We start from the raw sequence: 105,957 nt of genomic DNA on the forward strand, positions 1-105,957 counted from the left end.
GGAGCAGGTATTTCCCATTCCGATGCCGTCAGCCATCTGAGCGTGCTGCTTCCAAGAGCTCCGAAATAACAGCCGGGTAAGAATTTCACAGACCGCAGTGAGTGCTTTTAGACCTGTGGCCAGGGTGTTCCTGAGGGATGCAGAGCCACTGGGGTAGAAGATACACTAATATCAGTGATGATTAATTGCAATGCTGATGCAAATCAACAATTTTAGGGATTGCATTTTACTGGGAAGCTGGCATGCGCAAGGGGAAGAAAGCAAAGAGGAAGAACACATGGGGTTTCTTTGCTCTGCCGTTTGTCACACCATATGGACTCTTTAGGTTAAATGTATATAGCAACTCCAGTTTCATTGAAATAAAAAGATAAAGAGCTGAGTTATTGCTGCCTTGGTTATTTCATAAGGAATGAACGAAAAATGGTCAGCAAGGTAGGTCAGGCAATGTATGCATGGGGGGCTGGACCTGAGACCTCACTCGGTGGTTCCCAGGTAGTGCTCCAGGAAAGGTCTTTGAGGGTGTGGGAGTATTGTGTGCTGTCATAAATCTAGAGGGTGGGTTATGTGCAAAGCCCCTCCCACTGGGCTGTGGTTTACTTCTCAGGTCAGGTTGCAAGGTAAAATCAAAATGTCAGACCTGGAGAATGATCACTTCAATTATTTTTTCTAGAGCAGAAATCCACCCTTGTTTCCAATGCTATGCGTGGCTTCATACTTTCAAAGTACTTCCGTTCTGTCTCTCATTGCAGCCTCATGATCCGTGAGGTTAAGACAGATGTTATTATCCCTACCTGACACTTGGGAAACAACTAAGGCCAAGAGACGTGATGAGAACTGACCTGCCTAAAGCCACACAAGTCTCTTGCTTTCTAGTCTACGTTTTTCTTCCCTACATTAACCTGCGTTATTATGCTCAAGAGCCATCAGGATCTTCAAGGAAATGGGCTGGGGAGAGTAGCAGGCAAAGTAGGTTCTAGTGGGCCTCACCACTGGGGTCTCTCACCTATCAAAATCAGACAACATTTACCACTGATACTCATATGGGGCAAAGATGCCAACAATAATGGCGATGGCCTAGGGAACTCTGTCCCTCTGCAGTGCTGAATGGAGCACATACCTTCTTCTCAGCCAGAGAGGACTTGTCCTCCCATGCAGTAAAGCTGCACTGACAACCCAGCGTGGTTTCCAGCACTGGGAGGGTAATTTCTGTACTTCTTCACTAATCTAGATGCAGTGTTCCTCCTCCAAACTTTCCTCACCACTTCCCTTTCTTCTTCCCTTCCTTTATGTCTTTAGTTAACACATATTCAGTACTGGCCAGGCACTAGGCTGGGCTGTGGACATAGTGAAAATATTTTTCACCTGTGAACCACAATATATTCATGTCCGCCTTTGTCACTAGCTCCTTCCTGGAACATCCACTTCTGTCTTCCCTGTGAATCCACTGCTTGCTTCACCGAACAATTCAGACCACTCCATTTCCCAGCAGAGCCCTGACCTGAGAATGACAGGTGAAACTCTTTTCACCTTGGGGCTGAGTAAAAGTACTAAGACAAGGAATTCTTTCATGTTATTTTCCTAACTCCAGGATCATTGATCTGTGTAGCCTTAGGTGAGTTACTTAAACTTTCTGAATCTCAGTTTCACCCATTGTAAAATGGAGATGATAAAAACTGCCCGATTTATATATAAATAATCATTGATGTTAACTCCAGTTGAAAAGTACAGAGGGCAGTATGTAGTCACTGGTTTAATATTTATGGTGTTTTATTAAATGTAATTCACTAATCTAGGCACAAGATAGAATATAAAAGTATGCCCTCAAAGATTTATAATATAGTTTGGGAAGAAAGATTTCATCAGTTACACCAGTACAAGGCCATGAAAGGTGCTAGGGAAGTTTAGAGGAGGAAGAAATAAATTCTGACTGGGGAGCTCAGAGATGGTATCATGAAGGGGGTGGCCTGTGAGCTGGACAATGAGAGACAAATGTGTCTGAGATATGCAGCTTGGAGGGAGGAAACAAAAAGACAAAGTGTGCAGAAGCAACACCATGAACAAATGACTGAGTTTAGGGAAGGGGGTGTCCTGCAAGCCCCTGGGTGCCATGTGGTTTAGTCTGGCTGAAGTGTAAGGGTTCATCATGGAGAGTAATCCAAGATAAACCCAGACATGTGGATTTGCAATGGATTGTCAAATGTTGGGCTTCAGAATTTAGGCTTTATTTGAGAAGCCATCTAGAGCCATGGAATCTATTTGAATACAGTGTTCAAATACAAAGATGCAGTTTTGGAAGATTCCTTGAGCAGCAAAGTAGAGAATGGACTAGAGACGACATTACACAGGTGCAAGTTACAAAGTGCTGTGATAGTCATTTGCTCCAAATAAGCTGTATCAATATCTGTAACTTCTTATGATGGGTCTTCTTTCTCTGCACCATTTCACAAGTCTTGGGGCTTGCCTTGGCACATGGTGAGGATCTGCTGGTCCTAACTGGTTGATGGCTGAGTTTCAGTTCTGTGTGTATGCACTGAAGCCCAGTGCAGCAGCTGTCTAAGGTGTCAGCAAAGGATTGAAAGGAGAGGCCAACCACGTTTAAGCTAAAGGTGCTTTTCTCCTCCCTCCGCCTTCTCTGCTCAAGTTTGACTCTCAGAGGCTTGCAGCTTCACTCACAAATAGAGACGGCAGAGACAACCGCCAGAGAGCACATCTGGCAGGGCCCTGAGCAGATGTCGTAACCACTGGGATGCAGAGCCCAAGATGCTGACTGGCACCTGAGCTTCAATGCTGAACCTTCCCTCCTGCTCTTTTATAACACGATCTTCTGGGCTTATTGCAAATTGGACATAATAAAAACTGCCCTGTTTACACATAAGACCATGTAAGGTTGTGAGTGTTACAGCATTCCTCTGGCAAGGAATGAGTAGCATGGAGGCTTAGCTACAAATCTTTCTCTCTCAATGGGAGACCTCAGAGAATAGGAGCATTCAGAGATCAACAAGTTTGTTGTTTGCTTGTTTGTTATACTAGGGAAAGAAAATGTTACCTAGTTACCCTATACTGGGGAAAGAAAATGTTAGAGGACCATGAATCAATGACTAGTTATATAAAATAACCATCCACTTTATGTGCTGGGCCCAGCAAACTATGAACTTTTTTTCAGCCCTTGTGTTACAACTCATTATGAGGATCCCAAGTATATTCAGTGCATCTCAACATCCTGGGTTTCCTCACTCCCTTATCAAATTTTATACTGAAAGGGGAGGGTGAGGAGTACAGGAAACCACGAACTGGAGAGACTAACTGGTGAAGTGCACAAAGATATGGGAGTGATTATAAAATAATAGTAACAGCTACTGTTTATTGAACCCCTATTATGTATCAAATATTGTGTAGGACACTTAACAAATGTGACTTCCCTGAATATTTATAACATTCCATATTTATAACATTCAATTTTAAAGACAGACAAACAAAGGCTCAGGGAACTTGGCCATCATTCTATTTAATACTATATTAGAAAATGTATGTTAAAGGGAGAAATTATACCGTAAACATCACGTAATAGGAGCAACAACATTTCTGCAATATTTTATTTGCAAAGCTATTTCACAAGCAATGAACCATATTCCCAGGAGAAAAAAAAAAAAGAGAAGAACTAGGAAATTAGATTGCAGGAGAATTAGGATGTGCTAAGAAATTTCCATGTGCCAGGCACGTGTACTACTTGTTTAATTTCTAGATGTTACTGCCTCCGCTTTGCAGAGGAATGAATAAACTCAAGCTTGGTAGAGTTAAGTAACCTACGCAATGCTTATAGTTCGTAGTGACAGAGTCAGGATGAAAATTAATATTGAATTTAATTAGAGGTGAGGTAGACTGGGCCAGAGATGGCAGAGACACACTCTCTACATTGCAATGAGTTGCTGAGTATTGTGGTTTTACACATCAACCAAGTATTTATTTAGAACCTACTATTTGGTTCAAAAGAGTTGCTGAGTTCAACATCCATATTTCCAGGTTGTTAGAGTGAAATATTCATGTAGACCCTCGAGGATGTGGCAGAAGTAGTGGCAGATGGGAGCCCTTCCAACTGGCAGTAAGGAGTCCTTGAATGTGGCCTAGCGGGGACACGGGTACAGCAAGGGGTCAGGAAAAGTGGAAAGAGCCAGAGATTTTGATCATAGTTGAAGGTTTTTTTTTAAAGTAAAGCCTATGATTAAACTGAAGTGAAGAGACCCGACCTTCAGAAATATGCACTGACCATTGATAAATGCAGTGTAAGACCAGCTAACAATAGAAAAACAAATTCTACAAGGATGCTAGAAAGATGAAAATTAAAAGCAGAAAGATACAATTGTCAAAAACTTAAGAGAGTCTCTTGGGAAAATTAATAAAACCTTTTATTATTTTTGTAAAACTTGCATGTTTATGACTTTGCTAAGAAAGTTGAATGTAAAATGAAGCCTGGAATATTGTGCTATCACTCAGTTGTAGAAGGAAAATGTCAATAAATTAAAAAAACAGTCTGGGTGCGGTGGCTCACTCCTATAATCCCAGCACCTTGGGAGGCCGAAGCGGGCAGATCATGAGGTCAGGAGATCGAGACCATCCTGGCTAACACGGTGAAACCCTGGTTCTACTAAACAAAACACAAAAAATTAGCTGGGCATGGTGGCAGGTGCCTGTAGTCCCAACTACTTGGGAGGCTGAGGCAGGAGAATGGCATGAATCTGGGAGGCGGAGCTTGCAGTGAGCCAAGATCACGCCACTGCACTCCAGCCTGGGCGACAGAGTGAGACTGTGTCTCAAAAATAATAATAAAATTAAATAAATAACAGAAACAAACAAAAAGCCTGAGCATTTGATATATTTTAAATTTATTCTCAGAGTAGGTACGTAGTAGTAATTATTACATGAATATCATTAGATGTAAGGTAAAATAAACATACCTTGATGGTTGGTACATAAAAGGTGGTACTCATTAATTTTTACTGAATAAATAGACAAATTTCTCCAGACCCTTAGAAAAGAGAGAAAGGGAAAGGTCTCTAAGTTTGCTGTGAACAGTTTTCCCCAGCTGAAACAGGAAGAAGGAGCCGTGGCCATTTGCTCTGTGAAGGGGGGCGAAGGGGTCCTGGTGATATTGCCAGAGTTGTGAAGATGGGCACTTCAGCAATACAACCTTTGTGATCACTCCAGCCATTATCACGTCAGAGTGCTTTCCTTAAGGAAGTTGAAGTATAGCTATGAATTACCTCATATCATTGAAACACAAGGCTATATATCTTTTGCCTTGCAGTGGAAGCCATGGATTTCCCATTAGTTATGCCCACTTTTTAAACTTTCTTTTAGAAGAGGAAATAAAATACAACCTGTACTTCTAATTACTTGTGAAGTAGCACAGAATGATGCACAAGGGAAAAGATATTTTGCAAATCATTGATCCATGTTAAGAATTCTTTGCCTGTTGACAAAGCGCCTGTCCGTTGCAAGAGAGCAGAGAAGTAGCTTCTCTCTGTGCAGATCAGCAGTGAATTTGTTTTGAGAACAGGGTTTTTTTCCCATGTTTTCCTGCTAATGGTCTTTAATTAGATCTTCCATCAAAACAAGTGGGGCTCAAATATGCTCTGGTGGAAATTCATTTTATTGAAGCTTCCATCTGCCAAAATAGAGAAATAGTTCGGTCTCTATTGGAATAAAGGATCCTCTCCCCTCTACTTTCTTTGTTCAAACACTGTCCTCCTTCATTTCTTCTCATCTTTCCCCCATAGCTGCCAATTACATGAGCAAAGATGAGATTCATTTCTCCTCCCCACCCAACATCATCCCCAGAGGCTACTGTGTTTTCACAGAACAGCTGGAGAATTGCTGAAGTTTGGAAATAAGCAGTGAAGGACACCCAAATGGCACATTCTTTGAAAGGCAGAGTAAAGGACTGCAGCTCACAAGGCAAGGCCAACGGGCTCTCCACAATAGTGGAGAACCTTGTTGTGTAAAGTGTGGTCTGCAGACAAGCAGCACCAGTATCCCCTGGGAGCCCCACGCCAGGCCTTTCACATCAGAATCTGCATTTTAGAAAGATCCCTCCATGAGTCATACGTAGATCAGTTAGAGAAACACTGACCTGGTGCACGAACTTTAGAATCAGACAGCTGGGGGTAGAGTCCTGGACTCCACTGCTTTCTCACTGTGCGACCTTGGCGGTGATATGGTTTGGTTCTGCGTCCCCACCCAAATCTCATCTTCTAGCTCCCATAATTCCCACGTGTTGTGGGAGGGACCTGGTGGGAGGTGATTGAATCATGGGGATGGGTCTTTCCCGTGCTGTTCTGATAATGAATGGGTCTCACAAGATCTGATGGTTTTAAAACGGGAGTTTATCTGCACAAGCTCTCTCTGTGCCTGCCACTATCCACATAAAATGTGATTTCCTCCTCCTTTCCTTCCACCATGATTGTGAGGACTCCCCAGCCATGTGGAACTGCAAGTCCAATTAAACCTCTTTCTTTTGTAAAGTGCCCAGTCTCGGATATGTCTTTATCAACAGCATGAAAATGGCCTAATACTGGCAGGTTCCTCAGTTTCCACAACTTCAAAATGGGAATAATAATTGCTTCTCCTTCAGCATTCTTGAGGAAGTATATGAGCAGATGCATGCTTACAATGGTGACTGGCACATAGCCTCTTGGTGAAATGATTATGATTGTGATTATGATTTTTACATGACAATTACAGCCAGGGAAATTTTATGCTCCAAATTACATTGATCCTGGCCTCCGCAGGCTGTATTTGGCCAGTATTAAAACTGGGAAAAATGCACACGATGAATATGTTCCTCCCCACTTTAAAACAGAAAAATAGTTTGGTTAAAAACAAAGAAACCTAAGACGTATTCTTTCAAGAAAATAAAGCAAGCTGGAAAGCACCACATAGAGCATATGACCTCTGTATACAAATAGGAATATGCGTATATGTCCATATTCCCTTGTGTATGTTTAAAAATGCTTATTGTAGAGTGTTTTTCCATCAAAAGACCCAGGTATCACATGTTGTGGTGTAAAGAACATTGAATTTAGGGCTTCTAGGCCTGGGTTCCAATCAAAGCTCCATCAATTACTTCCTGTCTCATTTTTGCCACTTCACTTACCTGAGCTGTTAATTTGTGAAATCTTGCTTCCCAGGGTGTTGTGATAAGTTCATGGGTTTTTATTATGATTTGGATACGGTAAAGCCAACAGATCAAGAAACAACTACCACTGAAAAGGCGGTTTGCCATCTTGACAGAGCCCAAGAGAAGCAGGCACACCAGGCCACAAGGGGCCACCTGATGAGCCCCGGCACTGGTCAGCAGGCAGAGGGAGAGGAAGTAACCATGGCAGCAGCCATGACTATGGTTTCTGAAAGAAAGAATGGGTGTAGGAGAGTGAGAGGTTTAGGACTGGCTGGTTTAAACAATTTCAGAGGGCTCTGGGTGCAGAGGCTGTCCCTATTTGCCTGGTCATGGCCATGGGGTGACTAGGGCAGATAGACAGTAGCCTGGGGTGTGAGAGCCCAGTAAAGGAGGTGGTTGGGGATATGGACTCTGGCTTTGCTGGCTTGCATTTGACAGGCATGCTTGTGGGTGAATTCTTTATTATCCCTAGAAATTGACTGACCTTGCAAGGGACAGTCCCTCCAGGGTCTGCAAGGCCCCAGAAGTCAAAGCATCAGGATATAGAAAATAAAAGATGTGGTTAATATACCATGAAACCACCTTATGAAAACCCCTAGCATTACTGGTTACTGGGTATTTATTTACCTGCTTCCCTAGGAATTGCCTCTATCCCAGAGTAAAGAGGACTTAAAATTTGAACACACAATTAAGGGCCAAGGATGAATCCATGAACACATATTGGAAGCTCCTAGCACTGAAGTAGTTATCTTGTCTATACACAAGTTACTGTCCTGGAAATATCCCCAGAAAAAAAAATGTCTTTGGGGCACAACATAAAGCATTTTAAATCAGTAACGTCTATTTCTTCATTCACTGTTATAAGACATTTACCGAACACTTGTGTGCTAGACCCAGTACCAAGCTTTGGGGATAAAGACATTCAGGATGTCTGTTGTGTCCTAAAGAGGCTCGCAGTACCATGGGCCTATATTCTAGCCCTCTAACAGTGTATACTGGTGCTCACTGGTTTGTGGAAATACTCGGGAGAAAAATCTATGCTTTGATTCGGACTAGTGAGGCATTGCTATTGCCCATCTGAAGGACGGATCAGAGAATTTTCAAAGTGAAGGATATATCTGGAGTTGTAGGAATTCAGAGTGCAAAAAGTCCCAGAGTAGAATGGTGGAAAAAGACAAAATAAAACCTAGAGCTAGATAAGGTTTCAAAGTCACTGGTCCTACAATGGTATTATATCCATCTTTTGATGCTCAGGCAGGGCCCGGAGTCACTCAGACTCAGGTGCGCAGGCAGAAGCAGGGATGAGATCCAAGCATGTCTCCAACTGGACCTCAGTTTCTTACCCACTATAGTGCAATGTTCGGAGGAAAACTAATCACTTTGCAAGAAAAAAAAAAAGCTCCCCAAATGAACAAAACTTATCAAGAATCTGGAGAAGGAGGAACGTGCGCTCCCCAGTTAGTCTGCCAAGACTGCAACACTTCACGTTTTCTTTACATTGTTCTTCCTTCTAGGAGACCTGGTGCATCGCCCACAAGACGCTGGCTCATTTATCTTCTTGTGGTTGTGTTTTCTTATGGGAAGGACATTTCAAGGGATATTTACAAGTAAGAGAATCCAAAAGACATAGCTTCAAATCACTCCTTCCTCCTCACCTGCTAAGCCAGGTTTTATATGATCCCTTTCAATCCGAGACTGATAACACAGAAATGAAACCATGGACATAAAATACCTTTCTTTGTGTTTTACCCCAATTTTCCCTCCATAAAATGTTTCTGCTCTCTTTTCTTAGTGGACTCAATCCCATAATTGGTTGCCTTGGGCTATGTTTTACAGCACCTGTCTTAGTCTAAAACAGATTCACAATATCCTCTGGCTACAGAATACAGAGTGCAGTAGCTTCCCCTGTTAGACATGAGTCCCAGTGGGGTGGGAGTTTGGAATGGGGGATGGTGTGGGGAAGCATTCTGCTGCAATGCAGGTAAGCTCATTCTGCTTATTTCATGTGGCAGATGTGGCCAGGAAGTCCAAGCGATGTCTTCCATATAGCCCTGCTCCTCCCAGGAAGTGAACTGCCCCAGGCCTGCTGGTAAAGGTTCCCAGCACCTACTTGGAGCCGTGCCTTAAGTTTTGCCACTAGAGATTTCTTTTACTTTTGAAGATTTAATAATGGAATGTTAAAAATATGTAAAAATGTAATGAAATAATAGAATAGACACTAAAATCAAACATTTTGTGTTATTCACTTCAAACCTCCTCTCCAAAGAACATTAAGAGTTCTGCAGAATCTCTACCCTCCATCTCTTTCCCTCTGTCCCCAGACATACCACTACCCTGAAAGGTTTCTATCGTTCCTAAGCATGTCTTTATGCATTTGCTGTATTTAGGGTATCGTGCTGTACATATCAGTTTGCAACTTGCTTTTCTAAAGTCAGTATGGTTTGGTAATTGAGACGTATCACTGTTGATACAGGCTGATCTCATTCATTTCTTTCATCTGCTCTATAGTATTTCATTTACTAAACTATATTCATCATTTGTTGTTGATTAGATGTAAATACTATTGGCTTGAGTACTGCTCTTATATCCAATAACCTTGATGAATACTTCTTATTTATAATTGTTGGTCTACAGATTACTTTTATCTTCTATACTGGCAATTATTTCATCTGTAATAATGAGAAACTTCTTCTTCCCTTCCAATCCTTCTTCCTTCCTTCCTTCCTTCCTTCCTTCCATCCTTCCTTCCTTTCTTCATTATATCCTTTCTTTTCTTTCTTTCTTTCTCTTTCTTTCTTTCTTTCTCTCTTTCTTTCTTTTTCCTTGTGTAAACATCACTTTTAATAGAAGTGGCAATAGCAAGCATCCTTGTCTTATTTCTAACTTTCAAGATAATGCTTATTTGATCAGATCTTTAAGTAAGATTTTGCTGTGAATTTTAACTCTATCACATCAAAGAAATTCTGTTCAATTCTTAGTTTGCTAAGGTTTTTTTTTTAAATCAAGAATGAGTGTTGAATTTTTAAAATGCTGTTTCTATATCTCTGAGATGCTAATAGCTTATTACTCTAATGTTGTCAATTACATTAGTAATGCTTTCAGTAAACTATTCTTAAATTCCTCGGATAAATTCAACTCAGTCACAGTGTATTTTTAATACATTGATGGATTTGGCTTGAGAATATTTTATTCAGGCCATTTGCATCTATTTATAAGTGAAAGTAGTCTATAATTTGCCCATCTTATAACTTAGCTGATTTTGATATCAAGGTTGCACAGTTCTCCTGTTTGTTCTCTGAGGAGATTTATATAGGATATAAATTATTTCTTCATTGCGGCTTTGGTAGAATTTAATGTAAAACTATCTGAGCATGGTGTTTTGCTGTTTACTTGCTTCATAGGTAACTTTTTAACTACTGATGCACTTTAATAGTTTTAGATCTACTCGTGTGACCTATTGTTTTATTTACTCAATCTTGATAAGTGATCCTAATATTTTGCCTAGATTTTCAAATGTATTGTCATACATTTAATTACAGTTATCTCATAATGTTAAAATCTATACTGTAAATGGAATTAATTCTCAGTTTTCATTTCTATGATTTTGTATTTATGTGCTCTGTTATTTCATCAATATTGCCTAAGGATTGCCTATTTTGTTACTTATTTCAAATCACCAACTTTTTTAGTCATTTCTTTCTGTATTTTCTTGTTTTGTTCATTTTGCCCTTATCTTTACTATTTTCTCTTTCTACTTCCATTAGATTACTCAGTGTTCTTTTATAACTTCTGGAGTTGGACTCTTATTTCATTAATTTCAGCATTGTTACATATTTCTTACATATATGATGGGTAGAATAAAAGCAAATTCTGAGGAGCACTTCTTTTAAATGTGTACTACTTATTACATAATAAAATATGTCTTCGATATAAATATAATAACTATCACATCAAACTTAACAGTTTATCAGTGGTATTCCTTATAAAATGACAAGTAATCAATTAAAAGACAAAAGTCAATTAATTTGCACCTGCTACCTGAAAGGAAGTTGTGATTTAAAACATCTGGAACTTTTTAGAAAAAAAGTCAATCAATTTAAAGGAAACTAAAAATTACAGTAAATTTGGCTATTGTTCCATGTTTGATTGAGAAGACTGACCTTTCTAATTTTGGAGGGCCAGATTCTACACACTTACATTGGGCAAAGTTTCCTAACCATGGTGTGCAAATCTTCTCTATGTTATTTTTTTTTTTTTTTTGCCTTCTCGATCTATTAGTTTTTAGAAAGATGTGTTTAAATGTATTTGCCAACTCTTCCTTATAACGCTGGCAATAGTTGCATTATATAGTTTTAGTTTGAATTGTTAGGTATAGTTCAACCCAGAATTATTATATGTTATTCATGAATTATTCCTTTAGTAATTAAAGAATGACTCTTAACTTCAAGACTGTCTTCCTCCTGGATCTTTTCTGGCTAGTATTCATATGACCATCCTGGATTTCTCTTAGTTAGTATTTGCTTGGCATGCATTTTCCACCCCTTCATTTTCAGCCTTGCTCTGTTGCTGTTACTCTTCTTTCCATCACATTAGGCTGTTCTTTTCCTCGTTCATTCTCCTCCACCAAGGTCTTGGGTTCTGTAATGCTAGTGTGGCCACATGACACATATATCCAAATATCCAGATTGAAACTGGAAGCTTGAAGAGAAGTTTCGATGCTCATGAAAGCTGTTAGAGCCCCCAGTCTGCATCCGGAGATGGGGGATTTGACAGCGTGAGTGTTGCAGACACCTGCCAGCCTGCAAGTCCATGCACAGCTAGAGCTTGATGGCCAAGAGAGATCCTGGCTCTAAAGCGTAAGCACATGCAGTGCTTCTGCCTACTGATATTTATAGTTTCATGTAGGTGGGGAGGGTGCTCCTTGGAACAGAGAGAAAAGGTCTCAGCCCCAGGGCACCAATGCAAACCACTATGTGGCTGATTGAATGCCTTCTTCCAGAAGATGCTCGACAGGTTTTTCTCCCAGGACTCAATTCCTGATCACAGTGCTGGAGATTGAGGCAGAGGAACTCTAGCAATGAGGAGCCTGACCTCAACCCCTGCTGAAGCTGATGATCTGCTTGTGCATTTGGCCCCTGCACATGGCTCTTCATTCAGTGAGCAGACAGAAATCTTTGCTTTGCTTTTTCTAAAACATCCAGGCCACATTAAGGGTCCTGAGTCTACAGGCAAGGTCCTACCTTCCTGTCTTGGATCCACAAAAGAAAAAAAATAAACCATATTCCATAGGATAGGAAATGTGTGTCTGGTGGAATGAAGATGGGGAGTGCTTTCAATGCTAGGAGGGAACAGTGACTCACCTCTCCGCGAGGAGCCTTACCAGTGAGTGTCGGGGAATGCTGACTGGACATTAGTTTCTAGCTGTGAGTCCTGGGGGGAAATGGTCCCCAGAAAGCATGTCTAGGAAGGTGGTGTGTGTAGGGAGGGTTGGGCACCACGGTTCGAGTCCTGGATCTGCTACTTTTTTTTAATCAGTCCTCAATTTCTTCATCTGTAAAGCAAGAGAAGTACACCAAATCAGAATTTTCCAAAATGCATTCATTTGGCATCACTTTGAATTTTTTTTTTTTACATATCTATGTGTCAACCTTAATGTCTTTGTCATTTCTCTTCAAATTGACTTTGTTTTACTTACTACTTGCCTTGTCTTAATCAATACCATTCATAGACTAATGGCTTTGATGTTGTAGTTGTATATTCTTTCTAAGCTACATTTAATTAAACACTCAAGAAATACAGCAGGTCCTCAAATAATGTCGTTTCATTCTATGTTGCTTCCCTATAAAGTTGATGAGACAAAAAAATGCTTCCCACAAAGGAAGTCTGTGTGGAGTCTGAATGTTCTCCCCATGTCTGCATGGGTTTTCTCTGGGCACTCCGGTTTCCTCCCACATCCCAAAGCTGTACCTTTTAGGTGAACTGGTGTGTCCACGTGGTCCCAGCATGACTGCGTGTGTGAATGCACCCTGCACTGGGTCGATTCCTGCCTGGCACCCCGACCTCTTGAAAGCTCTGGCCACCTGTGATACATAGGTGGAATAACTGGGTAAATAACTATCTTACTTGTTTTTATTAATCTTTGTTAATTATGTGACTAGCTCACATTTATTTCAATGTTTAATATTAAAAGTGTTTGGGTCTTTACTTAGAAATTTGTTGATTCTTTTGAAACCAGAAATATACTGTAGGAACTTCACTCTTGTTTATATCACTTATCCTTAAAGGTGCAGTTTCCAGGAACCTGCTGATGACGATGATGACGGTAAGTGAGGACTTACTGTATACATGTTTGAAGTTTATGTAGCTCCTGGAATCTCCTAGCATACCATCAGTGATACAATAGATCTCATCTGGTAATTGTTGAATAGTCTCCAAAGTCCCTTCCAGTTCCAAAGAATCTGTGTTTTCATGAAATAAGCTTTGAATGATATCGCCAAGGCCCCAAAGAAATCAAGCAGGAAGAACATCGAGCGATGGACTCCAAGATGTATAATAGATGTCCTTTGCTTCTCTGGTCCATCCTTTCTGTTTGTTTCCTAGAAACTCTGTGCAGAGAAGGCTCCAGATTGCTGAGAGCACAGTCTAAGACATCCAAAGGTCACACTTGCAGTTCCAAAATAGATTTATAAACAGTCCATCCAAACTAAATGTAAAACCATAACCAAAACAGGTGAGGAAATCTGGAGAGCTCAATTTGGTTAATATGTGGGTTTGGTGGCAACATTCATCACTACCAGATTACACGCCACTGCGTGTTCTCCCCACCACCTAATGGTACTAATCCTGGACTCTATTTGATGTTGATATTCAACTAATTAAGAGTTTATATTTTACTCTTCCTTCGTGGAGCAGAAATGTCATCCTTACCGTCAGAGGGGTGCTCTGTGGGCCTTTCACTTACAGAGCCGGGAACACATGTGGCTTAGGGCCTATGTGTATTTCTCTAAGCAAACAAGGCTTTTTGGAGACAAAGATGAATTACTCAGAGAGAGGATCCAGAAGGTTATAATAATATATATAAATTAACCATACCACAGATCCTTTTTAGTTATTAGTTTGGTTTTTGGCCCTCCTGTAGAACTTTGCCTGGTATGAACTTGGACCTCCCATTAGGGAAGGGGCATCCGAGACATTATATCTGGCATGGGGGGGAGGAAAAGCCACCTAGAATCAGGATGTCTGGGTTAGAACTGGAGTCTGGGCTTCATCTGACTTCGGGAATATCACTTATCTCCATGGTTCTAAATATTTATAGTCCTGTAAACTAGAACTAATAATACATGCTTCAGTCAACTCCTAAGCATGATGGGCTTTTGTTTTATTGTCTGCTTAGTGATACTGTTTGAGCACAGACCTGTGATTCTGAGGCCTGAAAGAAAGGAGACCAAGATCCTGTAGAAACTAGAAGTCACAGGGTGACAATGACAAGGGTATTGGGAATGCAGGCCCAACTCCAGCATCATGGTGGTGTAGTCAGGCTCTGTGTGCAGGCTGCTTGCAAGGATGCATCTGATCACAGAGTCAGGATGGAGCCTAGGTCATGAGTCTCTTCTCAGAAGGGTGACTACATAACTTATTGTCCAAACTGGTACACTTTCAATAATAAAAGCAGGCACCGTAAAACATTATGCCTGAACAATAAGCATAAACCAGGCCTGTCCTGGCGAACCAAGACAGTGATCATGCCATCCATAGGTTGCAGATAGTCAAAGGGATTTTTCCTTCACATCTATGAGCTTCTCTATGTAGAGTTAGGTAGAAATGCTAGAAAATCCATGATGGACAGGCCTGGATGTCCTGTAGACAGGAGGGGATTGGAACCTAGAGTCTACAGGGATCTTAGACCTATTATCTTACAAATACAATCCAATGCAATGGTCCCAGGAAGCCAGCAAAACCTCTTAAAGTTCTTGAGCTCAGGTCCTGAAAGTCTCCAGATCTGATGCCTGAGTCATTCAGATGAATGAACTGTAAATAAACCACCGTGGAGACGCCCTCCAAAGGCTCAATTCGTATGAAGTCCCAGATTCACAACCTTTTCCCAATGACAAAGACAGAGCTGCCACCAGTACAAGGTGTCTCCACGACGCAAAGTGGAGAGTCCTGCTTTCCCAAGAGAATGCATCATGACCCTTTTAAAACAGCTGTGAGTTATCCACACAGTGCTTATTTCAGCCTGTGTCTGTGAGGGAAATCATAGAGGACTTTACAACCCATTCCCCGAATACGAATATGCATTGTACTCCCAGAAACCTCAGGACATGTGAGCCAGAGACACTGCTATGAGTTCACCAAACCCAGTGTCCTTTTCCTCCTGGGCGCTTCATTTTTAATCTTTCTTGCAGGAGATGGGACCATATAACTGATTCTCATCAGTGAAATGTAATCATGAATAATTTGTGTCACTTCTAGAACTAGTCCCTAAAAATCTTCTGAGAAATCCTACTCTCTTTCTCCCTCCCTACCCCACCTCCCAGCAACAAGCAGTGGAAACCCATGGGACTGGGGAATGGTAGGGCCTGGATCCCTGAATGACTACTAGAACACAGCCTCCCCCATGCCCTCCTTCTTTTACCAACTCACATGCAGTTGTGATGGGAGTGAGAAGTACAGTTTATCAAGTGAAGCCATTGAGATTTTGGGATCATTTGGTGAAACTCTATCCTGACCAATACAAAATGAAAGCAATTTTTCAAATTAGCCTGAACCAAAGCTATCAAACAGAAACAATTTGAGGATTGCTCACAATTCTGGATTCTCCAGATCACTGTGCTCCTTAAAGGGCAGGAATGGCATAGGGCAAGGGAACAAGTGACCTACTTTCACACCCACGTCCCCACAAAGGATGCAACAATTCAAGCCCTCCCCAGTTTCCTCAGCTCTTTCAAGTGGAGTAAGTTGATATCTCCCAAACTGCATGTTCTAGGCTGGGAGAGAGTCACCCTCATCAGGTACTCCTCCCAACCAGTCAGAGGCGCTGCTCCCAGCCGTCTCTCTCCACCAATCCCAAAAGCAATCCAGGAACTTATACACTGTTGATGGGAATATAGATTAGTTCAAACCCTATGGAAAACAGTATGGAGATTTCTCAAACAACCAAAAATAGAACCCCATTTGACACAGCAATCCCAAAGGAAAAGAAATCAAAAAGACACATTTTATCAGAAAAACATCTGCACTTGTATGTTTATCTCAGCAGTATTCACAATAGCAAAGTCATGGAATCCACTTAAATGTCCATCAATGGTGGATTAGATAAAGTAAACATGGTACATATACACTGTGGAATAATATGCAGCCATAAAAAGAATACAGTCACGTCCTTTGCAACAGCACAGATGTAACTAGAGGCCATTATCCCGAGGGAAATAACTCAGAAACAGAAAATCAATACTGCATGTTCTCACTTATAAGTGGAAGCTAAACAATTGGGCACATATGGAAATTAAGATGGAAATAAGAGACACTGGGGACTATGAAAGTGGGCAGGTGAAGGTTGAAAAATTACCTAGTAGGTACATTGTTCACTATTTGGGTGAAGGGTATATGTACTAGAAGCCCAAACCTCATCATTATGTGATATATCCCTGTAACACACATGCACATGTACCCTCAAACCTAAAATAAAAATTTTTAAAGATGCATTTCACTGAATGGTCTGCTTAACACATTATACGGTTTTCCAACTCTTTAATGAGGAAGTGCTCCCACTCGTCTGATCTAAATTTCTCTTCTGAAAGAAGTCCATTCACTCATATAAGTCCTCAGAGAGAATGGGCTCAACTTCTCACCCCCAGACATTCGCAGTTACCATCCACCCTGCCTAGACTCCACGGCAGTGTCCCCATGCTGCCCCTGTTCTGAGCCCCTGCCCTCCCTCCCCTACCAGCCACACTGCGCCTGGACAGACAGTAGCGCAAGCATGGAGGGAGCCAGGGAGGCAGCTCTGAGCTTTTAGTTACAGCCACTTCCTTGGACATTGCTTCACGAGTCCAGATGGTGAGCCGGGTAAACAAGAAGTCCCTGTTCTCCATCAGCATGTCAGCGAGCGCCTCATTCTCAGGCATCTGCCGAGCTGGGGGCACGATCTCCGTTTACAGTTTGGCCCTCCTCAGCGTACCAGAAATGTGCCCTTGTGTAAACACTCAGATCCCTTCCTCCAGGGAGGACACATGGACAGGACAGTGAACACCTTGCTCCTAGTGGCCTGGAGAGAATGAAAATATTGCTATCCTTCTTCCAACCCTGTCTGCCCCTAGTCACTCCAACCCACCAATAGCCAAAGAGCCCTCATGTGAGGGGAGACACCTAACTGACTCAGCTGCCAATCTGGCTGAATCTGTATTTCTCCGCTTATTTCATCCCCCTTGGTTCTGCCACTTACTAGCTGTGTGACCATAGGCAAGTCACTTAAACTTTCTGAGCACCAGTTTTCTCAAGCGAATAGTTATACCACATATCTCACAAAAATCTCCCTTTGCTGATAAGACTTGAAAAAACAAATCTCATACAGTGCCTGTGGATGCCAGGGTCTCTCTACAAGCATTCATTCCTTTCCTTTTACCTGTTCCACCTTTGTGCAATCCCCTACCTGATGTTATCTCTTGTCCCAACAAGAAGTGTGTAGGCTGGGTGCAGGGGCACACGCCTGTAATCCCAACACTTTGGGAGGCTGATACTGGTGGATCTCTTGAGCTCCGGAGTTCGAGACCAGACTGGCCAACATGGTGAAACCCCGTCTCTAACTGAAAATACAAAAATTAACCAGTTGTGGTGGTACACAACTGACCTCAAGTGATCCACCCACTTTGGCCTTCCAAAGTGCTAGGATTGCAGGCTACTTAGGAGGCTGAGGTGGGAGGATCGCTGGAGCCTGGGAAATAAAGGCTGCAGTGAGCTGAGATGGTACCCCACTGCACTCCAGCCTGGGTGAGAGAGTGAGACCCTGTCTTAAAAAATAAATAAATAGTTTTGCTTTTTTTTAAGTGTGTAAGTGCCAGTGACTGGGACAAGTCTGCTTAGAGCGACATTCTTTGCTCACTGGTGCTCAGTACTCCCCTCCCACCTGCTGGTGCTGAGCTTCTCACCTATTGGTTCTTGAAACTCTAGTTACCGCTGACTTTTTAACTTTTGTCATGCATGCAAAGACTCATCATCAACTGCCTGCCCCTGCCTCCGACCTCTGATCTCTGACACTCTCCCTCCACCAACTGGCCTTGCTCTCTCATCAGTACATGACTGGTGGTCCTTCTGTTGCTAATAACCTCCAGGTTGGGGCTCCCAATTTATGTCAGCTGAATGATTGAATAAATGGCTGAATGAATGAGCAAATGAATAGAAGCATGATGCAAACTGAAAAATGATTTGTAATCTTCTAGCAGACTCTCTGGACTTGAATCTTCACACTTCATCCATCACTGTATGGGATTTGTACTCACTATTAAAAATATTCCATGACATTGTTTTTCTAGTTCTGGTAGGAGGTTGTGGCTGACACATACTTCTTAGGAGCCAGAGGAAAAATGTTGCTATCCCTTCTCTTCTGAAGGGAGACCAGGCAAAGATCAAATTTTGCCTTCCTAAACAGAGCCTGCATAAACACACGGCCTGGGAACCAAGATGCCGGCTCCTACCCCTCATTCAATTCCCGCGTCTCCAAGTCAGCTGTGGCCTGGGCAAGTTACCTTGCCTCTCTCATCAGCTGGCTGCAAGCTCTCTCTAGGTCTGCATGAATACATGCCCGGCGATGCCACTAGACTGCACGCAGAGGTGTTGGAGCCAGCTCATGCTGATTTGCTAGGACTCATTGTTAAATTTTCAGGAGTTCTGCAACCCAGTGGACATCATATTGTAGCTTGAAATTAGCATCAGTGGGAGTATTTACCACAGGAATTTGCAAATGCTTCCAGTCAGGGCTTTTTTCCACCAGAGGGTCAGTTGCTAAGCATTCACCCACACACCACTGCTTGCACAGGTGTGTTTCCTCCTCTCCCAGTGCTCTAGGAAGCCAGAATGACATGGAACCCATAAGCGAGCCTCAACTTCCTTCTCTATACAATGGGAGGATGCTCCATTGCTTTCCACCTCACAGGCCGCACAGCCTCAGAAGTGCGTGGAAGAGAGGGCCCTCCTGCTGCTATGACATGAAGGGATACAGATAGAACCCTAAAATCACGCCATCCAGATCTTAGTCACTGAAGTTAACCTTCCTAAAATACAAGCATGATCTCATCATTTCCCTGCTCCAAAACCTCTAATGGCTCCCTAACGCCTCCAGGATGCAGTTAAACCCTAACCTCCTTCATTTCTTCAGCCAACCCACCTCTCTAGTTTCTTCTCCTTCCACTCTTTTGTGTACTACCTCCTCTTGCGGCTGTTTTCCATATATGCTCTCTAGGCAGTTCTAATTATTGCCTGCACACTATTTGTGTCCCCTTTATGGGTAAGAGCTAAGAAAAAGCGTTAACTTTTTCTTAGGGGAGAGTTGAGGCCATTACCTGGATTACAGACCTGGAATGCATGAGGGGTAACCAGGAACTGAAAACATGGTAGAAGGTACTGCTTCATCCCTGAGACTCTGGAAGCAGACCTCCTGCATGTGAGGCTCAGCTCCAGCACTTACCTGCTATGCGAGCTCAGGCAAGTTGCTTAACCTCTCTGAACCTCAGTTTTCTTATCTGCAAAATGGAAATACTAGAAGAACCTACCTCCTGGGGTTATTGTAAGGATTAAATGAGTTATTGCATGTCAAGGACTCAGCCCAATGCCCAGGACAGAGTTAGCATATAAAAAACATTTGCTGATACTAGTTTCATCATCTTATCTTTATTATTGTCATCCTCAGATCGTTATTCACATAAGTATCTTGGGCTGTAAGTAAGTATCTTCACGTGCATCTTTTTGAATTCTTCAGCCCTTAGTGGAAATTTCTTCAGACCAGAAAAGTCTCAGGAAATAATTCAGTGCCATCCACCCTCATCCTCCAACACTGGCAAAGACGGGTTTTGAAGGTTTCTAGAATCCAGTTAATAGCTCTGACTTTGCAAGTCCCCCACACTATAATCAGATAAATAAACTAGTAGCCAAGTAAGGCACTTGCCTTGGAGTCATAAAGAGACAAAAGGACTTTTCTACTAATGAGACTTAATCTAGGGCTTTTCCACCCTGCACTTGTTACTATTAGCTCAGCCTTGGTTCTTTTCTGAAACCACCTCCTCCTGGAAGCCGCAAATCTTCAGACCTGGAAGCTCAGGTCTCAGCCATCCCACGGCGGGGCCAATCCACTCCAGAGCTCGCCAAGGCAGCAAAATTGCCCTGGAGAGCTGGTGGATCATCACGGAGACTTAAAAGAGAGAGGATGACCCAGTGTAAGCAAATGTGTTGTGAAAAAATGCTCTTCACATTCTAATGCAGTTCTATTGCAACCTTTAACACCCTTCACGGGTCCTTACGGTGTTTGGACTCCCTAGCTTGCCAGCTCCCTCCCCAGTCGGACTCATCTCAAAACATCAGCTTGAGATGTAAAACTGGGTTCAACATAAATTCAGACTCATCTGCACATATCTGAAGGCCCACCGGGGAGAATCTAACACAGCAGGTGATTTGCATGAGGCACTGATACCCACTGAGAATGAACTAATTCTGGAGGCTGAACACACTCTCCATCTAGGAGCCATAGTGCCGCATGAGTGGAAAACAGAGGGATATGGCATGTCACTCACATTGCCAGCCTCGTGGACCTGAGCCTGACTCCTGCTTGGTGCTGCGTAGGGAAAGGGAATGAACTGAGAGGCTGTAAAGAGTTTGGGTCTGGGTCTGCTTTCCCATTCAGGGTGACTTGTGAAATATATATATTTATATTCTGGTCAGCTTCTAGCTCTTCCTTGCAAATACATATATACGTTAACTCCACTGGGTGGAGGTTACGGCCAGCCCTTGATGGCCTCTTGAAGCAGTGTCTGTCCCTGCTGATGTGGTTTCTTCCCTATGTGTAGTTTGGGTCCTGCTAAGAGTAAACATCTTACAAGGCACATTTTTCAACAGCCTCCCAGAGCCCTCCAGCTGGCAGAGCCTGGTCACTCTGGATTTTGGATTCATTAGCCCCAAGTGTGAGGATAATCCTATCCTGCTTGTCAAGAGGACTTTGGCTTCCTTGGCCTGGGAGGGAATGTAATGCTTTCTCTCATTTCTGGGCTTTTTGTTTGATTGTTTTCTGTTCTTTTTTTGGTTTTGTTTTGCTTTTGAGACAGGGTCTTGTTCTGTCATCCAGGCTGGAGTACAGTGGCGTGATCATAGCTGACTGCAGCCTCAAACTCCTGGGCTCAAGCGATCCTCCCGCCTCAGCCTCCCAAATAGCTGGGACTGCACGTGCACACCACCGTACCTGACTAATTCCACATTTCTGAGCAGAGAGAGGTTCGTGGCCACTTGAGCTTATTGAAGGAATTCTAGCCTGGGAGGAGGGAACTTGGGTTCCACTTGCTGTCACCAATTGGCTGTGTGACTCTAGAAAAGTTTCTTCACCTCTCTGGGATTTAGTTCCCTCTTCCACAAAAAGGTGGGGCTTAAATCTAACGATCTCTTTGGCCCCTTCCTGCTTTGATATGCTGAGGTTCTGAACTGCTGATTATTCCAGGACCTGAACTGATCTGCTGCAAAAGGGGTGAGAGGTCACTCTTTTCCCTGAGTTCTCTGCTGGGCTGGAGCCAGAAGGTCAGAAAGTTTCCCCAGGGATGATTATACCGTGGCACATTTTGCTCTTTTTCTTAATTCATTCAGCAAACATATATTTGGTGCTTCACATATGTTGGCACCGGTCTAGGCACTGAGAGATTTAGCCATAAACAAAAGAGACAAAACCCGTCCTTGTGGAGCTCATGTCGGGAGACAGATAATAAACCATAGGTGGGGAGATCTATGATGAGATCTATGGCAGATGAGAGAAACCGTAACTTAGGTAAGGAAGGGGTGGGGGGTGGGTGCTAGCGAGGGAAGTGACTATTTTAAATAGAGTGGTCAGGAAGGGCCTCACCGATACAGGGATCATTGATAAAGTTAGGGGGTTCTGGAGAGTTCAGAATGAGGGAAGACCTGGCATCCCAGGATTGTTGTGAAGATTGATGTGAACAGGGAAAGAGGGTCCTGCAGCTTGGCCTGAGGCTCTCAGAAGATGATGGTGAGAGGTTTTGATGTGGGGAGCATAAAAATCTTTCTAGAAACACATTGCGCTCTTGCCCCTTCCTCGCCTGCCAACGGAGCCAGGAAGGCCAGGCTGTCCTGGCCCATGCACCGTGCAGAAGGTGCCCAGGCTATGTCTCAGCTCCCACCCAAGGCAGGCAGCCTTACCAGGGGTCCTGGCACCCCAAGGGGGGACACAAACAGCATCCCCAACCTGCCTTTCTCTGAAGGGCGGTGCAGGTGTTGGCTAAACAGCTGGAATTAGACTTCCTCACTCACTGCCTCCTTCCTCCGCACTCCTTGGTACAACTGAAGATTGGCAGGGGGATTCAGAGAACACCAAGAATCCCCAGTTATTTTCAGAGCAGTTCCAGGCCCTGGCCCTGTGGACTAAGCTCTGCAAGGAGACAGCAAGGAGAAGTGTGAGAGGCTCACCCAATGGGGTGGCCGTGGGACTCCTGCGGGGACAGCCCTCTGTCTATTCACTGAGAGGAAAGCTCTTTAGCTCTGTTTGGAAGCATTTTCACCAACTCTGTCTGGAATTTTCCATCCAGCCCCTTCTCCCTAACTACTCTATCCTGGTCTTGTGAATCCAAACCCCAAATCCACAGACCTTGGAGTGATGCACTAAGGGCTGGACTCAGGAGTGGGAGCAAGGGTGGGTCTAGGGGAGTCTCTGGGGACACCACAGCCTGTTACTCTCTTTGCCCAAGTCACTCTGAATGGCTCTCCTGTGCTTCCTCCTTTTCCTCCTTCTTCTTTCCCCCCTGGGGAGCCCAGGACAAAATTACCTCCTGGATGTATCCTCCCTGTCGCAGCAGGAGCCTGTCCACCCTGATCCCCATCTTGCGACACACGAGGTCCCCTCTTCACTCAGGACTTCAGCTTTGCCCACTTGGGACTGGCTTCAGGCCCAAGACATGGTCCAAAACTTTCCACAGCTCAGTTTGCAGAGGCAGGGGAGTGCCACGGAAAGAGGAGATGCAGAAGAGATCTCAACATGGAAGTTCAGGAAGAAGAAAGGAAAGCACAGTCGGTTAAACCCACTGCCATGTTGGAGGGCAACGTCACTGTGGCCGCTGGGATGGGAAGGCAGTCAGGTGGCTCTGGCCCTGAAGCCCGGGGTGATGGGAAGGAGGAACATGGTGGGTTCCTCCTACACTCTCCAGCATGAGAAAGTCCCCCACTCTGCCCTGCCTGGGGACCACGCTTCTCCCAGCCTTCCCCAGGGCTCTCCTGATACCCTCTCATCCTCAGGAACGTGCCACCATCCCCACTGCCCTGGCCTGTCCCACCTAACTCTCCCTGATGTCCCTGTGAGAAACGCTGAATGATCTGGCCTCCGTAAGGCCTTTAAAAATAGACTGTGGATCCCCTGGAAAAAAAAAAAAAAAAAAGTCCCTGGCTAAAAATAGCTCTCAGCATCTAGGGGAGAAAAAAAGAAACTGCAGCAAAATTCAACTGGAGCAGTGTGTTTCCTGTCTCTGATGTTCCGGGTCAGCTCCGGCACAGGAGAAGCCTGCGAGGGAGACAGGGGAGGAGGGGGTCCTTCAAGGACAGGGAAAGGATCAGAATCGCAGTCCGCAGCAAACACCTCTCTCCATTCCCTGACTTGTGGTCATTGGACCCTGCCTGGTCCAAGCAGCCAGCCAGTGCTCAAGAGAGCAGCACGGAGCAGCAGATCCCTGGGTTGGCGATAAGAGCCTTGAGGAGTGGCCACAGGGATCCAGGGATAGAGAGGCCTCCCAGGCATGGGTGCTCTGCCCTGCAGAGGCCCTAAACATGTGCACTCAGAGGAAGCTGGAGTCAGGACCAGATCTGATGCTGAAAGTACCTGTGAGCCACACAGCTCGGAATGACTAAGGGATGAGGGAGATGCCCTCTCTTGAAGAGCCACTGCTTCTGCGCTCCACAAAGGTGAAAAGGACCCCTTTTGGGAACTGTCACTCAGAAAGTCAGAATTCCTATCCAGGACTTGAGTGCAGGAGAAGGGGAGCCCCCTGGACTTCTTTGTGTAAGATCCTTTCTGTGGCTGGCAGTGAGAAAATAGCATACAGACATGATTTTAGCTGCTAACAATGTTTTAAGGAACATGAAAAGGATGCATACACACACACACACACACACACACACACACACACACTTTTCATTTTCAATTATGAGATAGGGTCTGCTTATTTTGCTCATGCCAAAAAACTATCATAGTAAGCTGGAGAAAAGTCAGGCTGCAGCTTGAGAAGGAAGGCTCCTGGCCCCTCTGTGTAGCTGTGGTGGGGCTCCCTCTGAACAGTGAGTGGCATGTGTTGGTCACAGGGACACGTGAATGTTAGTAAGCTAATGAGACCATTGGGGATGGAACTATACACCAAGTCCTCAAACTAAATGTTTATAGCTAATGTTTTGCTATTATAATTTGCCATTGAGGTGTACACCCACATGCCCACAAAGACACACACACACACACACATTATGGAAATTTGTTCCTCGAATTAATACATATGCAGCCCACCATGGATTCCACACGTCCCAGCATCACCTCGGCTCATATCTTATCTCCAAAACCATTAGAAGGCCACTGTCATGCCAAGAAAGGGAACAAAGTGGTTTTTAGGGACTGAAATGCAAGTCCTTGCCAGATCACTTGTTAGAGATTAAGCTGTTTCCAAAGCTGTGGTTCAGGGAAAGAGGGCTTAATGAGAGAGGACGAGGCAAGGACGCCACGAACAGGTTAGGTGGCAGGTTCCCGCTCAGCGAGTGCCGTGGCTGCTATGCTGCCCTCTGTGGCAGTCAGAATATGCATGTCCCCAGAAGACAGCAGCTGACAGGGTGTGCGGCAGCACTCACAAGAGTTCACGATCCATACTTGTTTGCAAGTTCAGGGCAGGTAAAATACCCTCAGTCATTTTGTCTTCTTAGCCTCAAAACCTGCTTTCCTGTATTTTTCTCCCTTAGGGATTCCTCTGCCTTCCCCACCGCAAGGGAGCTCATCCTGACCTATGCCACAGCATTCAGGGTTGACAGCAACCTGCAAGCTGGCCAGTCCAAACCCCAGGCCTGCCTCCCCTTCCCTCCATGACACTCCTGGGCAGGGAACATCTGGGTCCCGCCAGCTCAGCCCTCCCTTCCTGGCATATTGCCCCAGCTCCTTTCTCTCTCTCCTGAGCTTACTGTATCTGCAAAGCCAGGATAGCGACCTGTGTTTCTTCTCATACCACAGGTCACCCTCGCATGAAGGGCTTAATGTGGATGTGCTTTAAGGAAAGGGAGGAGAACCAAGCAACTTAGAAAATAAGCCAGCCCCCCTCCCTGCCAAGCCTTGGTTCTCGACGGTGTCTGTGCACATCAAGATTGCAGCGATGTGCGGGGGCCTCGGGCACGCAGTGTTGCAGTATTTTCTGAAAGGCTTTGCTCACTCTCTTCAGTACTTTTCCTCTTCTCACACCCTGCAGCCTGTAGAGAAATAGCCCTGGTTCCCCCTAGAGGCAGAAGCTCACAGCGCCGACCTGGGACACTTCCCACAATCGTGGTAATTAGCCAGTAGTTTAGTTACAACCACACTCTCATTAACTAACAGCGGGAGAAGAGACTGTCCCTGTTTCCTTGGAGACCTAGCAGCGCGTGCTTCTATTGCATTGACTGTTTCCTATAAGCTCAAGAGTCCCCAGGTTGTTATCTGCATAGCGTTTACCGCATTGGATGGAGACCAAGACCTGGTAACGCTGTGTTCCAGGCTGGTGCTACTCAAAGTGTGGTCCTTGACCTACGCATCAGCATCACCTGGGAGCTTGATAGAAATGCAAATTCTCAGGCCTCTTAGGCCTGCCGAGTCAGTAACTCGGGGGTTCAGAGCCCAGGAATTTTGACAAGTTCTCCAGCTGATTCTGATCCACAGTGAAGAATGAGGACTGACCTAGGCCAAGCACGCCCTGGTATTTTGTTCCTATTAATAACCAGAAATGGCTGGGCATGGTGGGTCATGTCTGTTATCCCAGCACTTTGGGAGACTGAGGCGGGCGGATCACCTGAGGTCGAGAGTTCGAGACCAGCCTGACCAACATGGAGAAACCCCATTTATACTAAAACTACAAAATTAGCTGGGCGTGGTGGCGCATGCCTGTAATCCCAGCTACTCAGGAGGCTGAGGCAGGAGAATTGCTTGAACCCGGGAGGCGGAGGTTGCGGTGAGCCGAGATCACGCCATTGTACTCCAGCCTGGGCGACAAGAGGGAAGCTCCGTTAACAAAAAAAAAAAAAAAAAGAAAGAGAGAGAGAGACTTTTCCTATTAAAGGGCTAAACAAAAAGAAATGGAAAGATACTTCTTCCTTGTTCCAAGCAATATGTATCCAATATAATTCCAATCAATAGCATTTATGTATTGACTGGAATGAAAAATGCCTTCTCCCTGGTTTGTCTCTAAGGAGATTCCCCTATTCCTCCCATTGTCATCCACTTTGTCATCTAAACTCACTTTGGAAGGGAGTCACTGAAGCATCTCCAAGAGATGAAGCAGGACTTGGAAATTAAGAGCAGTGAGGACTCTGTCACCAGCAGGGGAGGTGGCCTCACAGAGCCCCATGAGCTGGCACTGGCCGGCACAAAGTAAGCAGGACCAAAAACGACAAAAAGAAACCAGACAGCAGGCAAGTGACTGTTGACACAGGAAATGTAAGCCTTAGCCCTGTGCTTGCACTTTTCCAGCCTAGTGCTGTGAAATGCATCAATTACTGTCAACATTAATTGAGCTCAGAAGGGCTCAGCACCATTTTGATGAGCTCACTGATTCTAAGAGGCCAATCTCATTTTATTTTAACAGGTTTTTTTGTTTGTTTGTTTTTGTTTTTTTGAGACGGAGTCTCGCTCTGTCGCCCAGGCTGGAGTGCAGTGGCTGGATCTCAGCTCACTGCAAGCTCCGCCTCCCGGGCTTACGCCATTCTCCTGCCTCAGCCTCCTGAGTAGCTGGGACTACAGGCGCCCGCCACCGCGCCCGGCTAGTTTTTTTTATTATTATTTTTTAGTAGAGACGGGGTTTCACCGTGTTAGCCAGCATGGTCTCGATCTCCTGACCTCGTGATCCGCCCATCTCGGCCTCCCAAAGTGTTGGGATTACAGGCTTGAGCCACCGCGCCCAGCCTTAACAGGTATTTTCTAAAAAAACTGCTTGCTTATGTGGGAGATGGAGGCCACTCTTAACATGCTTCAAACTGCGGAAAGAAGCAAGTTGGTGACAAATGACCCATAACACAGCAGGAAAAACTGAACATACCACTGTCCATTGCAGGAGGAAACTTGGAGATCACCTAAATCAGCTTCCTGCTTGCCAGAGGGGGAAACCGAGGCCCTGAGTGGAAGACTGACACCAGAGGCAAAAGGGTTGCCTACAAGGTCACCTTTCCATGTCTCCCCTCCTCTCTCCGGGTCCAGTGATCAGGTAGGCGTTCAAAATAATTCAGCCTGATTCTTAGCCTGGTCAGATTCCAGAAAATCTGTAAGCAAGTGGTATGTAATTTGACCTGGAAAATCATTTTTCCAAAAGACACCTGATCTCCTTGCTGTGTTATATCCTGGTCCCTACAGGTAATTTCCCTCCACAGAGCAAACTGAGCCAAAGTTCCCAGGGCGTCCAGCCTCTGCGTGGAGTTCCCAGGAACATTTCCTGCTGCTTCCTGCTGCTTCCTCTACGACCTCTTCCTGGAAGTTGCAGGCACCCATAAGCAAGGACTCCCTAAGATGCCCACTTGCTTTCACGGGCCAGGAGATCGGGAGCCTTTGAGGCCTCGGCTCCCCTACATCCACTTGGAATCCCCGAGCAGTCACTTCTGCACCCAATACCTCCAAGAGAGTGGGGCAGAAGGGCAGCTGATTGCCCCTTAACTGGTCATCCAGCCACATCTGGACGGCTGGCCGCGCCTCTGCCAAAGGGGAAGAGACTCCGGCAGCCCCCGAGGAAGGCAGTGCTGACTCCCAGCCCCGAGTCGATTCACACCGCAGGCTGCGTTGGTCCTTCCCTTCCAACAGCGCTTCCAACAGGCACGGCTTACCTAAGGGCGGCACGGAGCGTCTAGGGAGAAATATTAAATACAAGTGGTGATGTCTCCCTCTAATGGACAGTCGTCAGAATGCGAATGTGTCTCGGAATCTTCAAGAAAAGCAGGAAGGGCTCGGCTGGAAGCTACAGGGCAGATGTGTGCGGCTCAAAGATTCTCATGCATGGACCTCAGGTCACACACACAGCTTCTAGAGGAAGTTGTTTGCTTGCTTGCTTGCTTGCTTGTTTGTTTCATCATGTCCAGCACGTGGAGGTCTTGGCCATAAAGACCAATGTCTGTCTGACTGTAGCCTCACCAGCAGCCACAGGCAGGCTTGAAGCCAGAGCTCCCAGAGTGCTGCTCCCCTACCTTGGAAGGCACTTTCAGCCCCGCCTCCCCATGAACCAACCACTCTCCCTTCCCTGAAGCTTGCCTTCCTCCATTTGCTAGGGGGTGTGGTGTGCAGGTCCACCAGCTGACCTCCCGTCTCTAAAACGTTCTGACACACGAGGACTCCACAGAGATGACTGAATGAGTTCATGGCTCCTTGTTCATCTAAGAGGCAGCCAGCAGGGCTGTTCATGGCCTTCTACACTGGGAGGGAGCCCGGCAGCCACACACACTTTCATGAACGTCACCGCACTTTGCTGTCGCGATGACCATGGGATTCACCTTATCCTCACCTCTCCCACTTCGCCCCAGCCACCGGGTAGGCTTTGTGTTCTGAGATTGAGCTAAGAGAGACAGATCCTTCTCTGCAGCCCACAAAGCCAAAGAGTCCAGGCCCAGGGTTCAATCAGGGCTGCTGGCTTGGCCTAGGAGCACCATGAAAATGAGGCTGAGGGATTCCAGGCTTCCTCAGCGGAAAGAGAAAGTCTACGTGACCTGTCCCATAATAGTGATGATAATAATGATGATGGTTAACACTTATGCAACTCATTTAATCATCACAGCAACCCTATGTCACAGGTCATCCCAAAACCTGCCACTCTTGCCTGGACCCAGAATCACTGTAAAAAGAGCCAGAGTCACCTGGCATTTATAACTTCCTGCCACAGAGTATGGATGCTTAATAGGTGTGGAATTTACATGGATCTCCCTAGACAAGAGGACAGGGCTTCCATTTTCCAGCATGGACTTAGAAATCGGTTCACCCTTGGTTATTCTCGTGACAGTTACTAATCTCAGAATTACTAAGTGGGAAGAGACACTGGAGATGATCTGGTCCATTTCCCCATTTCCCAGGTGAGCTAACTAGGGAATGAAGATGTGCAGTGTTGATGTGAATCCCACAGTGAGATAGTGGCAGGGCTGTGGCTAGCTCCCAAGTCTCTACGCTTCAGCCCAAAGCTTTTCCACTCTCCCAGGCTGTGGCCACCATGTACTCGAGGGAATGAACAGCCCCTGAGGTCTCCCCTTCAATGACCCAGGAAGCTCCATAGTCATCAGCCAGCCCAACTGAGCTCTGGAAGCAGAATCTTTCGAATATCAGCCTACAGCACCCAAGAGCGTCCTGGCAAATTGGTTCTCTGTCACCTCACCCTGAAAATAAAGACAAGAGTCACCCCTGGAGCGACGCGTTCCAAAGACAAGCAGACAGCAGACAGCAGGGACAGTTGGAGGGCAGCCTGGGCCATCAGCCCTCCTGCTCACATCATGGTGGGTGGCCATCCTCCATCATCTGTCCACTCTGGAAGAGACCACCCTGGCCCCTGCTCAGGAGCTGTGATGGACGTGTTCTCGGCCTCCCACTGGTTTTTCTTCTTTTCTCCAGAATGGTTTCAGGGCCTTCTGCTAAGGCAATCCACACACCCAGCTTTCCCTCCCTCACCACCTCTATCCCAGCGTGTCTGGTCTCTTGCTTCCCATTTTGGAGTAGCTTCCAGCAGATGTCACTTGCCAGCTGGGGTCGGTGCCAGTTATATCCCCAGCATCCCTAGGAGTGGCTAGGCGGAAGGACCACCTTCCAGATGGTCTGTCTCTACTACTCTGTCGCCACAGACTTGGTGGCATTTCCCTAGCCCGAGGGCACTTTAGGGTTCTCTAGCTACTTTCTTGTGGGTGCTCTGCCACGTGGTCAGCCAAGAAGCAGACCTGGCCTGCTCTAGCGTGAGTGTGGAGAGTGGGAATGTGAAGAAGGTAGTGAATAAAATTGGGGGGTGGGTGTGTGAAGGGCAGGAAGGGTGAGAGACTAAGAATGAATCACAGATGCTCAGATGCCTCCCACCGCGACATGGGGTCAGGAAGACAAGCAGAGAGGGCAGTGACAGTGCCCCCTCCCACTGGCTTCCTCGAGAGAAAGGTGGAGGCTGGGATGTGGAGTCAGGCCCCGCTAAACCTGCTCTGAAACGTGGAGGAGCGTCGGCCGGCATCAGAGCCTGCTTCACCGGCTAGGGTGGCCCCGCACACCAGCCTCTGGGAGCTGCTGGGAGGGGTGGCAACCAGCCTCAAGCAGCAGCCAGGGAGGGGGGTCCAGCCTCCAGGGCCCAGTTGCTGGTTCAGCTGCCTTTCCCTTCTTCCACCCACCACTCAAGTTCACCACCTTGGAGTCCTCCTGACCTTCACTTTCTCTCACACTCACTCCACATCCAGTTCCTTCTGTTGGCACACTCTGCAAAATGATCCAGATCTGTCTGCGTCTCACCACCTCCACTGCAACAACCTGGTTCAAACCATCCTCAGCTCTCTGCTGGATTATCCAAACGGCCTCCTCACTGGTAACTCTGTTACAGTTTACCTCCAGTCATATCCCGTCTCTGCTCAAAACCCTGGAAGAATGGCTTCCCCTGCAACTCAGAGTACAAGCGAAGTGCTGCAAGGCCCTGGCTGATGGGCCCCATTCTCCACCACTCAGCTGTCCCCGGTCCCACCTCCTGCTCTCCTGCTGGCTCACTGCCCCCCGCATGCCACAGTGCCCTCCTTGCTGTTCCTGGAACACGCCAGCCACACATCCACCTCAGGGCCTTTGCACTTAATTCTCCTCCGAGAACATTTCTAACCCTCCCGGGCACCGCACATCTACCTGGCTCCCTCTGGCCTCATTCTGCTCTTTATGCAAACATTACCTTGTAAGTCATACTTCCGTGTCTCCCCTGCTTTAAGCTGCTGTCCACCCACAACCCCGACACACACACACACACACACGCACATGCACATGCACACTCCTGCTATATTCTCTGTACTCTCTAGCCCCCTTGCTTGATTTTCCTCTGTTGCCTATACTCACCTAGCATACAACATATTTTAGTTATTTATTGTATTGTGCACCTTTCTCCCCAACCAGAACTCAGCCTTTGTAGGGGCATGGGCTCTTGTTGCTTTTATTCATTTCATTCACCTAGAAAAGTGCTCAGTACATAGTAGGCACTCAATGAACGCTTGCTGAATGATGAACAAATCAATGTTTCATTCACCTGGAAAAGTGCTCAGTACATAGTAGGCACTCAATAAACGCCTGCTGAATGATGAACAAATCAATGTTAGACACAGTTTGGGAAACAGACCCTCACAGGAGGTGTCAGAATTGTTGGGTTTATTTAGTAGGAAATTGGCTAGAGTTCATCTAATAGAGTTATTGGATTTATTTAGAGAAGCCTGGCAGAGAAAAGGGGTGTGTGTATGTGTGTGTGTGTGTGCATGTGTGTGTGTTTTCAGGGATGTTTGACAACCACCTCCACTTGTAGTAAACAATGTGTGGGTCCCTGATTATTTGTATGTAAGTGTTTTAACTGTATGTATTAACCAGATTCCTTCATTTATTTCCTCACTCATTCATTCACCACACATGGTATGAGGGACAATTCTGTATCAGGTTCTCTGCTAGACACATGGCTAAGGCCACAGTCTCTGCTGTCCAGACTTCTGCAGCATGGTCAGGAGGCGCCAGCACTCAGGACAATCTGGGAGGGTGTGGGCATTAAAGCAACTTGGAGCCCCAGCAACAACTCGTTAGGAAAGAAGATTCCACGCAAGAAAATCATCCTGATCCTTCATTTCGTCAGGAAGAGGAAAAGACATCTGAATGAGTGCCTAGCAGTGGGAATGTCCCCCACCACAGATCCTGGAAGAGTACAGGACTTGTTTGATTGCTGAGAAGTAACGTGACCTCCTTCCACTGAGGACAGGCAAGGGAAAACAGCTGTCAGCTACAAGAACAACTTGGGTGACTAGGAAGAACGCCCTTACTGTGCCTGGGAGACCCCGCACACAGCATCATCTGGCCTCCGGGAAGTCCACATAAAAAAAATAACTCAGCCCTTTTTATTTGCTCAGTCATGTGTATATCAGAGGCAGATAACTCTAAGATCATGGGTTACGCATCTTACTTTCTTACAGAATGTCCCGTCTGTGGGCCGGGTCACAGCAGAGGGTGATCAAGCCCTCTGTGGTCACAGATCTGGTGATCTGTGAGTGGCCGTCACATCCTCCTGTGTAGTGAGGATGCCCAGAAAGCTGCAGGTGCTCTGAATTTCGGATCCCTGCCTACTCTTGTGGAGACCACTTGGCTTGTCTGCCTAACTTGGCCGTCGATATTTTCTCACGGCATAATGCACAGCCTCTGAGATTTTGCCATATGTTTATTTGCCATTCTTCCACAGCCACCCTTGTCCTGGGTGGGTCTGCAACACAACCATGCACCTCCCGGAATCCCCTGACCACCCCATAGCTGGTCTCTTTGCCCACCAGCTTTCACCCTGTTCCTACAGCTTCACCCCGACATTCTGGACCCCATCTCTAGGGACAGCGGGTCTGGTCTCAGCTTTTTCTGGCTTGGTTGCTGCTTGTGGGGGGCCTCCACAGGGGTGTCAGGCCAGATCACCCAGGCAGGGGGTCTCGTCTTCTGAAGAAGTTGAGGGTTCAGCTGCTGTCAGAATTCTATGCGTAGATGTCCTTGCTTGCACCACCTGCCAGCATTTTTCCTGCCAGGGAGGAACCAGAACAAAAGGAAGTGTAGTTAGCGATATAAGGGTGTGTTGAATGAGGGATGGAACTGAGAAACCTGGAAACAACAGTGTGCTTCCTCACCCCGCTAGCATTTGCCTAGGGATCTCCTACCGGGTCCCCAGCCTTAGGCGCTCTGGTCTGTTCAAACTGTACCTCCCACTGCCACCCAGCGAACTCCGGCAACTAATCAGTGACTGTGAGCTTGTGCAACCTGAAGCCATTTCTGCCCATGTTGTCCTTAATACTGTTGTCATTAATTCTTCACCTTTAACGGCCCCCGAGTCCCTCTAGAGTCCAGTCCAACCCGTGTGCCCGACTTCCAGGCCCCAGAGAGCACAGTCTCATCTGATCTATCCAGCTGCTCTCGCTGCTCCCTGACACCTCCCACCGTCCACATGGTCGAAGGGTCCCCTCTCCCACCCTCAGCCTGGACCAACATCAGGCATGTTCCTCTCTCCCTGAAAGAGTTCCTGCCACTGCCTGGCTCCTCCTTACCCAACCTCTACACTGCCAGAATGTTCTCGAGTCTCCTTCCCACAATGCTGAGTCCAGTCCCTCTAGGCCCGGCTGAGCCCCTACGGCCAAGAGCCCCTTTGGTTGGGAAGTCCACGTAAAAAAATAACTCCACCCTTGATATTTGCCCAGTCATGTGTATATCAGAGGCAGATAACTCCCACGCAGACCAGTCCTCTGCATGACTGATCTCTCTGCGGCCTTTCCCGTCTGGCCCACACGCTATTGCAAAGCCTGTGAGATGTGCTGCCCGAAGTCCTGTGTTTAACATCGGCCTCTACCGTGGCCTGGGCAAAGTTAAACTCCTCGCTTGTCATCCCTGACACAATGCATGTGTCTCTGTGACTACCAGAAAGTACTCCAAGAGCAAGCCAGAGTCGCCAAACAAACCAGCAACCATTGTCATTTCTGTTTCTGCATGTGAAACAGGAGCAACAACAACAAGGTGTTTGTGATCTGCTTTGCAAAAGGTAAATAAGGTTTCCATAAACTCCAGTTGGTATCATGATTGCGCCCATGCAATGGACTTCTGCAGAAGGAAAAGACTTCACGTTTGTAATTTAAATCATTTGGGAGCAAGCCCAAAGGTCCATGGCATGGAGTAACTGGTAATCTTACTCAAGCACAAATTTAACTGTAAAGCCTGGTGTTCAGGACAGCAGTTTGCCTGGTGACTGTCACTGACTCTCTGGCGTCAGACTCACTAGGACATTGTTCAGGGGCTTCCCACTGGCTTCGTGAGGGTGCAATAGCTCTTGCAAAGTGGTGAGAAAGAAAAAGAGCAAAAATCTCTGTGTGCAATTCCAGTGGCCATCAGGTGAAAGGTACCTTAGCAAAGGGTCAAAGTTTTCTTCGGTTGTTTCAAAGGGAAATGAACGGAAAACTCATTACTCTTCGCACGCACATGTGATGGAGGAAAAGCCTGTACAAGCACTTCTGCATTCATAAATGTGGAGTTGTGTCAGGTGCCTGAACACAAGTTCTAAAGGCTAAGGGTCATTAGACTCAATTCTGCTACGAATGTAAATTAAACATCAGGAGCGTTCTCCCTGGACTGTTCTATGGCTCCACCTACTGTATGTTCTTAGGGAATGCACCGTAATTTTTATATGAGCCCAAAGAAAACATCACTGGGGAAGTCCATCTGATCTAGAGTTTAAAATGACTGATTAAAAAGTTGGGATCAGCCGGACCAACATGGAGAAACCCCGTCTCTACTAAAAATACAAAATTAGCCAGGCGTGGTGGCGCATGCCTGTAATCCCAGCTACTCGGGAGGCTGAGGCAGGAGAATCGCTTGAACCCGGAAGGCGGAGGTCGCGGTGAGCCGAGATCACATCACTGCACTCCAGCCTGGGCAACAAGAGCGAAACTCCGTCTCAAAAAAAAAAAACCTCCTGAAACCCTACAAAAATAACAGCAGAGGAAATTTTTACAGAGAAGAGAGGAGGTAAATTACGTAGACAAAGAAATCAGAATAGTGGATGAAAATATTAAAAACCAATTTGCAAGGCCGGGCGCGGTGGCTCAAGCCTGTAATCCCAGCACTTTGGGAGGCCGAGGCGGGTGGATCACGAGGTCAGGAGATCGAGACCATCCTGGCTAACATGGTGAAACCCCGTCTCTACTAAAAAAAAAAAAAAAAAAAAAAAAAAAAAAAAAAAAAAAAAAAAAAAACCAATTTGCAGATGATGGAAAGCCCCTGGAGAAATAGCATTTTACTTGGGAGGGGGCAAGATTTAGAGCCTGAGTCCCTGCTGATGCCAATGAGATACAACCTGATTTACCCCCAGGAACCTATAAAGGCTCAGGAGTTGAGGGTGTCAGGTGCCACAGAAGCAGGGTTGAGGGGCAGAGCTAAAAACTGGTTGCAGTTAGACACACCTTTTCAGGTCTCCTTTGCAACCTCACAAAACCAAGCACCTACTAATCCTACCACCTTGTCAAAAGATGTAAAATTTATTCTGGAGAAACTATACCAGAAGGGCCTAGACTCAAGGAAAGCTGGCACCATATAAGGCTCTGGAGGAACCGTACTGAAGGCAAGGAGTTAAGTGTGAGGGGAAATCCCACATGTTGAATGGTGAGACACTTGGCCACTTCCCCTGCTCTGCTCCCAGGGTAATATCAAACAGGCAAGTCGGAGAGTATTTTCATGGAAAAACCGAAGGATTCCAAGAAAAAAAAAAAAGGCCTGTAGATACTGGAGGCCCCCAGTGAGACAGCCTGATCCCAGCTTCATCACTCTGCAATAAGCTCACCACTCCACAAGCTCCAAAGACACAGAGATTCCAGTAAAGCTTCTTAGTGCTTCACTCGTGAAAATGAACAGAGATCCTCAAATTACAAACATCTAAGGAAAGCCTCTGAAAGGTCAAAACCAAAGACAGAAACTCAGAGAAAACAGAAAATTCCAGAAGCAAGAGAAAACTTCAGATATATTAAAAATCCTCAGATAAATAAGATGAACTATTTTATCCATGAAACAAGAAGAAGCTGCTATTATAAAAAGGAACCACCCAAGGAGAAGAAAATAATTCTTTGGAAATTAAAAATATGACAGCCAAAATCAAAACTTCAATAGAAGAGCTAGAAAACAAAGTTGAGGAACTCTCCCAGAAAGTAGAATGGAAAAGAATAGAGAAGAAATAAGGAAATTTGAGAACCAGCCCAGGGGATCCAAAGTCTTATAACAGAGTTATAGGAAAAGAGAACAGGCAAAAACAATGAAAGAACATTATTAAAGAAATAGTTTTTTAAATGTTCAAGAATTGAAAACATGCATTTCCAGACCCAGAGTGCCCACTGAACACCCAAGAAAATGGATAAAGATAGACCTACATCAAGGTATAGCATCATGAAATTTGGAAATTAGGGTATCAGATTTTACCAAAAACATCATTAGAAACTAGAAGACAATGGAGGTGGTTTTCAACCTCAAATACCATCCTCATCAAAGCTACTACTTGCAGCAGAGAGGCGGAGGGAAATATTTGGGCAATAGTAAAGGGGTGTTCCAGGACAATGGTGAAGCAACAGGCCTCGGCCATCCTGAAGCAGGGGGACAGAGTGGCCCCAGAAGTCAAGATGAAGGTGAGAGACAGCCTGTTGTGTTTGCATGTAGGAGGAGATTTATGTTTCTGGTGGAAAGTTTCCTGAACCCCACTCTCCATTTGGGTATCAGTGATAGGTATATAGAAAACTAAACAAGGAAAAAGAAGATATTCAGTAACCCAGAAGAAAGCAAAAAGCAGTACAAGAAAGGAAACAGAATGACAACACTGCACATTATGTGGCTCGAGGAGGAATACTATTGACACCATCATAATAAAGTAGGATGAATGCTGAACTAATAAATATGTTATTTATATTACAGTGGGTTGAGATGGGTGTGTGTCTATATTGTGGAGAGTAACGGTGGGTGGTGTAAGAAAGGTAAATCCTTATCTTCCATAGTTGGAAGTCAATTTTCCTAAGACTTAAAAAATAAAAATTAAAAAGCAATGTAAGTGTGTTACAGGTCTAGCATCCCTAATCCCAAACTCCAAGACTTAAAAAATAAAAATTAAAAAGCAATGTAAGTGTGTTACAGGTCTAGCATCCCTAACCCCAAACTCCAAAATCCAAAATCCAAAATGCTCCAAAATCTGAAACTTGTTGAGTGCCAACATGAAGTAGTGACACCTTTGCTTTCTGGTAGTTCAATGTACACAAACTTTGTTTCACGCACAAAGTTATTGAAAAATTACCTTCAGGCTATGTGTACAAAGTGTATATGAAACATGAATGAATTTTGGTTTAGATTTGGGTACCATCAGGAGAGAAGTTCATGTACAAAGAAATCGGAGAAGCCTTGACTCCTTGCAGCAAGGGTGGAAGGTAGGAAGCAGCAGAGCAATGCTTTCAAAATTCTAAGAAACCACGATACCCATTCTGGAATTTAACATCCATCCAGCAATTCATAAAGTTTGAGAACTGGATAAAGGCATTTTGAGGCATGAAAACTCAAAACTCCACTTTCCATTTACCCTTTCTTAACCCTACTGAAGGGTTTGTCCAATCCAGAGAAGAAATAAACCAAGAAAGAAGAAACATATAGTCCAGAAAAATGAAGACCCAATGTAGAAGGGAAGGAAAAGAATTCCCAGGACACCAGCTGTCCAGGGCAGAGAGAAAGCAGGCAAGACAGTGGGGGAGGGAAGGCTCCAGAAAGGAAGGCTCCAGGGGGAAAGGAACTGAATGGTCCACAGCCTGATGCATCTGATCGCATGGGAAACCACGTTCAGAGGGCTTTTTCCAACTCCGTTGGCAAATCTGGAAAGAATTATAAACAGGAACACTGAAAATTAAGCAGGTGAAGAAAATGAGGTAATTATTAACAAAATGTTTACAAGACATTAAATTAACATTATAAACTGAACAATGAGATCACTTGGACTCGAGAAGGGGAACATCACACACCGGGGCCTATCATGGGGAGGGGGAGGGGGAAGGGATTGCTTTGGGAGTTATACCTGATGTAAATGACGAGTTGATGGGTGCTGATGAGTTGATGGGTGCAGCACACCAACATGGCACAAGTATACACATGTAACAAACCTGCACATTATGCACATGTACCCTAGAACTTAAAGTATAATAATAATAAATAAATAAAAATAAATAAATAAATAAAATAAAAATAAAATAAAATAAATTAACATTATAATATACTGCTTTGCAATGCAGAAAATAGTCTTTGATAGTGATAGTGACAGACACACTGAACACTGATTTAACCAAAAAATTATGGGGGAGGCAGAGAAAGTGATAGAGTATGGCTTCATGTACAAAGGCAAGAGGTACACCATCACGCAGAGTCACAGTCCTTATGGCAGCCCAAAGGCCCTATGCAATCTGGGTCACCCTGGCTTACCCCACCCAAATTACTCTCCTCCTCATTCACCTTCCTCCAGCAGTAAAGGCCCCTTTGCTGTTCTGTTCCTCAGTTACCCCATGTCCTCCCACCTCAGGGCCTTTGCACTAGTTGTTCCCCTTGCTTAACCTGCCCCTTCCCCCATTATCCACAGGGTCCAGTCCTCCCATCCTTCAGGTTCTGTGCTCAGATGCCATCTTCTCAGTAAGCCTGCCCCTTCTCCCACTCTGTTATTTAACACTGTACTTCTTCCCTGACATTCCCTACATTACCTCTGCTGTGGTTTACTTTTCTCCATATTATTTATAATCATCTCTACAAAGGGCACCACCTCATTATAACGAGATGGTTATAGTAATATTTTATTTAAACATTTGTTTATTCTCCCTACTGGAATGAAAGCACCATGAGGACAGGGAATTCTGTTTGCTATATGTACCCATAATTTGTTTGCTGATGCATCCATGGTTAGAACAGAGTGACTGGCACATAGTAGGTGCTTTAGAAATATTGTTAAATGAAAAAGTAAATCAAGAAAGAGTAACATCTGCATTTACTGAGAAAAAAATAAAGGTCAATCTCAGAAAACAAACTTAAAATAATTGAAAGTGGTCCCTCTATGGACTGGCTTCATGGTAAGGGAGAGAGACACATGGGCAAGCTGGTTTTCCCTGGAAGCCTTATACTATTGATATGGTTTTGATCTGTGTCTCCACCCAAACTTTATGTCAAATGTAATCTCCAATATTAGAGGTGGGTCCTGGTGGGAGGTGATTGGGTAATGGGGATGGATTTCTCATGAATGGTTTAGCACCATGCCCTTAGTGCTGTCCTTGAGATAGCAAGTGAGTTCTCATGATACCTTGTTGTTTAAAAGTATGTGGCACTGCCCACCTCGCCCTCTTGCTTCTGGTTTCGCCATGTGAACTGCCTGCTCCCACTTTGCCTTCTACCATGAGTAAAAGCTCCCTGAAGCCTCCCCAGAAGCAGACGCCTCCATGCTTCCTGTACAACCTACAGAACCGTGAGCCAATTAAACCTCTTTTCTTATAAATTATCCACTCTCAGGTATTTCCTGATAGCAACGCAAGAATGGCCTAACATAACTATTGCTTGTCTTTTCAAACTGTGTGCATATATTACTTTAATACAAAGTAAAGAATTTTTAAAACATGATTACTGTTTTGCCCTCCACCCAAATCATATTTCATTCCAATGCCAAAATGAAGTGACTATTGAATTATCTACTATTTTGTATTATTAATGCCTGGAAGTCATCCTCTTCCTCCCTTTCTGTCTATCCCACCACCTCCAATTGATTCCCAAGTACCAAAGCTTTCACCTTCCCAAAGCTCTCAAACCTATTCACCTCTTTCCATCTCCATCACTACTGCCCTAGTCCCATCTTTCACCTGGCCATGGACACAAGTTTTATCATTGGTCCACCTGCATCCTTCCAGTCCCTCCAATCCATTACATTGTGGCCAGACCGATATTTTCACTCACAAATCCAATCGTATTACCCCATCGGATATGGTTAGGCTGCGTCGCCACTCAGATCTCATGTTGAATTGTAATCCTCAATGTTGGGGCAGGACCTGGTGGGAGGTGACTGGATCATAGAGGTGGATTTCCCCCTTGCAGTTCTCATGATAGTGAGTGAGTTCCCATAAGATCTGGTTGTTTGAAAGTGTGGAGCACTTCCCCTTTTGCTCTCTCTCTCCTGCCGCCACGTGAAGACATGGTTGCTTCTCATTCACCTTCCCACCATGACTCCAAGTTTCCTGAAACCTCTCCAGTCAGGTTTCCTATATAGCCTGTGGAACTGTGAGTCATTACCCAGTCTCAGGTAGCTCTTTATAGCAGTGTGAGAACTACCAAACCATTTCACCACCCCACCACTTGAAACCCATCTAAGGCATTCATCCCGTGGCTCCAAGGCTGAAGATAAAACTCATAACCTGTGGACCTAGCTCCAAGCTCACCGTGCTCATACTTACCATGTTCCTCTCATCATGGGGCCTTTGGATACACTGTCCCCTCTCCCTGGAATGTGGTTTCTACCTCCTCTGACTATTTAACTCCTGTTAATCATTCAAATATCAGCTAAAATGTCATTGAGTTAAATGTCCCTAATTTGGATTTTCATAGCAGTTTTGTGGGTATCAGTTTCCAGTAACATGTGCACAGTTGCAATTTTAAATTTTGACTTAATGGATTAACATCTCCTTCCACTCCTCCTCATCAGCACACACACACATGCGCGCACACACACACACACACATACATACATATAAGCTCCATAAAAGGAAGAAATCTTTTGTTTCATTAATCACTATATTCCCAGTGCCTAGAAGACAGGAGGACCTCAATACATACATGCTGAAAAATTTGTATGATACACTATGCTTTCCTGTGGCAACAACCAGTATGTATTGCTTTAGTTTAATTAACATTTATTCATCTGTCTCATCTCTACCCTACAATTCTACAACTTGGAGATCGCATGTTTTTTCTTTGAATGCCCTGTTTCCCTCTCTCCTCTCTATATTACCAGTCCCCATTTTTAGATTAAAATTTAAATTTCTGGAAATGGAAATGTACTGACAGAAAGGGTGCAAAAGGTCATGTGTTGTATGGGTTTCTATGCCGGCAAGCTAACATGGTACAAAACCCTCCTTCACACTTTGCCTTTTAGACATCATCATTGATGGTATATTTCCAGCACTTCACACATGATCTTCAAATACGTTACCTTCCTCTGCACTTCAATACATATTCAATTGGCTGAATTCCACTGAACATCTGATAGAGCACTTTAGGCAAATCTAATGATTTTCATCTTGCCTCAAGTTTATTAAGTTTTAACACCAATGCTTTGTGCTGCAGACGTCTCTATTTTCTTCTCACTTTGATAAAATAAGGACAAAAAATTGCCAAAAATAAGATTAAATAAATCTTACTAAATATTTCTTATTTATCTTATAATCTTAATAAATTACCAATTTATTATGCATACAGCATTATTATACAGAAAAGATAGTGATACTGGCTGGCTGATGGGGCCACCATGAGAATGCTCATCTGTCACCTAATGCACACGATTCTAAATTCAGCATAAGATGGGGACATCAGTGGACTCTAAATTTGAATGTCAAATGTTGAGCACCACTTGTTCATACCCCTTGTGCAATTAGGTACTGCCTGATAATCCAATATTAATGTCACCCTTTGCTGAGTAAAATGAGTTTAAATTCATCCTTTCTTTTTCTTCCTGCTTATCAGGACTATATGATCAACCAAATATTCTTTAAAGTTCCTTCTAAGGAGTAAGACTATCAGATTGTCTTCCTTAAATAAGCTCCCCTTCAGACACAAGCTGCAATCAACACGGGCAGTCCTAAATTTTTATGTTCGCAATATAATACAATTGAGAATCTTCCTTGTGTGCACTTTAAAAACACCCAATCCTCTGCCTCCAGTTAGTCTCGGGCAATAGCTGGCTATTGAGGGACACATCCCTAAGTGGGCTCCGCTCCCCAGAGCTTGGGCTATGCCACATCAGCAGGGAATTCTGGGACCAGAATCTGAACCATCCTTCTTGCTGACCCAGTGCGTGCCACTGACCATCTCAGTCTTGTTGGAGTTAGGCTCAACAGATGTTTCCCAAGCATTCTGCCATTTCTGTGATTGATGTGGAACATGTCATCCCTTAAAACCTCGAGCTTGGTAAAATTTTCTGCTTCCCTCAGATTTGTCACCAGAGCCCTGTGCATTCATTCCCAGGAGGTAAAGAAGTGGCATGCAACAAGTTAGGGCTACCGCCGCTCTGGCTGGTGTGAGATGGTATCTCATTGTGGGTTTGACTTGCATTTCTCTAATGATGAGTGATATTGAGCTTTTTTCATATGCTTATTGACCACGTGCATGCCTTCTTTAGAAAAGTGTCTGTTCAGGTCTCTTGCCCACTTTTTAATGGGGTTGTTACCTACAGGAAAATTATCCAGACACTCTCAAGGGTCACTTTATCTTTAAGAGGATATATATCATAATTATCAATGAAATGCAAACAAAATACCATTTTAGGCCCAAATCAACTGCTTCCTTCTACAACTAGAATATTCAGGAATGACATAAACTTATGATTTTTCCCTGTTTGCCTCTTACCATAGCCATCCACTATAACTTTTCATGATGGAAGTTTTTTCTCTTCCAAAAAAAAAGTACACACTCATTATGAATAATTCACTGACTTCAGAAAACTATAAAAAAGAAATAAAAATTGTGCATGTACCTTCTACTCAGAAAAAAACAAGCACTTTGCCTTTGGAGTCACATAAACTTGGTCTTAGGCCAGTTGCTCGGTGGCCTCCTCTGGTAAATGGAAATTATAATTGAAGCTATCCACAATGGGAGGATTTAAGATAATGTTTATATAAGGCACAGTGTTCTGTAACTACTAGCTATGACTATTATTATTAATATACATCCAGTCTTTTTTTCTGTGCGTGTATACGTATATGTCAATGGGCATGTTTTCTGTTTCCACAAGGTGGCTTTTGTTTCCTGAATAGTTATTTAGAAAATACATTGCTTTCGGTGGCGCAAGCCTGTAATACTACACTTTGGGAGGCCGAGACGGGTGGATCACGAGGTCAGGAGATCAAGACCATCCTGGCTAACACGGTGAAACCCCGTCTCTACTAAAAAATACAAAAAACTAGCCAGGCGAGGTGGTGGGCGCCTGTAGTCCCAGCTACTTGGGAGGCTGAGGCAGGAGAACGGCGTAAACCCCGGAGGCAGAGCTTGCAATGAGCTGAGATCCGGCCACTGCACTCCAGCCTGGGCGACAGAGCGAGACTCCGTCTCAAATAAAAAAAAAAAGGAAAATACATTGCTTTGATAAATAAATACAGTTGACTTTGAACAACTTGGGAATTAGGGTTGCCGAATCCCGAGCAGCTGAAACTTTGCATATAACTTTTGACTCCCCCAAAACTTAACTGCTAATAACCTCCTGTTGACCAGAAGCCTTGCTGATGACACAAAAAGTCATTTAACACATATTTTGCATGTTATATGTATTATGTAGTATATTCTTACAATAAAGTAAGCTAGAGAAAAGAAAATGTTAGGAAAATCATAAGGAAGAGAAAATATAGTTACTGGTTATTAAGTGGAAGTGTATCATTGTAAAGGTCTTCATCCTCATTGTCTTCACACGGAGTAGGCTGAGGAGGAGGAGGAAGAGGAAGGGCTGGTCTTGCTGTTCCAGGGGTGGCAGAAGCAGAAGAAAATCCATGCATAAGTGGGCTCACGCTGTTTAAACCCATGTTGTTTACAGGTCAACTGCATTCAATTTATTAAGATTTTAAATCTTTAAACCAAGTCTTCCTTAAGCTTTTGAGTTCAACGCACAAACTTTATTATTCTATGCATAAGCAGAGTTTGCCTGCTTTTTTATGTATATTATGCCTGAACTCCTGAGAGCCTTTGAAAGCAATCAGAGCAGGAGAACATCTTTAAGGGTATGTATTATGGACCAATGTTTGTGTTTCCCCAAAACTCATATGCTGAAGCCCTACATCTCAGAATGCCCGTATTTGAAGATGGACCTCTAAGTAAGTAGTTAAGGTTACATGAGGTCATAAGGGTGGGGTCCTAGTCCCATGGGATTGGTGACCTCATAAAAAGGGGAGACACACTGGAGCTCTTTCTCACTCTGTGCACAGAGGAAAGGCCATGTGCATCCGCAGTGAGAAGGCAGTCATCTGCAAGCCAGGAAGAGAGCCCTCACCAGAAACAAATTTGCTGACAGCTTGATGATGGATTTCTAGCTACCACAGCAGTTAAAAAATAAGTCTCTGTTATGGAAGCCTCCAAGTGTACGGCATTTAGTTATGCAGATAGGTTATATGCTCTGTTCAAAATCAGGCAGCAGATCAACAGCAAATAGACATAACAAAGTTTCTCACTTTTCAGAGAGACTGAGTAAACTGGACCATCATATCCCATTTCATGTAGGCTACACTTGAAAAGCAATAAGAGATCAAGAAAAGCAGTTGTCTTCAGTCGCTGCTCTGCAAATAGTATCACCCTGTAAACTCACTGGTAGCCTCCAGTGTGTATAAGGTGCCATGCTGCCACCTCTCAGTATCAAAGGCACGGAGCAGGGCTCCTAGACAAGCCAGGAGCCACAGATGCTGCAGGGTTTGTTTCTGAATAAACCTATTCATCAAACATCTCCACTCAACTTGATTCCCAGGCAGCTCTGAAATTTTTATGGAGGACATTCCAAGAATAAAAGAGACACTGTTCCTTACCACCCCCTCCAAGCAGTCAGAGGAAGGAGTTCTTAGGCTCCTGGAGAGGGTCAAGGGGATGCCACTGTGGCCATGGCCACAAGAGGTGGAACTTATGGGACCCTGCAGCCGAGGCCAGTCAGATGATGCCACCCCATCCCTCCCTACCTTATGCCCTCTTAGTGGGTGTGCTTATTCTACCCAGAGTGGAACACTTGGAGAGCCGTCTCCGCAGCCTAGTGCAGCAGCACCCAAATACAAAGGTTCTCTTCAAACCGCCGCTGAGCTGCAGAGCCCACACTCAGGCCGTCTATCCATGCACTCCCAGCAGATGCTCAGTAAGTGACTGTAGCCTCTTCTGCTTGGGTTTCCATAAAAGCCTCCCATAGGTGGAGCAACAAACTCAGGAAACTTACTTACATTTATGGGTTTATTACAAATGATAGTGATGAAGAGATGCACAGGGCAAGGTATGGAGAAGGGGCACAGAGCTTCTATGCCCTCTCAGGGTGTGCCACCTTCTAGGAACCTCAATGTGTTCAGCTATCCAGAAGCTCTTTGAAACCAGTCCTTTTTGGAGTTTTTATGGAGGCTTCATTACATAGGCATGATTGATCTAACCACTGGCCATTGATGATTGCCTTGACCTTCAGCCCCTCACCCCTTGGTGGGGCAGGATTGAAAGTTCTAGCCCTATAATCCTGCCTTGGTCTTTTCAGTGACCAGCCACTGTCCTGAAGCTATCCAGGGTCTGCCAGCCATCAGTAAACTCATTGACATACAAAAAGACATCACTTTGGAGATCCCTATGCCAGGAAAGAAGATGAAGACCAAATATATATTCCACAATATCACAGTTAGCAATTATAAGCAATGTCAATGACAAAATATTTCTCCTGGGTGAGCCGCCCGGGCATGTCTCCCTGCAACTGGCTATATCAGACACTACTCCCACTGGGTCCCCTCCATGCTAGTCTCTCCCACTCCCATCTTGCTTCAGCCAGAGTCATCATTCCTAAATGTGACCTGAGCATGTCACTTTGATCTAAAACTCCTGCTTGCTCCCATGGCCTTCAGAATGAATCCCACTTCTAAGCAGCTTCATGACTCTTCACAATCTTGAATCCAACTTATTTTTCTAGCCTTTCCTGTACCCTTTCTCTTACTCTATATAACCCAGGCTCCTGGGTCCTTGAACACAGCATCCCATGCTTGAGCCCCATGCCATTTCTCTTATTAAAAATTTTATTTTCAACAATGAAAATTCCAAGTCATCTTCCAAGGCCCTGCTGAAGTGTTAATTCCCCTAAGAAACCCTCCCTGACCGCCTCCAGTGCCAAGGAAGAATTTGTTGTTCTTCCTCACTTACCCAGACCACCCGCTACCTGCCTTCACAGTATCACTTACTTCAGAGTCCACCTGATCTACTCGCTGTGGGCAGAGTCCAATTAACAAGAGTGAGGTCTGGTATAAAGACAGTGACTTTTGGCCAGGCATGGTGGCTCGTGCCTGTAATCCCAGCACTTTGGGAGGCCAAGGCAGGTGGATCACCCGAGGTCAGAGTTCATGACCAGCCTGGCCAACATGGTGAAAGTCCATATCAACTAAAAATACAAAAAAAAAAAAAAAATAGCCAGGCATGGTGGCAGGCACTTGTAATCCCAGTTACTCGGGAGGGGGCTGAGGCAGGAGAATCACTTGAACCCAGGAGGTGGAGGTTGCAGTGAGTCAAGGTTGTGCCATTGCACTCAAGCCAGGTAACAAGAATGAAACTCCATCTCAAAAAAAAAAAGAGAGTGACTTTTTATTCCATAGCTACCTTACAGGAAGAAGTATAGGCTTCCTGCCTTAAGGGCACCACTTTGCCTTTGGAACAGAAAGAAGGTTCTTTTTAAAGGGGGCCTAGCATGAATGACATGCAGGAGAGGAAGCCAGCAGGTGGGGGTACACATATTGGCTTCGGTGCCTTATCAATCAGACAGCTGAGTTGATGTCTTTGTGGGCAGAACTAGGTTGTTAAAGGCAGCCAAAACTCTCCAGGTGGGAGAGAGTTTCATAACAGGCAACTTTGGGTTGGAGATTGACTGTTGTCCCATGAGGAAGTCTCCTGGTGGCAGAGTTCCACTCTGGAGCTTCTAAGTGCATAGTTAGATGAAATTGCCCTGTAGGGAGTGTCTGCTGAAGGGGAGGTAAAGGTTAGAACTACATTTCCAAAGGGCTAAGTAGGAAGTGGGGAGCAGGGGGAAATGGAGAAAAAAAGGAAAGAAAAAAAAAATTTAGAAATATCATTCTCTTTTTCTTAGAAAAATGGGAGTACTCAATTATACTTGCATTTATTAATTTCCCCCCTATAGACTCCAAGAATGCTAAATTCCTAATCCCAGTAGTTGAACCCAATACATTGGTTAGGCTACATTTTACCAGTTAACACAACTATTGTGCCTTAAGTCAGTCTTCATATCCAGTTCACTTTTCAGTCCCTGACCCCTTGGGTCAGACCAGGCACCTTTCCTTTCTGTCCATATGATTCTCACTCCATGAAATCATCTGGGCAAGAGGGCTTAGAACGACTTCTGGGTCTTGTTCTCTTACCCTCCTGAAAGTTGCCTCTAAAAGAGCTTGTCACAGATTTTGGCTCCAAGGTAGATGACAGTAAGAGACCCCACTTTGGCCTGCAATTCCAGTTGTGGGTTTCAACTCAGTCTTTTACTGGAGAGCCCTGAATTGCAGGTAGCTGGGTCCTGCTTTGGATACGAATAAAGTGGTGCCTTGCTGCCTGCATTGGTCTTTACTGTCAGAACCCACTGGTGGTAAGGCATGAACAGCAGGGCAAGATCCGGGCCCTCATGTAAGCCCTAAAAGTCTGCCCTAAACTCCCAAGCCCCTACCTCTACCATTTACCATCATTGTACTAGAGTCAACTGTTGACTCGTATCTGCCATCTAGATTTGACCTTCTTAGAAGATTAAAGTTTTGCTCACCTTTAATTCTCTAGTGCCTCATACATATAGGCTTACTATAAATGTCTATTTAAAAAAAATAAGTGAATACAAGACACCATGTAAGTTTCTTCTTCCACACCCTACTAGTTCCCAACCCAGCTGTCACCCCCACCACTGCTGCCTTTGTGCTCTCAGAGCCCCAATTTTGTTCAGGTTTCTGAAAGCCAACACTTTTGACTTCAAAGAAGTCCTTCAAAGAAGACAGACTGGCTGGGCACGGTGGCTCATGCCTATAATCCCAGCACTTTGGGAGGCCAAAGTGGGAGGACTGCTTGAGCCCAGGAGTTTCAGATCAACCCGGGAAACACAGCAAGACCCTGTCTCTACAAAAAATAAAAATAAAAATTTATTAGCCAGACGTGGTGGGTGTGCCTGTAGTCCCAGCTATTCAGGAGGCGGAGGTGAGAGGATCACTTGGGCCTGAGACATCAAGGCTACGGAGAGTCATGATCATGCCACTGCACTCCAGCCTGGGTGACAGAGCAAGACCCTGTCAAAAAAAAAATTATAATTAAAAAAAGAAGACGACGAAGAAGGAAAAGGACAAGAAGAAGAAGACAAGTCCCTCCCAGCCTAGGGATGACTCTAAGTTAATCATGATAATCCTAGCCTTTGGTCTATTCTGGTTAGGACAGCCCTGCCCTAACCACAGCCTAAGGAAAGGCTCATAAGAGACAGCTGGGGAGGTTTTCATCATCCTTAGGCTCAACCCTTCCTGCCTGCACACACTGTTGTGTGAGGACATGATGCTTGGAACTGCTGCTGCCATCTGTGAGCATGAGGCAAAAATCCAAGCAAGTCCTAAAAACAGACTTCTTCAAGCCCTAACATCATTGGCCATGGCAGACCCACTACAAAAAAAAATGCTTCCAATGCTCCACCTGCCCTTGGCAATGTGCTCTTGAAGCTCCTCCCATCAAGAGACAGAGTCTATTTCCTCGTTACTGAGTCTTAGTCAACAGCATTGCAGCAGAAGTGACGGCACCAACTCCAAATCTCATCTCAAGAGGGAAACTCCAGGCTGCCCTGCTAGAGATATGGGAGCAACATAGGCTGGATACTGAGGCTCCCTGGCCAACAGTCACACAACCCCCAGCAGCACCACCTGATCAACCTAGAGATGACCACAGATGCATGAGGAAGCACAGGTGAGAACAGAAGAGCTGCCCAGCTGAGCCCAGCCAAAATTGCTGACCTGCTTGAATTGGGAGCTATAAAGTAATGGTGGTGTTTCAAACTCTTCAGTTTTGAATTGGCTAGCTACAGAGCAATAGCCAACTGATACATTACCAATCCTGAAGCTGTCCTTCCTCAAGACTCCATGTCATATGAGATAAAAAATGTTCTCTTTTTTTTAATGCCACTGTTATATGCAACCTATAGTTCCCTGATATTGTGCTCTGAGGAATAAAAAAGATGAAACAGGGCTCCACCTTCAAAAAAAATGGCAGCCCAACTGTACTTAAGACGTATTTTCAACTAGGTTGTTGACTCCTAGAGGTGAGGGTTTGGTGGTATATGTATCTCTAGAAAGGACTCTTACAGTTTAAAAATGTACAGCAACACAAGGTAACCTCTGCTGAGTGCAAAAGGAGGGGTCCAGTCCACGTGAATACTTCATGAAGAAAGCTGGGTATGAGCTAGGTGGTCTTTGAAGGAGATTTAGGATTTAGAGTGATGAGGACAGAGGGAAGGTTGAGAGAGGCAGGACCGTCTCTGGGTCTAGAAAGATGGATATTCCGTAGGGATTTGTTCTGAAGACAGGCGAGTGACTAGGAACTGAATTCAGATGTGGTGACTTAGGGCATGAAGCACATAACAAGGACAAAACAGTGCCTCAGTGCAGGCCTGCAAATGTTCATTCTATGAGGTGAAGAATGAACAGAGGAGCCAAAGGTACAAGTCAATGTCCTCTGCAGCCACCCTCAAAAGAGTATCAAGAAGCGTATTGTCTCAGGAGTATCAGGCCACTGCCCCATAACCTCAGATGTGACCAGGCCTGAAGGATCTCCTTCTACCTGTGCGTCCCTGCACCTCTCACTTTATCTTACCCAGTGGGCACACTGCCACTGGGGTGGGCTCACAGAGCAGGCCTTTAATCAATGCTGGGTTGTAGGCTGAACAAACTTCACAAGGCTAGAAAAAAAAGTAATAGAGAGGTACTTGTTTTTTTCACGTTGCCAGAGTCTCACATTTCCCTCTCTGGCTGAGTTCTCCCAAGTCTACAAGGGATGGTCATGGGCTGACTGATGACACCCAGGCTCTGTGCAGAGCATTCCCCTCGGGGTCTGAAGAAAAGCAAGAGAAAGACCCCTGTTCTCTGGTCCCAACCACAAACATGAGGGCACTAATAATTCCACAACTACGCCAGCTTTAGAATCAGAGCACTAGGAAGGAGGGAGCTATTACTCATTTTGACCAGGAAGCCTTGTTTTATTTAGCAATGAGTATTTGCTAAGTATATCTTCTACTCAATAGAACACCCTCACCATGTTTCTGTGAGGAGACCAGGCTGATCCCTATTTTATACTGGAGGAACACGAGGTGTGTGAGAAATGCACCCAGGATCTCAACACTAGTGACTAGGAGAGCCAGGCTTTGAGCCCAGATCAGTCTGATACCGAGACCTGTGTTCTCTCCGTATAGAGCACATAACAACTGTCCTTTCTTCCAAGTCTGAGCTGAATGGAAGCTCTCATAAGAGATTATTTTCAGAAGCTTTGTGTCTTAGCCAACGGAGTAAGTGAATTAACACACTGGACTCCAAAATCCAGCTCTGTTATAAAGTAGTCATAGTTGCCGTGTGGCCTTGGGCCAATCAAGTCATCACTCAGGACCCCAATTCCTTTTGGCATTTACAAAAGGAGAAAGCGGAGCTGGAGGATGCATCAGACCCCGTCCAGCTCCCATGGCTGGGAGGTTTTCCACCTCTTCCATAGGGAGGCTAGCCCAGACTGAACCGGAACCTTTTCTTCCTGACTAACGGCTTTTAGGAAAGAGGCTCATGTTGGCTGGCTCTCAGGCTCAACCCTGGTCCAGACCACCGTCAGCAGGACGGGGTCAAGCAGCACCATCTTGGCTGGCTGTTTGCGGGTGATAAGGGGTTATTGTGAAGGACTCTTGGACCCCCTGATAGCTGCCTGACAATGTCCAGCCAGAACAGTAAAGATCCACCAAGCCAGCCGTTCTGGGTCACATGCAACTTCAAGAACCACCCTTGTGCATCTGCACCAAGGCTCCCTTTGTTTTGAGAAAGGAGAGCTCGTCGGTCCCATATTCCTCCGCAGTTCTTCCAAATCCTCTCACCCGGTAGGAAAGCCACCTGGGATTGTTGTATAAGAGGAGGAGGCACAGTGGGGACCAGCTTTGTTGGCAGACAGCTTACCTTTCCTGAAAGTCAGTGCTGAACCATCAAAAGTCACTGAGGACCCTGCTGACTCCCCCACACCAACTCACAAAACCAACAACCCATGGTGGGCAGGGCCTGAGAGAGGAAAGTGAACGATATCCTGCAAGAGTCTGCTAGGGGGTGGCTTCGTCTCCGTTGCAAGGCTGCTGAATAGGTAGGGAGGTAAAGGGAATAGAGAGAATCAGCATTTGGAACTCTTCCCTGGGTGCAGCGCCACTGCCTGCATTGCCTGCAAGGCAAACCCCGCCTTCTCCCGCCGCCTCCCACTCCACCCAAGCAGCCCAGGGACAGAGGCTGCAGGATTCTGACACAGGAAGTCTGCAGTCACTGGGAGCCTCTCCAAGATTCAGCCTGTGTGAAGGAAAAGGTTTGGACAAGGAGAGGAACAGTAAAGAGAAACTAAAGTCCTCGGTTTGAATCGGGAGAGATTTTGAGCCTGCAGTTGGTTGCGGGGTGGAGGATGGCGGAAGGGGCGGATGCCCTTACCTGGTTCTGTTTCTCTTTCGCTGGTCACCTTGTTAAGCTCCCTTTGGCCAGGTGTCCGGAGTGGGACTCACCACTGCAGGGGCTCCAGCCCCACACAGCCGCCTCCCAGGAAGGACTCAGGTGGGCTTTCAGGTTATCAGGGGTGGGATGCAGGGGTGAGAGAAGCTTTGGTGGTGGATGTGAGAATTTGGGATGGGGGTGTGAGGCTGTAGCTGGGGGCAGCAGTGTTTGGGATGGGACTTTCCTGGATCCTGCCATGCACCATGCGCAGTGCTTTCTGCAGGATGGCATCGAAGGGGCTGGAGCTGGGGGGCAGCATGTCTGTGTCCTCAGACCATAGTGGAGGATGTAGACTGTCCAGGCTCCAAGCTGTCCATCCCTCAGTGCCATGACCTAACTGTTAAGTGGGATGGAGCATGGGAGGGAAACGCAACTGCACCTTTCAGAGAGAGGCCCTCTGAGCAGGAAGAGTGGCTGCAGTAGAAAGGATGTGGCTGAGAAGGGGAAGAAAGAGCCTCGCGAGCATCAGCACTAGGAGAGGCAACTGATTTCATCCTGAGAGTCTCAGGGGAGAGGAGGCTTCCCCTTCCCAAAAGAACTGGCAGGATTGGCCATGAGCCAAGTAGAGAACAGCTGCTGCTGACTGAGGGAGAAGCTGTGCAGCCTTAGGCAATTCAATCAACCTCTCTCAGCCAAGGGCAATATAATAATGCCTGCTATACTAACCTTAGTGAATTGTTATGATGCTCAATGGTGAAAGAGAGTTGTCAAATGTGAAGTGCAATGAAAGGTATAGGTGTAATATTATCACCAGAACTTCTTAGGCTGGAGGTACCCAACTATGGCTGCACACAAGAACCTCTAGAGACTTTTTTTTTAATCCTGCACTTGGAAACCACCCTAGATCAGTTATTCAAATTAGGGCAGGCAGTCAGCAGAAGGATAGGAAGTGGTACTTTTTTCAAAAGAATCTGGCAATGCTGATATCCTCTGAAGGTTGAGACCTGCTACCTAAAACTTCCCCAAACTCCCTGACGATGATCACTCCGAGCACATGTTTTTTAAAAAAGCGTATTCTCAGGCGTCTCCCAGATCTACTGAATCAAAATTTCAAGGGGTCCTGGCAATCTCTATATTTAGCAAGCAATCAGAGCAAGGTGGACATGGTATGCCAGTGAAAAGTCTGTCGACTTGCTCCTTTTCCGCTGGATAATCATATCCAGCAATGCTTCTGGACAGCACAGGCAAATCAGTTCAAGGAGGGGAAGCAGCCACCTCAGACAATAAGTACAGACATACTTTGGGGGAATGAGGTTATAGTAGACGGCCAAATCCCATCCCATTCCTGCTCCACCGGGGGGGACACTCCAATTATGAAATGACACATTTCCCAGCCAAAGTGCCTGGGAACCTTAAGACAAAAAGGAAACGATGATGAGTTATCTATAACTAACAGCGTCAATTACGAGCGCTTTATTGTTGTGTCAATAGATTGTTCAGGCTTTCTTGCTTCACACTCTGCTGACTCTGTTCCCTTCATAAAATTATACAAACACATGCATACCCATGCACACGCACTCACAAACACAGGGACCCTAAGCTCGTCAAACACACAAATGGGAGGACGAAGAGGATGACAGGAGCTAGTGAACGCTTACCAGGCCACTGCATTACTCCATTCTAGCATTATTTGCAGGATTCCATGCTACATTAGTGATGTTCCCGGGTAACAGGACCCCAGGGATTCTTCATTTTAGCTCTTTCATCCCACAGGGGTAATACTAGCTTAGCAGATGAGAGCACGACTCTGGAGCCAGACTGCCTAGGCTGAAATCCTGCCACCCCACTAACTGGCTGTGTGTGACTCTGGGAAAGCTAATTCTGTGAAATGGAGATAGTAACGGGGCAACTGGGACGATTAAGTGCGTTGGTACACATAAGCCCTTAGAGACATGCCAGGCACACAAGATGCTACGTGAGTGTCTGCTGCTATCACTGATTGTTGTTTCCGTTGTTGTTTTACTATAGGTGAGAAAGGTGATACCTAGAAAACTAGTTGCTCACTTTGTTCACATCTCTTGATGCTTTTAGGAGTATAGCCAAGGAAGGAGTCATAAATGTGAACAAATATCTACGTACAAGTGTTTGTTGGAGCACCATTTGTTAGAAGCAACCTGAAAGTCCAATAGGAAGTGGGTTACCGAAAGAAGGCTGCATCTCTATGACGGCCATGTAGTAACTGCATGAGAAAACCAGAGATATAACGTGAAGCTTTTCCAATGAAATACTGAATGATCGCTATAGATATACTGATACAGACAGACAAAGTTAGTCTGGGGGAAAAATACAACAAAGTTCCAACCCTCAGTGTCTCTGGTGGTGGGGTTATGGGATTTTTATTTTCTCCCTTATACTTTTCTAAATTGGGGTAATTTTCTATTATGAGCAGATATTCCTTTTAGAGTCTGAAAATAAAGAGTTCAATTGAAGTAACTTGCTCAAGGTCAAACAGCACATTAGGAGTCCACACAGGCTTCCTATCCCTGTCCAGGGATTGGGTGGCTTCATGAGGCTGCACTAAGAGTAGGAAGGAAAGCTGAGAGGGATGAGAATGATGAACGCACACCAAAAAGCAGCAGGACCTTGGTGGAGCTGTGCAGGCGTAGGCCCCAGCTCAGAAGCTTTCCAGGGCAGAGCTGTTAGGGCAGAGCTAGACACTTTTCCAGGGACTTTTCTATCCCAGAGCCACTGTGTGGCACAGGGAGGTGACCCAGGCACTACAATCCAATGCCTGCCCTTGGGGCTGCTCACTGCTGTCTCCCAGAAATAGAAGAAGTCAGCTTCTACCTTGTCTAAGGATTCCAGAGAGTGACACCAACCTTTCTTTCCTTTGTCCTTTCTACAGACTCCTTCCTCTAGTGTGGAGTCTGAGACCCAGGGAATACTGGTTCGCATCCCTGCTGGGCCGCACTCCCCTGCTTCTCCTTAATATAGAAATGTCTTTTCTTGCCCAGCATTTTCCCCATCATAATGCCAAGGTGCTTGACACAGCCAAAACCAAGGAATGTTTATTTTGCAACGCCGAAATAAAGAAGGATCTGGAATCACTTAATAACTAGGATAGACTTCATCTAAGAAAAACAGAAAGAAAGGAGGGAGGGAAGGAGGAGGGAAGGACAAGGGAAGGAAGGAAGGAAGGGAGGGAGGGAGGGAGGGAGGGAGGGAGGGGAGGGAGGGAGAAAAAGAAGGAAGGAAAAAAGGAGGAAGGAAGGAAGAGAGAGGGGAGGAGGGAGGGGAGGAGGGAGGAAAAAAGGGAGGGAAGGAAGGAAAGAGAGAGGGAGGAGGGAGGAGAGGAGGAAAGGAAGGAGGGAGGAAGGAATAGAGGCAGAAAGGAAGGAAAAGGAAGACGTTCATCATTCCTTGATAGCAGATAAAAATTATTGTATCTCTTTCAAAACTTTGCTACAACCTGCTCAGTATATTTTTAAATGTAAGTTCAGATCTTTGTAAAATAATAGACTGGAGTATATGAGCTCTGAAATTCAGTGATTCTACATCAAGTTGAAAACCTAGTAACTCCAACTCTCTTTTTCAAAGATCACTCCAGTGGCAAAAGCCAAGCAATAAAGTCTGTCAAGTTTTCAGGGAGCCAGCTGCACATCTGATGAATACACTTGGGTATCTGCAGAATTTTCAAGCAGAAACCCAGTCGTCGAATCCAATGACCTCACTTTACAGTGAAGACTCTGGTGGGAGAACAATACTAATGGCTACCATTTGCTGAGGGCCAGGCAGGTGACATGCGTAGGGTCACACAGCAGGTTAGTGACAGATGCAGAATTGGATGCAATCCTTACCCACCCCACAGTCCACTTCTGACTTTTAGTGGCTTTAATACCAGAAACTTTTCCTCATGGCTCAAGATGTACAGAAAAGGAATCAGTACAAAGGCAACAACAGGACAAGAGCAATTACATCCTTTCTGCTTTTGCCTCTGAGCACAGAAGGGACACCACGGAAGAAGGAATTTCAGCCTGGGCCAGTGGGTGAGAAGCAGACAGCAAGCCTCAGGCCTTGCTGGATGAGAAGAGGGTCAGAGGTAAGAGCCCTCAGCAGCACCAAAACAACAAAACAAAAACAAACAAACAAACAAACAAAAACGCCTAGCAGAAAACATCTTTCCAGGGGACTGAAATCCAAGCACCAGAGGAACCAGGTCCAACTGTGGTGTGTCAGCACCAAAAATACTTAGGGAGAAAGGGCAAATGTCACACTTGAAAACAGTGTTTACGAAGATGGAAAAGAATACTGAGAAAACCCAGTTACATACAACTCACTGCTGGTATTTGCATCTTTCTCAGATTGTGGGGAAGATTTCATAAATAGGATAGTTAGTAAAGGTTATCATGAATGTTTTCATCAATAGATTTTCATTAGAAAAGTGATTGTAAAAAAAATCCATGTTACAATTTTTGACTTGGTTAACAACGTGCATAGGAATTGGCTGTTACACTGTAAGGCATGCAGACGTCCTCATTCCCCTGGCAGAGTGCATCAGATCTGTGGACATTTCCTAGCAAGGTAGCCCTAAACCTAACAAGACCAACTCTTACTGTTATTTTCTCAAAGACTTCTATTCAAGAAGACTTACAAGGACTATAAGGAAGAGGATGTCTTTTATCACATTATTCAGAGCCTTATCAAAACACCATTTCCGTTTCTGCACAACTCAAGAGGGGCGTGAAGAACTTTAAGAAGCTTGGTAAGAAGCCACAAAATGGTCCAACTCAAAAAACCTTTAATGGCTGAGGCTCCGTGCACTCAAATCCATCGCAACAAGCTTCATATCTCTTCGAGTTTTTCAAAATGTATTTGTTGGATGAGTTTTGGGGGTATGTCAGCAGACATTACTATAAAAGGGGGAAGGAGATTCTGTGGTAAAAAAAAGTTTTAAAAACTAAAAAGTTGAAAAACACTGGGTTAAAGAAGTGAAATAGGTTTACTGCTGCAGGACTTCTCAGAGCCTTTACTTTTATGTTCGTATGCATTGTACATCTCCAAGAGGCAGCATTTCTGAAACATAGTGCCTGGGGATTCTTTCTCCATGGAAAGCTGTGTAGGACTGATGTTCTGCAGATCACATTTGAGGAACTCTGGCATGAGTTATTCTAGGTAATATGGTCACTTGAGTATTCATGTCAGCAGAAGACAAAACAGGAGGAGGAAATTTAAACTGCAGCAGGAGATGTGTAACTGAGAAATGAGGAAAAGACCCTGACAAAGGGTGCTCAAACACAAGTCGCTTGAAGGAGTCTATATTATGGATTCTCTTTCTCTGGGCATTTTTCAGAATAAGCCTGGAATAATCTAGAAATTTTTCTAATGCACAGCAAGGCAATGAATTCCATGACTTTTAGAATTCTCTTCCTGCTCAATTATTCCATGTCATCTGTCCTTATTCTCTATTGATATATGAAGTGAGTTCAGCTGACTGGCTTGCAAATTAAATACATCCCTGAAATGCTGAAGGTAAAGTCAATGCATCCTCTGTAAGTTGAGTCTGTTTTCCACTGATTTGTGTTATAATTGCAAAGAAAAGTGTTGACCTCGCGCATCGGGGAGAAAGCATCCTACCCGCACCCTTGTGCATTTCTTCCTGCTCATTCTCCCGCTGACGGCAGCCCACAGGTCAGCCAAGTGAATAGCTGAGTCATGCAAGCCTTCCACACTCAGTCCTTCAATCTCTCTGTGGATTCCCAAGTTTTCTGGACGTTCTCGCTGATCTCAGGGTTCTCAATGGGTAAGTCACCTCATTGCTTATGTTCTTTCTTTAGGAATTTAACAAAATCCCTGGATATTCTCTGCTGCTGGCTTTTTTAGCAAGGAAACAGTTTCACTCTAAGAGGGTAGGAAGCCCCTTTACATGAGTCGCCTCTGTTATGACCAAGTGTTCGGTGATTGAATAGCTGAATCATGGTCACTATTGGATCAGAAAGTCCAAATCTACGAAACGAAAGAAATATGTCTACCTAGGTGGACATATTTCCCAAAAGACTGATTTAGGAGAGCTGTGAGTGGTTTTAACTGTACCTAGCGATTGGAGAAGAGGCCTTGCCTATGCCTCAGTACTCTGTCAAAGTGGGCAAATAAGAAATAGACCATGAAATAATAACTTTTACTGAATGCTTACCACATACCAGGCCTGTTAGCATTACCTGCTTTAATTCCACCGATTCACTGGCCACCATGTGGGATGTCTATTAATGGCCCAGTTTTACAGAGGAGAAAAACAAGGCTCAGTGAGATTCTGAATTCTCCCTGGGTCACACAGGTAGACACCAGTGGGGAACAGCACTGGGAGTTGACTGCCTCAGGGTGGACAGATATCACCCTCTGTCTACACTGTTCACAGATAGACTAAGAGGCTCAGAACCATGTCCTCATGTCTCCTGTCCTGCCTCACCTGACACAGCTACAGGTGTGGGAAACACAGTGTTGCCCACCTGCAAATGCATCACTTACAGTCTGCATGCAGCAAGAAAAAGAGAGATTATGATAGAGTTTCTTGGAATTCCCCATTTAATTTAATTTTATCATTTATTTATTTATTTATTTGAGACAGTGTCTCACTCTGTCGCCCAGGCTGGAGTGCAGTGGCACGATCTCAGCTCACTGCAACCTCCACCTCCCTGGTTCAAGCAATTTGCATGCCTCTACCTCCCAAGTAGCCGAGATTACAGAAATCCGCCACCACACCCGGCTAATTTTTGTATTTTTAGTAGAGATGGAGTTTCACCATGTTGGCCAGGCTCATCTCGAACTCCTGACATCAACCGATTCGCCTGCCTCGGCCTCCCAAAGTGCTGGGATTACAGGCATGAGCTGCTGCACCCAGCTGGAGTTCCCATTTTTGAACATATATTTTTAAAAATATCTCCTAGTTCCTACAATGAAAATAAAAACGTTCTTTTTCCTTTCAAGTCTGATCAGCAGTCCTCATCATTTCCAATGCCACAGCATTCCCTCTTCCTTCCACTGAAGGAAGGAATCACGAGTGCATGAAGTACATTACAAGCTAGTTTACATTCATTTTCCCACCGACTACATGCTCTCTTTTAAGTGTAACCATATTGTGTAGATTTTTTAATGCGAAAGGGCCCACTTCTATTAAAAAGTGCCTCTGATAGGAAAATAATTGTATTATACACACACAACAACAACAACTTTTTGGAAATGCATCTGTTGGAAAAAGTGAAGCCTACCAGCATTCCAATGTAAGGCTCATGATGGATTTTATTTAACCCCAACCTGATTGAACATTTCCTGCCCTCCTGGAAAGGGCAAATATAAAGCTTAAAAAAAAGGAAAACCTTTCTTATCTCCCTCTGAAGGAAATAATGTTAGACATGGTTCCAAATCTATGGTCACTTACCTGTTGACCAAAAAGCTTCAAAGACAGGAGATTCCACCTGAGAGCTGAAACCAGCTGGAAATAATCCAGGAGAGGCAAGATCGAATCTGGGGATGGCCATGGGCCTCATGGCATCGCAGAAGCAACCTGACAGATGCAGAGCCCGTGGCTGGGTGGCCAGTGGTTATCAGGAAAGCCACACGATGCCACTCATGAATCCCCGCTCTGACGCCCACTCGGTCCTAGCCAGCAGGAGTGGAGTAGTGCTCCACAGTCTGAGATCACAGAAACAGGTGGCGGTTCTCTAATTGGACACATCTCCAAACGCGGAAGTTTGCCTGATTTCTCATTTTCACCATTTCGGTTGGGAGTTCTGAATCACATCACACATTCCCCTGCCTGCTTACCTGGACACAGAACATGGCATGCTCTTGTTACTCTCCAGTGTCTCTCTTCTGAGAGACGGAACTGTGCAGCCTCACAGTTCCGTCTCTCACGGATAGCTGGAACCGGCTCCTCCCGGCAAACAGCCTTCATTTCTGCTCTCATTTCTGTTTTTTTTTCCAGCAAACTCACATATTCCCATCTCCATCTGACCTGCTACTTCTAAGTCAGATAATTGATTCTGAGCCACTAGATGAAGTCACACAGGAAGGCTCTGAGTATGGCCGCAAGCACCTGTATCCCCAGGGGTTACCAGGTGACATAAGCCAGATATCGTTTTCCCTAAACATGATACTCTTTCCATCTTTCTTTTTCTAAGCTTTGGTAGAAATGTACCTAGAGAGAACTATCTCCCACCTATGAAAAAACATGGCTAGGGGCACAATTAAAACTGACAGACGGGCTGGGGGCGGTGGTTCACACCTGTAATCCCAACAGTTTGGGAGGCCAAGGCGGGTGGATCACTTCAGGTCAGGAGTTTGAGACCAGCCTGGCCAACATGGTGAAACCCACTCTCTACTAAAAATACAAAAAATTAGTCAGGCCTGGTGGCGGGCACTAATTCTAGCTACTCAGGAGACTGAGACAGGAGAATCACTTGAACCTGGGAGGTAGAGGTTGCAGTGAGCCGAGACCATGCCATTGCACTCCAGCCTAGGAAACAAGAGCGAAATGCCATCTTAAAAAAAAAAAATGACAGATGGCCCAGCCTCAGCAGCAGTGACTAAGAAGTAATGGGCACTGGGCAAAGAGGACCCACGTCCTTCTGCAGGGGGCCACTGTCCCTTAGCTTTTGCTGATAGGGGGAGGAAAGTAAACGTGCGGGATCAACAAGCCCAGACCTTTGCTTTGAAGAGAAACCAAAAAGTCAGATGTGTGTGTGAAATATTCCAATAGTCCTTAATGTTGTGTCCCATGTGGCTCCCAAGCCACAAGTGACAACTGAGGACCTCTTACAAGGTAATCTGCCCAGTTTTAGGGTAGGTGCTCTGTGATTGCAATTCGGAATTGCTGGAAGCATGTAAAACCATAAACCAGGAGATTGCAGATGCACAAAAAGGAAAAACAAAACACACAAACACACACACACACTTCCAAGTGAGTAGAGGGTCTGGTTGGGAGGGTGTGCCTGGCGCCTGAGTGTGCACACATATGCTCTCCCGGGTGAACGTGATCCTTCCCCTGAAGCACAGACAGCAGTCTTCTGCAGGGAACACGGCTATTTTCCCCACCATATCAGAACTTGTTTCTCTTTCCACCAATGCCAAATTGCCTTAAAGCAGCTGAGGAGTGCCTGGCTGATTTATGCCTCAACAACCAGGGCTTCTAGACACGTTCTTCCTTCTGACCCTGGTCCTGTGATTTGTGAAAGAGCTCTGTAACTGACAGCGCGTCTCTTTCTCTATCAGGGCAACAAAGTGCAGGGAAGAGTCTAGAAGCTGCTTTCTGCCTCCCAAGGCATCAGAAGTCAACGCTCCTGGGTAAGATGCTGACCTTCTGCATCCCCTCCTTCCTCTATAAAATACAGAAGACTCAGATAACCCCTTGCTTTCCTGATTTCCAATCTATGACAGTTTTATTCTGTCCAGTCACTAAATTAAACAGAAAAAATAAAGCCTTAAGAGGTTAAAGAATCCCTTAATCAGTGAGATAAGAAGCCCAGAGCCTGTACATGAGCCTCTCTTTGTCTGGTGCTAAATACCTTTGGTCTGCACTAGTCCTCAGTCATTAGTACTTCCTTAAAAATCCAGAAGCTGGTCATCTGGTTCTGGGCTTCTGTAGCTACGACCACTGCCTCTGTGCCCTGGAAACTCAGGGGAGGGAAAGATAAAACTAAAAATCACTTAATTCCATTTTCAATGGACAGCTCTGCTAGGGAGTTTGGTTGGACAGAAAATGAATAGTTATTTTTAAGTGTGTGTGTGTTTTGTGTGTGTTTTTAGATAATTTCTTATAGTTCCATTTCCCATGGGAAAATATGCTGGCGTTGGAATCAGAAAATTTGGGTCCCAAGCACAGCTCTGCCCCTAATTTCCTGTGTGATCTTGGGCAAATTATTTCACTTCTCTGCATCAGTCTCCTTCTTCGTAAAGAGGCATTGACTGCCCCCTCCATCTGGGACCCTCAGCACCACCCTCTGCAATGCTCCCGGGCTTGAGGGAAGGGTTAAGCGAGAATTCTCATTCTAGTTTGGCTGGAAACAAACTTTGTTAAAATATATACATATTACCAGTGTATCCATCCTATTCTTCCAAGATATATTTAGATTATATTTCTGTATATTAAATCACATCGTAAGTGCAATTATTTAAAGAAATTCTGCTGTGAATCCTCTAGGCAAAGAGCCTTCTGGTAAAAATAGCTAGCTATCCTGAGTCTATTTTTTATGTCATATTTCATTTAAATATTTGTTTCAGAGAACAAAACTGCAGTCAGCAGGGACCCTGCCTTTCTCTGACATGCAGGTAGTTTCGGCCCCACTCTCAGGTGGGTGTTTGGTGTCTCCGAGGGTCCCTCTGCTGATTGGCAGTGGGAAGAGCCATGCTTTGCTAAGAGTTTATTTCCTGCTAAACTCTGTAACTGGCTGTCTCTTCTGAATCTCACAGCAACTGTGTAAGGCAAGTGATGTTAGCTTCCTTATTTTGCAGATGACGAAACTGAAGCTTGGAGAGGTTAAATGAGGTACAGCTAATAAACAGTGATTCAGACCAATTCTCCAACTCCAAAGGCAGGCAAGCCAGCATGCTCAGAATCCTCAAACATGAGGGCAGCCACATCGCCTTGCCCTGGGATGGGACCTTTGTAAGAAGCCGTAGTGGCTATGGCAGTGAGATGAGGGTGAAGACAGCAATCTGGCCCACGCCGAGACCCCTAACAAGAGACGTCATAAATGCTCTTTAGGCGGAGTGAAGGCCAGTGGAGACCCACAAGGGCAGGGGAGTTGGATTATTCCAACTCCAGGGCCTCCTGTCTCCTCCACTTTAATGGAGGACCAGGAAAGCAGAAACACACTCACGGGAGATTAAGGGGTACCCCCACCTGCAAAGGGGGCCGTGAAGGTGACTGGGGAACAGAATGCATGCTGAGGAAGAGGACCAGGACAGTGGAAGTTTGAAAGCCACTGGAACAGTGTAGGAAAATTCTGGGCCCGGGTCTGGTTTGTGGGTTCTGTCCCTCCTGCTAACTATAAGACCCTGCATTCATCCCAAGGAAGAAGGCATGAGCAGGTGTGTGAGGAAAACTCGAGTGGAGTGTCAACCACTGAGAATGTTACAATGGAAGAGGGAGATCAGTGGCAGTACTGAGGAAGGGCTCCATAGAAAGATGTTCCACGTATATACGCTACACACATATAGAATATAGAGCACCATGTGTGTGTATATATGTGAGTATACGTATAAGCGTGTATATATGAGTCTGTGCATACATGTGTGTATATATGTGTTTGTGTGTGCATATATGTGTGTATACATGTGCATGTGTATATTTATGTTTGTGTATATATATGTGTGTGTATATGTGGGTTTGTGTGCGTATATATGTGTGTATATATGTGGATGTATGTATATATATTTATGTGTGTATATGCATATGTGTGTGTGTGTGCACACTCAGAGACCCATAGGAAACAAAAGCACAGGACACCTGCTGCTGTTCCATCAGAGACAAGCTGGCATGTAAACAGAAGTCTATATACACATTTAGGAGATATGGCTTCATTCTCTCTTCTTGCCCAATAACAGTTAGACCCTCACTGCATTCCATTCGGTTCCATGTCCCCTGAAGAGTATTAAACACACATTACTGTGTGCCTTTAAGTACATCACAACCCCTCTGAGCTTCAATTTTCTTACCTGCCAAAGAAAAAAACAAAGCCTAGCCTACCACCTCATTTCATTGCTATAGGATGATAATAACAGCTGACATTGTACATTTAAACACTGTACATATATTATTTTAATCTTCGAAACAACCCTATCAGATTGGTACGATTATTAGCCTCCATTTGACAGAAAAGGAAACTGAGGCCACAGAACTGTTCCATAACTTGCCCAATGTCACCCAGCAAACGAGGGATTTGAGCTGCGACGATCTGGTTCCAGCAACTATGCTCTTAACCCCTTTGTTAAATAGCACGATGTCTGAAAGCACTGAACGTGTTTGAAAATGTTCTGTAAATGAATGGTGCCATTCTGATTCTTGCTAGGACTGTTCCCACTGGCAATGATGCAACGCAGGGTCAGGATTCCCTGGGTGAGGATAAATCCTGCAGCCTCAGATCTGCAGCCCCGCTAGCCAGGTACCACACTTCCAGTGGTAAGTCCTCCCCGCCCCTCCCAGCTGCAGGACTGTCTTCCTATGTTCTTTTTCAAAGCAGTGTCTCTGCTGCCAAGAGCAGGTTTGTCTGTCTCCTGGAGACAGCGGTTGTCAAGCCCTGAGAGAACAGCAAGCATGTCAAAAATAGCAGCGCCAGCAGACTGCGTGGCTGCAATTTCCTTTTGAAATGTCGGCTTTGCTCTCACCAAAGAGCCAGGGTCTGTCTGCGCTCCTTGCAGCCTACAGCAGAAGCTGCTTAAGATTCCAAAATGTTTTCTAGGAGGAGGTAAAGTGTATCTGCTGAGGCTCGTGACCGAGGAATGAGGAACTCTCTTTAGAGTAACAATGATGAGGTTGGAGTTGGGTTTAAAAAAAAAATTGTAATAAATCCCAGCAGGGCTAGTCCCCAGACAGGTCAAGTGATAGCCAAGGTAAGACCAGTGTGAATGATACTTCCTGTAGGGTAGGAACTTTTCCTCTTTTGTTCTGAAAACTAGGGAGTCACTCTCCTGTTGTTACTGTGCACCTTCAAACACAGCCGCCGCTTTGATAACCCTTCAAAGGCGGCGGCTGATAGGTTTCCACTCCCCCTTTAGGGTACCAGGTGAAGCCGGAGGATGAGGACCAAGAAGACCAAGAGGCAGGGTGAACTACTTTCTCAAGTTCAGAGCAAAGGGACGTGAAAAACATGACCATCTCCAACCGCACAGAGACCTCAAGCCCAGCACAGAAGTGGTTCATCAGGAGACCTGGCAAGATGAGAGGCTAACAGCCCATCTGTCTTCCTTCCCCACGGCCTGCGTCTGGGAAGATCCCTCTCGCTGCCAACTGCCAAGCTCCAGACCTTATTCTGCCATGAGCTCTCTGTGCAACCCGAGGCAAAATACGAAGTGAGATGGAGACAGGAACTCCTACCACCTAGTAAACGGATTTCTTTTCCTCCCCTAAGTGACCGTGACAAGGTAGGATTGGAGTACACTTTCCTCCCCACTTCCTTCCCACGGCAATAACACACAGTCAAAACCCATGTGAGCCAGGATGGCAGCTCCAGCTAGATTGTCCCGGAAGGACCACACTCTCTGGGAATCTATCTTGGAATGGATGTCGAGTTGCTGGCAGATAGAAATTCTGCCGCAAGCAAGGGCTCAGCCAGTGGAGAGGAGAAATGACAAGCCGCAGGACTGGCTGGTGCATCTGAGGAAAGCACCACGGGAAGGGAAGGGAAGGGAGGGTCCGGTGGGCACAAGGTGAAGAAGGCCAAGAGGAGATCAGAGTCTGGGAGAGAATCACTGAAAGGTTCAGTAAGACAAATGAAGGCCGTTACCGCCCACTTCTTTTGTTTACCCAAAGCACCAAAGACTGCTGGGACCTCATCATAGGGCTGTTAAGCATCAATAATAATTGATGGAGCGTGGGGAGGGGGTTAGGAAAAATGAAACCTTTATGTACCCACAAAAAAAAATTTCAAAAAATTCAAAAATAAAATAATAACCATAGTAGATACATCAATAAAACCTTGGGCCCTATGCAATCTCTTAAGGAATTCTGAGTTTACAGCTGTAGGGATTTGGTGGGGTTTTTGGTTTGTAGGAACTTTTCTTGGAGATTTTTTCTTTTTGCCAGCAAACTGTAAGTTCCTTGGGCAAGCTCAAGGCCATAGTCTTATATAATGAATAATGTTCAACATATATATCATAGCTCAATGCATGCTAATTATGCCCTGCACTTACCCAAAAAACTGGCATGACACATCTTTAGAGGAAAAAAGAAAAAAGCATGTAACTCTCGTAACAATTTGATGTCAAAACGAAGCGCGCGCGCGCGCACACACACACACACACACACACACACCCCAGTTCGTGATATTGTGCATGAATAGCAAGGATAAACTGCATGTAAGCTCTGAAGTGTCCCCATGTGGCAGAAGAAAAAAAAACTGTCGTTCTATTCTAGATATTGTCTGGTCCATTTTTAGACACGCCAAACTTCTAGATTTATAGGACCAAACCGTTCTTCCAGCCCAGATGGAAAACTCCCAGATTATTAGACTCATTGCTTTCTTTTTTTCACAATTCAATGATTTGGGGGTGCAATTTTTAGAGTTGTATGATTATTACCACAAGCCTGTTTGAGAGCATTTCTATTACCCCCCAAAAGTTATCTGGGGCCAATTGTAATAGCATAGCCTTCCACCCCCTGGGGACCCCTCAGGTTGTCCTGATGTCCTGCTGCAGGTGGGACTTAGCCCATGCTCTGAGACTTCTAGCAAGGAGTCCGTCAATTCTCCTTGCAGACTGCCTGGTGAATCTTAATCCTCCTTGTCAGGATTCCCTGCACCTTGTACCACTGAGATTTATGTCCTTTCCTTTTGTTCTGCCTTCAGTACCCGAGAGAGAGACAGCCAGATACTAACAAAACCTTCAAGTGAATTAAGGGCAGTGCTAAGGTCATCCCCGAGGTAAGGCTTTTTCCAGGCTAACTCCAACCTTATGCCTGCCTCCTAAGCCCTCTTTTGTCTGTTTATTTGACATTTCTACTGTTCCTCTGTCTTTGACCTCTCTGCCAGCCTCCTAAGCTTGGAGACCCTGAGGTGGTCCAGGGCTACTCAGCAGAGGATTCGTCTGAGACTTCTCAGGGTCATTCTCTCCCCCCAGCCTGCCTTCTCTCATTTATGCTTGCAGGTTCAGGAAATTTCTGGGAGACATTTTTCTGAGCCCACAGCAGTCTCATCTTGCTTGGTAGGTTCAGGACTTGCCCCCACAGAGGTAAGCATGGTAGGAAAGAATGGCAGAGTGAGAAGTCAGGAAAGAGTGGAATACTCCTGCTGCAGACAGACCTTAGCAAGCACAGCTGTCCTAGATTTCAATGTGCGACCTCGCCGTCAACACTCTAGGTGCTCCCAGTCACTGAAAAGGTGGAGAGAGGGAGAAAGATAGGCAGGAAGACACACATAGAAGGAAGAAGACGGTAAAACAACAGAGGGGGGAAAACCAGAAGGAAGAAAACTAGAGAAAGGAGAAAAAAGGCAGAGACAGTAAGAATAAAAAGAAGGAAAGGGAAAAATGCACAGAAAAAGAGAGAATTTTTTAAAGGGGCCAGCAGCATCAAGGGGACAGAAACAGAGAAAAAGAAAACTGAAGTCAATTGAGTCAAAGAAAAATACACAGAAAAAGCGAGGTAGCCCCTGAGGGAAGGAGAATGAAACCCTTGCATCTCTCCAGATGCACGCTTCCCCACCTTCTCTCTCTCTCTCCCACCCCGTTCTAATTTTGCCTGCAGGACTGAGCCAAAAACAAAATTCCCCTCCAGTAGAACCCACCTCACCTGCAAAGACGGCGAGCTGTCCCTCCTCGCTCCGTGGGGACGAATATCCCGCATCTCAGGCTGAGGCTGGCAGTTCCAGGAAGTCCTCTGGGAGCTCCTTCCAGCTTGAGTCAGGTGTAGCAATGGCTTGGACCCTTCCTGTGAATCACCACCCCAGCTGTCCAGGCAACACAGAGTGCATATTCTCTTGGTGCTCAGGGCACAAAATCCAAATAAAGAGACTTAAGGTCAGAGAGGGATCACTTGACAAAATTCTTCACAGAAACTTGGTCGAGCTACAGCCTCTCCGTTTTTCTTCGATGTCTTGAGAAGAAAGATCTTTGAGATTCCTCCCAGGAGCTAGATAGACTGTTCCCAGGGAGGAAGAAGTTGCAATTCTCCGCCTCTCGTGGAGCTGGGAAGAGCCTGCCTCTGCGGAGACAGGAACTCCATGATCCCTAAGACTGTGATCTCACCTGGTGAGGCCCAGCCTGGCTGCCACTCCAAGGAGAAGTTGTCCCCTCTAAGGGCTCCCCTCGACAGCTTGAAAAAATTAACACTGACGTTGGTTTAACTGGTTGCTTAACATTCAAATTTCTGAAGGATCAGGAGTAAGATGAGGCAGCTGCAATGACTGGGTGGGGAAACTAGCAAGAAAAGTCCAGACAGGAAGCTTTGAGGCCCTGCTTCCTCCACATTTTCCAAAAGTCCCACATCCCTGTCCTGGCACTCCCAGCCCCTAAGCCACTATGTGGGAGGTGCTCCCATTTGAGAAGCTGGAAAGATGTAGTCCCCTGGTCTCCCTTGATGCCCAAAGCAGAAGATAGAGAGAACAGTCTGGAAGGTTGCTACGGCAACCAGAGTCCCTGGTGAGCTGGGCTCTCCACAAACCCTTTCAAGCGTGCTCTGACTTGAAAAGGAAATGTTTTCTCAGGGATGGTGATGAGGGTGATTACATACACATATACAGAGATACATGCATACATGTCCCAACTTTCACCCTCCGCTGGGAGCTTCCCTTCTGCCTCTGGAATGGGCTTTTCTCTTCTTTCCCCAAATAGCCAGCAGTAATGGGAGAGATTTGGAAAACTAGCACTTTCTGACCTCAGAGCAGGTTTGTGCATCATAAACATCTCTATCTTCTACTGTGTTTCAGGTTTGGAGAAGCCAAGCTCCTAGTCAAGGTGACCTCCAGCCATGGAAGGATCCCCCTGAACATATCTAAAGAGAACCCTCCTTTCTGAAGGGTAAGAAGAAAGACTGAGGGGCTCAGTCCAAGAGGCCAAGGAGGGATTTCAGGAGCCAGTGGTCCATAATGGCCTATTCTTAGGCTTTGGATCCAAGGCAGGAACCCTGGGGGAAGGCCTTGCCTATGGGGGTATGGAGAGAACTAAAAATCAAATCCATGACTAAGATTCACACATTTGCATAGCAATGTCCCCAGCTTCCCAGACATTCCCCATGAGGTAGGGAGGGGAAGACAATAATGTTCCCATGTAATGGGTGGGTAAACTGAGGCACAAAGAGGGACTGTGGACCCAAGTTACCCTGTAAAGTTATGGCAAGATCGAGATTTAGATCTGGCAGTCACAGAAGCAACACTGCCTCTCAAGCAAACCCTCGTAAGGCTGTCCTCTCGTAAGCTGGTCTTCGAGAAAATAATGTTTTAAAAAAATTATCATCAGAGAGTCTGAAAGCATAGATATAAAATTAAAAACATGTTAACAGTCCTTTCAGTTTCAGAACTGCACCCAAAAGAACTCAGAACAGTACATCACAGTTTATCAAAGGCAAAAAACAAATGGCAACGTTACTGAGAGAGAAAAGAGGGTAGGTGGGCCAGTGGATAGATGGCAGTGGTCTCACACTGGAAGAAAATGGCTTAGATCAAGTGGGAACGCCACCACGTCACCTTACCAGTGAGAGCAGACCAAATGCAGCTCCAAGGGGCAGAGCAGGCAAGTGTTTGCTTGATTCAGCAAAAAAACCTCTTAGAGTGAGGCTGTTGGCAAAAGAATAACACTTGCTCCTTATTCTAAACCACCTATTTCACGCCCATAAAATGGGAAGAAACCCATGCTGCCATCCAATGTGTGCTTTTACCTGTCTAGGGCTTTAAGCTGGAGTTTGCTTGAGGAAGCCTTCAACAGCAATCCTAAATCAAATTCCCAGGAAGCAAGGTAGAGGGCTAGAGAAAATTTGGGGGAAATGAGGGAGAAAAGGCTGCCATCTGCAACAGGATTCCTCTGCCCCTTTGAGAAAACAGCATCTGTTTAAGTGGCACCTTGCTTCAGACTGTGGTCAAGCCAGTTGCTTGACTCTATTCAGACATCCCTCCTGGTTCTGTGGCTCCCTTTCTCCAGTTCTTCTGCTCAGGAAGGCACTTGCACAAAAAGAGTATTTGGCTCTGATAAGGAACCTTCCTGGAAGCTAGAGAGTCAGGGGATCAGAGTAGGGAGGACCAAATGTAGACCAAACACCAGTGCCTCTTGTGCTGAGCCACACTTTGAAAAATCCATGGCCCCTTTGGTCCTGGACTAACCCCCGTGTCCTCCAAGTGGTAAAGTTTGATTGTATTTTCTCTAATTCCAGCCAAGTTTAGAAATGAATAACCTATTTTGAGGCTGTGCAAATGAAGACTCTACCAAGGGTCATCTGCAGGATGACGAGCGGGTGTTACAGGGCACCGGAATAACAGCAAGTTGAGTACTGCTTCTGTCCTCCAGCTTCTTCCAGTTACCAAGTGGCCTGAAGCTAGGAAGCGCACATGACCCAAAGCAAAGAACACTAAGGAGGGAGCGAAGACTTAGGTATGGCTGGTTTCCATCCTGTTGACATTGCTGTTCCTAGAGATATTGTAAGTCCCAGACATGAAAAATCAGTCTTGAGGGAAGGTCAGACATAAATGTATATCTCATCCATATGACAGAAGATGGGCATGATTGGGTGGCACCGCTGGAATTTTAAAAATGTCATTAGATGGATTCACCTTGAATGCTTAAGCAACCAGGGATTAAGCAACAAGGTTGATAGTCCAGGTATTTGGTCCTGGATGCCAGGTAGTGGGTGAGGGGGAGAGAGTCAAGAAGTCAACTGAAGCTAGAGTGAGTAGTGAAAATGAGAAGGAAGCCTAAGAGACTGTTAGCTCAGTGCTCCCCTCCTGCAGGCCCTGCCTTCATTGGTCAGACCTCTGTGAGCATTCTTTTCTCTGCATAGGCCCGATGTGGTGTAGGAAGGTAGCTGGGTCTCCGTTCCCGGTTAGCCTCCGGGAAGTCAGGCTTGCCAAGTCCATTGTCAGTTGCCTTCAGGTCTGGCGCAGGCTGCCCACAAGTGACGTGGGTATACTGGCCTTGCTCCTCCTGCTCCGTCTCTCGGTGGTAGAAGTAGTTGAAGTTGGAGACAATGACGGGCACAGGCAGGGCAATGGTGAGGACCCCGGCGATGGCACACAGCGAGCCCACGATCTTGCCCCCCACAGTCATGGGGTACATGTCCCCGTAACCTACCGTGGTCATTGTAACCACTGCCCACCAGAAGGCATCCGGGATGCTGGGAAAGAGCGAATCGTCATCGTCAGCCTCTGCGAAGTAAACAGCACTGGAGAAGAGGATGACCCCGATGAACAGGAAGAAGATGAGCAACCCCAGCTCCCTCATGGAGGCCTGCAAGGTCTTGCCCAGGATCTGCAGCCCCTTGGAGTGGCGGGAGAGCTTGAAGATGCGGAACACCCGGACCAGGCGGATGACTCTGAGGATGGCCAGGGACATGGCCTGCTGCCCATTCTGGCTGCCTCCTCCACTGGCTGGCTGCTGCTCCTGCTGCTGCACCAGCTCAGTGCCCAGGGTGATGAAGTAGGGGAAGATAGCCACCAAGTCAATGATGTTCATGATGTTCCGGAAGAAGGCCGGCTTGCTGGGGCAGGCGGAGAAGCGCACCAAGAGCTCAAAAGTGAACCAGACAATGCACAGGGTCTCCACCAGAAAGAAAGGGTCTGTAAAGAAGGAGCCCCCCAGAGTACTGAGTGAGGACGAGCCCCCGGTCCCCATTTCCCCAGGGGTGATGCCATGATGAAATGTGTAGGAATCATCTTCATCCTCCTCTTCCTCCTGACTCCCCCTGGAAACTGAGGAGACTCGACTCACACCACCACCATTGCTTCCACCTCGACCATCTACACGGAACTGGGGTAAGGTCTCCAGACAAAAGATGACTATGGAGATGAGAATGACCAACACGGAGACGATGGCGATACCCCTGGCGGGCCCAGAGCTCTCTGGGTACTCGAAGAGCAGCCACACCTGGCGCTGGAAGGGCTGGGAGGGCAGCGGCTTCTCGTCCTCGCCACCTTCGGGCAGGCAGCCCTCGTCCTCCCGGAAGGCCGCCAGGGCCTCGTCCCCCAGCTGGTAGAAGCGGATCTCCTCCAGGAAAATGTCCAGGGGCACGTTGACCGGCCTCCGCAGGCGGCCCCCCGACTGGTAGTAGTAGAGGATGGCGTCGAAGCTGGGCCGGTTGCGGTCGAAGAAGTACTCGTTCCTCAGGGGGTCGAAGAAGCGGACTCGGCGGCCGGGGTCTCCGAGCAGCGTGTCCGGAAACAGCGACAGGGTGCGCAATTGTGTCTCAAAGCGCAGCCCGGAGATATTGATCACCAGCCGCTCGCTACTACAGCAGCCCCCGCCCCCGCCGGCCTCCGGGAAGTCTCCCGCATCCTGTTGCTCCCCCTCCGGCCCACGGACCTCCCCCGGCGCCGCCAGCGTAAGGGATTTCTCCGATCTCATGCCCCCTCGGAGGTGCGCTCCCCGCCACTAGGACGGCGCCCACGACACAACCTCTGGAGCGCGGCACCCGCTCCCCGGCTCCCGGCTGCGCCCTCTTTAGGGTGGGGCTCGTGCTCCTCCCGGTTCGCGGTCTGACCTGGCGGTTGGGTCCGTGAGCCCTAAAGCCCTGGTCCCTGCAAGGCTGGGTCTGGGGAGGTGACCTGGGCGCTGGGGATTTGGTTCTGCGCTTCCCGTTACCCGCGCCCCGGTGCTAGAGCTTACTGGGATGCCCGGAACCGCACACGGGCGCGTGTGAAACTGGCTGCCCGAAAAGACGCGTGGCTTCGCCCCCAGCGGTGCCTGAGACCCGGCTCCCGGACGCAGGGGTCCGCCCTCCAGCCGGGCTGGCTCTTCCCAATTCCCACTGCGCTCCTGCAGCCGCTCCGGACCCCCGGCTGCCGCTGGTACCGAAGCGCCTGATGCGCCTCCCTCCGGCTCGGCAGACTCCTGGCGGGGCTCGGCCTCCGCCCTGCGTCCACCGCGGGGCTGGGTCCGGCCAAGGTCGCGGTTCCGGCCGCCACAGCCGCCACCTCCTCCCTAGGAGCCGCGCCGCAGGCCTCGCAGAGGGCCTTGGGCTGCCCCGGCGCCCGAGCGCGGGGACCCACCTCCCCACCGCTCAAGGCTTCGCTGCCGCCGCCGCAGCTGCAGCGGCTCGGCTCTCCGCTCTGCCCTTCCTTCCCAACACACACTCTCCAAGTGACGTGGCAGGCCCCGCCTGCTGCCCCCTCCCACCCCACTCCCACATCACACCCCTCGCCCAGCCAGGGGTTGCCGCGAGCCAGGGCGCCATGGAAATAGACGCACACTCGCCTCACCAGTAAGCTTTCCCGCGCTCTCCTGGCACGCCTCTCGCTTTCACACGTTCACATTCGCGCCCCCTTCCACAAGCGCCGGCACCCTCATACCACACCCCCTCCACCCCCGCAATCGGCTTTTCTCATTTCGGTTTACCGAGTTGACCTGCGCAGTGGTATTTCATCAATAAGAAGACACACCCCGCCCCACCACACAATACGGAGCACTGTGCACCCACTCATCCAGAAATCTAAAGAAAACATTAAATCATACATTCTTCTGTCTTTAGGAAGACCCATTTGCCAACCTCTCCAATATCTACAGGAAAAAAAAAATAGAGAAAGTATTTTTGAGATGCCTTGAGAGCTTCCAATTTAAATTCCAATATAATTCTCCCTCTACCTTTGCAAGCCTGGGAGGGTGAGGCTGCAACTCTCTTAGAATTGCAAAGGGATGGTAGAGAAAGGGTGGCAAGTGGATCAATGCCTTTCCCATCAGAAGTTTTTCAGGGGAGTCCTGAGAGCCTGAGGCAACAACCCCAGTGAGGAAGGACCCGGAAGATGGAAGCACCTCAGAGATACCTCAGCCCAGGAAACACTGCCTCCTGGGGATGCTTTGCTCCTAGCCACCCGGGAGGATGCATCTCGAATTTCTGATTACTGGGTAGCCAAAAAAGGGGAGAAGAGGGTGAATGGAAAAGGGGTATGTAAGAGTGATGACTGAAAAAATAATAGCTACGTTTACTGGGCATTGATTGAATATGTGCCAGTCACATTCTAGGTGCTTTCCCAGAAAGATGTCGTCTGCTCGTAAGCCATGTTACAACGAAGACCCCTTTGGCAGTATTTGAGTAGGACAGAGTTTGTTGTTAGGGACCAGTTGACTCTCCCTAACTCTCCAGTAAGAAGGGGATGAGAATGGTTTTCCATCCATTTCTGTCTTTCTTCGCCAGACCAGACAAGTTGGGGTCTGGTAGAGGAAGACTCAACTGATCATTTCAGACTGACACTTCCAGGTAGGGTTGACATTTGCTTCTCTGTGCCTCGGTTTCCTCTTTTCTGGCTGGCTGTAGCCAAAATGAATTGGCTAACAACTACAAAGTGTTTTTGTGTAGCTTCTGGTGCATATTAGATGATTAGTACACATTCATTGAGTTTAATGATGAGAATGACACATAAAGGTGCTCTGAAACCACAGGTTGCATCTGAGAGTTCTTTGTGTTGCACGGAGTATTTTAAAACCACAGTGGTTCTCAGCAGCATTCACTCTCAGAGGGCTAGAGGAAGGAGAGAACCAAGGCTTCTAGATGTGTCGGGAAGGGGTCAGGTGTTGAGTGGGTAAGAAAGATGCTAGCCTTTGAATTCACTGCATACTCATTCTCCAGTCTTGCTCCTCACCAGTTGAGCCAGGCAACAGCCTCTGTTCCCTTTCTGTGCTTGCACAGCTGATTTCTGGCACCAACGCCTTGTGGGCTTTTTTGATCCCCCGGGATAGAAATCAAAAGAGATCACAGCATACAGGAGCAAAGAGAAAGATTTTTTTATGAAAGCTTATGGACATAAGGGACCAAACAGCAAGAAAGGAAGTGGGTTGCTCTCCAAAGTCAAGGCACGGGTTCCCTTTGCGGGGGTCTGCAGTAAGGGGAAGTCAGGGCATATAGAGATGAGCTTTTTCTGGCACATGTGTGGTGGTTTAAGATGCTGCTTCGCACAACATATGTCTCATTGGCACCTTAAATCTCCACCTGCGGGCATGATTTTTAGTACTAAAATAAGGAAAAGTTCACGATGAGGTGAAAGTTAAGCCTAGCTAGGCATACAGGACCTCGGGAAGGTCCCTGGTTCTCTACAGCAAGGGATTAATTAATTTGTGGTTAATAGCTTCTTGGGCTTTTGATGTTGACTGGCTTGGAGTTACAGTTTGAGTAAGGGACTTTTGTTCTTTTTTCTCCAAACCACATCACAACAGGAAAGCAGCCAGCTTGCCCATCTCATGCTTGCCTATCTCATTTCCACTCCCTTCTCTCACCTTGCTTGTCTCAGTGAAGAGAGAGAAAGCAAGTACACGGAGTCATCCAGCGGAGTTTTCTCACTGACAGGCTATGTAATTAAGCCATTTAGACTCCACGCAAAAGTTGCTGTGTTTCAAAACTGTTTTGAAAGAAAAGAAAAGGAAACCAACAACACATACAATACGAAAGATACTCTTTACCCTCATCCAGTTATCTGTCATTATTTTCTGAGTCGTAAATTGACTAACCCATGATTCTTTTTGTTTTTGTTTTCAAATTTATAATGAATGATTCCTTGGCAGGTTTTTTTTTTCATCATTGCCATTTTTATTCACAAGACTGTCCACTAGGTCAGTAATTCTTCAAAACCAATCCTGGCAAAGCCTGGGAAGGAACCTTCATTCTGCAGAAGTGTACACACCCTGAGAAGGTGTTGAGAAACTCCATTGGAGTGCCCCTCGGGTTAAGCCTGGTTGGGCTGCCTGCCACCCTACAGGCGAGTTGATGTTCCGTGATTACCTTCCATCAAGCATGAGGTTGTGTCCCAAGAGGGGTTTCACTGTGCCCGGGGAGGTTCCCCTGAGAAGGAAAAGCCATTGGCAAATGCATGAATCCGAGTTCTGTTTTTAGTTCTTTTGTGAAACAGACTCATTTCTTAGCTTCAGAAAAACCCTATGCCTAGATCATTCCCCCCCAGCGTGTGTTAAGGATGAGTACAATCACACCTTCAGAAGTGCCAGCTCCCAGGTGAAGGAAGACACAACTCTATCCATAGATGCTGCCAAGTGGCTTCCAATGTCAGGTAATTTTTCCCCGGCATTCACCAAGCACCAATTTCATGCCAGCACAGATTGTGTTGTTATTTTTTGTTGTTGTATCCAGATTCAGATGTTTGCCATGGTCATAGCGATCATTCGTTTATTTAAAAAGTATTTATTGAGCAGCTACTGGGTGCCAGCATGGTGCCAGGTTCTGAGGATTTAGCAGTGATCTACACAAAATATCTGCTTTGATAAGCATACATTTTCACATAATCAATAAATTACATTATAGACAGAAAATGTTAACAGTAAACAATAAGGGAGATATTTCCATATTGCAGTAAATGCCTTGAGGAGGATAAATGGGATGCTATGTCAGAAATGAACTTGGGGACTCAACTTTGCAAGGGTAGCTGGGAAAGTTCCCTCTGAAGAGGTAATATTTCAACTGACAATCCAAAGAGGAGAATGGAGCCTGGCACGGTGGCTCACGCCTGTAATCCCAGCACTTTGGGAGGCTGAGGCAGGTGGATCACCTGAGGTTAGGAGTTCAAGACCAGCCTGACCAACATGGTGAAACTCCGTCTCTACTAAAAATACAAAAATTATCTGGGCGTGGTGGAGGGCGCCTGTAGTCCCAGCTACTCGGGAGGTTGAGGCAGGAGAATCGCTTTAACCTGGGAGGTGGAGGTTGCAGTGAGCCAATATGGCACCACTGCACTCCAGCCTGGGTGACAGAGGGAGACTCTATCTCAAACATAAATAAATAAGAGAACGGGGCCACAGTGCCAAAAGCAGGGAAGAGCATTCTGGACTGACAAGTGCAAAAGCCCTGAGCTAGAAAGGTCATGGGTGTTCAAGGTCAAAAAGAAGGCCATGTGCTGGGAGGAGAATGGGCAAGGGAAAGGGAGGTGCAAGATAAGATTGAAGAACTAGCAAGGGTACCATCTTGTAGGGTAAGGTGCTCAGTTTTTATCTTAAGGGCGGTATGAAGCCAATGATGGTTTTCAAGCAGAGGAGAGACGTGATGTGATTTACTTAGAGGCTGTGAGGGGAATGAATTATGAAGAGGTAGAAGAAGAAATAGAAAGACCAGGAAATTGCAGTCATCTGGGGAAAAGATAATGGTGACTTAGGCCAGAGAAAGGCAGAATGGGTAGAGTGGGTAGAGATAGAGTGGAGAGGAGGTGAGGAGAACTGAGGAGGTATGTTTAGATGATAGAATCAGCAGGAATTGATCATCACTAGAATATGAGAAATAAGCCACCAATGCCAGCCTCAAGCAACTAGGCAGGTAGGTATTGCCCTTTACTAAGAAAGAGAAGACAAGAGGTTAAACAAGTTGGGATGCATCAAGACCTCACCTTTAGATGTATTAAACTGGAGAAGGAAATTATACATGCAAATGAAGACATCAAGGAAGCGGTCATTTATTTAGGTCTGGAATATGAAAAAGAAATTTATGATTTATGAATTTAAAACATCTAGAAATATATAAATTCATGGCACTAAGGTCTTCTGCAGAAACAGAATATGGACAATGAAGAGAAATGACCAGGACCAAGTCCTTCACAGCAGTCTTCAATCTACTGGTCAAGGTCAGAGGAAGGGCAGCCAGCAGAGGAGGCTGAGGGGTTGTCAGTGAGGTCAAAGGAAAGCCAAGAGATGGAGAGGTCCCGGAAACCAACAACCAGGACTGGATCCCAGGGGCCCCCTCCTCCTGAGCCCACGCTGGCCTTCCAGTGGAACACATGATCTACAACAGGTCAGGAGTACGTAGGGGGCATCCATGGGAAGAACCACCTAAGAATGGATGTATGTGCCCAACAAGATGAGCACAGATAATGTGAAGCATCGTGTGATAACCATTTATATTCCGACCTCTGCCCTAGGTTCCAAAATGTACCTATTCCATTTATGTATTTATGGTACATAAATGACCATAAATGATCTATCTTCCAGGCTTCTTTACATTTTTATTTTGCTGTGTGTGCGCGTATGTGCGCGCGTGTGTGTGTGCGCGTGCGTGTGCGTGGGTGTGCGTATGTGTGCGTGTGTGTGTGTGTGCACTTGTCATCACTCTGGTAATAGGATCCCTGAAGTTTTCCTCTTTCTCTGTGTAACCTCTGGAAATGGTTCTCCTCATGGTCACCCACAGGCCCCTGCTGTGAGGACAGGGTGGCAGGTAGTCAGCTTCCTTACCTCTTATTGAGAGAATACAACACTCGTGCACAAGCACAGACACACCCTCCCTAGGATGACCCACCCTACTCTTGAGCTTTCCACTGTGGAATCCAAACCACTCAGAGCCAGCGAGAAGCAGGGGTGATGAGTCTGACCCTGTGTCCCTCCTCTCACCGTCTCACTCTGGGCAAGGCTCTGCCCTCCAGCTTCAGTTCTTCAGGGTGTTCCAAGTGGAAGCCCCTCTGTCCAAACACAGTGTTCTGCCTGGCCCAATCCCCTTCTTCTGGGTCCCTCGTTCACCCCTTACACCAGGGCCTGGGTCATGTTTACTCCTTCTCTTAACCTTCTCCTACTTTTTCTGCTGGAGAGAGAAGACAGCATTGAATCCTGGGAAGGAAGGGAGAAAAATGGATGGCTGGATAACTCTATACTTTGCAGTCAATTTCTGCTATTTTCCTTTTGTTCCCCTCCCTCTACACACACACACACACACACACAGACACACACACACACCCCAAAAATTTGGTCATCTGAGAGTTACATTAAAAATAAGTCAGATATCTTGAACTTCAAGGGTTAATTTCCTGCAGTAGCACCCACTGGTTCCACAAACTAATTGATGTACCCTGCCAACATTGATAACACAACACTTTGACCTGAAGTTCCCTTCTATTCATTTAGTCTCTGGATGCACTGTGGCCATTTCCCTCCTCCTGGGCTTCCCCTGTGGCCAAGTGGATGGAGTCAGGGGGACAAATGCAGACACATGTGCTATACAAAAGCACTATTTATAATTAGCTGCTTAGTCCAATTTTTAATGAGGATGATGACGTCAATTACAAAGTAGTGATGGTGACGATGATGTTCCATAATTCAGTAGAGAAAAATCTAACAGCTTTCACTTGAGTGAGGCTGTATATTAGAAAAGAAATGCATTAGACATCTGTGCCACACCAATCAACAGCCTCAGGAAATTACTATCCATGCCAAGAAATAAATCTATAACGAACTCCTCATCCTTCTGGGGGGATCCCAAGGGAGCTTGTTAGTATCCTAAGTTTGCAGCCTGCATCTTCATCCAATTCCCCTCCTGTGATAGTCATTAATGCTGTTTTCCAAATGTCTCCAGCTCTCTACTTTTCAGGAACATGGAGAATTTTACTCTCTCACTCACTTGGGGCTGTGTGGCACCAGGCAAGTAGTTCTGGACAGTGAGTTATAATCAGAAGTGATGTATGTCACTTCTGAACCAAAATATTTAATTCCTCATGGGAAAGCCCCCAGAGCTTTCCTCACACCAACCACAATGACCAGTTTTGTTCAGGATGGTGGCTGCTCTGTCAGGGTGAGCTGTGTTACAGGGTGAGGTGGCAGGAAGCTTGGCCCCCAGCTGAAGCAATAGTAGCATGAGTGAGAAACAAACCCTTATTGCTCTAATCCTCTGGTATTCAGGGATTGATTTGTTCCCATAGCAGAATCAAGTCTATCCAAACTGAAGTAAGAAGCTGCTAAAAGTAAAAACTTAAAACCTGTGACATGGCCAAGGTGCGGTGGCTCACACCTGTAATCCCAGCACTTTGGGAGGCTGTGGCAGGTGGATCACAAGGTCAAGAGATCGAGACCATCCCAGCCAACATGGTGAAACCCCATTTCTAAAAATACAAAAATTAGCGGGGTGTGGTGGTTCGCACTTGTAGTCCCAGCTACTCGGGAGGCTGAGTCAGGAGAATCACTTGAACCTGGGAGGCAGAGGTTATTGTGAGTCGAGATTGCACCACTGTACTCCAACCTGGCCACAGAGCAAGACTCCATCAAAAAAACAAACAAACAAAAACAAAAAACAAAAAAACACACACAAACTTGTGACACTGGTTCTGTGGCCGGGTGATAGGTATTGAAGAAACTTTATAGGAGGTTATTGCAGGCAATCTATGTTACAAATGGAAAAATATTCTCAAAACTGTCACCTGTGATAACTTAGAAGGCAGATTATATCCCTAAAAACGTGCATATCTAGGAAGAGGGTTGAAAAACAGCTTGTTATATTGTATGGTGGCCACTGTTGGCTGCATCTGACAATATAGTACAAGATATTTGTGAGTTCGGAAAAGATTTTGCCAGTTAGCAAGCAGAGAGGAAATGGACAGGAGAGAGTCCAGAAATGTGGGGATTTTCAGGGTAGACAGAGGCAGCTGCTTCTCATTCCCCAAAGAAGTAAACAAAACGTAAAAGACCTTTATATAAGAAAGACTGATGAGTACTTCAGCTCATGCCATGGAACAAATCAAGCATAGGGCAGTCATGTCCATTGTCAGTTCCTCTGAATAGAATAAGTCATTGTAGGGCAAAAGTGTAGTTGAAGTTATGGCTTCAAAAAGTCATTCAAACTGGGCGCAAACTGGCTCAGGTAAGAGTGAGAGAAAAATCAGGACTAAAGCTGTAACATCCCACAAATAATATATAGACCCAAATTATTGCTGTGAGGTTGACGTTGAGAAGAACCATGGCTCCCACAGGCAAAATACACTTATTTATTCCCTAAGGAAGACAACCCCAAAGTCCTGTCCAGTCCTGGTATCAAACTGAAATGCTAGGTTCTCTAGCAGTGCATAGTAGTTTTTATATTAAGAAGCGACGTGTGCTAGTCTCTACATCAGTTTTGAATATGGATTTCTGCAATTCCGAGACTTAGAAACCCAAAAGACAAATTATCTGCCTCTATCCCATAGCACGACACACAATGGCTCATTTAGAATAGGATAACCACTGTAACCACAGGTGTGGTTATTGGCTTTCGGTACACAGGTCTGCCTGAAACACACAGGAAAAAGTCTAAGAAGATTTTAAGACAGTCATCCTACCAAAGGAAGCATGACCAGAACGAAACCATTCATGACTTTTCAAAATGTAAAGTACCGTTGGGCCCCTAAATTATCACAGACAAGGAGCCGGCCAAGAAAGCAGTTCAATATCATCTGCAATTCCCATCTCTGATAGCAGCAAGGAGGACAACAGAAAGAAGACCCTCCGGAGGGAGAATCCATAGGCAGAGAACAGAGGGCTGGGATCTGCTCCCAGGCAGCCAAGTGAGGGTCGAATTCTGTTTCGCAGGATTTCAGAGTCGTTATGGACCAGTGACTGCTGTGCGTCCACAATCTTCCCCCTTTCTGAATGGGAATATTGATTGCAGTTATCCTACTTCAAATGAATCGTTTCTTGTCTTGTGGGAGAGAAACGATTACTTATCTTTTTGGAGCCTAAGTCTCAGAAAGGAAAGGATCCACATTCACAACTATGGAGACGAGAACATGCCACTCCCTAATGTGAAAACTGCCCTGTTACACACCACAAGAGACCCTAGCATTTCGACTTGATACCAGGACTGGGTCGGACTTTTAGGCTGTCTTCCTTAGGTAGTAAGTAAGTGTATTTTGCCTGGGGGAGACAAACATTTTGTGACCCTAATAGCAGGCAATGGTGGTCATTGCTGCTATTTGACAAACATTTCCAGTCTGTTCACCTCCTGGGTACATGGTAAGATTGTGTCCTTCTTGGTTTTCACGTGGTTGGGTGAGAGTCACGTGACCAGTTCTAGCTAAGTTGTGCCATGTGTCATATCGGGCCTGCAGCATTTAATTGCCAATGCTCTCTTCCTCTGCCATAATGATCCATAGCACTTGAGAAGGTAGCAAACCCATCAGCCTACAACCCAGATTGAAAGACATAGAGCAGAACCCTAAGAGTGCCAGTGATGGTTAGGTAGTCTGAGCAATAGTCCTTTGCTATAACCCACTAAGCTTTGTGGGCTGTTTGTTACTGCAGCATAACCCTGTCTTTCCCGACCAATACGCCTACTTGCATTCCTGCTTGGAAGATAAATACAGTACAGAGATCATTAATATTCTATTTTCTATGCCTATAAGAAGAGGATTAAACATGGATTATGAAATTAATTTCAAAAGCCTAACTTTGGCCAACTTTTTCATTCTTACTATTGCTTACTTCTCCTCCTACCACAGCTTTCTATAGAGATCTTCACTTTGTTTACATTAAACTGGTCTGGATTTTTACTCTTCCTTGTCCATTTTCTGATCTAACTTTACCACTGAAATGATAGCAACCTGTTGTCTAACTCTGGTGTCCTATCTGCATCTCCAGTGGGGTCATGGACAGTAGCTAAGTCTTTATGATAAAATGTTGTAACTTTCTTCTGCTTGTTAACTTTTCAATAAATGTTGACTAAAGTTAGTAATAGCTAATGATAAGCATTTTGTGAATGCATACTGCATTCCAAGCACTTTGCTAAGATGTATGAGGTAAAGCTTTTCCTAGCCTCCTTTTAAAAATGAGAAAATAGAAGGATGGGAAGTTTAATTTACCAGCTCACGGAGCCAGTGGGTACCTGAGCAGGCTTCAAATGCAACCATTCTACAAAAAAAAAAAAATTTGTTTTAAGTTATCCAGGCATGGTGGCACATGCCTGTAGTCCCACCTTGGGAAACTGAGGCAGGAGGCTGACTTGAACCGAGGAGTTGGAGGCTGCAGTGGGGCTATGATCATGCCACTGTACTCTAGCCTTCAAAAAATACACTCAGTCTTGAGTCCAGAGCCCATGTGGGGAGCTCTCTCTCTTCATCTTCCCAGACTGTATTCTACACAATTCTAGTTCTCACCACGTTAATAGATATGTACACAGACAAGGCACTCCACCCTGTAGCCTTGTGCTTAGGATTCCAAACTGCCACAATCTGGGTTCCACTCCTGGTCAAAGAACCAGCTGCCTAGAGATGTAAATTCTTTAACTCAGAAGTAAAAGAAATTCACTTGATAAAAAAATGGATTTGATATTTGTAAACACCCACCCCAATTAAATGAGTTTACGAATCTTACACTTTGTCTCAGAGAGCTTCACAACAGACGTTAGAATAGTAAAACCTCTGATTCACCCCTTAACATTATTTAACCCGATGTTTCCCAAATATATTTAACCACAAATCCCTATTTCTCACCCAGCCTCACATTCGGAGGCACTTCTGTATTATAGAACATAAGATCATAGAAATCAAGCACTAGGAGGAATGGTGAACATCATCTCAACGAACTACATGATTTTGCTGATGCCAGAATCAGAGTATAAAGTGAGCAAATTACTTTTCCATAGTATTAATGGCTACAATGACTGAAATATAGATCTCTTAATTCCCTGTTCAGCAGGATTACTCTACCTCAAAGGCTATAAATAGCAAATTCTCCCAGGACAAAGTGGCAGGTCAGAGAGAATCACAAGTTTCTCATAGACTCCAAGGATCCTGAGAACAAAGATCCTGTTATTATGCCTTCTCCCCCTGGCCTAGCACAATGTCCTTCACAGAGCAGGTGCTCAATAAGTGTAAATTAATGAGTAACAATGAGGGACAGAAGGAGGATCAAGCAACCAAGAAGAAGAGGCAAAGGACCAGGCGGCTTATGTGCAGAGAGCACTGGTTACTAAGCAGGTGACATAAGGAATGACACAGGTCCAAAAGGATCTCCCTTCAGCTGCAACACCGTCCCTCTCAAGGCACTGATGGAGTAAAAGCAAATTCTATGCAGCCGTGCATGTGTGCTGAGAGAGAGAGAGACAGAGAGAGAGAGAGAGAGAGAGCATGTGTGTAGAGGGGAGGAGTGGGGTGATGGAAGGACAGCTGGACAAGACACACAAAGCCACATTTAATTGTAGGAATTGCCCCAAATAGCAGGCACGAAGGGAAGGAATACCAAATGCCGGTCCATGGAAGAACAACAAAGCCATGACTTCCAGGGCATGTCCTGTAAAAATGGGGAAAATATTTTCCTGTCTCTTCTACCACTGGAAGGAAGCATAAGTTCTTTGAACATGATCCCCAAGAGATTGACCTTAAACCTCTGGCACAGTTAACGAAATTGTAGTTTTAAAATTCGTATCTATTGCTTATTTTGGTAGATGTGGAATCCATGGGGTAAAAAGGTATTTTTAGTTCTGAAAACAAACTAAAGGACTTTATGGTTCAGAAAGGTCAAGATTAGGATATGGTTCGTGATGGAGACCTTAAGGCAAAGGAAGTTAAATTGCTTTGCATCGAAAAAAAAAATGATTTTCAGTTTTCTCCCATAGTCAGAAATTTGCAAAATCCTATGGTTGCAAAAGAGAAGGAATTAGAGAAGACGAAATATCTGTTGAATAGGACAGGTCCCCAAAAGAGGACGGGTAGACAAGGTCTCAAAGACATTACTTGTAAGGCATTATTCCTGGTGGGGTGCGGAGACTGGAACGAGGATGTCTGATGTCCACTTTTAGGCTGTTCTCTATTCTGGGCTCAAATTCCCCTCCAGTCTGGGAGAAGGAAAGGAAGTTGCTTCAGGAAAGGACGAGAGGGGAGGTTAGGGAAGATCCTAACAGAAAAAGAAGCCCCCGCTAGGTCCACTGGCTCACCTTTCCCCCTTTGATGCAATTAGACGGGATCAGTGTGGTGAGCTGGACAGGCTGGTTGCCCGTTTCCAGCAAAAGCATTCATGTCACCCCTGCGAGCACATTCCAGGCAGACAGCCACCTCTCCTTGCCTGGTGAGTCTATGTTGTATGTATTTGGGCCTCTAAGATTCTGTTTCCCTTCCTGAGGAGCAAAGGGTGTGATTTTAATGTTCTGGTTCTCCTGCTTTACAGATGTAATGAAATAGCTGGAGCTAAATAATGCAACACTCCTGGTCCACTGATGGTAACTTCTCTCTTTTTTTAACTACAGTCTCTAATTCACTCAAAGGAACAAATTATGTTTTATGGCCTTTTATAAAATATTTATCCCCTCCTCCTCCAGCACTCTCAGTGGTTCAGGAAGCCTGGAAATGGCCCTGTGTAAGGAGGATCTCATTTCCTCCCAGATGCAATTTACAGAGGCCACCAGGCTTCTGATAACAGAGAGGGGTGATGCTGCTGCAATGGGCTGAGAGCAAGGACTCCGCATAGACCTCCCGGGACATTTGGGGATTGGGGCCAGGAGCAATGTGAGGCGAGTGAGCGAGTGAAGGGGACCCGTTTTGCCCTTTTTTGGATCATGTCCATTTCATCCATTTCTTCTTGTAGGTGAAAGCCTGGCCCAAGCCCTTCACAGTCCACCTTCTCCCATGCCTCCTCCTCTCTGATATTTGGGTGTTGTTTCCAGCCAAACCCGGGTTTAGGAAACAGCTCAGCAGCCAGAGTCCAGGGAAGGAAGGATCAGTTTGTGGATGGTGGGGTGGGAGAGGTTTCAGGGACAAGAGGATGAGGTGATGGCTGTTCTGAAGAGAAGGAAGATTCTCAAATGTACTCCCACTTCCTGTTCATGTACATTTTCCATCCAAATGACCAAGGGACACAGGAATGTAACAACATGAATAATGATCTTCCTTTTTGGGTGTTTTACAGTTTACAAGGAATGTCCACATCTGGAGCCTTGAACACTAACATTGGAGTCAAAAGCCTGACTTGCAGGCCTGGCCGGGCTGCTGATTCACCTGCGTCACCTCATTTTCCTGGGCCTCAGTTTCCCTTCTTGCACAGAGAGGGGCTTAGACCAGAGGACCGAAGTCCAATTTAAATTTTAATCCTAGTTCTATAAGCCTCAGAGCCTGGACGTGTGCTCCAAATTCTAGGCTTATACCATTTCTGAGGGTCTCTGGGCATCTGTCTACTGATTGGTAGAAAGAACCACAGTTTACGAAGAACAACAGTGGCAGTAACTCCCTGATGACAGCAGTTTTCCCCTAATTCCTGTCTGGCCTGATACGGCAACAGCAGACATCACAACCAGGCTCTTCCTCTGGGCCAAAAGTGGGCTTTACGCACCCCTCCCCACAAAGCCGGGCCTGATTCTCAGAGGGGCCGCGGGGGAGGAAATGTGCTACCAGCTGCGTTCTACACAGCGGCAGAGGCATAGAGAGGGAGGACGCAAACACACTCATCATTTCGGTGCTATTTCCCCTCATTTCCCTCTATTCTAAAGTATTCCTGTACCATTCTATATTGGGAAGTGCCATTTCTGAGGATAAGATGAAGGATGGCAGAAGCTGAAGGATCTTATACCAACAGCCAAAATATGGAGAGGTAAAAATGACAGTGGAGGACATTTGCAACTGATTTGTCATCTAAAAATCTCAAAGTACTCTGTATCTCCCATTTATTCCCAGAACCTATTCATCAGAAAAGCTTGTATCAATTCATGCAGGCCTTTTATATTATCCTAGTATGTAGGTAAGAATCTGTGCACCCTGAGCACCTCAGGCTTTATTAACTGCAAAATACACGGGATTCTCCACCCATTTCAGAGATGACTTGAGCAATATTCATACATGTGGAGAGAATAAAAAGAAGGCTTCTTGAGAGGCCTGCCTCTCCTACCCTCACTCTGTCTTGTCATAATTGCCTTCTTTCTTTTGACCATACATACGGCAGACTTGAGAACAATCTGTTCATTTATTTGATAAATAGGTATTAAGCATCTTCTGTGTACCAGGTACAGTGTTGGGCACCAGGTATAGAGTGGGGAACAAAACAGTCATGGCCTCTGCCCTCAAGGATTGTCTATCTAGTCATATGTACACACACGCACACACATACATTCATATCACCCCTTCCGCGATGTGATGGTTAATACCAAGTGCCAACTTGATTGGACTGAAGGATGCAAAGTATTGATCCTGGGTGTGTCTGTGAGGGTGTCGCCAAAGGAGATTAACATTTGAGTCAGTGGGCTGGGAAAGGCAGACCCACCCTCAGTCTGGGTGGGCACCATCTAATCAGCAGCCAGCACAGCTAGAATATAAAGCAGGCAGAAAAAAAATGTGAAAAGACTAGAGTGGCTTAGCCTCCCAGCCTACACCTTTCCTCCATGCTGGGTGTTTCCTGCCCTCGAATATCGGACTCCAAGTTCTTCAGCTTTGGGACTCAGACTGGCTTCCTTGTTCCTCAGCTTGCAGACAGCAAATTGTGGGACCTCGTGATCGTGTGAGCTAATACTACTTAATAAACACCCATATATATTTATTATATACATTATATATATATAATGTTCTCGTTAATATATATATCATTTCTGTCCCTCTAGGGAACCCTAACTGATATACAGGTACATATATATATAGGGTTTGAGAGACAGAGAGAGAGACACTCCAAACAGCCCCCAGCTGTTTCAGTGTTCAGCCATTCAAGCCATCCCAGCTGAGGCTTCAGATATCATAAAGCAGTACAGAACGTTCCCACTATGACTTAATTCCTGAATCACAGATTTGTGAAATATAATCCTGATAAATTGTTGTTTTAAGCCACTATGTGTTGGGTATCTTGTTATGTGGCAGTAGATAACTGGTCCCCTGAGAGAAGTCAGTAACTTGCAGAAAGTCACTCAAATAATAAACTATGGAGTGGAGATTCAAACCCAGCTGAGCAGCTATAATGAGCAGCCTCCTAGGGCTGAACACAATGTGAGAACTCAGAGGAGCCCAGTGCTCATCCTAACCATCTGCTTTCCTGAATGCAGAACTAGCCCTCTGTGGCTTCCTTTTTCTTTAAACACACATAACACACACACAAATGCACACACACACCTGTGCACACACACACATGTGCATGCACACACACACATATATTCATGCAGATGTACATGGGCATTGTATCATACTATCTCCTCACCCGAAGGGCGTTCTTACAGGAAAAGAATGTGCATGCAGCCTGTCCCTTGGGGAGAAAGCATGTGCTTGTCTACTCAATGGGTTAGCAGACCTTCAGTAGGCCAGGTCTGGCACGTGTCGACCATGCTGTAGCCGTGCTCTGAAGCCCAGAGAAACCAACATAAGGTTCCAATTCGAATTCCATTTCCGTGAAAAAAAACTTTCAGCCTAATCCTCTGTTCCTTCCCAAAGCCAAAAAGGCGCCCTGCACTAGGGAAGTGCCCCACATCCCCACAAGACAGGTTCTTACTCCCTGGTCAGAAACAGGGAGACCAGGAAAGGATAAGTGAGTGCAAGTGGAGGGCTGACCCAATGCTGTCCAGAAATTCTGCAGTTGGCAGTCCCAAATTTGTCAGCTCAGAGACAAGCAGAGGAAGGAGCAAAGCCACATTTGTGGCACAGGAAATGGAAGTTGCCATTTTTAACCCCTTCCGTGTGTCCAGATTCCATTTCCCGCAGCTGCTTAGGGAAAGGTCAGACCACGTGAGCATCCTGGATTCCCTTCAAGCCATGAATAGACTGGGAGTGAGCAAAGGGGAGTTGAGCCCCAGATTGTAAAAGGAAACATAAAGAGGGCTGTTGAGTAATGTATAAGGTCAGAGGCAATGTCATATTCTTCCTAACAGCCCCATTACCTAACTGGGGTGCCTGGTAGATAATAGATGACCTATGTTTGTTGAATGAATGAAAAAAATGACCCCCATACAACCACCTTGATGTCAAGTTCCTGAAATACTTCAGGAAGTGGCCGGATTGCTCCCAGAATCATGACCATGATCTTCTGAGGAACAGTGGACACTAAAAGAGTGGGGCTCCCTTGCCCATTGGTAGAGCTCCAGCTGCTGGAAGATCATGTGGAAAGAGCATAGGCTATTGCCCAGATGCCACCTACCAGCTGTGTGACCCTGAGCATGCTCCTTAACCTCTCTGAGCCTCATTTTAAAATGAAGCTAATGTTTTTCCAAATTAACATGAAAATATTTGAAATATTTCCTACTAAGCATGTACTTCATAAGTGTTTTGTTCCTTTCTCTTCACCTTGGCTTGCCGCCTCTCCAGGGATAAAAATCTTTGACTCTACATCTCTCTGTTCTTCTTCTTCCTTTCCACGCTCTTGCCCTTGCAGTCTGGCATACCTGACAGCTCAGACTTGCAGCTATACTTTGGGACCTGAGCCTCCACTGGAGTGCATCTAGGGGTACTGACAAGAAATATCTCAAAGGGGTTTCAAGGAAAACTATCAAAGACTTTGAGACAGAGCAGCTTGGGTTTAAATCACATCTCCTCCTACAGACAAGTTACTTAACTAATATGGGCTTCCAATTTCTCATCCATTAAAAAGGGAGTTACATGGTATCTTCACCAGCATTATTACAGGGCTTACAGGGTTGTCACCTTAGGATCTGGCAGGCTGGGCCCTGCACAGGGCAGCTGGCGAGCGTGAGGTTGCAATGGGGCCCACGCTGCACACCCTACACCATTGTGTCCCAGTTCAAGGCATTATGATCCTGGAGGAAGGGGCGCATTTTTCTGATTTGCATGAAGGTATTCTGTAGGCAAAAGGTGGCTCTGGAATAGTATGAGAATGAAGTGGGATACAGCAAGAACATCACTTACCCTCATGCATAATTGGAGGAAGCTTTAAAAATATACCCCAAATCTGATTACTTTTTCTCACCACGTTACTGCCGCTCTGGAAGTCTCTTGATTAGTCTCCTGCCAGCAGCGTGCTGCAGCTGACTCATGATGGCTCACAAGAGCTGACTGCTTATATTTTCAGGGCTTTCAAGAGTCCATTGTCGAATTGTTGGTAGTTTGAAATTGGCCATGGTGGGAGCATTTATACCACAAGAATTAGCAGATATTACAAACCAAGGCCTTTCTCCCCGCTGGAGAGCTGGTTTACCTGCATACCACTCACTTCAACCCCAGCAGACAGTTCTCCACCTACAGGAAGAGTGATTAAAAACAAACAAACAAAAAAACATAAATCCACGTGTGTCATTTGCCTGCATCAAAGACACCTCATTGCACTAAGTATCAAGTCTAAACCCCCAGCTTGGGTCCATACCACCCCCATGTAATTGGGCTAGTGCCTTCCTCTGAGTCCTCATTGGCTGACACTTCTCTCCCCTCCTCAGTTTCAGCCATGCTGGCCTTTGGGGAGTTCCTGGACATGGCAAGCTCTCTGTGGCTTCAATCCCTTTTATACTTGTGTCTTTAGCCTGAAGCACTCTTCCCCCAATATACTTGCATCACTTTCTCCCTCACTTCTTTCTGGTCTCCACTTGAACGTCATGTCTTTGGAGAAGCCCTCCCTGATCACTCTATCTAAACAGCATACCCCACCGATCCTCTGCTGCTGTTTTATTCTTCCTCATAGCACTTATCACCCTGCTATAATGTATATTTATTTGCTGACAGCTTTATTGAGATGTAATTCACATACCATACAATTTGCCCATTTAAAGTATGAAGTTCAATGTTTTTCAGTGTATGTGAAGAGTTGTGCAACCATCACCACAGTCTTAGAACATTTTCATCACCTCCAAAATAAATCCCTTTAGCCCTCACCCCCAAAAGCTCCCCCAGACCACCCTCCCCATTTCCCACCAGCCCTAAGCAACAACTACTTTCTGTCTCTGTAGATTTGCCTATTCTGGATGTTTCATATAAATGGAATCATACAATACGTGGTCTTTCATGACTGGCTTTTTTCACTTACTATGATGTTTTCAAGTGTCCTGCCTGTTATAGCATGTATCAATATTTCATTACTTTTCATTGTCAAATAATATTCCATTGTATGGATATGCCACATTTTATTTACCCATTCATCACTCGACAGAAAATTGAATTGTTTCTACCATTTGGCCTTTATGAATAATACTGCTGTGAGCATTCATGTACACGTTTTTGTGTGGACATGTTCTTATATCTCTTGGGTATCTACCTAGGCGTGGAATTTCTGGGTCGTATGGTAACCCTATCTTTAACTTTCTGAGGAACTGTTTTACATTCCCAACAGCGATGTATTAGAGTTCTAATTTCTCTTAATCCTCACCAATAATTGTTATTTTACTTTTCAAACAAAAGTACCGCATAGCCATCCTAGTAAGTATGAAGTGGTATCCTATTGTGGTTTTGATTTGCATTTCCCTGATGACTAATGAATGTTGAGCATTTTTTCATATGTCTGTTGGCCATTTGGATATCTTATTTTGAAACATGTCTATTCAGATCCTTTGCTCATTTTTAGAGTTATTTATATATTCTAGATACAAGTCCCTAATCAGGTGTGTGATTTGTTGTATTTTTCTCCCATTTGTGGGGTTTTTTTTTAATTAATAGACTTTATTTTTTTAGAGCAATTTTGAGTTTACAGAAAAATTGTGAGGTGTCTTTTTACTTTCTTGACAGTGTCCTTTGAAGCACAAAAGTTTTTAATTTGATGAAGTCTAATTTACCTATTTTTTCTGGTGTCATAGATAAGAATCCATTGCCAAGTCCAAGGTCCCAAAGATAATGCCTATGTTTCTTTTTGTTTGTTTGTTTTTGTTTGTTTTGTTTTGTTTTGTTTTTGAGATGGAGTCTCGCTCTGTCACCCATGCTGGAGTGCAGTGGCGCAATCTCAGCTCACTGCAATCTCCACCTCCTAGATTCAGGTGATTCTCCTGCCTCAGCCTCCCATGTAGCTGGAACTACAGGCGTGTGCCACTACACCCAGCTAATTTCTGTATTTTTTTGGTAGAGATGGGGTTTCATCATGTTGGCCAGGCTGCTCTTGAACTCCTGACCTCAAGTTCTCTGCCCGCCTTGGCCTCCCAAAGTGCTGGGATTACCGGCGTGAATCACCTTGCCCAGCCATGCCTATGTTTCTTCTAAGAGTTCTATAGTTTCAGCTTCTACACTTAGATCTTGGTTTATCTTGAGTTTATTTTTATATGTGGTATGATGTATGGGTCCAACTGGGGATATCCAGTTGCCCCAGCATATGTATGTATTTTTTAATGTACACATTTTCCTGCTTAGGCCATAAGCTCCATGAGGACAGAAATTCTTTTCTGTTTTATTCACTGGCATGTCTATCCTTAGCACGTAAAACATTGGCATATGGGGGCACTCCATATTTGTTGAATAAATGAGGAATAATTAACTCAATAAGTGTTATTATGATTATCATTACGCTTACTTTCTTTTCTTTCTTTTTTTTTCTCTTTTAAGACAGGGTCTCTCTCTGTTGTCCAGGCAACATAGGGGTCCCCGTGAGACCCCTATGATTGCAGTGGTGCAATCTCAGCTCACTGCAGCCTCAGCCTCCCAGGCTCAGGCAATCCTCCTGAGTAGCTGGGACTACAGGCATGCACATCACATCTGGCTAATTTTTGTTTGTTTGTTTGTTTGTTTGTTTGTTGGAGAGATGGGGTTTCACCATGTTGCCCAGGGTGGTCTTGCACTCTGGGTTCAAGTGATTCTCCCACCTCGGCCTCCCAAAATGCCGGGATTACTATAGGCGTGAGCCACCATGCCCGGCTCATTATTTCACAGTTTCAACCCCTCTGGGCTTCAACCCCTCAGCTTTAAACTCCTACAACTAGGCCGGGTGCTGTGGCTAACACCTGTAATCCCAGCACTTCGGGAGGCTGAGGCAGGCAGATCACCTGAGGTCAGGAGTTCAAGAGCAGCCTGATCAACACAGTGAAACCCCATCTCTACTAAAAATACAAAAAAATTAGCTAAGTGTGGTGGCATGTGCCTGTAATCCCAGCTACTCGGGAGGCTGAGGCAGGAGAATTGCTTGAACCCAGGAGGCGGGGGTTGCAGTGAGCCAAGATCACGCCAGTGCATTGCAGTCTGGGCAACAGAGCAAGACTCCATCCCAAAAAAAAAAAAAAAAATTCCTAGGACTAACCAGTCTCTCCAGTGCCTCCTACTGCCACCCTTGGTCCTGGAGTTTGGTTCTTTCTGGTTCTAACTCTGGTCCTCCAACCAACCGAAAGGTCCACTCAGTCCTCCCACCTCCTATGTGAGCCTTCCAAGCTCTCTGTTCCCTCCCAGTTTCCTCTTCCCTCTTCTCTTTCTGGAGTTTCTCACCCCCGGAGCCATTCTGGCCTCTGCCCTCCAGGGACCACCCATCCTGCTCAATGAACAGTCACCCTTCTTAGTAAGTCCTTAGTGTTTGCCTAGAGTCTCAGTTCCACAAGGTGCTCTCAGGTTTGCCTTAGAGATCCCCGTGAGACCCCTATGAGGCAAATCAAGCACTGTGTCCTCCCTCTCTTACAAACGAGACCTTGAGTCCCGAAGGGCTTGCTCAGGCTATGTGCAGGTCCCACAGTTTATTACAGGTGGCATTAGGCCCAGTACCCAGGTCTTCTGACTCCAGGTTGAGACAACTCCTATGAACAAAGGGATTTTTGCTTGCATGAGGACAACTCTACCAGACTCTCTGAAAGCCCTTCCCAAATTTCTAGTCATCTCCTTGTTCAAAATAAGCATTTTTTTTTTTTACAACACCAGTTAACTTTTGACAAACGATTGCTGTGTGCCGGATCCTGTGCTGTTTGACATACATTCTTCTTCTAATCCTCACTAATCTCCGAAGTTCAGAGAAGCTAATGAACTTCTAAAAAACCGTACATGTTAGCAAATGGCAGAGTTGGAATTCAAGCCCAGGATCTTAACAACTAAACATTGCAACTCCCTCCCATAAGGTGATTCACCTTAATAGGTTCCCTTTTCCACAAGGAAAAGCAAAACTAGTCAAAAGAAAAAAACATCTACAGAGTTCTTCTTTGTCCTAATGGTGAAGATGGCTCTGCCGTGGTCCTTATCCTCCTCCTTTCTGAAACAGGGACCCTAAGCAGCTCCAGGTACTGAGTCCTGAGTCCTGAGTCCTCTGCACTCACCTGCATGCCTCCCTTCTTCAACCTATTCCTCCTCCTGCTTTCCTCTAGCTCCTGCACCAGGCCCCAATCTCCAACCTTCCCTTCCCCTCCCACCCATCCCAAGACCAGGCCCCTCTTTGTTTCATGTTCTCTTTCTGAATCAGAGAAAATCTGCAGCCTTCCCTCCCCCAAGTAGAGCAAGACTAGCCTGTGGCTGAATAAAAGCTCTGAGTCGTGAGCCGCAGTCATTATTTTACTTTAACTTGTCATGTCCCTTCTTCCAAATGATCCCTATTCATCACTCTCTGCAGCCTGCGCCTCAGCCTGCACACATGTGGCAGCGGCTCTCCTCTAAACCATTCTTGGACATCTTCAGAGAAGGACTTGCCTCCTGGGCCACCATGAGAGCCCCCTCCCCCCGCAGCCCCCAGCCTTCTAATCGCAGAGTTCGTTACAAAGCCTATTGCAGCTCTCAACAACTGGGTGCTTAATGGAGATGGATCTGTCCCCCGGGATGGCTCTAAAAGCAGCACATATCAGTTAATAGTTTTTTCCTGCTGTTTTTTCCAAGGCAGGGATTGAACTGGTGAAAGGGAAAAGAAATAATCTCCTTAATACGTCTTTGGAAAGTAAATACTTGTTCAAATAAAATAAAATCATCATCCCTGGAACATGCAGGAAGGGAGGTGGAATTTCCTCCATTCCTATTTATGATCTCATCACCTGGGGTTTGGAGGGGGACAGAGAAGGCCAAGTAAATTGAAAAGCCTGAGGACCCAAACATTTGGGGTAGGCAAAAACTTACTTGATTATAAAACATTGGCATTAGCAGTCCCCCTACTCTCTGTTCTGCTGATTTGCATACTCAGTTGCACAAGCACGTGAATTAGTCTGGGTCTTTCTGTAAGGCCAGATTCTACTTAATGCTCTTTTAGGGGATCTATCTTGCCCTACTTATTTCTCTAAATTATCTTGTCTGATTTAATTCACCCCTCTTCCCCTTTTATCAGTCCTGATTCCACTCCCATTATAATCCTCAATGCGAGGGGGAATTAGTGTGCACAAGTTGGGGATGGCTGCGGGAGGAGGGAAGCAATTAGGAAAAGAAGCAGCAGAGGAGGATAAGCAAGGCAGAGGACCCACCAGCAGAGCTGGGAGGCCGCGATGCATCTGTCAGACAGAGCTTTTTCCAAGGGTGCCAAGGGCTAATGGACTATATTTTCTTTTGAAGTATTTTTTACTGATACAAATGGGCTACTTCTTACTGAGTACCTTTTCCTGATACACTCTAAAACATTGAAGAGGACTGCTCTCACAACCCACAATTTCCATTTCCTCCCTGAAGCATCTGTTGTTCTCTGAGGCACTCTTTGCAAGGCACACACACACACACACACAGACAACACATGGAATACTTCTGGCATACTGGGCGCTGCTCTAAGTTAGTACCTACTTATCTAATTTAATTCTAAAAACAATTTTATTTTTGTAGTTGGAGAGTTGGCCAGACTGACCAGTTGTTCTGTAAACCATTTCCTTTTCTTCCTGGACACATAGCTGGACTACATTTCCCAGCTGCCCTTGCAATTAATTAGGTGCAGTCATGTCAGTGAGTTCTGCACAGTGGATTGAGAGCAAAAGGGATGTGGGTCATTCTTGAGCTGGCCCATAAAACTACACAAACGTTAATATTCTCTCTCCATTCCTCATCGTTTGGCCAAATGAGGAGGGCTCTGGGGACTGCGTCGGGTGACGGGTTGAGAGAGCCACAGTTGGAGGGATCCCGAGTCCCTGAGTCATAGTTGGAGGAGAGCTATGCAAAAGAGCCACTTGACCAGGGACACCCACCTTGGACTGTCACACCAGCAAGACATACATTTTTATTTTGTCAAACTCCTAAAATTTTGGTTAATCAGCCTACCCTGACTATTACAACCTCCATTCTATAGACTATGAAATTGAGACCCAAAGAACTTCTATGACCGCCCCCAAGGTCAAATAGCTATTAAATGGAAGAGCTGGGATTCACAGTCAGATTTTCTGGCTAAAACCATTGCTTTTGCCACGATACAACAGCTGTTTCATAATCGCTTCTGCTATTGCTTTCAAGGAAGCAAAAAATCTGCTGAGACACACAGTCATTTTATACAAATGCATTTACAGTTCATTGATGCTGTCCTAATTAGTACCTTAATGAAGATGGCCCTGGGGAAAAAGAGACCTAAAGCAGGGAGGTAATCAGGGCCAGATCCTGGACATAATATGCGAAGAGATGCTGCAAAGTCACCCTGAAGGACCTCAAAGCAGCCTTAGCCAACAGGGGCAATACAGGAAGGTTGGCAGCAAGGGTAAAAAAAAATGGGTATACTGTGTTCACATTAGAAAAAGGTAGACTGAGTATCTCTTGTGGCAGGAAGAAAGTCATGAAAATGCAATAAAGAATCTTTGGAAAGGCATTATGCACAGCCAGCTCACTAGCCCACCATCACTCCTCTGTTAGAAATTCTTGTCATTTCCCAGTGGCTATAGCATAAAATCCACCTCCTTCACTTGCAAACAAGGTTAATCATGATCTTCCACTCTTACCTATTGAGTTTCAATTCCTTCTTAAGGAGGGCAGAGGTAGAGTGTGAAAACAGTACATTATGCTCTATCTTAAGTCTTAAAAACTATCTTAAGTCCCAGAGCACACCATGCTGTCCAGGTGTTTGCAAATACTGTTCCCTCTGCATAGTGCTCCACCCCAGTCCCAGCCTCCACATAGATGAGGTCAGATGCCATCCCATTCTCTGGTCTGGGTTTGATGCCCCTCCTCAGTACCCCCATGGTCTCCTCTGCACATGTACATTATATTGCTGGTCAAACGCATTGCAATTGTTCATTCTTGCCTCCTACCAGACTATGTATTGTGCATCCTTCATATCCCAGCACTTCACAAACACACGGAACACAGTAGGAGCTCAATAAATGCTATACGAGTGTGTGGCTAGATGGCTGCATAAACAGAATCCTGAAGAAAAATTACTTGGCACTGTGATAGGCAATGGGCTCCCCCAAAAATGTCCGCATATTACTCTCTGGAACTAGATTGTGTTAAATGTAAAAAGGGAATTAAGGCTGCTGACCAGCTGATCTTGAGATAGGGAGATGACCCTGGATTATCCAGATGGCCCCAATGTACTCACAGTAATTCATAAAAGACGGAAAAGGGAGGCCAAACAGTCAGTGTCAGAATGATGACATGTAAGAAAGATTCGACAAGCCACGACTGACTTTAAAGATGGAAGAAGGCCACAAGCACAGGAAGGCAGGCAGCCTCTATAGGCAGGAAAAGGCAAGAACAAACCAAATGAAACAACGCGAATTCTCTCCTAGGCCTCTCAGAAAGGTGTCAGCCCTGCGTGCCAAGAAGTTTCAAAAGAGAAAACCACTAGTCATTTGTCCACATCAATTGGACCTATATGTGCAGAGAACTGTGCCAGGGCCTGGAGGGATACAGAGCTGTATCCGAACAAATCCTGACCTTGAGGTCTATCCTTCCAGGAAATCTGGGGTCGGGAGGGGTGCAGCAGGTAATGACCTGAAACCTGATCATTAGGTAATGATCTAAAAGATATTAGAAAACACTGAAAGAGGGAGGGAAATGTAGGAAAGAACTGTAACTTGAACATGTGGCTGAGCAGGTGTCTCTTGACAAACACAAGCACAGGGAAACGCTGAAGTAGGGCACTTGCCACGCGACAGCAACAGGGGCCTCTGAAGGCAGCCGTCCTGTGTGGGCTCCAGATCAGGCTGTCCCAGGAAATCAGAACTCACCACATATGGAAGAGAGCTTCCCAGTGACAAATCTACAGAAGACAAGGGAATGAGACTGAGAGCATGCTAAATCCAGAAGTCACACTTGTCATTACACAGATGAAAGAATCAACACTCGGAGAGAGGAAACTACCTTTGTTTTGAAGCCATAGTCTTCACACAACCGCACATCCTCAGCCCTCGATGCAATCTCTATGGTAGTAATCATTACAGGTGTCATAGCTAGTGTGTGTGGCCGCCGAATTCCCATTGTACTGTCTATTTCTTGAGGCAGGGGCTAATCTCATCTATTTTTTAAAATTCTCCTGAACAGTGATTAATACATGGTAATTAAAAAATAAATATTTGTTGAATAAATTAATGTAACATCCACAGAGGGAAAAATCAAATAACAAGAGAATTTTCAAATCATGGTACCAGGTGGGGCTGGGGAATAGGGAATTGGGATAACCAAGGGTTAAGGCATAAGCACAAGAACAGCAGGTGCAGCCTAATCCAAGCAAGATTAGGCAACACACAGGCCACATCCTCACTCCTGTGATATCAAGGCCGAAGTCTCCACTTCAGCCTCTGATTGGTCGGGGGCCAATCCTTCATAGGGTGTAACCAATTGGAAGCCTCTAAAGGGCACCTGGGGTGTTACCCAAATCCTTTAGCTTAATAAAAACCCTAAACAACATTGTAATCAGGGCTCTTGAGACGCTTTCTTGAGCCTGCTCCCACTCTGTGGAGTGTACCTTCGCTTCAATAAATTTGTGTTTTTGTTGCTTCTTTCATTGCTTCATTCTTTTGATGCTTTGCGCATTTTATTCAATTCTTTGCTCAATGTACCAAGAACCTGGAAAACTCATAATCAAGACTTTTCCATCCACTAACATAGGAAAAAGGGATTAGTAGTGATTTTTTCTTCAATAAATATTTATTACTTTATCATCTATGACAAAGTTATGTTTATTTTTTATTTTTTTAAAGACAGGTTCTTGTCATGTTGCCCAGGCTGGTCTTGAACTGCTGGACTCAAGCAATCCACTGGCTTCAGCCTCCCAAAGTGGTGGGATTACAGGCATGAGCCACCATGCCCAGCCAAGAAAGTTATGTTTTAATGAAAGAGATTGAAAGGTATGTTTTTCTGTTTCTTTCAAAGCATATGTTTTTCTATTCTGCAGCACTCCTGAAAACCCACATTGTAGTCCTCATTTAGGTGTTTACCAGTTGTGTGACCTTGGACTGGTAAATTAATTACTGAGAGCCTTAGTTTCCTCATCAGGAAAGTGCAAACAAGGAGACCTATTTTGCTGACCTATTTGTCTGAAGGATGAAAACTAGCATTTGCACAGCCCCCCAATGCCCAGCACATAGTAGATGTTCAATAAATGATAACTCTTACGAGCCTCCCCCTAGGCCGGGATACTTCCCTTTGTACTCAGCTGGGAAACTTTGACTCCGAAATAACAGAGCAGCTCCAGCCTTCCAGGCTCCCTCCCGTTCTACCCTCCGCATGAACAGAACTCTTTTCTTCTACCATGCTTCCACCTACCTTCTTTCTTATCAGATCAGTTGATCCCTCTGCTGTGCTGAGAAGCTGAGGGTAAGCTCTGCTCCACACAGAACTCGGCCTGAAAGATATTCCCCCACACATTGCTCTGCAGTTATCCTCTAAATTCTGTACTAGAAACTTTTCTCTTTCGGCAGGTGACTTGTCTATATCCATAAATACGGACTAGTGAATAATGTTGGATTTCTAAAAAAAAAAAAAAAAAAACTAAATTGAAAAATCAGACTGGACATGAGTCATGCCTGTAATCCCAGCACTTTGGAAGGCCCCAGGGTGGGAAAATTGCTTGAGGACAGAAGTTTGACATAAGCCTGGGCAACACAGCAAGACCCTGCCGCTACGAAAATAAAAAATAAATAAATTAGCTGAATGTGGTGCCACATGCCTGTAGTCCCAGCTACTCAGGAGGCTGAGGCAGGAGTTTGAGGTTACAGTGAGCCAGTGAGCTATGATCATGTCACTGCACTCTATAAAAAAACAAACAAACAAACAAACAAAACACCTATAACTGCATATATAAAGGATGGTCCTAATTTCATGAAATATATAAATATGTTCAGACACATAGGTTCAAATAAAAAATATGAAAATGAACAGAATTTAGTATTATTACTTCCAAGCAGTAAGATTATGCATGGTTTTACTTTATTTTGTGTTTATGTGTTTTGGAAATTTCTACAATACAATGTGGGGTTACTTTTACAGTGAGAAATAAAACAAGTACTAGTCATTCATTTGTTTCTCTACGCACTCCTTAGGGAGAAGGCCAAATGGAAAACACTTCCATTGGCTGCTGTGTTTACCCGTATGTCCCACAGGGTCTCTGTCCCAGGATTCACCCTCTGTCTTTGCTCTTTCATTCCATCCAGGCAAATTCATTTTGGGCTCCCTTTCCTCCCAGTTCCACATCTCTATTTGCTCAGAGCCACATCCCTGGAACAGCTCAAGCCTCTCGAACAGGCAGTGTCCCCTTTTCACTCACCTCCTTAAACCCCCCTCAACGGGGGCCTTCTCCACACCTCCTGCCACCCCTTCCAGCCCCATCCTTGATTCCCAGGGGTACCTGCTTTCTTTTCTGTATCATTCAACTTGATTCTGCCAAGTGTGAGACGAGAAAGAATGAAAATTAGGACTGTAGGTGGGAAGAAGGGAAAAAAAGAAAGAAACCCATAAAATTCAAAGGAAGCACGATTAAACTGGCGGAACTTTGGTATATTTAGGCCAGGCATCCAGCAGCTATAAAGTCTCAAAAGACAACAGAAAGGAGTTCACAGCGTCTTTTTCTTTCTCTTTTCTTTGACCCTGGTAGTAGGAGGCAGGTGACTGTGTGGCTGAAAGAGAGTAAATAAGATGTCCCTTGTGTGAGGACACCTACTTTCCAAGGACAAACACCATCACAAGGTCCCCTCCAGACAGGAGGGAGAACACCTAGCCTCCAGGCTAGCAAAAATTCCTCTTTGCTGTCTCCAAAGCCACACCTGCGGAAAGCGTACTTACCTCGGTCTTTCATATTATCTGACTCCTGGGTTTAATTAAACTTTCTAACTGGCTATGTGTCTTTCACTACACTTGAAAAAAAAATCCCAGCTGTGGCTTTAGAACTGACTTGCACACCCAGTCTAGAGGCTCATTTATAATCACAAATATCAGGGGTCCAATGATAGAGTTAAAGGAATTACTGATTAGAATAACGTTATGAGACAATCTCTGTTTTTCTGTAAAGTTTTCTTTTTTTAAAACTTTGCATGTTTGTCTCTCTTCTTGTTGCTATTTCAGGGAAAAGAGCTGCCAAATGGAGTTTTTCCATCTTTGACTTAAAAAGGGGTGTGGGGGGTAGAAGCTGGTCCTTGTTATAACATGAGCGCCAACAGTTGGCCTGGAATCAGTGTGCACAGCCAGGTTTTCAAATTCCAGTAACCAGGAATCCGTAATGAAAAGACACCTACAAATGTCTCTCTCTGAGGCCTCTGGCCAGGAGGCGTGGGGATCTTTGGTCCTGTCTGGAGCCAAGAGGCTCTAAGGATGGAGTGGAGACAGGCAGAACGCTGCCAAGAACTTGGCTGGGTGTGTTTTCCCAAAGCACATCTGAGGTAAAGTCTGTCTGTCCCTGGATGTGCCAGACCACTCCACACCGGGGCCAAAGGCGAGCTGGATTTCAGAACAGGGACCTGTTTGTTGTGCCACGTTGCTTTCAGGGAGCAACTGGCCAGCAGGTCTATCTGCCCAACCTCAGCCACCCTCCCACAGGCATCTTGGCTGCTCTCTGAAGAACCTCCCTTCCTTGCCTTTTGGGTGGAAGTGGCCCTGAATGGCTGTTATTTTTCCAAACTCCTCTGTGCATAAACAAGATGTTTGGAAAAGCTCAGATGGCCACAGGTCTGCCGTGTTGGCCACCGATGGTCATTTGCAGGGCAGCACTGGACAGCATCAGCAGATGTGCTTCTGCCCAGCTCCAGACATTGCCCCAACCACCACATCCCACCCCCACCTCCACCCCACCTCCTCTCCCTCTCCTTTCAAGAGAACTTGGCTACAGGGAGTTCAGACTGGTAGGGGTGAGGTAGATGAGAGGCCTTCAGTAATTCTAAGGGTGTTTCTTATCAGAGTTGTAAGGAATCCTCCCTGTTCCCAAAGGGTTCAAGGAAGAAAGGGGGAATCCCATAGCGGGGAATCTGACTCCCCTGACAGAGCTCTTCTTGAGATCCTAAGAGCTGGGGTAGGGCTCCAAAGAAGAACCTTATATGAGAAATTGTCTGTCCATGATGAAAAGTACCCTCGGCAAAGTATTTCTGAGTACAGACCGCCTGTTGCTTCCCTCTGACTGAACAGAAAGATGCACACAAGCAGACCAGCCCACGGATCAGTGGGCAGCCAGGGCCGGCTCTGCAGGACCTAGGTGCATCCTGCACACAAAAGTCCCCCCACCCGAGGGTGGGCAGAGGCGAGGAGAGCCTCTAGGGAGGAGAATGAGAGTAGCAGCAGCCACAGGCTCTTTTCCTGGCTCACCCAGCCACCCCTGCCTGGCCAGTCCCCAGGCTTAGCTACAGACATGTTTACACTGATCCACTGCCTGCCATCGCCAGAGGTTCCCATGGCCCTCCAGGTTCCCTGAGCCCACTGCAGCAGCTACTGGAGGCAAGTGTGGCTCCCGCCCACCCCGTCCCTTTCCTCACTCATAAGCCCTGCTGTCCACTGACCCTGTGGCAGCTGTACCTCTAGCCACATCCATCCCATAATGTCCTTCATCCCCCAAACTGTCTTTGCAGTTGCCACTCCTGTGGTCCCAAGCCAGTGCTTTCCTGTCCCCTCAGTCCACCTCCACTGTTCCCTATGCCACTCTGGGGAACTCAGGAGCGAGCGTTCTAGGCCAGGAAGGCAAACAAGGCCAGGCAGGTAGCCAGTCCCCAGGACAGCAGTCTGCCCAGGACCAGAGTGCCAGCCCTCTCTTTTGGGTGTGACCTAGTGTCTGGCTCCAGCTGGGCAAGAGGAGCCCATATGAAACTGGCAGAGCCCCAGGTTTTAAAAGCACAACAGAGGATTTGTGCCTACAGCATCTGCACCACAGGATCCATGGCACCTACCCCGTATCTGGGACCAAACTCTAGGGAAAGAGTTCCAGTAGACAGGGAAGGGACCCCGTGATAAAGGTTGGGGTTGGGGGTTCCAGAAAGAAAGGGGTTCCACAGGTTATAATGCTAAAATTGGAGCTGCTCTTGGATTCCTTTTGTTGTCACTGTTACTGCAATCTGCATTCTTAGATTTTCCCCTTTCCCCAGAGACCAGAGGAAGCTGGGAGGTACATGTTGCTCCACTCCATCTTGGGTGAACTCCATCTTTAACAGAACTCTCCTGCCCTGGAGAGAAGCTCTTGACGATTAGAAAGTCACTGGACTAATTGTTGGAGATTGTCACTGTGGTGGCTCTGACCCAGTGAGGGCCCACTAGACACTGCGCCTGGGCTGCTGTCCACCCAGCCCTGCCTCTCACAGCCAAGCACCGCACATACACACACAGGCATCAGAGGGTCCCAAAGGCTGTGGGGAAACTAGTTGCTTCAAAAGCATTTTGAAACACTTGGTTTATTAAGAAATGTTTTCCACTTTTTATTAAAATACCTGAGAGCACCACATTTTTATTAAAAAATACCTGAAAGATTTGTGTTTGATTGTTTAATGGAGAACCCGGAGCAGTAAATTGAAGGAGACCACCTGGTAGGTTTCAGCGATGTTAGGGCAGCATTTTCAACGGACTCCCAACAGATAGTATCTTTGGGGCTCAGGAGTAAAAAAATCAAAACTCTCAGGCATTCTCCAAATCCTAAGTTATTCTTTAAGTATTTCTAAAATTAATAATACTTTCTACTCACTGTTTTGGATATCTAAAAGTTATTTCATAAATAAGAAATATTAAGTTCAATAACATTTATAAAAACGATGGTCTGTAGCAAATATTCAAACTCTGGGACATTCCAGCAAACATTATTGTGTATATTCAGATGATGTAACATTCAGGTACCCTAGTAAGCTAGCAGCTCTAGATAGAATCACAGGTTGAAACTGACAGTTTGAGACCATATTTTGCTTCCAAAACTTGGTATTTCTTAAAACACCCTTCATAAGATTTGTATGAATATTTGCATAGAATGTACCATGCTTAAAAAATACTAATATGTATTTTATTTGCAACAATTACTCAACTTTACAGGCAGACAAATCACAAACACACATTTATAACAGGGCTATTGCTACATATAAGGATGTTAAACTGATTAGATCATGACTGTTTCTTTTTTTCTTTGCACTCCCGTCCTGGTGTTCGAAAACATCAACCTTAATCTTGGGCTGTGTCTGTATTTTCTGTTCTTGCGTTCCATTGGACATCAATGGTTTCATCAGACCAGCAACAGCTCTATGTCACTTGCAAAAATTTAATTCTCATAGGAGAATTATAAAGTTCTTTTCTGTTTTCCCCACTTTTCAATTGATTTTGCTTTGAATTTGGGATTTGGAAAAACCGGAATTTCTTGAGCAATGCTAAGAAGGGATTCCCATATGGAAAACCTGGTCAAGATCCGCTGCAGACCCATCAAGTAGGCCCACAAGCAGGCTCTCTGGAAAGCAGAGTAGACAGCTTGATGAGGGGGGAATAGCTGAGACTCAGGGGCTCCAGGACAAAGTCCATGTGGCAACAGCAAAGCTCAAGCCCATTTTCATCAATTTAGTCTCAGTTAGAAAGTGCCCTGGAAGCAGAACCACCAGTCTCACTCAGCAGTTAATGAAGAACCTTCAAAGAGTGAAAGAAGGTTGACAACTTACTTTGAAAGGACAAGTCCTGACTTAGCCTTTATGATTTGTAAGATAGAGAAGGAAAATATTAACATTAGGGAATGCTGACATGCCTGGTTTCATTAGTTAAAGTTAGAACTATACCTACTTCTTATTTCGTTATATAAAGTTGAGTTTCTTCCTAGGGTTTTTTTTTTGCTATGGAAGCCAAACATCTTTCTGGTGATATTGACAGATTTGGTTTTTATAGTTCCAAGGAGATGGTAGATTTGGAATCTTGAGACATATTTGCTCCTTGAAACCACATTTGTTAAAATGTGGGAGAAAATTGTGTTTGCTAAAATTATAACTTAAAGTCATGAGCAGTTGATTTTACCCTTTAATCCTAGTGATAATTAACTTGACCTGACATTACAGACCTCACTCTATTTCATTTAATCTCTATAGAAGGACTTCACAAATTTCTTTAAATTTAGAAAATTAGCTAAAAGCACATTTCCTATTGTTAAAATGTATTACAAGCAAAATGAGGGAACTCTGTAAGAGATTAACTTTAAAATTCTAGAATGTCAACGCATTATAGCATGGCTCACAGTTCTGTACCCTTTAGGTCTTACACAGATGAGGAAGTTGCTCCCTCTGAAGACAGACTTGCGATGCTCAAGCCTCATGTAGGTGATGCTTAGGGCCTGGAGAAGAGGATCAACCAGGCACATGACGGCAGTGACCCCTGAGTCTCCAGGCCATGCTCCCTCTGGAAAAGCGCCAGAATCCTAGAGAAGTAGAGGCTGCAATAAAGAGTGGGACAGATCCAAGCTGCATTCCTAGGATTTCTGTTTGAAGTTTGGTGTTGTAGGGAGAAAAACCAGCAAAGCTGCCTTGTAATTTTAGTTTTGGATAGGTGGAATGACAAGAGGAACAAGCCTGTTACTTTAGGGCCAACAGGAGAGGAGCATTTTGTAACAGTAAACTGTGGTTCTTTAAGGCTGCTATAGCATGGCTTATTCCCATAAGGGGATAAACTGGGCCTGGCCATCTGGAAATTGAGAAGTGACGTGGGATGGGGAGAAAATGGCCATTTGCAAGATGCCCCAGGGATTTTCACTTTCTGAGTAAAAGAAAGGGAATGGATGACAGGTCCACAGTTCCAGATATCCAACTCCTAGAATCAAACACAGACTTCTCTGTTGGAGTTTTGGTGACCTTTCACACTCCAGGGTCATCGACGAGTTTACTTGTCATATTTACTGTTGTTTACAAGGTAATACTGACTTACAGTAGAGCTCCAATGTTCCCAAAAATCAGAGAGGGGGTCAATAAATAATTAACTTGGTTTCCAAGGGAACAGTTTCCTGAGTGGACTGAAGACAGTTACCGAGACAACCTTCACATGTTCTGGCCAACGAAGGCTAGAAGTAGACAGTGACCAGATAAGCAAAATTCCATGTAGATCTTAGGACAAGGAATGCATGGGTGGTTTTTGGGCCAAGGAAGCAAATCAATACCTTCTTTGTCATAACTAACAGGCTACCCTGGAGAACGGAGCTGCTGGGGGAAGCTCAGGACCCCTGGGAAACTGGGGCGCCTAAGCAGCTTTCTGCATCCTCGCTGTAAGTGTGAGAGAATCACAGATTTCCCTCAGAGAATA

General features: G+C 45.5%; 1 protein-coding gene across 2 annotated transcripts; it reads right to left on the reverse strand.

Annotated features, from left to right (window-relative positions):
* Nucleotides 1–32,997: 32,997 nt before the first annotated feature.
* KCNA6 (potassium voltage-gated channel subfamily A member 6) lies at nucleotides 32,998–73,117 on the reverse strand. Of its 2 annotated transcripts, none has more exons than XM_025401449.1 (2): nucleotides 67,506–73,117; nucleotides 32,998–33,357 (listed from the first exon to the last, which is right to left on the reverse strand). In XM_025401449.1, exon 1 carries the CDS (start codon nucleotides 72,257–72,259, stop codon nucleotides 70,667–70,669), a length of 1,593 nt encoding a protein of 530 aa, XP_025257234.1. In that variant the 5' UTR covers nucleotides 72,260–73,117; the 3' UTR covers nucleotides 32,998–33,357; nucleotides 67,506–70,666. The 2 variants fall into 2 exon arrangements, with proteins under 2 accessions (XP_025257234.1, XP_025257235.1); XM_025401450.1 differs by having other exon boundaries at nucleotides 67,501–73,117.
* Nucleotides 73,118–105,957: the final 32,840 nt, after the last annotated feature.

Source organism: Theropithecus gelada, chromosome 11, assembly GCF_003255815.1.
Source record: "Theropithecus gelada isolate Dixy chromosome 11, Tgel_1.0, whole genome shotgun sequence".
Classification (NCBI taxonomy): domain Eukaryota; kingdom Metazoa; phylum Chordata; class Mammalia; order Primates; family Cercopithecidae; genus Theropithecus; species Theropithecus gelada.

Coding starts and splice junctions, on each gene's coding strand:
- KCNA6 (XM_025401449.1), bottom strand. CDS start 72,259: ATGAGATCGGAGAAATCCCTTACGCTGGCGGCGCCGGGGGAGGTCCGT.